Consider the following 110,464-nt stretch of genomic DNA (forward strand, 5'->3'; position numbering starts at 1 on the left):
TTTTTTTTTTTTTTTTTGCGGTACGCGGGCCTCTCACCGTTGCGGCCTCTCCCGTTGCGGAGCACAGGCTCCGGACGCGCAGGCTCAGCGGCCATGGCTCACGGGCCCAGCCGCTCCGCGGCATGTGGGATCTTCCCGGACCGGGGCACGAACCCGCGTCCCCTGCATCGGCAGGCGGACTCTCAACCACTGCGCCACCAGGGAAGCTCAAACGCCCAGCTTTTAAGTGTCCGGTTTGATGAGTTTTGACAAATACATATACACCCATGTAACTGACACCCCCCCCCACTCACTATAGAGTCTTGCCAGCACCCTGGAAAATCCCCTTGTATAGTTTTTCAGTCCATCCCCAGCCCCAACCCCCAGAAGCAACCTCTATTCACCTATTTATTCCTGTAGATTTGTTTTGTCTGTTTTGAACTTTATATAAATAGACTAGATGGGCAGTATTTTCATTGTGGTGGTGGCTGGAAGATGATGGAAAATTCTTTGTCACTCTCTGACAAGAGGTCGAGTCTATTTCCCTCTCTCTCGGATCCGGGCTGGCCCCGTGACTTGTTTTGACAATAGGATGCTGCAGAAGTGATACTGTGATCTCCAAGGCTGTGACTTAAGGAGTCTGCAGCTTCTTTATTCTCCACTTGGATGCCCGCTCTGGGCAGAAGTGCTGGCAGCAGCCGGAGTAAGATGAGGGGCCACCAGGGGACTTCCCTTGTGGTCCAGTGGTTAAGACTCTGCGCCTCCAACGCAGGGGGTGAGGGTTCCATCCCTGATCAGGGAACTGAGATCCCACATGCCGCACGACCAAAAAATAATAGATAAAATAATAATAATAATTATTAATTAATTAATTTTAAAAAAAGGAAGGGGGGCCACAGAAGTGCATAGGAGGTGTGTCCACTAGGTCATCAGAACATGGGAGATGCAGCTAACATGGTACTTAAAGGGCGCCGGAAACCCCTAAAAATAAGAAAGGTGGAAAATATGGGCTAAGCAGGCAATTCAAGAAGCTAGAAAAAAAAGACAGCAGAGTAACGCTGAAGAAAGTGAGATAAAAGACATAACGAAGGTGAAAGCAAAAATTCATGAACTGTCAATAGAAAACAAAGAGAGGGCATCAATGAAACAAGTGCTTTCTTTGAAAAAGTTCTGAAAAAAGAAAAAGTCTAGCCGAGAAAAAAAGCAAGAAAAAACGTAAAAGACAAACACTATCAGGAATGGAAAAGGGGATCTAACTCCAGATGTAGGAGAGATTTAAAAATTATATATAAATACTATGAACAACTTCATGTGCATACATTTGAGTATAGTTGGGCAGACAGGCAGGTCAGACAGCACAAGGTGATGGAGACGGCGGGACGGCGTGTAGGGGCTGAGGAAGCAGGAAGGGAGGGGCACACCGCTCACCCTTAGGGGGGCTAAATTATAATGTTCAAAAAGTTGAAAACATGACTTTCACATAAAATGGACATATGTAAGTAACTGTTTCCAACTCATTAATTAATGAGGGAACCGATAAGATATTAAGACCAGTTGAAAGGAAAATTTGAAAATCAGCCATGTATAGAGGCAATCAGGAACGCCAGAACGAATTTGCTAAGAGATGCAAAACTGGTCAATGGGGCAATAAAATGTAATGTTTGAGGTCATCTTCTCCAGATGACAGAAACCAATTGTATCTCTGCGGGACAAAATCCATTTGCACTGTTGTGGACAAGAATTATTTCCATTTTCTACAGCTCAACTTCTCCTCCATCGAGCTGTAAAGTAGCCTCGTCAAGAGAAAGACAAGGGTCCAGGCTCGGCCAGGACAAGGCAACCCCTGGGCATGAGCTGCACCCGGCACGCCCAGTATCACTTTGCCCATTTTCAAGTCTTGGACAATTTCTCTAGACAAGGGGCTGTCTCTGTCTCTTCACACCTGCAGGACAGAGAGTGCCTCCATCCAGTGCATTAGAATGACCCGGGGAACTTCTAAACAGCCGGATCCCAGGCCACACGCCGGACCCTTAAAATCAGTATCTCTGTGGGTGGTGCCTGGTGATCTTTAAAGTTCCAGGTGATTCTGACATGCAGCCATCGTTGAGAACCACCCCCCAGAGGACATCCAAGCAGGAGCTACGGGCTGCTGCCCTCCCACCACTCTCCGCCCCTCCCACCACTCCCCGCCCCTCCCACACCATCACAACCCTCCCCTCCCACCGTCCACTCCCTGCCACCCACCCCTCCCATCCCTCCACTCCTATCCCTCCCACCCTCCACTCCCATCCCCTCCACACCCTCTCCCAGCCTCGCTACCCACCCCCCACCAGCCCACCCCTCTCTCCTCTCCCTTCCCCGAGCCTGGCTTCCCTTGAGCCTGGGGGGTGGGGGCAGTCATCCCTACCACCGGGCAGAAGGGGCCGAGTGGGTGCTGCCTGGGACAACTCCCCTTCCAAAGCCCCCTCCCCCGGGGGTTAGTCCCAGGAAATGACCTCTTTTTAAAGTGTTTTGCTCCCAGACACAGAAGGAACCGCAGCTTGAGAGCAGCAAATGAGAAGAAATCTATCATCCTCAGGAAATTGGTTCAGGCCGCCCCGCAGAGTGACAGTAATCACAGAGGCCCTTCAAGTGCCCCGAGAAATGCATAGGTTGGATAGTAACGCACCAGCTGCCCTCGGGACGCTTGTAACCACGAGGTGGGTGGGCCATGGAGCAAGGGCTTAAATCAGGGGACATGGGGGGAGGCTCAGTCCCCAGAGGCTCCTTTCACAAAAAAGCGGATGGAGCCAGTCTGCTTTCAGCCTCCAGGTACGTTTTCAGCCAAGTGAGAGCCCAGGGCTGAGCTCCCCAGGCTCCCATGCATCCCACCCTGGAGAGCATCCGGGGAGATGGTCTGGGAGGGTAGGCTGGCCTTGAATGGAACTGACCAGATGTCCTGGCAGCAAAAATCCTGAGCAAGCTGACCAGCCAGAAGGCTGAAGGGGGAGCAATTTGTCCAGTGACCTCAGGCAAGCCTGAGCCTCTAAAAATTAAGCACAATAATACCTAGTTCCTGAGGTTGCTCTGAAGATTAAATGACACCACGGACAGAAAGGCCAGCCTCCGCAGTGTAATCTCCCTCCCTCCCTCCCTGTACATCCCCAAGAATCAGGGCATGGGCTTGGCTATCCTACAGGCCCTAGAGGTGCACCTTCCATGGTGGCAGCCACACGTGACCACTGAGCACTTGCAGCGGGGCTGTTGCAAACCCAGATGAGCCGTGAGTGTCAAATACACACTGGATTTTGAAGACGCAGTTTAAAAAGCAAGTACTCGGGCTTCCCTGGTGGCGCAGTGGTTGAGAGTCCACCTGCCGATGCAGGGGACACGGGTTCGTGCCCCGGTCCGGGAAGATCCCACATGCTGCGGAGCGGCTGGGCCCGTGAGCCATGGCCGCTGAGCCTGTGTGTCCGGAGCCTGTGCTCCGCAACGGGAGAGGCCACAACAGTGAGAGGCCCGCATACTACAAAAAAATCCCCAAAAAACAAGTACTCTCACTAATATTTTTTATACTGTATACTGAAACAATAGTTTTGGTATATTAAGTTAAATATATTATTACAATTAATTTCACGTGGTTCTTTTTACTTGTTTTAATGTGGCTACCGAAAATCTAAAATTACTGGTGTGGCTCACATTATATCCATTGGACAGGGCTGCCTCCCATGGAATCAAAAGGAGTCCATCCCATGCTACAACTACTGAAACCCACGTGCCTAGAGCCCGTGCTCTGCAGCAAGAGAAGCCACCGCAATGACAAGCCTGCGCACTGCAACGAAGAGTAGCCCTCGCGCGCCGCAAAGAGAAAGCCAGTGCACAGCAACAAAGACCCAACACAGCCAACAATAAATAAATAAATAGAGTCCATCCCAGACGCTATAGGCGGCCTCCTGCAGAGTGAAGGGAGGTCACATGAGCCCCTGATGATGAGGGCTTTTCTCAACTGTGAAAAGCAATAGCTAGCTTACCAAGTCGCTCTGTCAACCTCCCTAGGAGAGCTGGTACTTCTAGTGCCTTCAACATGCTTTACTTGTTAATCCTCACTTAAATCTCATTAGAAAGGGCTGGGCCTGGGATGTGAAGCATTCAGCACATGTGCACTTGCATGCAGTGTCACACTGCCTCTCCCAAGTGGCTCTGAGGCAACCTCCTCCAAGGTTGCCACCAACACCGGGGCAGAGGGTGCTCCTAGGCATGGCTTTGGCAACCCTCCTGCAGGTCTGAAGACAGACCCTCTCCCCTCAGAGAGGGGAGGTCAGGAGCTCCCAGGAAGAGTGTTTGGTGGGCTGATGGGGCCCTCTTGGTAAATGTCATTTGTTTTTAAACTTTTTTTAATATTTATTTTTAGTTTTTGAAAAAAAATTTTGGCTGCGTGGCGTCTTAGTTGAGGCACGCGGGATCTATCGCTGCGTCGCGAGGGCCTCTCTCTAGTTGTGGCACGCGGGCTCCAGAGCGCGTGGGCTCAGTAGTTGCGGTGCACAGGCTTAGTTGCCCCGCGGCATGAGGGATCTTCGTTCTCCCACTAGGGATCGAACCTGCGTCCCCTGCACTGGAAGGTGGATTTTTTACCACTGGACCACCAGGGAAGTCCCTAAATTTCATTTGTTGATCTAAAATATAAGCTGAGGCTGGTTAAGCAGCTACACACCTCAGTACATCCTGAGATGTGTGTCCGTGATGGGGGAGCCTTATTCAAACCCAGGCAGGAACATTTTATGCGGTGCAGATGAATGTTCTGTCTACCACTTCAAAGCCTTTTCTCTCAGGGCCCCCAGCCTTATGAAGAGTGCTCTGTTGTTCAGTGGTTAAAAGCAAGGGCTTAGAGATAGGGGCTTCAAGCCCCAGCTCTGCCACTCACTGGCTTTGTGGTCTCAGCAGAGTTACTTAACCTCTCTGAGCACGTCTCCATCTGTAAAACTATTAATGGCAGGAGACTCCTGGGTTCTATGAGGATTCGATGAGGTCAAGTGGTCAGAGTTCCCAGCCGTGGTAACCACATAAGACAAGGTAGCTTCCATTACCACAGGGTGAGGGTGATAACGGGGCTTTGGCCCACACACTTGCAGGAGGCTCCTACACAGGTGCTCCTGAGGGCCGTGCCGTCTGCCTGCACAGCTGTAGACACAGCTGCAACCTGGGCCCAACACCACCAAGAGCTATCAGGGCCACAGTGGGACTCGTGTCCTGGCCCTGGCTCCTCGGTGGGTCCTGCCGGCTGCCACAGCTGCAGGGCCCCAGGCCGGCTCTTCAAAGCCCACCTTGCACAGTGGACCAGCTGGCACTGCAAACTCTAATCCAACACACCTGGTCTCCTCTGCCTCCCCGCTGAGTATCCCCAAGGCCACCTTTCTCTCTGCACGTGCAAGCAATTCTTCAGGCGCTGCAGGCCACACGCTGCTCTGCCTTTGCTTGGGGAGAGCTTAGGGCTGGCCCCGGGGACTGATAGACCTGTTCTCCAGAATGGGTTCCCACGCCCAGAGACTCGACATCCTGGCCCTCACCCTGCACATCGATGTTATGCTGGCGGTACCTTCCCTGTCCCATGGCCACTGGCTCACACAGGGCTACGTGGTGGCTTTTGCCTTGCAGTTAGGGTTGCCAGGTAAAATAGGGAACACCTGATTAAATCTGAATTTCAGATAAACAACACAGAATTTTTTAAAAGTGTAAGTATATCCCATACACTATTCAGGACATACTTAAACTCAAAAAAAAATTCCTTGTTTACCTGAAATTCAAACTGAACTTGGGCCAGCTTCTTTGATTTGCTAAATCCGGCAGCCCTGCCTGGACTACTCTGGAGCGGGGCTTAGGGTTTGAGTGTGCAGAGTAGAGAGCGTCCACTCAGGGGTCAGGTTCTGGCTCTGCCACCTGCCAGCTCTGTTTCCCTGACCTCGAGGCCTCAGTTTCTCATCTGCAAAATGGAGATGACAGTACTGGTCCCTGCTTCGTATGACTGTCGCAGGGAGGAGATGTGACAGGGCACAGGAAACCTGCCACGTCGGAAGTGCTCCCCTGCCGTGTCGCGGATGAGGGAGGGAACGCAGCAGCGGGCTGAGGTCCAGCTCTCACAGCCAGGGTAGGACGCTCTCCTCCCCCAAAAGGGGGTGTGCTGGGAGTGTCAGGCACAAAGGTGCACATTTCCCAGGACACGGTGGCATTCAAACTCCAGGACTGCCCGGACCCCAAGGGGAAGTGTCCTGCCTGGTGGGTACGGAAGGAAGCCCTTGTCTGCTGGACCCTGGGCTTGCTCGTGCCCCTTGACTCCTGAGCCAATCAGAGGGGTGACAGGGCTTTGCCAGGTTCTCCTGGGCCTCTCTGAACCACTGGACTGAAAGAGGGTAAAGAGATTTGGTTAAGATGAGTGGAAATCACCCAGCTAACCACCAGGCAGCACGCCAAGCATTCCCAGGCTTCCTTCCTCCTCTGGATCATAATTTCTGCAAGCCATGTCACTGCATGATAACGTTGTTTGTTAAATCAAAGTAAAGGGTCCCGACATTCAGTTAATCACTGCCAGTCTGCAAGGTTCCTGTTACAGGTATAGATGTGCTCGGCCTTCAGACGGGACACTTTGAAAAGAGTGACACAGAGAAGCAGGTCTGCTGCTTCAGCAAACATCATTTCCTGAGTGCCAGCTGCTGCCTGGCTCTTCCAACCCCCAGCAAGCTCTCCAAATGCCCTGCAAGGCACCGAGCAGAGACCTCTCCCAGTTGCCACTCCGCCAACATGAACAGCCAGGTAAAAGCCTGCGCTTTCCAAATGCCCTTGGAGCTAAGTGTGACACATCTAGGTGCCCACAGGACTGTTCCCTCTGGAGGCTCCAGGGGAGAAGCCATTTCCTTGCCCTTTCCAGCTCCTAGAGGCTGCCACACTCCGTGGCATGTGGCCCCTTCCACCCCCTTCAAATTCAGCATCACATCTCCTCTCTGTCTCTGACCCTCTGTTAAGGACCCTTGTGATGACCCTGGGCCCACGCGGCTAGTCCATGATGGCCTCCATCCCAGATTTCTTAACTTCATCACATCTGCAAAGCCCCTTTTGCCTTGTAAAGTGACATATTCACAGGTTCTGGGGGTTGGGGTGTGGACATCTTTGGGGGTCATTATTCAGTTGACCACAGTAACTGTCCTCTTCATCCCAAAGCCACTATACCCCTGTCCCTTTTGGCCTCGAAGGGTGACTGCAGAACCCTCTGGTCCTGGAATTCCCCAGGTGAGAGCCAGCACCAGGCTGTGCTCAAGTACACCCCACCTTCAGGGGACACCTGTCAACCTCTCCCAGGACTCTCTCTACATCCTGGTGGCGGCACCAGGATGGGCTGGCAGGGTCTACAGCTTAGCAAGCACCCAGCTGGGGACGAGATGTTGGTTTCTGCTTCCAGCAGCCGCCCCCCTCAACTCTGGGCGTTCACCTGGGGTACCACGCCCTCTCTCGTGTCGGTGGGAGGAAAGGGGCAAAGGCTCTCACTGCAAACCTGTCTTCCCCATAAGCCCGAGGAGGCTGGCATATCCTGTCTTGAGAAAGAGAGGCCAGATGCAGGGCAGCTGGACCTCATGAAAAGGCGCAGGACAGACAGCCCCAGGTGGCACAAGATGGGTCAGGTGAGTAGGACAGAGAATTGGCACTAAAGAGCCCCAGAGAGGAAACTGTCAGCTGGGACCAGAGCTGGTCTCAAAGGACAGGTGGGCTCTGCTTAAGTGAGAACACGTGGGGTGTCTCAGGCTGGGCTGACCAGAATGGCCCCAGCAGGGTGTCTGCGTGCGGACAAAGGCGCTGACCCAGGAGGTCAGATTGACGAAGCCGGGGGCGCAGGCTCTGGAGGGCCTTGAATGCCGAGATAACTCTGGAAACCACATACGTAACAACATGTGTATCATGCGTGTCTGCCCGAGCCTGGAGAATGGTGCACAAGGACCCACACAGGCCACAGGCTGTCTTGGCCTGAACTGGGGTGGGGCAGGGGACCATCAGCTCCTTCCCACGCCTCTCCGCTGCTTAAGGAACACGTGATTTATGTGTTCCTACAGCTCACAGAGAGACCGTGTAGGCCTCTGAACAGAACTGCCAGGCAGGTGGCTGGTTTGTTTCTGACCCGGCCTGTGGTCAGCAGCGCCACCAAGAGCCGTGATGGAGTAAAATTTGTGTTTTTGAGGCAGGACAAGAAAATGTAGGCCTAACATACTCCCTGCCCAGGTTGGGCCCTCCCTAATGGGCAGTGTATGCGTTAACCAGACCTCCTCAAAGGCAGGAATGTCTACTCAACCATAAAGATCAACTTTTCTTCCTTTCTTCAGACACCAGCAATGAATTCCTTAAGAACATTCCTTTCCTAACCCTGTCAGGGGTCATGGTGATCTGCTGCTTGCCTCCGACGTGCAGATCTGGACTATGTACCGTTGGTGAACTCTGTAAAACGTGTGTCATTTCGTCTCAAAAATACATATAACTGTGCCTTCGACTTCTAAGAAGTGAAGCACCCCTCAGAGATTTCTGAGAAACTGTCTCCTGGGTTGTAATCCTCAGGTTGGCTTCAATAAAATCCTGTTTCTCTTTTTAACCGCCTATTGGTTCATTTTTGTCGACAGTGGCCACCAGCGAGCACAGCTGGGGCCGTGGAGCAGCTCCTCCGGTTTCCGCCCAGGACACCTCTCTCCCCCTTCCTCTGAGGCTCTGGTCCTCAGGGAAAGTCCTCACGGTCTCCAGGAAACTCGGACACCAAAGGCTGACGCTCCTCGCTGGGAGGACCCAGGCTTCTGCTCCAATCACATGAGCTGGAGCCTTGCCAAAGCCACTCGTATTTGTTCCCAAACCTGTGCGCGCCAGCTGACCTCGTTCAATAATACACGATTTAATAAAGGAGGATGCAGACTGGTGAAATACTGTAAAACAAACAAAACAGAAGTGTTGCTCCTATTTGAAACAAAAACAAAACAAATCTAAGTTGTGTCGACAGAAATAACCAATTAACAATCTATGATAGGGATAGAAAAAAATTTTATTTGAGCCAAACAGGACTACAGCCTGGGGGACGGGAGACGGACTCTTAGATAACTGAGCAACTTCTCGGAAGCAGGGTTTTCAGCATTGTTTTGTATCTTGTCAAAACAAAACATTAAACAAGTCAGGGATACAGTCCTTCAAGGTTTCAAAAAAAAAAAAAAAAAACCCCAAAACAAAAACCTATGAGCAGGTACACAGTGAGTCAGTACAGCCTTGGCACCTGGGAAGGGAGTCTCATCATTGAAGGAGTACCAGCGTTGGCCTCCCAGGAAGGGAGGCGTTTCATCTTTCTTTCTTTATTTTTGGCTGCGTTGGGTCTTAGTTGCGGCACGGGGGATCTTTCGTTGCAGAGCACTGTAGAGTGCAGGCTCTCTGCTTGTGGCACGCAGGCTTAGTTGCTCCGCAGCATGAGGGATCTGTTCCCCGACCAGGAATCGAACCTGCGTCCCCTGCACTGGAAGGCAGATTCTTTACCACTGGACCACCTGGCAAGTCCCCATCTTTATTTTTCACATGGACGTTCTTTACTTCTGGCCAATGCACCTTTTTCTTTAATGACTAAAGCAGATGTACAACGTATGTTTGACAGGCCACAAGCAGGCTATTGTAGTTAGCATAAAATTCATGTTAAATCATGTATAAGCCATAATGATTTCCCCATACCTCAATACTGAAAATTTCTTCCATTAGTTGAATACTGTGGAGTCTTATATAAAGCTAAAAATATTTAATTAGGTGTGAGCAGGACAACTCTACAAGATTGGGGGGTCATAAAAATCTAGATGAATTTGCTCAGATTACTTTGCAAACATATTTAAGACCTCCCTAGAAGTGTTTAGACCACGCCCACCAAAAATAAAAGGCCTCAGCTTCCTATCAAAACATTAGCAAATGGATGTTATCTTCTTCCATTTTACATTAAAATAAAATGTATGTAACATGTCTGCTTTTTTTAATCCCCGCTTTACCTGACTTTTTGGATAAACCTAATTCCAATCAGATTCTGCTGGTTTAGGAGGTTAAGAATCTCTACTCTATAGTCCCCAGCTGGCTGGGTGACGTGGGGCAAGGGGCTGGAAGTCCTATTTGAACCCTAGGGGAGGCCTGGATGATAAAAGGATGCGAAGTGCAGAGTCCAGAGTCAGCAAATCCAGAGACAGAAAACAGATCAGAGGTGCCCAGGGGCTGGGGGGAGGGGGCTTCCTCTCGGAGTGATGGAAATATTCTGGAAGTAGGCAAGAGCTGAAGGTTTCACAACATTGTAAATGTACTTTAACAACAAACAAACTGAACCGCACACTTGAAAATGGTTAAAATAGTAAATTTTATGTTCCGTGGGTTTTACAAGAAAGTCCTGCCTGCCGTCCTCAGCACTCTCTGCACCTCTCGGCTTATTCCGACCTGTGACTATATACGGCCTGGGTTTTACGGATCTTATCTGCTCTTCTGATTTGTCCTCTTGACACGCCCTTCTTTCCATGTGTTTGTAAAATGCACCAAAAATCCAGGGAAGAACGGAAATGACCATCCTGACGTGCCAGCTGAGAGTCTGAGCGCTTTACACCATCCGCTAACCCAACCCTCACAAGCGCCACCTGGCAGGAAGCATCGTAATTATGACCATCGTCCCCATTTTACTGAAACTGAGGGACAAACAGGGAAGTGGCCTGCCCGAGGTCACACTGCAGGCCAGCGGTGGAGCCTTTGGCTACATCTGCCCGTCAGCGCTGCTCCGCCCGGGTCACCTGAGCTGACGAGCTGCCGCTCCCAGCACTGCCCGTGGTGGCCCTGCCTCCCCTGACACCTGCAGCCCTTTTAGATTATTGGTCCATAAAGACCCACCAGAGGCTGGCCTTGAAGTTGCAAAGCTACATCTCGGCCTTGGTGGGCACTAGCGGGCCACACCCTCTCGGGAGATGAGGTGAGTGTGAAGTCGGGAGGGTCACCAAGTATGTCAGGCAGCTACCTGGCTCTGGCACGACTAGGTCCAAAGTCCAAGATAACTCTTCTACACCGCATAAAAAAATGTATGTACTGTCTGTAACGCCCTGACCACGACACGAAGATAGCATGGAACACTCTGATGACGGCACTATGTGGAGAACCACCACCACCACAGCTCAAGACACAGGCTGGTTTTTCCTTTCTGCACCTTAACAGATGGCAAAACATTCGAAGACAGTGGGACTTGGGAGAATTCTCTGCTGTGAAGCATGGCCCCAGCTAGTGCCAGCAGAGCCCCCAACCTCTGCAACAAAGCCTCCTGACCCTGTGATATGTGCACACACTAGGTGTCGGGGGCGGGGGTAGATTTCAGATCTTGGAGGGTATTTTATTGTGTGAACTTTTAAATTCTCTGACTATTCAGCCTTGCTGAAGTCGAACAAGTCTGACTTGGCGAGGGGGGGTTCTGCGCCCACCGAGAAGCCTGGGGTCGGGGTGCTCAGGGACTAACTTACTGGTCCAGGGCACTGGCAGCACTGAGGGTGTGTGACCGTGAGTCACTCTTCAGTCGGGAACTGTGCTGCCCACTGTGCCCCCTCGGAGGCCGAGGTGACACACTCAGTGCGTGGTCACCGGGCACGGAACCCATAACGTGTATGAAAAGTCTCCTTGGGGTCTGACTCCTTTTATTTGTATTCTCACACAAAGCAGGGCATTAAACAGGTCAGCACTCAAAAACTATGTAGACAGGAGTTAAACCAAGCAAACCTGGAAAGTGCCAAAACAAAACAACTACAGTTCAGGCACACGGAACCGGGCAGAACGAGCTCAGCACATTTTCACCCACCACACACACAAATCCTCCAGTGAACTCCCCTGCAAAAAAACCACACTTCATCGGTTTTTATTTGACTTCGGCAAGTCTGAATATTCAGAGAATTTAAGACTGTTAACACAATAAAACACCCTCCAAGATCTAAAATCTACCTTCCACCAAGAGTGCGATGCAGCCGGTGCCCCGCAGCGACTGATCAGCCCCCGCCTTCCAAGTCTACGGGCTCCACCCCAGTGACTCCCTAACCCACCACTGCAGGCACACCTGGACATCTGCCCACCACCACGTGGGGCCCTCCTGGCCCATGGTGGGCACAACAAGCCGAACTCTGACAAAGCCCCCCATGACGCAACGCCAGCCCATCTATTCCTACCTATTCCTCCCTTTCTCTCGCTGTGCAGTTCCCCAGTTTCCCCCCAACTTTTGAGTTCCCCACACCCTCTCAAGCACTTTCACACTTCCTCCCTTTGGTCACATGTTTCATCGGCTGGAAACGGCCTTTACTTCCTCACAGGGCCGCATTCTGCCGGGTCCCACTGGAAACGCTTCTTCCTGGGGTCCAGGGCACTTCCTGCTGTCTACCTCTCTGCATCCCAAACCCTGGAACACCAGGGACCACTTTTCTTGACGGCCCCTCCAAAGCTGAGACGTAATGCTTTGACCGCTGTAGGTACTTCGATGAGTTGAAGAATCACTTCTCCATCTGTGTGCTGACAACAAAACAGGCAAAGGTAGGAGAGGGAGGAATATGCCGCTTCGTGAAGGAGCTGAACCACACCAAGAAAATAAAAACCAAAGCAGTTCCACAAGCAGTTACTGTGTGAGATCCCCAGGAATGATCAACGTGTGGATCCTCCCCGAAGTGGAACCTGTCTCAGCCCTTCTTCAGGAAGTGAAAGGGCATCTGTGTGCCACGATCTGTCACTGCCCCCTCCAACAGGTTCCAGAGCTGCGCGGTCCCACGCGGTCCCACACAGCGGCCACTAGGCGCGTGTGGCCATTTACATTTAAATTAAAATTCCACTCCAGGCTTGGGGCCTGCTCTACAGAATGACACAGATTATAGACCAGCATCGCAGAAAGTTCTGCTACTGTGCTGCTCTGTACACAGGGCTCTTTTGAAGTTACAATTTTCAGTACAACATCTTCTTGTTTAAATCCCATACTAACCTCCCACTATTCTCAGGACAAAGCCCCAAATCCTAACATAAGCCACAGGCCCTGTGTCGTCTGGCCATCCTCACCTTTCCAGCTTCGTTTCACACCGTTTTCCACTTTGCTTTCCAGGCTACAATGGCCTTCTTCCAGTTCCTCCACTAGCCATACTCGCTAGCCCACTGGACCTTTGCACATGCTGTCCCCTGGCCTTCCCACCAAACTCCTACTCATCCTTGAGTCCTTCAGAGTCCAGCTCAAGGGTCTCATCCTCAGGAAAGCTTTCCAGTCTCCATCAGATTCTTTGAGACACATATTCTCATTAGACTATGCTTTCCTTCAGCGCACTCACCTTGGATTGAATTATACCCTCTTTAGGGTGATCACTTAATTTTATCTCCCCAACTGGGCTGTAGCTTCCTGAGAACAAGGGCCGTAACATCTCTGTATCCCTAACGCTTAGCATGGTGGGTGGCCAAAGAATCAAAAAATATTTATTGAATAAAGCATCAACACTATTTACAGTTTTTCTTCTTTCAGCGAAAATCCTGTTTGCAGTATCATACATGATCATCAAACTGCTGCTAGAATGTTCACACCTGTTACTGCAAATTCAAAACCCAGGAAAAACCTCTCCTGGGAATTTACTTTAGGTCAGGGTCGGGCTGCCTGGTACAAGGCTGCACCCACAACTGGGCAGGTTCAACAACACAGGAGCCTATTCCCAGACCATCGGCCTCAGGACACTGCGTCTCCACGCTTGACATACCTGGATCCCCCAAACTGAGGTCACTCCGAATACGGTCACCGACAAGAAGGAGCAAAGAAAGGTTGCATGCCTTCATCCAATCGCCGGGGTCTGGAGAGCTCTTACTGCCTGAGAAATACCTGGGAAAAGAAAGTGATACCACGTACTCTAGGAGGATGAGTCTCACTGGATGTTTACACACCCCCAGAAACTCATGCTGGCCCCCCAGCCGGGGAATCCAAGGCTTTTCTGCGCGGTGCAGTGCCTCCTACAGTAGCCCCTCACCCCGATTTTGGTGCCTGCATTCTCTCTCCTCCGTCCAAGCCGCAGTTGCTATACGGGGGGCGGTCCCAGAAGTCCAGGCCCCCAGAGCTTCGTTCCCGGCCCGGGGAGGGAACCGGCGCCGCGGGCCAGCATCACCCTGCGGGCCGGGGGTCGGCCATCCGTCGGGGTCGAGGGCGCACATCCCCTCCGACACCAGAGAGCACGTGCCGCCACTCTCTTCCTAATCCCGAGCCGAAGCCGCTCCGCATACGCACTTCCGGCCGTAAGTGACGACTTACCATAGAGACGGCACCTAGAAGGTCGCCCTTAGCTTTGAAACTGGGTCCTCCATGGCCGCCTTAAAGGGGCCGCAGCCGCGAGATGTTGATTAACGGGAACGAGCGCTCTAGCGAGAGGGGAGGGTCCTAGAGCAAGAGAATCAGAAGGCCATCCAGGTGCCTGGTGCTGAGCGTGAATTATCCCTTTACTCCTAATGCAACCTTAGGCAGCGGGTAGGTACAATGATCACTCCTGTTTTCCAGGTGAGAAGAGCAGTGCTGCAAAGAAGATGAGTTATTTTCCCAAGCTTGGCCAGCCAGGAAGCCAACGGCCCTCTGCTTTCTATGTTAGGAATCACAACCCAGCAGTTTTGGAATCTGCCTTTAGGCAGGGCGGTGCTCTGGTTAGCCACAGGCCCCCTCCAATCCCTATTGCTTTTCACCCACTGTTCTCCACATTTACAGCACCCGGGGTCCCAGGAAGGTGTTTGAATTTGTGACTTGGGGCCTCCAGGCTAAAAATCCCAACTCATTGGCACTCAAATCCTTCAGAATCTAGCCTGGTATGCTGCTGCTCTCTCCCTCCGTCAATTACGAGGAACTTCTCACCATGCCCCCTGAACACCCAACCCTGCCAGCCTCATCTTCCCAGAAGTCTTGAAGGACAGGATTTGTTTTTGCACGTGTAGTTCCTCACAGAGCCGGGCACCTGGGCGCCGCTCACTCCAGGTGTTGAGTGACATGGGAGGAGGTGAAGCAATCTGTCAGACAGGCTGTTTTGCTACTTACCATGTGGCTTAATCTCTGTTTCTCCGTATGTGAGATATAAGGCTGGACCGGGTCCCAGCCTTCATTTATCAGTAAACCTCTTTTTTTAGATGCAATATTTTTTCGGAAATCCAGTGGTTAAGACAGATAAACTTTCTAAAACCCAACAACGAAAAGATAAGAAACCCTATTTAAAAATGGGCAAAGGACTCAAGTAAACATATCTCCGAAGGAGACATACAAATGACTGATAATCACATGAAAAGATGCTCAACATCATTAATCTTGGTACCACAGTGAGATACCACTCCTATCCACTAGGATGGCTAGAATCCAAAAATCTGAAAATAAGAACCATTGGGGAAGATGTAGAGAAACTGGAACCCTTGTACATTGCTGGTGGGAATGTAAAATGATGCCGCTGTGGAAAATAGTCTGGAAGTTCCTCAAAAAGTTAAACATAGAAATGTCGTGTGACCCAAAATTCCACTCATAGGTATATACCCCAAAGAATTTAAAATAAAGAGTCAGACAGATACTTGTGCACCCATGTTCATAGCAGCTTTATTCACAAAAGCTACAAGGTGGAAACAACCTAGTGTCCATCAACAGATGCATGGATAAACAAAATGTGGTCTATACATACAGTGGAATATTATTCAGCTGTAAAAGGAGCCAAGTTTTGACATATGCTACCATGTGGATGAATCTTGAAAGCAGTGAAAGAAACCAGACAGGAAAGGTCTCGTATTGTATGATTCTGTTCATATGAAATATCTAGCATAGGCGGCTCTTAGAGACAAAGTAGATTAGAGGTTACAGGGCGGGGGGAGTGGAGAATGAGGAGTTACTGCTTAATGGTCATGGAGTTTCTACTTGGGGTGATGAAAAAGCTTTGGAAGCAGATAGTGGTGAAGGTTGCACAACATTGTGAATGTACTTAACGCCACAGACTGTACATTTTTAAATGGTTGGGGACTTCCCTGGTGGCGCAGTGGTTAAGAATCTGCCTGCCATTGCAGGGGACACGGATTCGAGTCCTGGTCCGGGAAGATCCCACATGCCGCGGAGCAACTAAGCCCGTGCGCCGCAGCTACTGAGCCTGTGCTCTAGAGCCCACGAGCCACAACTACTGAGCCCGCGTGCAGCAACAAAGACCCAATGCAGCCAAAAATAAAATTAATTAATTAATTTTTAAAAATGGTTGGGTATTCCCTGGCGGTCCAGTGGTTAGGATTCTGCACTTTCACTGCCGAGGGTGTGGGTTTGATCCCTGGTCAGGGAACTAAGATCCCACAAGCCGCATGGCCAAAAACAAAAAAATTAAAATGGTAAGTTTTCTGTCAGGTATATTTTACCATAATAAAATTTTTTCCTAATTAAAAATGATTAAAATAGCAACTTTTATGTTATTTATATTTTAGCAAAATAAAATAAGAGAAAGTGGATAGAAAGTCCTTCGAGATACACGTTTTTAAAATAAATAAATTTATTTATTTATTTTTGGCTGTGTTGGGTGGGTTTATGTTGCTGTGTGCGGGCTTTCTCTAGCTGCGGCTAGCGGGGGCTACTGTTCGTTGCGGCGTGCAGGCTTCTCATGGCAGTGGCTTCTCTTGTTGCGGAACACAGGCTCTAGGTGCGCGGGCTTCAGGAGTTGTGGCACGCGGGCTCTAGAGCGCAGGCTCAGTAGTTGTGGCGCACGGGCTTAATTGCTCTGCGGCATGTGGGATCTTCCCATCCCAGGGATTGAATCCGTGTCCCTTGCATTGGCAGGTGGATTCTTATCTACTGCGCCACCAGGGAAGCCCCAAGATACACTTTTAAGTGAAGAGAAAGGCAAGGCGGAGAAAACTATGTTTGCCGTGCTACCATTTACTTTAGAAATAATAAAAAAGAATATTTATGTGTGGGGGAAAAAATAGATAAACTAGGAGTTGCTCTGGTGGAAACAGGACAGCCCCCCGAGGCCTTGAGACAGCCTGGTCCCAGAGGTCTCCCGTAAGTTCTGTGTACCCCTCAGCCCACAGAGCAGAGGGTGCCAACCATGGGACACTCCCAGGGCTCATCCCAGCTCTCAGGTCCTTGATCTCGGAGTGAAATGGCCTGAAAGGGAGTCCTTGATAGAGTCACACACACACCCCAGCCTTGGGGGAAGCAGAGGCTTAAGGGAAAGATTGGCATGAAACCCAATGCTAGAAACGCTACAGGAGAAGACAGTTCCCGGGAGCTACTAGTGACATGCAACTGTCCAGGTCATTCTACACTATTCCCAGTGAGAAAGGACTTAGGGTCTCCAGTTGAACATTCTCTAGAGCACTGGACGTTAAACAAACATGTCTTTGCATCCTGTTTCCGTCTGCTGAAAGGCTGCCCGGATGTCGGTTCTTAACATTGAACCTCCAGCCCTGGTCTGTGACCCCACCTCAAGACAACAGTTTTCATTTGTTCTCCTACATGATGAGTGTGCTGGCGCCTGAGTGGGTGATGGAGGGAAACTTCGAACCCACAGGAGGAGACTTGTGAGAACATCTGTGGAGAACATGTCACCCCTGCGTGTGGCTCCTGGAATGTTCCCCAGCTGTCTCTTGCTCAGTCCATTCCAGCCCCTTCATGGAGTCGGCCCAGCTGCTCGAGGCACGGGGATGGCATGCTTGTTTTCCCCAAGAATACGTGTGTGTGTGTGTGTGCGCGTGTGTGTTATAGGAGGCTGTGTACTGTGGATGGGCCTTAGCATTTATGATGTTTCTTCCTCTGGATTACGTAAGAGTGTTAAAGCCGGCAGGAGTCCAGTCTTTCAAAAAGATGCTACACTTTAGTAGCAATGGATAATTAAACTGTGATCTCTAAGAAGTAATTTTTTATGTTAAAAATGGCTGTGGGACACAAAAGGCCTATAGCAGAAAAGTTAACAAAAACAGAGCTAAAGAATAGTTCTATCAAGTCAAGATTTTGAGCTTCTCTCTCCGTCCACTAGAGGGCGGAATCCTACACCAGACTGTTCTCTTTTGTAACTTGGCACAACGTTTTTTGGATTTTGTTTCTTGGGTTTTTTTGTTTTGCTTTTGTTTTTGTAATTTAGCCAAGACCTTATTCACTGGAAAGTTATACAGAAGGTTAACCTGCAGGGTTGGGCTCTTTCTTAGGAATCTGCCGGGGAGTCCCAGCTGCACACAGCTCCTGGGAAGTATTTATCATGTCATGGGCCAGCTGAACCAAGCTTGATCATAGGACACGTGGCACTTGGGCATCAGAGTACGTTGTATTGCAGCTTTCTGTCCGGAGTCACTCCCTGTGACGACAGGTGGTTCTACCCAGCATGAAAGATTTTCTTTGATGAGGAATCCAGGGCAACACATACCAGTATTTGAAGTTCCAGACAGGGTGTTAAGGGTTTAGAAGCATCTCTGCCAGAACATTGTTCATACTTGAAATTGAAAGGTACAAATCAAGACTGAAAAAAGTTTGTACAAAGTCAATGTGGTTGTCTGTTGGAAAAGTGCTGTTCATCTGGGAAAAAAAAAGAGTTAACAACTCTGGAAGTGTAATTTTTTTGTTTGAGTTTTTGCAGTACGCTGGCCTCTCACCACCGTGGCCTCTCCCGTTGCAGAGCACAGGCTCACGGACGCGCAGGCACAGCGGCCATGGCTCACGGGCCCAGCCGCTCCGCGGCACGTGGGATCTTCCCGGACTGGGGCACGAACCCGTGTCCCCTGCATCGGCAGGCGGACTCTCAACCACTGCGCCACCAGGGAAGCCCTGGAAGTGTAATTTTAAGTAGACTGCTACATGTTCTCTGGTTTATGAACCTGCTTGACAGCTTCCTGATGGACTGAACAAATGCTGAGCACTCACTGCTGGTCGAGTGAGGCCAGGACAGAAAGCAAAACAGAGGGAACTCCTTACCCTCCCGGAGCTGATAACCCAGTGCAGGGGAGACAGCAACATCACTAGAGTAGTGGACAGTGTGATTGCTATGGGTGGGGGTGGGTAGAAAACTGGGCTAGGAGTCGAGGGTGAGGTTTGCAATTTTAGTTACGGTACTCAGGAAGGGCCTGGATATTTGACCTTTAGCAAAATCCTAAAAGAAGTGGGTAAGTCATGTGACACCCTGGAAGAGCATCCCAGGCAGAGGGAACAGCCAATGCAAAGGCAGCCAGTACAGTAAATGGTGAGCGAGAAGGGCTTACGAGGAGGCATGCGGGGGCCTGGGGACCAGGTCTTGCAGAATCTTGCAGGAAATTGTGAGACTTTGGCTTTTACTCTGAGTTAACGTCAGTAGCTCACATTTTCTCTTCTTATCTTTTAGGGACCTTTCCTCACCCCCACCCCCAGTAAAGTAGTTAATATTAGAAGTATTGATATTTTCTGTTTTCGTGCTAACAAATTTGCCCATTGAGCTGATCCCAGATCTGTGTAGAGAGAGTGTTATCTTTGCCCTGGCGCCTGGAGGAGCCTCTCACTCTTGGCTCTGTTGAACCATAACTCTGGTGTCCTGAGATGAGTGACATGGAAAAAGTGTTTAGACGTGACAAGTAAAGTTCCTGGGACAAATGACCTTCTTCACATATGAAGGCCCTGTGCCCTTCACCTTGTAGACGAAGGCAGAGGCTGCCCGGATGTCTGCCTGTCTCAGCAGCAAGGATCCTGGTCCCTGGCCGCCCATGCACACCTCCACCAGAGCTCGCGTGCTTTGTGATTATTTATTTTCCTGCCTGTTTCTACCTGATAGGAACAGTATACTTGTCTTTTCAACAAAGAGTAGATGTGTGTCATTTAAATCATTCAATTACCATCAGGAAGACTACAAGAAGTACATCTCTCCATAATCTTTACAAGGTACAAGTCTTTCTTGGTTGTAAGTGGATACACATAATGAATGCATTTTTAAAAATTCGTCATTCTGATTTTTTTTTTGCCGATCAGTTTTGCAGCTCCAGCAGAAAAGGAGGTCTTTATTGCAAATTTAATTAGAGTGGAGCTGAGTAAATCATTGGAAGTTCACGTGTTTCTTTGGCCTGTCAGCTCTGCAGTTATATGATAGTTGTACAGTGCTGCCACCAGCAGCAGGACATTGAGATTTCTGTATGGAGTTCAAATAGGACTCCTGGACTTCCCTGGTGATGCAGTGGTTGAGAATCCACCTGCCAGTGCAGGGGACACGGGTTCTAGCCCTGGTCCGGGAAGGTCTAACATGCTGCGGAGCAACTAAGCCCGTGCGCCTCAACTACTGAGCCTGCTCTCTAGAGCCCACGAGCCACAACTACTGAGCCCGTGTGACACAACTACTGAAGCCCGCACGCCTAGAGCCCGTGCTCCACAACAGAGAGAAGCCACCACAATGAGAAGCCCGCGCACTGCAATGAAGAGTAACCCCCGCTTGTCACAACTGGAGAAAGCCTGTGTGCAGCAATGAAGACCCAATGCAGCCAAAAATAAATTAATTAATTAATTAAAATAAATATAATAAAATAGGACTCCTGTTTTCTTTCAACAACAAATTCCTAGTTAACAAAACCAAGACGTGGGTTTTTAATAACTGACTTCCACCAGCAGCTGTGTAAGCCGTATTCCACCTGTGTGGGCCGTCCCCGCTGAGTCAAACTTCCAACATTTGTGCCCACTTGCAAACTTTACTTGGTTGTCATCTTCTGTCACGATGACTTACCGTAATGAGCTATGGGCAAAGCTCCTGTAGATCCCCTTCACTAACGTGCCATCTCTGTTCCAAATTACTTGAAAGTTAATTACCCCTTTGAAAGTTAATGGGGGAGATAAAAAGAAGATATTAAGAAGTCAAAATGAAATAGGGCCTCACTTCCTCTGGTCATGTTAGATCTGTGTAAACATTGCTTGGTGTTTGTTTTCAGTTTTTTTCCTAAAGTGATCATTAGTGCACTAGTTTTAAAAGTTCATAGGCTGAGGGAATTCTTTGGTGGTCCAGTGGTTAGGACTTGGTGCTTTCACTGTCGCGGCCCGGGTTCAATTCCTGGTTGGGGAACTAAGATCCCTAAAGCCGTGCAGCAGGGCCAAAAAAAAAAAAATGTTCATAGGATGAAAAGGCTGACAGTAAACAGCCATTCCCCACTTCCCACTGCCCTCCGCGCTCAGCTTAGCTCCTTCCTAGTTCACTCATCTCCCTGTTTCTGAATAACCTGTATGTGCTGCTCTTTGACTCACCCTCTTCATCCTGGCCTGTTGCCTTCCTTCCTGGCGGATTCAGGCTGAGCTCTCAGCACCTCCCCTCCGCTTCCCTTTGTCCGTCCTCCCAATGCAAGCATCCTATATCATTTCTGTTTTCACCATTCAGAGGTTACACTATCGTGCATGTGCAAAATCACTCTTTGCCTTTTTATTTTCCCCCATAGTTGTCTTGCCGTTTCTCTGGCTGAGTTTTCTTTGAACCTCTTGCTGATTCTTCCTGCATTTACAGTAGCCTCTTAGCATAGCTTGACACGAGCGAGGTCAACCACATTAAGTAATCTATCCATTCTAATTTCTTTTTAGATGAGTGAAAGAAGACTTAAAACAGTTTAGTTATGAGTACGTGTGAAAGTTTTATCACAATCTCGTAGGCGAGGGGAGAGGCCCCTATAGGCCAAACCAAAAGTTCATTTTTTTGGATGCAACTAGAGATTATCATACTAAGTGAAGTAAGTCAGAAAGAGAAAGACAAATACCGTATGATATCACTTATATGTGGAATCTAAAATATGATACAAACGAACCTATCTGTGAAGCAGAAACAGAATCACGGACATAAACAGACTGGTTCCCCGAGGGGAAGGGGGTTGGGGGAGGGATGGAGTGGGAGGTTGGGATTAGCAGATGTAAACTTCTATAGATAGAATGGATAAACAACAAGGTCCTACTGTATAGCACAGAGAACTATATTCAATATCCTATGATAAACCATGATGGAAAAGAATATTAAAAAACAGAATTATATATAACTGAATCACTTTGCTGTACAGCAGTAATTAACACAACATTGTACATCAACTATACTTCAATTTAAAAGAAAAGAAGTTCGGGCTTCCCTGGTGGCGCAGTGGTTGAGAGTCCGCCTGCCGAGGCAGGGGACACAGGTTCGTGCCCTGGTCTAGGAAGATCCCACGTGCCGCGGAGCGGCTGGGCCCGTGAGCCATGGCCGCTGAGCCTGCGCGTCCAGCGCCTGTGCTCCGCAACGGGAGAGGCCACAACAGTGAGAGGCCCGTGTACCGCAAAAAAAGAAGTTCATTTTTAGGTACGTACATTTTATAAGAAAGTATCACTGCCAGGCTAAATACAGTAAGAATCACTGGCTAATGGTCCTGACAATCAGCTGGGTGGGTAGGTAACTGGTTTCCCAGATAACTCCTTATGAACTTTATCAGGGATGCCAATCTCTTCCCCAAAGGAAGATATGAATTACATCAGGCTAATAAGCAAGAGGGACTATAGTCCCTCTTTTTGGCCTGGGCATCATACCTGTTTTGGTTAAATACCTGACTTGGTCAAGAAGGGCCGTCTGGTGGTGTTTTTGTTCTATAGGAACAGAAATGAAAGTGGCCTAGTTCAGTGTTACCGAAACAATGTGCACAGATCCCCTGCAGGTTTATCGGATGCAGAGTCTGGAGCTGCAGGTAGGTCTGGGGCGGGCCTGGGACTCTGCCTTTCTCGCTAGCTCCCAGGTGCTGCCTGTTTGGGGACCACACTTTGAGGAGTGAGGGAGGGTGTTGTTAGTCGCTTTGTACTTTTTTCACAGATGGATGGTGGATTTAACTGTAGTGTACGATACATGCACAGTTGTGATTACTGGCAGTATGTATACACATTGATGTTATTCCTTTGAGCCAGCATTCTGTATTGGGGAAGAATTTCCCAGCACAGTCTGTAGTGGTAGCAATTTCTTATAGTCTATGCCCCTGGGGCACTTAGAGTATGTAAACTGGGTTCTATGAGGCCTCTTACTTATGCGGGTGCAGCAAGAGGCAATGGTAAACACCCAAAGTCTTCCTTGCTGTTTGCTTAAAAAATCTGGAGTCACATGTTGGGGAAATAGAATTCAAAACAAAATCTCCCACCTTTCTGAGGAGCTGGGGCTTTCCATCCTCAGGGCAGAGGCTGTGGAGGAAGAAGAAATTTTCCTCTGCCATTCTGGGTTCTTCTGACTGGTCCAAGAATGAAAGTGACAGGAGACAGATTAACAGGAGAAAAATCACACAAAAGATTAGTAACATGTATACATGGGAAAGACCCAGGAAGACTGAGTAACTCACCAAAATCGCCCAAACCGTCACCTTAAATACCATCTTCAGCTAGAGACAAAAGAGGATGTTGGGGGTAAGGGTTTGGGACTTCAAAGGGGAGGAAGGCAATTCACCTGCAGATGGGAAAGCAAATGTTTGGTGGACAAACGTTTGCGGGGGGCCGCAGAGACAATGTGACACAGCGTGGACTCTGACCTTCAGGCCCTGACGAATTTCCCCACATTCTTTGCAGATACCTCTGGTGATACCTCAGGCCCTTTATCTAAATTCTTTCGGGCAGTTAAGGGGAAGGAAATAAAAACTTTGAGGTTTCTGTTTCTTAAAAGTAATCAGCCTAAATTAATCCTCATGCCAAAGAGAAAACTTTTGGGGGGGGGGGCAAATTCTGCTCCTCCACAAGGTCAGAGGCTGAATTGATTACAGAGAAAGGGCTGAGAAGGAGGGTCCAGGGGTTCAGAGAACACAGAGGGAGCCGGGGACCTGGAGTGTGTGGTGAGAGCTGGGGTGTGTGGGAGTGGGTGTAGGGAACAGCTACCGTGCTGAGACCGATGTCAGGAAAGAGAAGCTAAAAAGTGTTCTTTAGGGTAACTTTGAGGCACCCACTCAGTGCAGGGTTGTCAGAGTTAGCAAGTAAAAATTCAGGACACACAGTGAAATTTCAGACAAACAATGATTTTTTTTTTTAGTATAAGTAAGTCCTAAATATTATATAGGCCGTGCCTATACTATAGAAATGTGTTTTCTGAAATTCAAACTATGGCTGGCGGTTCTTCATTTTTTTGCTGTCGACCATCATTCAGTGAAACCCAAATGATTTTTCAACGCCCCCTTTTGGCTTCGTCACTAGGCTGAATGGGCTCTGACTGGGCCGGAGACTGTCTTCGATCCTGTTCACCCCCTCAGGACATTTATGACTCCATCTTGAACAAAAGCGGGGACTGAGCTCCTGAAAAACAGCGATGGTTCAGAAACACCCCCTCCACCCATTTTGTGTTTCTGGTGACAGATTTAATGCCACGGAGTTAGAGCAGACTTATCCATGTCCCCCCCCAACCCCCCGTTCGCCTGTGTTAAGGTCCGTCACGGACCCTCCAGTTTCCCCTTCTGGCCCCATAAGTGATGAGCTCAACAGCTTGTCCCATTGATCAGTGGGAACAAAGTGCTCATTAGTGAGACTTTGGTTAAGTCTCCCTCCCTCTCCCAGGGCCCTGAACTTTGGGGTGAGCCCAGCTAAAACCTTCTCTGACCTCCTCTCCCACCCAGCCACCCTTCCCTCCACTTGCGCCCAACCTGCTTCTTTCTAGCCGTCTTCACCGCCCCCGATGAAGGAAACTCCCTTTTTGCCTCACGCCTGACGTGCTCCCAGATCTGGTGGGTCACAGTGATTTCCCTGCGGCAGTGGTCCTGCCCCCACCTCCCTTGCAATAAGCCTTCCCAATAAAGTCTCTCTTCCCTAAGTCTGGATTCGGTTTTTACTTGACACCAGGCAGCCAAAAGGCCCGGTTCTGTTGGGGTTACAGGTACACAGAGGCCTCAGTGAGGTCAAATGGACTTTGGAGCTGGGTGGCACCGGGTTTAGGCCCCAGCACCACCACTAGTTCGGTCCTGTGTGCACGTGGCCCTTGCTCTCGCTGTCCCTGGCCCTGGGATGCCCTTCCCTCCACTTTCCTCTACCCGCTGTTCCTTGTGATTCTGCTCTCAGCACAGATCCCACCAGGGTTCCCTCCCCTCTGCTCCGGGCTCAGGCAGGGACCCCGTGAGCGCTCCCCCGAAGGCATTACTTCTGTGTGCTTTACTCTTTGAGGGGGTCTTTCCTCAGCCAGCTGGTCTGTCCCGGGGCTGTGGTGACTGTCTCACTCACCCCTCTATCCCCAGTGCCTGGCACAGTGCCTGAGGGTGCAGTCCATGTCTGTGTGTGACAAGTGGACACTAAGCCGGGACCCTGGGCAGGAGCTGGCCCTCACTGAGCCCACGTCCCCCTTGCAAGATGAGAGGCTCAAGGAGGTGACATCTGCAAAGCACATAGGCCCTACTAGGCCTGTAATAAATGGTGCTTACCATTCTCTTTTCATTATATAGAATCTACTTTTCTCTTTTCATCATATTATATAGTATCTTCTTTTTAGAGAACATTCAAATTAACCTCAAAAGGACTAAATGAGTGTAAGTTTATGACAAAGATTCTTTGCTTGACCAAACTTTACTCAGACTCCTGGACCTTCTCTTAGGCCCATCTGTGCACCTCCCTGAAAAATCTAGTTTTAGCAAGAGCCCTGCTGAGTCAGTTTAAGCCCTAACCCCCCACTCCCGATAACTGATCAGGTTCCTCACCCTCTGCCATCCCCCAGGTGATGTCTGAAGCCCCCTAGCTTGCCTTCAGCAAGAATCCTGTTAGGTCACTTCAGCCAGAACCCATTTTACTCCTCATGTTTCCTCTTAGTAATTTTCCACTTGCCCCACTGTAATCCGAGTTGAGCCCAGTCTCTCTCCCCGTTGTAAACTCTCATTGCAGTGGTCCCATTCCCACTGTGATAGTCTGGAATCAGTTCTCCTTACCATCTCTAGCAAGGGTTTTGAGTATTTTTTTTTCTAGCATTTAACAGTAAAGACGTGAACTCCAGTGTCAGGGAGGAAAAATGTTTCTTCTACCTTCTTAGGTCTGTTAATTGGGGGCCTGCAAAAGACAGTTTGGCAAAAGAAAAGACAGATTTTTAAAATTCACACAGGTCTGCAGGAGTTCATGAAAACTGTGATTCAGGAGGTGGTTAGAATTGGGAGCTTATAAACCATCTTAATAAGGGCAGTGGCAAGGGAGGGGAAGAAGGACAATTATGGGAAAGCAAAAGACTTTTGGGAAAGATAAATGGTGCTTTAGGAGAATAGATGGGAGCTATGGTAGTTTTATGTCTGTTAGGGGAATTCTCATCTGGGTGTGGATGTCTCTCCAGAGAGCGGAGTCTTCCCACGTTGTGATCCCAGCCTCGGGACAGGATTTGTGACTGTTGAATTATTTTGGGACGTTCTGCTTTCAGGCCTATAAGGGGGAGTTCAGAGAATAAAACAATAACAAAACTCTTATTCTGGATCCCTTCACCTGCCTTTGTCTTTTCTAATTTTGGTACAAATCAAGGAAATCACCCTCTACTTCCCTCTTCCCAAGTAAGAGGAAATTGAAATGACTCAGATCTGCTCTAGAGGCAGGAGGTGTCAGGCTCGGGGCCCCAGTCCTGGGTGTTCCCCTGCTGTGACCTCACCTCTGACATCTGACACGTCCTTGGGTGACAACAGAGTTCCACTCTGCGCAAGGCCAGGGACGTGTGCATCACCTCAAGTTCATTTGTTCCCCTAGGCATGCAATTTACCATCAGGGAATTGGTTATGGACGGGGGTGGGGGTGGGGGAAACAGCTGCTCCGTTTGGGGTTATAATGACTTCAGATTCTGGAGCAGGAATGAAGAATCTTATTCAGGCAACCACGCTGTAGACACACAGGGGAAGGAACCAAGACCTATGAACCTAAAATAGCTTCCACCTAAGGACCACCTAGCCCACCTCGGGCAACAGGCTGAGTGTGGCACCTGCATCTCATTTACTCCTGGGAACAGGTTTCTGAAGCCGGACGATTCTTTTCTCTACTTCTGTAGAGAGAGAGGGTCAGGAGCACAGGGACAGCCCGGCAGGCAGCTGGTGAACTTGGAGCTTGAAGGTGGGCCGTGTCCAACTCCCACCGCCATGCAAAGTAAAGAGAGAGTCTCATTCATTTGGTTTTAAGCCAACAAAATGTAAAAGTGTTAACAGTATTTTAAGTACAGAATATCTATTATATATCAATATTTCCATTTTCTGTTAGGCCCACTTAACGAAGCCGAAGCCGTAGAAGGAGAGAGAGAGGGAGATTGACTGAGTCCAAGAGACAGGAAAAGAGGAGTGGACGCTGTGAGGACCAGACCAGCACACTCTCCCCTCTGCACACATGGGGACAGGGACAGGGAAGGGAGAGTGAATCACCACCCTGGGCTTGCTCAGACCTGGGGTGGGGGGTGACCCCTGTGACTTAAAGGGGCCGGTCTTTTTTTTTTTTTTTTTTTTTCCTTTTTGGCTGTTCTGCTTGGCTTGCGGGATGCAGGGATCGAACCCACATCCTCGCCAGTGAAAGCGTGGAGCGCTAACCACTGGACTGCCAGGGAATTCCCAAGGCGCTGGTCTTAGCTCTTGCTGACATCCGGGCTTATTCCACAGTGCTTCTAAAGGTTTTACACATGCAAACGTACAGGCTGTTGTTTAAGCTTTACCTTGGAGCCCACTAGCTCTGCCAGTGACACCCCAAAGTCCCTTTGACAAAGGGCCTTTGCTGCTGGGTTCCATTCCACAGCCTCTGCACAAGACAATTTGGGGTTGACATTTCTGTCATTGTCTTCCACCCCCTCCACCCCGCATACTCCCGCAGGTAAAGGAAACAGGGGCCCAGAGGGAGGGGACCCGGTTTTATAAGATGATTTTATAAATGTGACGTTCATGTTCTGAATGATGTTTCATCTCAGTTCTGCTAAAACCATGGTCATCTCAAGAAAAAACTCCTGATGACAGAGGAGTAAAGGATGTTGAATCAGATTTTCTAACTGCCTCCCTCTGAAAGGAACGAAACGAAACTAACTGTTAAAGGTCTACTTTTTTTCTTTTTTTTTTCCTGGGCCGCGCCATGCGGCATGCTGGATTCTACTTCCACTGATCAGGGATCGAACCTGTGCCCCCTGCAGTGGAAGCGCGGAGTCTTAACCACTGGACGCCACGGAAGTCCCTTAAGGTCTATTTTCTATCTCCCTTCTGTACTGTTTGTTTTTTGTGCCTGGCGTTGGAAGCATGTACTGTTCCATATAATCTAAAAGGAACAAAATAATCCACAAATGCTTAGTACCTACTCATTTTCAGTCATCAGAGCCCCCAGTTTCACTCCAGTTGGACAGACTGTTATCTACTACATTAACTAAATGCAGAAAATGCCAATTTCCTATATGCACATTTTTGGAAAGCGGCGTCCTAATTTGTCAGCCTGCAAATATTTTCCTTGGAATACTCTGGGCTCCCCTGTGCTTCTCGATTCCGTGCTTTCTGTGCAAACAACATAATAGTTGGAACCAACTGCAGAACAACTGCTTCATTTTAACTTTTGCTGTGTTACCCAGAATAGAGGTGTGGACTTATTCACTGAGGAACATTCTTTCCTGTCTAGAACACGAGGCTCTGAACAGTGGCTCTTTGGCTGGAGTAATTAGACAGTTGACTGAGCTCCAAGAGGTTGCTGGGTTGCAGGGAGAGGAAGTGGCCGGTATCGTCGGACTATAAGAAAACAATTGTTTCAGCGAGGACAGTTCTCAGTGTCCTCCAGAGAGCCTGGGTCTTGCAGGGATCAGTTAAGGAAGTGACTCTGGGAAAAGGGTGATAATGACGTGTGAGGACCCAGCTAGAAGGCCGTGTGGGGGAGGATTTTCACCCCTGGTCCACCTGCCTCTATGAATAAAAGAAGCGTGATGCATCTTTGATATTTAATTCTTAAAATTATCCCCAAACTGGAAGCAGCCATACACAGAAGGGGGAAATTGATTAAACTAATGATGGTCCAGCCGTACGGTGGAAAGGTGCTTATGCTAATTTAATGAGCAAGGAAGAAAACAGGTTTCAGCATATTGCATATTCCACTTCTATCCACAAAGCCCCAGGTCAGGCAAAAGTAATTCTATGGTGACAGAGATCAGCACACTGGTTCTTTGGGGGAGGGGTACATGTGCTGAGCAGAGGAAAGGGAACTTTGGGGACAGGAAATACTCTTTATCTTGATTCACAGGGCTGTTAATTGAGTGTCTGCAGTGTGAAAACATCTAAAACTTGTGCTTTTCAGTACGTGTAAGCTATACCTCAATAAAAAAGAAAACATTGTGTGCATACCATGTGGTTTCATTTATAAAGTTCACGAGCAGGAAAGCTAGGCTATGTGTAGAAGTCAAGAGGGGATTGCCTTTGGGGAGCGGGTGACTGGGAACAGAATAAGGGGGCTTCCGGGGGGCAATCGTGTTAGAGTTCTTGACTGGGGCTGCAGCCACACAGGTGTTTTCTCTTTGCGATCGTCCGGCCGTGTGCTGGGGATTTGCGATTCTCTGTTCCATTACTGTACTTCAATAAAAGATTATCTGAAAATATTATGTACAGTATTGTCCTACTTTGGGGGGTTCAAAATACACAGGCAAAGAAAAATACCTGGGAGGAGGGGCACTGTATTCATTTCCTGTAGCCGCTGTGACAGGTTACCACAAAGTCAGTGGCCTAAAGCAACACAAATGTATTGTCTTACAGTCCTGGAGGTCAGAAGCGTGACTGAGCTGAAATCAAACCGAAAGCAGGAACCTTGTGCTTACGTTGGGCCACTTGGGTAACCCAAGCTAATCTCCCTTTTTACTCTGATTAGCATCCTTAATTCCATCTGCAACTTTCATTCCGCTTTGCCATGTGATCTAACATATTCACAGGTTCTGGTTTTAGATGTGGACATCTTTGGGGGCCATCCTGTTGCCAACCACAAGCGTACAATACAAAGTTAAGAATGCTAATTTCCTTATCTGTATCTTCAGAAGTTTTCCTGGGAATACACATATTGCTTCTGAGATGAGAAGAATTAAATCTCAGTTGTCTGTATGGATGGTGTCTTTCCAAGGTGTGGTCAGCCTCCTGGCCAGGACAGTCCTGGGCAGGTAATAGTGTACCCGAGACGTCAATGTTCTAAAGGATGAAACAAAAAGTACTATATATATATATATTTAAGTGTATATTTATATATATAAAAATATATATATATAATTATATACACATATAAATATATAAATATATATATATACACATAACCTTGCTGTACACCTAAAACGTTGTAAATCAACTATACTTCCATTTAAAAAAAAGAAGAAATAATAAATAATAAGAAAAAAAAAACACCTAAGCCTTGAGCAGATCACTGCCCTTGGAGACTCTCTGTTCCTTCCAGGCATGCAGAGTAATCTTCTTATCCATAAAAACAGCTTTTCTGCTTAAAATTTTTTTTTTTTTTTTTTTTTTTTTTTTGCGGTACGTGGGCCTCTCACTGCTGTGGCCTCTCCTGTCGCGGAGCACAGGCTCCGGACACGCAGGCTCAGCGGCCATGGCTCACGGGCCCAGATGCTCCACGGCATGTGGGATCTTCCCGGACCTGGGCACGAACCCGTGTCCCCTGCATCGGCAGGCGGACTCTCAACCACTGCGCCACCAGGGAAGCCCACTGCTTAAAATTTTGATTGCACTTTAAAGTTGAAAATTTGAAGTAAAAGGATGCTTTACTACGGAATTTTGAAAATATGTGAAACAAGCGAATTACATTTTGGGGTTGGAGTATTGGAAACTTGCCAGTGGTACCTTAACATTCCTTTCCGCAGGGGGTTGCCTGGGCACCTTCCCAGGGTCTGTGAGGGGTAGCACGTCCTCTGCCCACAGAACCGCTGAGAGTGTGAAGTTGGCATGGGTTTCTTCCAAATCTCCCCTTTGCCTTCCTTGCCAGCCCTCCTCTCTTGGGTACTTTCTGGGCCACAAGCTGAGTGCACCCCAAAACATATCTGCAGCCACAGACTCGATAAAGAACAAGTTAAGAAATGCCAACCGAGATAAGTTTGTCTCTCTGATCACCTGCCCCCGAAATACTGCCAGTCTGAGGTTGTCACTGCCTTTGGGACAAACAACAATTCACAAGTGAAGAAGACCCTTAAGGCTTCATGCTTCCCAAGGAGTTACACGTGAGACACGAGTTCCTACTGTGTCTTAATGTGTCTTCTGCCATAGTTGCTCCCAACTCTGATATAATAAACACAGCCTCTTACCCTACTCACAGGCCTAACATACTCCCAGGCACACGCCTTCTGGTCTCAGGAGAGAGATCCCGGCTGCTAAATGTGGGTGCAAATAAGGTCAGTAAAGGTCGCCCTGGGTGGAAAAGAGATGCAAAAGCCCAGCCTGCCGCCTCTGCCTAAGTGACATCTTTTTCACGACACTATTTGTGTGGCCACCTGGGTATCTGTGATAAAAGTCATTATCCTAGAGATCCTAGGAGCCACTCCCCCACCCCCATCCCTCATGATTCAAGAGTCAGGCACAAACTTCAAACAAAACATGGGGTCCCCGGAGCATCTTCTGGAGGCTCAAGGCCATCAACCGGAGCATCACAGGTCCTCTCAGTTCGCAGGCACAGAGCTGTACTCTTGTTTTATCTTTAGCTACTTATTTTATTTTATTGATTTATTTTTTAATTTTTATTTTATATTGGGGTATAGTTGATTAACAACGTTGTGTTACTTTCAGGTGTACAGCAAAGTGATTCAGTTACACACATACATGTATCTATTCTTTTTCAAAATCTTTTCTCATTTAGGTTATTACATAATATTGAGCAGAGTTTTAACCACTTATTTTAATCATTCACTCCAGAAGACTGCCCCCTGCCAGCTCCTTTCTGGGTCTGACCCTCCACCAGTTTCTAATGAACTGGTAAACTCAAATGTGGGGTCTTTACATTGGGAACAGTCAGGCTGAGAGCATCTGCAGATGCCGTTTGTCCTTTGCGTTTGCCGTTGGCTGCTAAGTTTGGGCTCAAGGTGTTTTCACCAACGACTCCACTTGTTTCGGGCCCTTTTGGGATCAGACAGACCCTTGCTCTTGGCTGGGGGTGTGCATGGGAGGGGAGAAGGGGGTCTTGGGGCCTTCACTCTGGGTGGCTAAAGCCCTTCTCTGATGCCGCCCACCTCCAAGTAAAGGGACATTTTTCTCTGACTACCCCGTGAGTTACTGCAACCAAAGCAGCGTGTTCTCTTGTTTTTACAACCCAGAAAACAAATCACTGTCTCCTAAATGAAAAGGAACAGAACCAGCAACGGGAGAGGTCGTGGGAGATGTTTTCCAAGGATCTAAGGGTACTTGTCAGAATCAAGCAACACTTACATTTAAAATTCTCTTTAACAAGGCCTGTTTTTTTTTTTTTTTTTAATCCTTTGATAAATGTCTTTTTTTTTTTTTTTAACATCTTTATTGGGGTATAATTGCTTTACAATGGTGTGTTAGTTTCTGCTTTATAACAAAGTGAATCAGTCATACATAAACATATGTTCCCATATGTCTTCCCTCTTGCGTCTCCCTCCCTCCCACCCTCCCTATCCCACCCCTCCAGGCTGTCACAAAGCACCGAGCCAATATCCCTGTGCCATGCGGCTGCTTCCCACTAGCTATCTACCTTACTACGTTTGTTAGTGTGTATATGCCCATGACTCTCTCTCGCCCTGTAACAAGGCCTGTTTTGAAGTCAGTTCATTGTGTGGTAAAGCAAATGAAAAGAAAGGAGTGGGGCTTTCCTGGTGGCGCAGTGGTTGAGAGTCCGCCTGCCGATGCAAGGGACACGGGTTCGTGCCCCGGTCTGGGAGGATCCTGCGTGCCGCGGAGCGGCTGGGCCCGTGAGCCATGGCCACTGGGTCTGCGCGTCCGGAGCCTGTGCTCCGCAACGGGAGAGGCCACAGCAGTGAGAGGTCCGCGAAAGAAAAGAGTGAAAAGTTTTGAAACCCTACAAACATTCGCATGGCTGTTTCGGGCTCTGGGTGCTGGACGGGGAGTGTGAGGGGCCTCTATCCAAGGCGTAGTCTTATGAGAGCTTTAATAACGGTGTGAGCAAAACCAGATCCAGAACCCAGAGGAATGAATTCTGACCTTTCCATCTGACGGATGGGATGGGATTTCAGAGGGCGGAGATGCGGAAAAGAGACGTTCCAGGTGGAAGAGGTTCAAAGTCCTAGAGAGGCATGTGCTCCTGGGACAGCCAGTCCTCAGAAGGCACCATGGACCAGGCTTTCAGCCCTTGGCTCCTGGGACGCAGCAAATCTAAAATTTCATATTTTTATCATTGTTTCCATATTGTGCTTTACGAGTTTGAAAACTAGCATAGGCATAAATTTGCTTAAAAGTCAGGAGTTTTGACTTGGGATTTGAAAGGACGTTTTTATCAGTAATGGCATGTTCGAACGATCTTAGCATTTCACAGACTTTTCCGCAACCTCCTCCCATTCCTCTGAGGAGGTGCCCGGCAGGATACTCAGTAGCCGACTGTAGAATTTCTCACCCCACCTCACCTCGAATGCTGTGGGTGTGATGGGAGCTGGTCTGCGGGTAGGAGGAATTTTTGGAACGTGATTCCCGGCCAACAACCCATCTTTACAAAATTAAGTCTTGAGCATCCTTTTCTTTTGCCACAGTTGGTTATCTCTGGGTCTGTGGAATGTCATCTAGCCAATAGTCTCCAGTCTTTATTTGCAGTAAATGCTACTGAAACAATCTCTATGCAAAGGCACTTTTTGGGTGCATGCAGAAACTCAACCAACATCTTCGCAAAAGACTGGTAATTTTAAAAGCCCTAATTCTCATCAGCTGAATGAATGTTTTGACAGCCTAACGGTGGTCGATGTGCTCTATAGCTTTTACACAGAGCTGATGAATTAGAGAGTAACTTCATGATCAAGCCCTAGATGAGAATTTTCCCCATGGAGTTGGCCTGTCACCAAGAGATTGCCCCAGAAAACTCAGCCCCCTATTGGCACTGGCCACCTCTTGCGGGAAGACACATTTGGAAGAGCTGAGGGATTAGAAAGTCCTTCATCCCAGTGGATTGGAGGGAAAGGGTTTAGTTTGGGGGCATCAGATCTTTGAGACTCTCTTAAGGCTATCACCCAGTCCTTCCCCCTTCATTCTCATCACTCTAGGTGAGAATCCTTGTAGAGCGGGGAATGATTTGGCTTTTTACAATGGGCCCTGAAACAACGCAGCATGGGGAGAAGACCCCACAAACAAGACCAGCCCCACAGATGGCCAGCACCCCCTACACAAGCCAAGTTCTGACATTCTCTTGAACTATGACCTTAGGCTTGAAGGCCAGCAGCAAGGTGACCATTTCATCTTGGTCAGCTCCAGGGTCAACTGGATGGCAGGAACCATTTGATTTTTCCAGTCTGGCCATACTGCCTAGGCCAACAGGTCTCCCTGGCTTAGGTTGACCACCCCAATGCCCCAGAAGCTGGGGGTATATGGCCACTTAGAGCCATTGAGGATGAGTACAGCAGACAGCTCTTTAGAAGGGTTTGGAGAAGCTGCTTCTCCCTATTCTTTCTTCAACTTAAAGCCCTCTTACCCAGGCTGGCTCTCAGGGGGTCCACACCTACAAAGTGGTGTTGTCTCCCTCCTTCTCCTTAAGGATTACAAATCAGTGATCTTAAAATTTATCACCCACTTCCCTGGCAGTCCAGTAGTTAAGACTCCGAGCTTCCACTGCAGGGGGCAAGTGTTCGATCCCTGGTCGGGGAACTAAGATCCCACATGCTGTGTGGCATGGCCAAAAAAAAAAAAAAAAAAAAATTTATCACCTATAGATCAAGAACAAGGACCTACTGTGTAGCACAGGGAACTATATTCACTATCTTGAAATAACCTATAATGGAAAATAATCTGAAAAAGAATATATATATATATGTATAACTGAATCACTTTGCTGTACACTGAAACGAACACAACACTGTACATTAACTATACTTCAGTTAAAAAATTAAATTAAAATAAAAATTTATCACCCAACTAGGTCACTTCTGAGAGTGAAAGGGGACGTTATTGATAATTCCCTTGTGTCCGTAGGCATCAACTGAGACTGTCTCAGGCCAACAGGGATGCCTGACGCCCTAATTATAAAGGATGGAGAAGGGCAGGAATGTGACTAATTAATGACGCCTATTAATCTCCACCCGTGTAGGACTGTCCTTTGAGCCCCACACATTTCCGAGCGACAAAAGGACGCTTTTCTGTTACGTAATAACATCCCGGGCACCACCAAGTCCAAAGGGTAACAAAAGGACAGAGCATTTCCAGCTGCCCCTCCAGGAATGCCATTTAACAGAAGGAGAGCCCTGGGCCCAGCCAGAAAAGTTCATGCTTTCCTAAAGTCAAGGTTATAACCACACAGCATGGAAGGCTTCTTCCCGTAATTGTTCTAGTGTTCGTGCAGGCACACATGCACCTAGAAGCTGCCATCTATGTTTAGCTGCCATTAGCATCGTCTCTGCACAGCATTCCTATCTTATTATGCAGGGAGCACAAGCTTTGACTGGCAATGTAATACCAGGGGGTTTAGAACAAGAAAGAAATGACTAGTATCTTCCAGTAACCATCCCATCATCTTCAACAAGATGAAGGAAGCCCTGGCTTTGCTGCCTTCCTAAGCAGGGTCCCAAGAGCTACCTCTGCATGCAGCGATGGGGGAAGAAAAATAGTCTAGAAGATCACTAGGCCGCCTTTCCTTAGGGGTTATGAGTGAATTTTAGGCTTCTGTCGTACCCAGGAACAAATACCCGCTTCTTTCAGGAGTTGAAAGGATGACTCTCAAATCACTGCATCAGCTGGAGGAAAACCCATAAAGGAGCTTGTATCCCTGTGGGAGAGCAGTCTGCGTTGTTGTCGAGGATGCCAACTCTCTGGCAGGACAAGAGGCAGCATTTCCTTTTACCCACCCGTCAGAAAAACGAGTCAATATTCGATGAAATCGTTTATGATAAGTGAATGCAAAATGTCATCTACAATCGCAGACAATGAATAGTGTCTTCATCTATAAGAAGAGAGCCGCAGTCTGGCTTGTCTCAAAGGGCTGTTACACTCCAGCAGTTCATACTCCTATCATGTGTGTAATCCCAGGATTACATTAGCCAGTCTGCGCTCACACCTACCGGCTCTCATCTCTCTGGGAGCAAAGGCTGTAATTATTAGAAAAATCAGAGCCTGTACAAATACGTTCTGATCCAGTTTTCCAGAGAAAAGGCAGCAGCTTAAAAAAGCTGGAACAGGGCTTCCCTGGTGGCGCAGTGGTTGAGAGTCCGCCTGCTGATGCAGGGGACATGGGTTCGTGCCCCGGTCCGGGAAGATCCCGCATGCCACAGAGCGGCTGGGCCTGTGAGCCATGGTCGCTGAGCCTGCGTGTCTGGAGCCTGTGCTCCGCAACGGGAGAGGCCACAACAGTGAGAGGCCCGCGTACTGGAAAAAAAAAAAAAAAAAAAAAAAAAAGCTGGAACAGGACTTCCCTGGCAGTCCAGTGGTTAAGACTCCACACTTCCAGTGCAGGGGCCATGGGTTTGATCCCTGGTCGGGGAACTAAGATCCCACATGCTGCGGGGCGTGGCCAAAACAAAAAAAAAGCAGGAAAAATTTCAGGACTCTGATCATGAGGACTTCTACACGCTGCTCTGACCCTCAGGCTTCATTCGCCCTTACTCAAAATATTTTCCTTCACTGCACCGAAAACAACTTCAACTCACTTGTTATACTGCCCAAAATTTCATGAATCAGAGATTAGAGTTGACAAATGCAGGGAAGGAAAAAGTTGTCCTTGACTCTCTTAGGGTCTCTTAGGAAAATTAAACTGACAAAGATGGATGAACAGGAGAAAAGCATACAAATGTATGTAATGTCAACTTTCTGTGTCACGGGAGGCTTCCTACAGAAATGAAGACCCAAAGAAAGAGTTTAACCTGAGTATTTCTTGCTAGGTTTGATGGGGTGGATAGTCGTGGAGGAATATGATAGGTGAAAGAGTATGAAGTGAATGTAGCAAACTGGTGGAAACTTTGCATGGCCCATTTGGATTCTTCCCGGTGTCCCTTTGTCTTAGGAGATAAGGATACTCCTTTCCTCTGGCTATAGGGTGGGCACCTCTTCCATAAGGATTTTATGACCTGTTTCAGGGGAGAAGGAGGGGAAGAAGCAGGGGAAGCAGTGTGAACTGCCTGCTTCTGCCATTTTCTCAAACTCCTTCAGCTTAAAATATTTAATATATCAAGGGGCAGTATTGCGGGGGAGCATGTCCTGAACCCCACATCCCAAGCATCTTCTTAAAAGTGCAACGTGAAGGACCCATTAAACACTGTCCCTAGGGATGGCTCTTGACTCACCTGGCTTTGCCTCTCACATAGGAGCTCAGCCAAGAATGTAACTGGAGCATCCCACAATGCCATCTCCGATGGACAAGGACAGAGGTACAGCGCTTCTGAGCATGTGTCCTTGGCCTGCTCCCCACCCAGAATCTGAGGCTGCCCCCAAGGTTTTGAGCCTTCTCTTCACATACCGACGATAATCAGATTTCCAGACTGTAGGTATCCCCTTTCTAAGGCAGAAATATAAAACCTACTGGGGTTCAGATGTGCGATTTAGATTCGACTAATCACATGCTCCTGCAGGGGACTCTGACTCAGGACTGACACATGGAGACAGAGACAGGAAACAGGGCATCATTTTGTTGGCACGGATCGTGGCAGAGGGAGCCCGGTTCTGGAGACCAAGCAGACTCGGCAGCTTCCTGATCCTGGTGAGGTGGCAGCTCCCTTGGTGAGCCAGTGTGACTCGGGGAGTCAGTTGTTCCTGGAAGCCTGCCTAGTGCTTGCAACTCCCGTCCTCCCAGCAATTCCGTGAGCCCTCTGGCCCTTCAGAAACCCCCTCTGGCTTGAGCTAGCTAGAGTGGATCCTATTGTCTGCAACTAAGAACCCCCTGGCTAATACAGATGGAGCAAAGACAGCTGGGGGGTGGGGGGAGGGATGGGGGGAGTGGGAAGAGATGTTCAGGATGTAGTAAAAGAGTCCAGAAAGAGAAATGGGAAGTTGGCAAATATTTTGAATAATGGCTACCATTTATTGCGTCTGTACCACGTGCATTATCTCCAACCCTTACAACTCTGTTAGGCATTACTATGCCCATTTTACAGCTGAGAAAATAGGCTCAGAATGGTTAAGGGACCTGCCTAAGGTCCCAAAGCCTTCTACAGTGAATTAGGACTTTGAACCCAGATCCTCTGTGCTCAAGGCCCAGGATCTCTCCACTTTGTTCCTCTGCCCAGGCCAGCCCTGCTTGCAGAAAGGAGGGGAAACTCCTTCCCCCGTTCCTTTTACTCCTCCCGGCTTCCCGCTCTCACAGCCTAGACGTTCTGCTGGTCTGAGTCACACTACAGTTTACCTGCGTATGGGCTCAGGAAGTTAGGTGAGCAATTCATCCCTCAGGAACAGCAATTACATTAGAAAACGCTGACATTGTGGGGGAAATTCCCATAATAGATGACAAACTGCCAGGAGTCCGTCACTGAGGGGCTGGGGTTACAGCAGCTATTTCTGTATTCAACTGTTGTTCTATCCGAATTTTTTACAAAAAGCAAGTGTATGACTTCTGTAGTTATATATCACAATTAGCACCACCAACAGGTGATGGAAAAGCAACAAAACATAAATCATGGTTGTTACTGGATGGTGGGAGGATTGGTGATTTTTATTTTCCTCTTTATGCATTTCTGCATTTCAACACGTTTCTAAAACAAGTGTGAGGTCAGGTTGCTTTTAGCTACAAGGAACAGAAAACCCTTCCTCAAGCTGGATTGCACAATGAGGACATTGACAAGTGCAAATGACAGGAAGTCTAGCAGGAAGGGGAGCCCCAGGCAAGGCGGCGATGTGTCACCAAAGACCTGCTCTGCTCCCTCCACCTCTACTCTCTGTGGCCCCAGGACCCACCCATCCCCATCAAAGGCCACTTCCTCTCGTGGGCACAGCACAGCTGTCGCAGTCCCAGGAATCAGAGTGGACACAGCAGTGCCCAGACACAGAAATGGGCTGTCTTTTTCAGGGTCTCCTTTTTAGACGGCAGGAGCCCTTCCGGAACCCCCTAGCAGACTTCCCTGTGGGTCTCGTTGGTCAGAATTGGGTTACATGCCCACTCCTAAATCAGTCCCTGGGAGAAGGGATGCCTTAGATTTACCTGGTCTGCCTGCCAGAGCTGGAGCAGTCAGCTTCCCCTGGAGTTCCGCCGCCCCCGCATGTGAAGGAGGGCGGGCGCCTGAACAGAATCTGGCCTTGGGAAGGAAGACATGGGCAGTGGATGCTGTGTAGACAGTCTGCTGTAGCGTATATTATTTTATAATTTAAAAAATTACATTGATGGGCTTCCCTGGTGGCGCAGTGGTTGAGAGTTCGCCTGCCGAGGCAGGGGACACGGGTTCGTGCCCCGGTCTGGGAAGATCCCACATGCCGCGGAACGGCTGGGCCCGTGAGCCATGGCCGCTGAGCCTGTGCGTCCAGAGCCTGTGCTCCGCAGCGGGAGAGGCCACAACAGTGAGAGGCCCGCGTACCAAAAAAAAAAAAAAAAATTACATTGATATTTAAAATTTTAAATCACCCTTTTTGCGGTTGGAGCCACAGTTGAGAGTTTTGGCAGGAGCTGTGCCTGTGGGTCCCTCTGTTTAGGAAAACTTTCTGCTCCTTCTTGGAAAATAATCACCGTCTAAGCAGGAACAAAAGCCTTCTTTTTCTGCTTCAGGGTATCGTTTTATCTCTGGGAACATCAGGAACCGGACAAGACCCAGCTGGCAGTCATGCGGCCTGAATTTCCTCAGGTATGTCTATCAGTTGGGTCACATGAGCCAGACCACTGACCAGGGCTCCCTGCCTTGGCTAATAAAATTCCTTTCTTAAGGTGTTATGGCTCAAAATTAAGTTTTAGCGTGTCCTTAACCACGAAGAGCGCTAAGTTTTTATCAGACATTATTTGATGCAGACTTCTCAAACACCTAAAAACTTTTAAAAATTTATTTTATTGAAGTAACGTTGATTTACAATGTTGTGTTAACTTCTGCTGTAAAGCAAAGTGATTCTGTGACACAGTATATACATTCTTCTTCATATTCTTTTCCATTATGGTTTAATCACAAGATATTGAATACAGTTCCCAGTGCTATACAGTAGGACCTTATTGTTTATCCGTTCTATATATAATAGTTTGCATCTGCTAACCCCAAACTTCCAGACTATCCCTCCCCCACCCCCTCTCCCCCTTGGCAACCATAAGTCTGTTCTCTATGTCTGGGAGGCTGATTCTGTTTCATAGATAAGTTCATTTGTGTCATATTTTAGATTCCACATATAAGTGATATCGTACGGTGTTTGTCTTTCTCTTTCTGACTTACTTCACTTAGTATGGTCATCTCTAGGTCCATGCATGTTGCTGCAAATGGCATTATCTCATTCTTTTTCATGGCTGAGTAATATTCTGTCATATATATGTATCACATCTTCTTTATCCATTCATCTGAGACTTCTTAAACATTTAAGGGCTTGGCCAAGATGAATGAAATGGTTTTGAAGATGACTTGGATCCCAGCATTGCAAATCTGAGGGTGGGGCTAAGAGGAGCCACTCGGAGGGATGCCGGGTTTTCCTGCATCCATAAATTTCCTCAGTGTCACTTTCAGCAAGTTTGAACCAGCTGCAGAGAAATCATCAGTTTCTTTCAGCCTGTTGTGCAGTTGCTAAACTGTGTAATGCAAAGGATGCAGAAACTAAGACAGAGGGTTCAATGTCTTCCATCAGGGAGCAAGCTTTGCTTTGTATCGAGACCCCAGCTGGCCTCGTAGTCTGCTGCTGGGACATAAAAATAAGTGGATTTAAAGAAAAAGAAAGGGGAAAAAAACCTTTCTATTCTTTTCACCCAGTTAAGGGTACCTTTCATTTCATTCAGCATTCTCAAACTTGAACTTAATCAGGGTTTTCTGGCCTCCATTATGTCATGTGCCAGGCGCTTGGGAGCTCCATTATTATAAATCTCAGAACAATTAGCGGATGGAAGAATAAATGGAACATTAAAAAGTCACACAGGTTATTACCACTTGCTATTTAAAGAATGTATGAGTCAAGTCTATTTGACTGCACACAGAGGTCATATGGAAATATCTTAAGGCCAGATACGTTTGCGAGCTCAGCAGAATGTCCGGGGACTCACAGGTGTCTCTGTCCATCAGGTGCTCCCACACTGCCAGTCGGATGCCACCTGGGCATCCACATGCCTATGTGATTAGGGGTGATGGGCATTTCACCACGACACCTGGGCGTTCAGGTCTTGAACCTGGTGAGTTGGAAGAAAGAACAAAAAGGAGAAACAATGAGTTTAACCTCTGCAGAGAGAGGCTAATGCAACGGAAACACTCCCATGAGTGTTGGAGTCAAACAGTATTAGGGTCATATCCTCTGCCCTGGAAGTCACCGTGTGTGTGCCTTGGCGGCCCCACCTGTAAAATGGGCTCTTATGAGGATCCCTGCCTAGCGGCCGGCCAATACAGTCAGTGTGCAGCAGAGGGGGCCGTTATTAAACCATAACTAACTTAACTAGGGTACCATATTCAGTTACCATATGGGGTGAGAGGCACCACCCACTGCCTCCAAAGATCCGAATTCTCTGTGGGGATTAAGCAGGCTTCCTTGTGCCTCAGTTTCCCTGGGTGTAGAATGAGCCCAGGTTGCCAGCATCACAGAGGTTCCTGGAAGGCTCCCCAGAGCTGCCAAGAGGCTGGTCCTCAGAGAAGCCCTTTGTGTGCCCAAGCGGGTTTCGGGGACGAGCTCCTCTGCAGATGCATGTGGTGAGCCACTGAGCACGGCCCACCCACCGTGGAGGCTGCCCCGGGAGCCAAGGACAGCAGGGTCTTTTTTGTTTGTTTGTTTTTAATTGTTATTTATTTATTTACTTATTTGGCTGCGTTGAGCCTTCGTTGCTGTGCACGGGCTTTTTCTAGTTGCCGCGAGAGGGGGCTGCTCTTCATTGCCGTGCACGGGCTTCTTATTGCCATGGCTTCTCTTGTTGCTGAGCACGGGCTCTAGAGCACAGGCTCAGTAGTTGTGGCTTGTGCGCTTAGCTGCTCCGAGGCATGTGGGATCTTCCCTGACCAGGGTTGGAACTCGTGTCCCCTGCACAGGCAGGCGGATTTTTAACCACTGCACCACCAGGGAAGTCCTGAGAGCATGGTCTTTTTTCTCTGGCTCTTTCAGAGCCCGGGCCTTAAAGTGGACTGTAGGCCCGCCTTAAACTTCTTTTGGCCTCACTTTCCTTAAAGCCACGCTTGTTGTGGGTTAGGCAAAAGCACGTGCCCTCGGAGTCCTGGAGGCCCTCCCATGGGTTGCAAGCACCTTCTTCTCAGCTTCAGGCTGAACCGGTGATGCAGTGAAAGGGGAGCGTGCAGGAAGTGCCCCCTTCTCTCCAACTGGACTTTGGTTCTAACCAACTGTAGAGGGTGGAATGGGGGTTCCCCCCAAAAGATGTGTCCAAGTCCTAACCCCAGGTAGCTGGGAACATGGCCTTATTTGGAAATAGGGTCTTTGCAGATACAGTTAAGTTGAGGATCTGGAAGGGAGAGGAGATCGTTGTGGATTTGGGGGGGGGGGCCCTAAATCCAAAGACTGGTGTCCTTATAGAGAAAGGACATTCAGAGACACACAGGGAAAAGGCAGATGCAGAGACTAGAGGACATGAATGCAGCCCTAAGACATGGGATGCCTGGGGCCCGAGAAGCTGGAAGAGGCAGGAAGTGACCTCCCCTAGAGCCTCAGGAGGGAGCACGGCTCTGCCAGCACCTTGACTTTCCCTCCAGAACTGTGAGAGAATCAATTTCTATTGTTTTAAGGCACCTGGTTTGTGGCAGTTTGTCACCGCAGTCCCAGGAAACTAACACACCAGCCCCAGGTGTTTCCTGAGCCTAGGTGGTAAACCTGCTGAGTAAAGTTCAGAGGTGTAGCTTGTGTCCCTGGGGGTAAGGAGTGAGGGCGAGCAGGCTCCTGGTTTTGCATCAGAGTGTTGCACGTTTCTGGGGAGCAGCAGAAGGTTGGCTGGTGTCCCGGAGGCAGCCGAGGGTCACTCTCTGGCAGGAGCACAGTACTTGTCAGACGTCACGGCGGAGCAAGGCTGCCAGGAACGTCCCTGTTAGGATCAGTTATGCATTCACGCTTGGGCATGTGCTCCAGTGAGCTTTGTGAATTTGGAGGGTGGCAGGGACTGCTGTATCCAGCTAAGCAAGATGACCATCTCTGCATGCGTCCCCTGATCCTTTCAAGTCCTATGTAGCTTGTAATTACGGAAAGTGGTTTACCAAGAAAGACCCCATATTGTTTTGGCATGTCTGTGCTTACAGCCATTCAAGTGAGGACTGATCTTTTGAACAACACTCTTCATATTATTTTTCCGTTTGGGGGAAATTTAAGATGCGGGAAGGACTTATCTAAATAGTAGAGGTTGATGCTGGTAACCAAGCACAGGGGTAGGCAGGAGAATAATCTATGCTTAGAGAACATTCCGGAGGCAGAGCTGTGTAGGATGCCTGTCTGTGGGAAGCATTTACATACAGCCTATCCATTTCCAAAGTGTTTTCACAAATATTTTCTTATCTCAGCTTAGCAACCCTGTGAGATACATGTTTCTGACACCAAATCCCGTCAACTTCCGACTTTAAAAAACTTGTTTTGTTTTGTTTTCTTTCCCTTTAGAAAAGAAAAATCCTAAAAGCTGCTTTGGGCTACTAAGGTGGCCCAGTCAGGCACACAGGCCCTGCCATGGTGGGAAGGGAGGGGAGATGGAATTTTCAGCAGGTGTGAAATGAGCAGATGTGTGATTCTCAGCAGGAGGTCACAGAATATTCTGGAGGCAGAGCTGTAAGATGCCTGGCTGTGGGATGCACCCCAAATAAACACTCCCCCCACAGACAAAAAGCGGTTGGGGGGATAGGCGATTTGGGGGTCTGCCGTGGCCCTGTCTTTCACCCACGTCAAGGAGGAAGGGGGGGAGCTCTGGGCTCGGATGGGCCCTGTCCGTCTCTTCCTTGCGCAGTCCAGTCTCTGCCCACAGAACTGAGGTTGAAGAGGTTCTCGTCCATATTTAGCCTTGGGAAAATTGTTTTACTAATCGAATTTGGGGCGCTCTGCTTCTTATCCTCACCCGGTCCCCCCTTGTTCTGTGGCCTTTGGTCTGTCCCTTCTTAGCGCTCCTTTCCTTGTGCGAGGCTACCCCCCCCACCCCGCCCACCTGGTATGACCCAAGGTGGAGTAGCCGGGGATGAGTTGCTGACTTGCTAATCTAAGCCTCCATCTGGCCGATGAAAGCGCCACACAGCTGCACCGGGGTAGGAGAAGCAAGGACAATATTTTGTGAGAGAAACAAAGCAAAAAAAAGTCTGATTGCGTTGCCTATTTTTATTCCTCTGAGCCAGAAGCTAAAAGGGCTCAGGTCATCCTTTCTTGTCCTAAATCTCACTGGATGAGTGCTATGCTTTCCAGGGCACACGGCAGCAATTCTCTTAAGCTGGGCTGCTTCCCTAAGCTTGATGTCCTCGCTTGGTGACACAGAGGACAGCACAGGGGGGTGGGGTGAGGTGCCGAGAGCACGTCTCCCAAGGACGCATCAGCTCAGTGCAGGGGGTGGAGAGACGTGTTTAACGCACACAGAATCGAGGCCTCATTGAAGACTCATCGCTTCAACCCAACCAGTATTTGATAGGGTTCTGGAAAATGCCAAGCGCATAGGCAGAAGAACGTGAGAGTGGATGTGATCCCAGGACCCAAGCAACTCACAACGGGAGGGGAGAGACAGACCCGATTCATTTACAGTCTCATTTCAGGCAGTGTGCCTTACAGTGGAAGGACACAGAGGAGAAGGAGAGGAAAAGGAACGGCTGTAGGGAGGGGTCACAGAGCTTAAGAGGCTGTGTGGTCCTCACTGTTTACATGTCTCTCCCATGCAGTAGGCTGAGCTCCTTGAAGGAAAATCTGTTTTTATATAGTAGATCTTCCCACACTCCTGTGCTAAATATGGTGTCTGAATAAATGACGGGGCTGAATACATGTTTGCTGAGTTAACGAAGGAATGAATAAATGAGCAGATAAAGTGGAGATGAAACTAAAATCATTCTGGACAGAGGAAAGATTTATAGAAGACCTCGGATGGCAGGCTTTGAAGCTTAAATTTATCTCTGTTGTCAGTGTTAGATTTTGAGCAAAGGAGTGAGTGAGTGTGTGTGTGTGTGTGTGTGTGTGTGTGTGTGTTTGAAAGAGAATTTTGCCAGCAGCATGGAGAGTGCCTTGGAAGAGGAAAGACTCTGAGGTGGGGAAATCAATTAAGATATGCGGAGCTTTGCCTCTCCAGGTTGCAATGAAATATTTTAGAAACATGTAAGGCTGGATGATAACTTTTGCAGATCTGGTTTCTGGGCCTGAAGTTTTCCCAGGTTGGGTATGATGCAATGGTGTTAGCTCAAGACCACTGGATGACTGCCAGAGCAGGAGGAAGAAATTGTGCCTGTAGGGTAACCTATATTTTTCGTACTTTTCCAGGCTGGAAACTTTGCCAGCTGGTCCATGTCAGGATAATCTGTCATGCCTTGCAAGGCTGTCTTTTACCCTTTTACTACCAAATGAGAAAATGATCCCTTCCAGAAGTGGAAGAGACCTGACACGTCCCAGTAGCTGGCCAAAGTGCAAGGTGCAAATGCCAAGGTGGGTAGGGCTACCAGAGAATCAGGACGAGGTGTTCTCAGCACAGCCTAAATGTTTCATTGACCCTGCCTCTTAGTAATGTTCAAAGGGGTCATTCAGACTCACCTCCTACGTATCTCGCTGTTGTGGGGAAGAGGTTGGGTTCTGCAGGCTGAAATTTTAGCTAAGACCGTCACTTGTCTCCCAGTGTCTTTCCTGCAATGACCCAATCCTCTTGGTGTCAACAACTTCCCATGCTTTCCTTGGGATGACTCTTCATATTGTGCTAAGATCAATGGAGAAGATGTGGTCGGAGGGACCAGTAACAGTGACCCCAGCTCAGGTTAATCCTGCTGGGGAAGATGTAACAGGCCACAGGGTCTGTGTCCAGGCTGTAGATGCCGCATCCTGTCGTCAGCCAGAGTGCCACCAGGAAAGGCAGCGTCACACTCGGGCTCCTAGTGGGGGCTCAGCTGAGAACCCAAAGGAACCAGAGTGTCTTGCTGTGGAGGCCAGAGCTTGGGAATCCTCCGTTTCCATCACAAAGACACCGGATAAATGGCCTTTACACAGTACCCGGCAGGGCTTCCATCTACCAAGTAAGAGGGGACACACATGCTCCTCACGCTGGGGACTCCCTCAAGGTGTTTCAGATACTCTCATAATATGACCTTACAGAGAGTCTGTCTGAGGAAGAGAGCAGGTGCGCAGCTGAACACAGGAGCAACAGCGTGGTCTGTGCTGCTGCGCTGTCCTTTGCTCTGCTTGTCACACACCCACTACTGTACGCGCACACACTGCTTCCAAGGAAGCATCGTTCGAGGAAGGACATTTGATCCTCTTCAGCCTTTCCTCCTACTTGCCGGAGGTACAGGATACATCATGATGATGGCAAAGCAGCAAGACAGAAGGAACCCATGTCCCTGATGATGAGACCTGAGGCCACCTGCATCCCCATTCTGGTGGCCTTTTGGGAGTTGGCCATTGACGGTGACGGTGGAGGTGTCATTCCCACCCTGGACTCCATTCACAAGCAAGGGACACAGACTTCTATCTTGTCAAGGCACTTTTACTTTGGCCTTTTGGTCACCGGCAGCCAGACCTGATCCCGATACACTTCTCCACTTCCCCCTCCATACGTGCTCATCTTTATGCCTCACACAGCGTCTGACACATAATAAGGACTCCATGCGCGTGTGTTAAAAGGACCGGATCTTTCTGCTTAACTCTGAAGCGCGGTGCACAGTACTGTTTCTTATAGATTTTGGATACACACCCAATAGAACTGATTTTATTTATTTTTATTTTAAAATATTTATTTATTTATTTGGCTATGCTGGGTCTTAGTTGCGGCATGCAGGATCTTTCAGTCGCGGCATCCGGGATCTTAGCTGTGGCATGCGGCATCTAGTTCCCTGGAACCCAGGCCTCCTGCATTGGGAGCGTGGAGTCTTAACCGCTGGACCACCACGGAAATCCCTAGAACTGATTGTAAAACAATCAAACATACCATAACTTATGCATCTAGATGAGTGTTGTTTCCTTCAAATTACTGGCCTTGGGGATCTGTTCACGTATCTTAATTATACTACTTAAAGATACTATTCATGTGGGAATACAAATTGGTACAGCCACTATGGAGAACAGTGAGGAGTTTCCTTAAAAAACTAAAAATAGAGCTACCATATGATCCAGCAGTCCCACTCCTGGGCATATATCTGGAGAAAACTATAATTCCAAAAGATACATGCACCCCAACGTTCATTGCAGCTCTATTTACAATAGCCAGGACATGGAAGCAACCTAAATGTCCATCGACTGAGGAACGTATATAGAAGATGTGGTACATATATACACAATGGAATATCACTCAGCCATAAAAAAGAATGAAATAATGCCATTTGCAGCAACATGGATGGACCTAGAGATTGTCATACTGAGTGAAGTAAGTCAGACAGAGAAAGACAAATATCATGTGATATCACTTATATGTGGAATCTAAAAAAATGGTACAAATGGATTTATTTACAAAACAGGAATAGAGTTACAGATGTAGAAAACAAACTTATGGTTAACAAGGGGGAAAGGGGAGGGAGGGATAAATTAGGAGATTGGGATTGACATATATACGTTACTATATATAAAATAGATAACTAATAAGAGCCTACTGTATAGCACAGGGAACTCTACTCAATACTCTATAATGACCTATATGGGAAAAGGACTTTAAAAAGAGTGGATATATGTATATGTATAACCGATTCACTTTGCTGTACACCTGAAACTAACACAACATTGTAAATCGACTGTATTCCAATAAAAATTAATTTAAAAAAACCCCAAAACCCCCAAATTATCAGACTTTTAAATTTTGCCATATATTAAAAAAAAAAGTTTGAATGTTCTAAAAAAAATAAAATAAAGATACAATTTGTAGTATGGAGGTTCCTTAAAAAACTAAAAATAGAACTACCATATGACCTAGCAACCCCAATACTGGGCATATACCCTGAGAAAACCATAATTCAAAAAGAGTCATGTACCACAATGTTCACTGCAGCACCATTTACAATAGCCAGAACATGGGAGCAACCTAAGTGTCCATCGACAGATGAATGGATAAAGAAGATGTGGCACATATATACAATGGAATATTACTCAGCCATAAAAAGAAACGAAATTGAGTTTTTTGTAGTGAGGTGGATGGACTTAGAGTCTGTCATACAGAGTGAAGTAAGTCAGAAAGACAAAAACAAATACCATATGCTAACGCATATATATGGAATCTAAAAAAAAAAAAAGGTTCTCATGAACCTAGGGGCAGGACAGGAATAAAGACGCAGATGTAGAGAATGGACTTGAGGACACAGGGAGCGGGAAGGGTAAGCTGGGACGAAATGAGGAAGTAGCATGGACATATATACACTACCAAATGTCAAACAGATAGCTAGTGGGAAGTAGCTGCATAGCACAGGGAGATCAGCTCGGTGCTTTGCTAGGTGGGTGCTTTGCTCCCACCTAGAGGGGTGGGATACGGAGAGTGGGAGGGAGACGCAAGAGGGAGGGGACGTGGTGATATATGTATACATATAGCTGATTCACTTTGTTATACAGCAGAAACTAACACAACAATGTAAAGCAATTATACTCCAATAAAGATGTTAAGATCACATGACCCAGAACTGCAAAGTGAGACCTCTGGATCCCCCTGATCAAAAGATTGGTTCAGGGATGGGCATGTGATCCAGGTCAGGCCCTGGGATTACTGTTTGTGTATCTTATTTTCTTGAGACATTTTTCAATACCTCATTTGTGATTATGCCATGATTTGGCATCCTCAGTGGTGACAAACCATCTTTTCTGTTAAAAATATTTTCCTGTAGGTAACTTCAAGCACATACAAAAGTGTACAGAGGAATATAATAAACAATGATCAATTTACAACCAACCTTATTTCATGTAGGCCCTTCCTCCTTTCTTTCCCCATCTGGATTATTCCGACACTAATCCCAGAGATCACATCATTTCACCCCCAAATATTTCAGCGTGTATTCCTAAAAAGAGAAGGCTTCTTTAAGAGATATCAATATTAGCCATAATACCATTATCCCACCTAAACAATTAATAATAATGTTTTAGTTATTTTTTATTGACGTATAGTTGATTTACAATGTTGTGTTAATTACTGCCGTACAGTAAAGTGATTCAGTTATACATATATATACCTTTTCAAAAATATTCTTTTCCATTATGGTTTATTCCAAGATATTGCATAGTTCTCTGTGCTATAGTCGGACCTTTTTGTTTGCCAATAATAATTTCTTGTTAATAATGTTTAAGTTACCCTGTTTCATAAAAGTTTCTTTTACTATTTTATTAAAATCAAGATGGAAATAAAGTTCATATATTGCAATTGGTTGCTACCTCAAGTATCTGGGTTTTTTTTTTTTTAGAAATTTTAATTGAAGGGTGGGCACCACAGCGGAGGAGCTGCTTTCAGGGGTGTGGCAGGCAACCAACTTCAGGGAGCAATTCTCCCACTTAGAGAGCGAGAAGCAATGGAAGGTCCACATGGAATTCATCCTGTGTCACCTGTCCGACTACCGCGACCCACCCAGCATCTACCGCTGCCTGGCCAGCTGCTGTCCCTCTCCATTGTCTGGGCCAACCACTTCTTCCTGGGTTACAGTTACAACAGACCTTTTAGGCAACGTGATGGAAATGGCTGATGACGTTGAAGTGGCAGACCAGTCACAGTTTACTACCAGAAGTGAATTAATGAAAAAGCATCAAAGCTAAGGCAGAAGATTCATCACATTTTCATCATCAGCTGCAGACTGGAACAGGAGGCTGGCATGAATGCCCACATTGACAACAATGGCTCTTTTAAGCTCTTGGTATCACCAACGTGTAGGAAAGAGGCATTGGAATGGAAGAAAATCTTGTCTAGATTGGCGTTTTAAAAAGTCTCATTCTGGGACATCCCTGGTGGTCCAGTGGGTAAGACTCCATGCTTCCAATGCAGGGGGCCTGGGTTTGATCTCTGGTGGGGGAACTATATCCCACATGCATGCCACAACTAAAGATCCCGCATGCCGCAACGAAGATTCCATGCTGCAACTAAGACCCAGTGCAGCCTAGATAAAAAAAAAAAAAAGTCTCATTCCTCCAGTAGCTACCATTCTAAAAGCATACGTGGGTATTTATGTATTTATAAATCCTGCCCTCTTTTTTTTCAGTTTTTGAGTGTCTAAATGTTTGTTAAAAATGCCTATTTATTTAAATGTTAATGTAATAATGGCAGGTGATGATTCTTACAGTTTGGATTTTTCAACAATGTACTTTTAACTGTGAAAAAAAATTTTAATTGAAGTATAATATATACATAAAAAAGCAAACAAATCATGAGTGTATGGCTCAATAAATTTCTCAATCTCTTTTGATCTGTAGTGTGGCGCTTTCCCTATTTTTTCCTTTGTACTTTGATAAGGAATGTGTTTGTCATGCAGTATTTCCCATGATTTATGCTTGGCTGATTATTTCCGCCTGGTATTATTTAACATGTTCCTCTGTTCCTATTTCTTGTACATTGGCCGTTGCCATCTAGAGGCTTATCAGATCAGGTCAATTTTGGGGCGAGACCATTTCATAAGTGCTGCTGTTTACTGGGTTGTCTCTTTCTCGGACCATCTTTTGAAGGTGGATGTGATTTTCACAAACAGGCAAAAGCCAGCCCTAGCTGAGTCTAGTAAGCAGGGTGGGTGATCAAGCTGGAAAAATGATGGTTTGAGGTGAAAAACAAGGTGTGATCAAGTAATGAATGATTTTCTTGTGTGGCTGGTAAACTGGCCCTGAAGGAAATTCCGAAACTGTTCCAAAAATGTGCTGTGCACTGGCAGCGTCAAAGGCACAGCCACCGAGGGTGACTAACGCAAACGGAACAACAGTGACATTGATGGAGAAACTGTATGTTGGCTATAAAACCATCTTTGTTGTGTGGGTGGACATGCGTACTGTCCTTCTCTAGTCATTAGCTCCTCTTAAGAACCCCTAAATGTCTCAGTGTGCATCACACTTGTGCTTCAAAGTTGGAGCTCTTGCCGAAACGCCAGATCCACTTGTCTTAGGTCCATCGAACAACTCGGACGTGTTGACAAGATGCTGCTGGGTCCCACCCAGTCCCTCCCCAGCCCTGGCGTTTGCCTCATCTGCATTACTCGGCGAGAATGTGGTCAGGGCACCGCAGAAGTCAACAAAAGATGAGGAAGTACGGGGAGCCTCCTGCGCCGATCAGACAGACCAGCTCGGCCCTGAGCACCCGCAAAGCCGGAAGGCCCGGGCTATTTTGATGCCTCGCAGACTTCCCAGTTCCAAGTCAGCGGAACGCCCCGGGGCCACTGCTGGACGCCCCTTTTTTGTCTCGGCAGCCTCCGCCCAGCTACTCGCGAGCCCCGCCCCCCACACTAGGCCCGCCCCGTGACGCAAATCTGGGTGCGGCCAAGCGCCTTTGGGTAGACCTGCCTTGCTTCTGGGCCGACGCCTACTGCGAGGTCCTCCCACGCCCTCCGGCCTGGAGTTGGCGCCTGCGCAGCTCGGCTCGGCCCAGGTTGTCACCCCTCCCCCCTTCCTAGCAACCGTCGTCGCTCCTGCCTCTGCCCCTCGGCCGCTTTCGCGCACGCGTACCCCTTCGCCCGGCCCCGCCCTCCCCGTCACCCGTAACAACCACAGGAGCCTCGCTGGGCCCCTCCGGCTCCCGCCCCACGGCCCACTCCCCGGAACCGGCTGCTGAGCTGCCGCCGCCTGCAGTGGAACGGCGACGGCGCCGCGGAGCCGCCGGCATGAGCTACCCCCGCCGCCCCGCATCCCCGGCCCGGCCCTTCTGACAAGAGGTAGGCGCGCGTCTCCGTGGCGGGCTCCGAGCGCGCCCCCGGCCCGGCCCCTCCGGGAGGCGCGAGGCTCTCGCCTCCGCCTCCCCGCCTTGCCTACCCTTCCCCGGCCCCTCGGCTCCCCTCGGCTCTCCCCGGCTCCCCCCGGCTCCCCGACTCGGGAGCGGACTGTCTTCCCGCCCGCCTCCGGCCCGCCGACCCCCGCGCCGCTCCTACTGTATTGGTCGCCCCCTCCCCGCCTCCACCCGTCGATATTCCCACCCGGGACCCCTCCTGGGGGAAGCGGAGTTTGGGGTCCCAGCCGGCCTCTGGCGCACCTCCCCGGGTCGGCCGGGGCTGGGGGCCCGAGGGGCCGCCGCGCCGGACCCCCGGATCGAACGGAGGGCCCGGCTGCCCCTTGAGCCTGCTCGGGGTGGACTCACTGGGTTTGGCCATTGGCTAATTTTTAAGCACCGATTGTCATGCAGTAGAGGTTGCCCTGGTCCACGGTGCCACTTGGCGGTTGTAACTCCGGATTCCCACGTAGGACGTTTTTTCGGACCAGAGCATCGGAAGCTGGGAACTGGCAGGAGTTCAGAAGCTCGTGAATTAGCAGGTTCTCGAGCGTAGTCGCTTTGGGTTCTGCCGGGCAGCGGAATCCCGAATGGGTGTTACCGAGTCTTAACCGAGCATTACTTTTTTTTTTTACATTCTCCCCCCACCCCCTTTGATACTCCGTAATCACCCTCTCCTTTTGTGGGAGACACCCTAAAATTAATTTTCCTAATTAAAAATTTAAAAGGTTGTTGAATTCCTGCCGTGCACCGGCATTATCAGGTTGGCAAAACTAAATAGAACGCGGTCCCAGCGCACCAGGACCTGCCAGTCCCAGAATCAAGATTATAGAACACGGTCCCAGCGCACCAGGACCTGCCAGTCCCAGAATCAAGATTAATGACAGCATTCCAGTTGATTGTGGTGGATTCAGGAGTTTGTCTCTGAGTCTCATGATTTTAGAGCTGGAAGTCTTTCAAGATTATCTCACCCCAAACCTCACTTTGCAGAGGTGGATCTGAGTCCGGGGGAAGTCAAATGACTTGCTTGAGGTCTCCCAGAGTTATTCTTTAGCAGTTTTCAGAGTGCCAGATATGGCTGTTTTCCGCCAGAACCTGTTCTCTCTGAGAGATATGCGAAACATACCAGAGGAGGTTCCAGACCTGTTTAAATGTAATAATATAGGTAGGAATCTTACGATATAAAACGTATCTTCGTAAAGTTTTCTTTTTTTACTGCTAGACTTTGGACTCCTTGAGGATATTACATTTTGTACTTCTGAATATCCTCTCACCATATTCAGCATAAAATAACATTCTTAATGATTATCCTCCGCAGGACAGGTAGGCTCTCTGGATTTATTTTTCTTCCTCCCTTTTAAATAGGGAAGTGAAGTCCCATAGAGGACTCCAAATAAAAGTGTGTTTTCAGAAAAATCCAGGTAGGCTGGGGCCAGTGTGTAAATGTGTCCCTGGCAGGAGGATTCCTGACTTTGAAGTAGGCTTCAGCACTTAGTTGATTGCTTCCTGATATTACAGCTGTTTGAGGCTGGAGAAGTCAGTGGAGCCTCTAGCCAGAGTGCTTGGTGGTATCTCTGCCATTTGAAGATAGATCCCTGAAGTTGTCTTTTAAAAAAAAAAAAAATAATAATTAATTAATTTAATTCTTGGCCGCGTGGGGTCTTAGTTGCGGCGTGGGGTCTTAGTTGTGGCATGCGTGATCTTTGTTGCGGTGCACGGGCTTCTCTTTAGCTGTGGCGTGTGGGTTTTCTCTCTCTAGTTGTGGCACGCAGGCTCAGTAGTTGTGGTGCGTGGACTTAGTTGCCTCGCGGCCCATGGGATCCTAGTTCCCCGACCAGGGATGGAACGCACCTTCCGTGCATTGGAAGGCAGATTCTTTACCACCGGACCACCAGGGAAGTCTCTGAAGTTGTGGTCTTGCACTTAGAAAATGGGGATTGACAAGTTTCCTTTCAAAATAGCTTTTGAGGAATATCCCATAATTTGAGACACACTAGTGTTTTTTTCCACTTTTATTTTTGTGTGTCCTGGGCTTAATATCTTGAAGTGCCACCATTTTAATTTGGCTTCTAATGGAAATTGTTGAAGAGAAAATGATTCAAGAACTAATTGTATGGGTTATCAGAATAATGGAATCATGACATCTCACTGCTGGAAAGGACCCAGGGCAGCCCCTGGAGAGGCGGTGAGGCAGGTAGGGCAATGGAGTCCTCCAGCCCTCAGACCAGAGCTGCTTCCCTCACTCCACTTGGGCTTTTCTCACCTTTTCTTACTGTCTTTATCGCCTTTCCTTGTCCTTCTATAATTAAGCCTCGTCTTTTGACTTTGCGTGCATAGAATTACGACCCGCTGAGATTCCTTAGACTGTAGTATGTTGTGTAAATGCAGATTTAATTTTTTCTACATCATGTTTATTTATCACAAATGTTTGTGTTTTGCAGGTGTGAGAGGATTGCTGTTTTATTGCAATCATGGTGCAAAAATACCAGTCACCAGTGAGGGTGTATAAACACCCCTTTGAATTAATTATGGCTGTAAGTACTTTTCAGTTTACTCTTCAGCTTCTTATTTTTTTAGGTATTCAAATTTGGGGACCTGTTGCTCCACTTTTATTTGTTCTGTTTTTATGCTTTTGAACTTTATCGAATTTGTGAAATGTTTTTAAACTACAAGTCTCTGAAAATCAAAATCTGCATGTTTATTTTTAAAATAATTCACCTTAGGGTAATGTATGAATTTCAGTTAATTCTCCTTTTGAAAACACAGAAGTGGGATTGTGACTAAATAATTCTTCCTCTGGATTTTGCTCTTTTTTTGTTTGTTAAAGTAGAAAAGGGATGTGGAGGGCGGGTTTTTCCCTCTGCTGCTCATTTAGACTATGGATGAGTTCACCATATGGAACTGACACTATAGGCTGGAGTTTAATTTACCAGATTCTAAGGACTCTGATGAATGAATTTCCTCCGCTAATATCAAATTCATAAGTCATATTAGAATTCTACAAATGGGTAACTAAAGTCTTAATTTTCTTTGTTACTGCCTAAGGAGTTTGGTTCAAAATAAGCATTTCACTAGAGGCAAAAAAATCCCCCCAAAACCCAAAACAAACTTTTTGCCAATCCCTTTTAGATTAGTATAAGGTATTCTTTCCTTTCCCTTCTCTTTTGTGTTATTGTTAAGGTGTAATATAAGTGGATGTACAGGAAGATGCCTCTGTCGTGAAGTATGCCCTGATGAAAGTGTCAGTCTGAACCGCGATGAGAAACCAGAGCCTTCCAGCCCGACGAGAGCCCCTCTGGGCTCCTCCTGGTCTCGCGTAGTTAGCCCCTACTCTGACTGTGACACGGAGATGAATTTCTCTGTGTCTGTTCCGTGTATAAATAGAAACTCAGGTGTTTTTGCATATGGCTTCTTCCTGCTCAGCATTGTTTGTGAGATTTATCCAGATCAATTTAGTTTTGGAAAACAAAACAAAACTCAAGTCTTCTCAAGGGAACAATTTAGACTTAGGGCGTCTGTTTTTGAAATTGATGTATAATTTATAGACAGTGAAATGGTCACAGGTTTATAGTTTGATCAGTTTTCACTGAAGAGTGACACGCATCTCTGTCAAGATGCAGAACCTTTCCATCTGTTACCTCAGAAAGTTTCCTTGTGCCCCTTCTCCATCAGGTGTGAGGTTTGGGTTTTTTGTTGTTGTTGGGGGGGTACTCTTTAGTTCTGTATGTTCCTTCAATACTAGGACTGTTCAGTATTTTATATCTAGGGCTTATCAGAAAGGCTTGCTTCCTGTTTGCATGTTCTGGGTGCTGGTTTGGCATTTGGTCACAAGGAGCAGAGGCCCACTCCGGCCTGAGAGCGGGTATTGTCGGTGGAACACATGCTGTGTGCGGTGAGATCGCGCAGAAATCCAGGAATGCGAGCCGGCAAGGCTGAGCTCCAAGAGCCCCGCATGGGCGGGTGGTTCCTGGCAGCAGTTGTCCCCGGAACTCACCCCCGCCCCGGGCTCTGCCTCCTCCATCTGCCTCTCCCCCCACCACGACCAGGCTGCTTTGCTCTCTCCTGCCTTTCCCTCCCCTGCGCCTTCAGCTCCTGTGCTTTTTCAGCTGGTCATAACCCCTCTGGCTCCAGTTTGCCTTTGTGGCATTTCTTGTTGCCTTCTTTCAGTTTCTAAGTGACCGGTTCTTGTCACATTTCCTAGTTCAGATTCTAGAGAGACTAGATCTGGTCCTTCCCCCTGGGCCCAGGAAGTCGGTTGCTGGCCGGCCTGTGGGTTCCTTGTGGGGCTTGGTCACCTATCCCTTTTCGGTTGGCAGGGGCTGGTGGCGCTGGGGGATTGGTGTGGGGCCGTGGAGGGCAGTGAGCCCGGGAGGTGCCCGGGAGTGGAGCGGGCAGGCATGAGACTGGTGTCTTATGTTTTCCAGAATGCTAAGGACGATTTTAAAATCTTGATGCAACCCTGATCATTTGAGGCAAAGACTAATCTCTTATGCAGACACTAGCTTTAATAAAGAGGTATTTTGATTGTCTAATGTTCAGCTTCCTTATTTTCCTTTCTTTACAGCTTTCAAAATGGTACAGTTTGCCTTGCCACTTTTATGCATGGATTTACAGAAGAAATTGAAATTCTCAGCCACCCCTCAATCTTTTAAAATTAACTGATTTTTCACTTGCTTTTGTTTTAAGCAGTAGTAAATTTTTTTTGAGTTGTTAGAAATTATTTTTTAATCTGAAAATGAAATGTTACCTTTTTCCTTCCAGAATTAGAGACAGACGTGCATGTTTATTAAGCCTGTAGTGATTTTTGTGGTGCCACTTGCCGCTTTTCTGATTGTAATTGCACGCATAAAATCCTCAGTATTTTCCTTGCTCTGTTTTTTCTCTTGTTGATGAAAAACAGTGGTATAAAAGAGTTACTCTAAAAACGTTCTTTTCATTTCATTCAGGATGAGCAAAGAGGTATATAGTTAATGCAAGAACGGAAGTATAGCTTCAACAGAAATATTTTTGAGAACCTCAAAAAGTGATTGTGCTTCAGTAATCACAGCATGTGACAGTGACAGAAGTGTTCGTCAGGTGATCAGCTTGTGGTATTGCCAGGTGGATCCAGGTCCTAATTTACAGGGTCCTGTGATGACCGCTGGCGGAGATGCTGTCGTTCACTTAAGGCCTTTGTTTTAACCAAGAGTTTTGTTGTAATTTAGGATTGCCAGGATATGCTGAGGTAGGAAGTGCCTATGTCAGTAGGTATACAGTGGGTATCAAGTATGTTAATTGATTTTGATTGATTTAATGACAACTGATGATTTGTTTTGGGGTCAATATACTGGTAGAATTAAGAAATCATGTAAATGTTAATGGTAAACAAAAAGAATTGAAGTGAAGGTGTTTCAGGAGGCATTTGTGGCATCTGAGGGACATTCTGTTGTTAGATGTGAGCCCAGAAACAATTGTTGGAGCTTCAGTGAGTTGAGAAGTCCCCCAGCTCAGCCCCCTTTGAGGGTGAGGCATCTGAGCCTCAGAGAAGTTAAAGCTTCCACAGTTAGCTGAGGTAGAGAGTTCGGTGTTCTTTTTATCATAATGTGTACCCTGGAATGTGTTATGAGGGTTCTTGGCCTTGAAGATGTCTGTGACCTTTCCAAGCTCAACCAGAAACATTTCCTAGGGCTGCTCTGCCTGACTTGTGGGAGGAGAACTTAATCAGTGAAGAACATTCCAATGGATTGTGCCTTCAAGGATCTGTGGTCTCACCCGGGCCTAGTGAGGTGCCCGCCGAGAAGGGGCTTAAGGTGGGAGGCGTGGTTCCGAGATGCTTGGGTTTGAGTGTTTCATTTTGAAATTTCTGAGGTAAAATACAAATTTTGAAACTTTCAGCTTTCTCCCTCCTGGTGTTCATGGCCCTTTCATAAAGGACACAGAGGGAGGACGAAGGAGAGAGAGTCCATGGAACAGAGTAAAGTGCAGAGGCAGGGGGTCGGGGCACGGGCCGAGGCCTCTGTGGTCACAGTGGCGGGGGAGGTGAGGACCTGTCTCTGATCCTTTTCTCGCCTGGGGACAGCTGCCGTTGGGACTAGTTGGAGCGCGTGACAGGAGAGGCCCCACTGCTCTCTGTGACGTGCCACGAGTCGCTGCCTTGTCCAGCCCCGTTTCTGGTGGGCTTCCTGTCATCCGACGGATTTGGTCACGTCGCTCTCTCCTCTCCGCACCCGCACAGTCTCCCTGTTCTCTCCATCCTGTCATCGTGCTCCCAGACCCCCTTGGCCATCTGTATCCCTAGCAGGTGCATCTTTTAGATTGTGCCCTCAAGTCACATCTCTGTCCCTTTCTCTCCTGAGCACCGCCTTCGGTCCAGCCTTTGGAGGGCATGACCAGAGCTGTTATTTTCTTACTTACACATGCCTCCCTTTGGTCCGTACTGTGTTCTCCTGCCAGACACTGTTTCCACTTGTCAGCCCTCTGTTGAAGTGATCTCTTATCAGTCATATCCGTTCTAAACTGCTTTGCTTTTTCCTCAGGGCCCTCATGTCCTACCCTCTCTGTTTAAGTTTATTTCATAATTATGCAAACTTCCCAGCATGAATGTTTACCTCTATTCTGTGCTGTCCCTGTTTGCCACTCGGTGTCTTTTCCTGCCCCCACCCTTTCTTTTGACACTTCCTTCCCCGCGTTAGATGCTCACCTTCCCCAGCTGTCTGATCCTACTCCTACTGGCCCACCCGCTTCCCTGATGCTGCTCAGAAGCCCTTCGCGTTTCTCTCCCTTTCCTCCGACTCCTCCTTAACTAACGGTGTAGTCAGTGGCAGGTGATTAGTTTCTTTTATTCTCTATTTTGTATGTTCCTCGAGGGCAGAGGCTTTGTTTTTTCCCTTGTTCCCTCCAGCTTCGGTACCAAGCACATAGCGGGCACTCAGATATCTTTGATCAGCTGGTGTCTGTTCACTTGAGCTTTTCGTCTGAGGATATGGGAAGTGGGTTTGGTGGCTGAAGCTCAGATCTGTGGCCTGTCTTCAGACAAGGGATTTATGTTTTCTCCACGGAAAAGAGGTAACATGCTCTGACCCTTCAGTTAACCAATGCCTCCCTTAGGAGCAAAGCCCTTTTGTGATGAAGTTGGCTTTTTTTTTTTAACATCTTCATAAATTATGCAAAACCCATTTGATAAATTTCGTAGTAGTTTAAGTGATGTACTTTTACGAGTTGAGTAACCGAAAAGGCCTCTTTGCAAGCGTGTGGTTGCTGATTGAATGGCCCCCAGAACAACATTTGCTTCTGCTCTTTTCATTCTCTTGTTTGTTTCGTTCTCTGGTTTTTTCCGTTCATTTTCTCTTTCCTCAGATACCTCATGTCTTCCCACCAAGACTAGAGGATGAAGGGAGGAGAAAGAGATTTGATGTGATACTAGGTGCAGAGCTGGGCCCCGCCACAGACGTGCTCTGTAACCTAGTGTCTAGGCCGGTCACTAGTGGAGACTGTTGTGAGGACGTGATAGAACTAAGCAGACCACAGACGTGACGGTGGGTGAGGCAGGGCCTGGAAACATCCACAGCCTCCCCCATCCCTTTCTGACAGCCAGCCCCTGTCCCGCTCCCAAATACAAGGTGAAATGAATCAGCAGAGTCATATGCTGGCATATAAACTCTGAATGTGTGTCTCTTTTAGATTAAATAGACATTTGTATTTATATTTAAGTTTTATTTCATCCATTCACAGTTTATACATCAGGACAGCTGGGAAGATACGTGGGGGACCCCGGCGTAGGCTCGTGTATCGCAGCGTAGTCTGAGGGGAGCCTCACACCAAGGGCAATCAAGTTGGCTCTTTCTGGGGCGGGGGCGGGGGCGAGGTGCACAGAAATCCGAGCAGCAGAGCGCTTCCCAAGGAGGGCCCCCCATGCAGCCCTTTCCAGATTGTTCCTCTGTTGGTTGGGGTCCTGCCGGAGCCCGGCTTGCTCTGCCTTCTTGCTCCGAGGCGGCTGGCTGCCTCCTGAAGCCCCTGTGTGTTCACCCACCCCTTCCTCCGTGCCTGAAGATATTGGGAGCCCCAGTCTCCTTTCCTCTGATTTCGTTTTCTTCCTCTGACCTGAGTCCCATGCATATTGTGTTTTTACCTTTATTTCAGTTACGAAATATTTTCATTCCATCTTTTGCTTTTCTTTTCGAAGCACATCCTCTTCCTCTCATCCTAGATTTTATCTCTGGGCCTTTTTGTAGTTTCCAGGTTTCTGATGGTTAGGTGTGATGTTGAAATACATCTTTTTCATTAATTGAGGTATTGTTAGATCTTCAGTGAGCCTAATATGCAATAGAATTTGTTTTTACTCAAAGGAATAAGCAGTCTGCATTTTGGGGTCGCTAACTTTTAAAACCAGTTTTATTCAGTCTAGGAGTGAAGGGAAATGGTCCAGTTTCTCTAATGTTATATTAAGGATCCTGGGCAGTTTTTAGTGGGGGAGATTGTACTCTTTTCATTTATCAAGTTTTTGAATGCCATAGTGTAAATGCTATTGCATTTAATCAAAGCTGGGATTGTAGTCAGACGTGCTTAGCTTTGAAAATGAGCAATTATGGTGTACTTCCATTGTACACTATTTTGTACAGAACCAGGCATTTTCCATTCTCTTAAACCCACTCTCCCAATACATTATGCACTCTGAATTACTTTTAATGTGCTAGGGTGAAGGCAGTTATGGTTCAGTAGGAGATATTTCAAGAAGAAATAAAGCAGGATCTGATTCAGCTCCTTGCCTCTTTGATTTACCTGTTTTTGTCTAAAAAAACAAACAGGTAAACCCTGTATTATGGAAAATTTCAAGCATACAGAAGTAGAGAGAAAGGTACCCATGGCCCAGCTCCAAAAGCATCAACATTTTGCCAGTTTGTTTCATCTGCTCTCCCCACTTTTTCCCCCGCTGGTGTATGTAAAGCCGATTTCAGGCATCTTGTCAATTCATCCCAAAACACTTCAGCATGCACCTCAAACTATAAGGACCTTTTTCTTTTTAAAAGGTAACCTCCGTGTCATTATCCACCCGGCAAGAGTACTGATAATTCCCTGATGTCATCCAATAGCAAGTCCATGTTCAGACTGTCTCAGCTGTCTAAAACAATGTCTTTTTCTTTTAAATTTAATTTATTTTTGGCTGCGTTGGGCTTCGTTGTTGTGCATGGGCTTTCTCTAGCTGCGGCAAGCGGGGGCTACTCTTTGTTGCTTTGCGCAGGCTTCTCATCGTTGTGGCTTTTCTTGTTGCGGGGCACGGGCTGTAGGCGTGCGGGCTTCAGTAGTTGTGGCACATGGGCTCAGTAATTGTGGCATGCCGGCTCTAGAGCGCAGGCTCAGTAGTGGTGGCACATGGGCTTAGTTGCTCTGTGGCATGTGGGATCTTCCCAGACCAGGGCTCGAACCCGTGTCCCCTGAATTGGCAGGCAGATTCTTAACCACTGTGCCACCAGGGAAGCCCCTTAAGCAACGTCTTTTTATAACTTGTTTGGATGGTGCTTCAAATAAACCTTTGTGTTTGGTTATTATGTTTGTTCAGCCTCCTGTGTTCCTTTACATCCTCCTTTTCCTTTGTTTCCTTTCCTGCCATGGCTTTGTTACAGAAACTGGGTCACTTGTCCTTTTCAATTACCTTAACCTTTTGCTGATTTAATTGTTCATGATGGCAAATAGGCACAGGGAGTACACACAGGCCTGAGATCAATCAGTTCATCTACTTTTTAGCAGCTCTGTTTAAACATTCCCTGATAGAGATTGAAGTGAGTGGTTAAAACCGGCTGCTCCTTTTTCGTCCTGGTGATTATCCTTTGTAATTTTGAGTTGCAAATAGGATGCAAAACATTTTTTTCCCAAATTAAACTGGGTTTTTCCATTTATAGTTACTTTGTAACCCACTTCATTGATCCTACTGTTGATAGTGAGCAGTTGAAAGGAGTTAATTTATTGGCAGGTCTGATTAAGAGGGTTTCTGTGTAGCGTCTGCTGTGAGCGCTTGGGGACCCCTGAGGTGGTGGGGGTGGCAGTGGTGCTGGCCAGTCCTTTGTGCTTCTTTCATTAGAGCCCCGGATAGGGATGTCGGTCTAGTTGGGGAAGTGCCCACAGAGAAATTCACTGAAGAGAGGATTTGCCTTGGCAGGTGTGATAATTGATCCTTCTATCTTGATTTTTAACCTGTGCGAGAGTGAAACTGACAATTTTATATACTTCTAGTGGAATAATTTTACATGTTGCAACAGAAAGCATGTATCGCATTAGTTCTCTTGAAAGGTACAATTTGATGTTAGGAGTACTGGCCTTGGTTTTGTTTTTCGTATGTAGGTTTATGTAATTATCACTCTGTAAGATAATTGCTATTATATCGTGATATGTACTGAATCCTTTTTCCATTCCGAAGTCCGCCACGAGTATTTCATAGATCTCTCCTACATGGTTTTGCACTAGAGTATCCCTAGTGCATTGTTCACATGCATAGTGCAGATCTGAGTGATTGACAAGTGTCCAGTTCTAAATGTCTCGCATGTTTGATTAGACGGCTGGTGGTAGCTCTCTTCCTCTCGGGTCTCTGGCCCTCCCTCGGTTGCCCTTGCTTTTGTTACTCCACCTACCTCCTTGCCTTCTTGGGTACAGATGGACTCTTCCTTTAATGATAACTTGTTTTGCTATTTTGAGACCCCCTAGTTGAATATTTTGGGTTTTCTGGACATCACAGGTGTTTTAATTGGTAATTAATGCTATTTTAGGAACATCCAGCTCTCTCTCACCCGACATCTCTTCCTGGGCAGCCTCGTTTAAACCCATGGCTTCAACCGTCACTTTATAAACCACAGCTCTGAAAGCTTATCTTAAGCCTACACGCAGGAGCTTCCAGATTTCCAGCCAGCTCCCTGCCAGGACATTTCCACCTGGCGCGCGCGCACACACACACACACACACACACACACACACACACTAAAATTCCTCTGAAAAGCTCTACTTTTCCTCCGAGCTGCTGCCACGTGCCCAACCCTCAGACCCGGAACCCAGACATCCCTGACAGCCCCCCTCCCCCCTCAGCCCTGGTGATGGCTGGACCCTTGCCAGTTGAGGAGGTCTTCTGACCTGGGTCTGAATCTGTTCCTTTGACCCTGTTGGCTCAGCCTCAGATCACAGCTCGTCCCTTCACGTCCAGGTCCCTGCAGTGACCTACGGGCTCTGCATCTCAACCCTGTCTCTCCCACCCGCTCTTTCTGAGGGTTGCTGCCGCCCAGTCTTCCAGTTGTACATCTGACCATGTCACTTGCTAGTTTAAAATTCTCAAGTGGCTGCACCTCACCTCCGAGACAAATTTGGACCCTTTAGCTCCATCCCGGAGCCCTTCTCCTTCTACCTCTTAAGGTCTTCTCGTAGCCTTGTCTCCGCAGGCGAGACCCTCACGTGCTCCCCGCTCGAGTTCTGTAGGGTCACTGGCTGCTTCCCAAGTGTGCCATTCTGCTTCCTGGCCTTCGTGCCTGGAGGGCCTTTCTCCATCCTTCTCACTGGTCAGATCCTGTTCTCAGAGGAGTTCCTGCTCTGGGCTCTGGTGTCCCACTGTCACCTCGCCGGTCCCTGCCTTCCTGGAGTCGCTAGGCTTGTCACCTTCCCTTACACTCGAGCATCTTGAGGGTGGGAGCCAAATGTTCTGCTTTTTACCCTGAGCATAGAGGAAGGCCCCAGAAATTGATGTGTCTAAAGAATAAGCGAGGGCTTCCCTGGTGGTGCAGTGGTTGAGAGTCCGCGACACGGGTTCGTGCCCCGGTCTGGGAAGATCCCACATGCCACGGAGCGACTGGGCCCGTGAGCCATGGCCGCTGAGCCTGTGCGTCCGGAGCCTGTGCTCCGCAACGGGAGAGGCCACAACAGCGGGAGGCCCGCGTACCGCAAAAAAAAAAAAAAAGAATAAGCGAGTCCTGGGATGCGTGCTCTCGCTTCCTGCATGACTCTGCTTCTGGCAGTGAAAATTTCAACAAAAGGTCACATTGGAACATACTCTTTTGGTTGGATTTACTGCTTATACTTATATCGTGTTTTGAAGGAATCTGATGCAAATTGGTTTTTGTAAGTAAAATAGGGTTTATGATCAGTGAACTGAAGCCTATAATTACTGTAGTTGACTGACAAACGTGTCCTGGTTTATGTATCACTTGGTGTTTGAGTGGCTTTTTTCGCATAGCAATGAATGCCAAGTATATAAAAAATTTTGTTTCTGTGGTTCTACAGAACATAAAATTCATTTAAAAATTCTTGACTCTGATAGAATAGTATTCTAATTTTCTTTTTGAGATCTCTACAGGTTTAAACCTGAGAGGTTGGTGATGCATGACTCTTCTTTTATTTATTTATTTTTTTTTCCGGTATGCGAGCCTCTCACTGCCGTGGCCTCTCCCATTGCGGAGCACAGGCTCAGACGCGCAGGCTCAGCGGCCATGGCCCACGGGCCCAACCGCTCCGCGGCATGCGGGATCCTCCCGGACCCGGGCACGAACCCGCGTCCCCTGCATTGGCAGGCAGACTCTCAACCACTGCGCCACCAGGGAAGCCCTGACTCTTTTTCTTAATGAATAAGTTACTCTGTAACATAAGGTGGTCCTAATCATAAAATGTGTGTTTTTCTTTTTGCTTGTTTAATGCCTATATATGTTTTAAAAACCAAGTCCAGAACTAAAAGCTACAGGTACATATTTTAAGAAGTAAATTGATTTAAGAGATGGTTGCATTGCAGGATATATGCTATTAATATTGAGAAAGCTCTTCCCCAGATGCATGTTATCTTCATTTTACTGAACACAGAGTTGGTTTAGAATGCAAATTCTAACAGTTCTAAATTCTGATTCTTTACTGAATCAGGATTTCTGGGGGCAGGCCCAGCAGTCTGGTTTCACAAGCCCTGGAGATGGTTCTGATGCCTGCTTGGGTTTGAGGACCACTGGTTTAGATGTCCTTAATTTGGTTTGTAGTAAATGGAATAGGAAGAAAGGAAGTTGGTTTCAGTTATAACTTTTTTTAATTTAAAGATTTTGAAAGGATAGATTATTTAACAGTTGTGTAACAGAGACTCTTGTTACATTTTGTTTTCTTTTGAAGGATTGAACGTACACTAAAAGGAGACTGTTTGCTTTGTGTGCTTCTCCAGACTGCTGTTCTTGAGTTTATTTAGTGATACCAAAATTATATTAACAAGCATGTGCTTCCTTGAACTGGTCTTAACTGAATTATTTGTATGGCTTTATTTGCTAATTTTCAGGTGGAGTAGATTTGCACTTTTTTTTATGTGGTAAAATATACATGACATAAAATTTACCATTTTAACCAGTTCCAAGTGTACAGTTCGGTGGTATTAAGTACATTCACATGTTGTACAGCCATTGACACCATCCATCTGCAGAACATTTGCATCTTCCCAAGCAGAAGTTCTGTCCCCATTGGACACTAACTCCCCTCCCCTCCCCCACCCCCGCCCCCTGGTACGCCCCACCCCTTTTCTACTTTCTGTTTCTATAGATTTGACTATTCTAGATACCTCACATAAGAGAAATTACACAACGTTTGTCCTTTTTTGACTTGCCTATTTCACTTAGCATAATGTCTTCACAGTTCGTTCATGTTGTAATGTGTCAAAAGCTTTCTTCTTTTTTAAAGTTGAATAATCCCACATATGCGTGTATATATAGATATACACACTACAATTTGTTTATCCATTCATTCATCAGTGGACAATTGGATTGCTTCCACCTTTTGGCTATTGTGTTTACTGTACATTTTTAAAGTCTAGTTTTTGACTATTATGTCAACCAAAAATAAGTGCATATCTCTCTAGGTTTATTTTTTGGTCTTTTATATTTGATAGATTCCAGATCCAAAAGACAAGTTCCTTGAGGAGTTCAACCACTGTATTTCATTCCACCTGTTCAAAATAGATCTTTAAAGTTACATCTCATGATTGCCACTGCTGTTAGTTTCTTAACAAAGAAAGAAGAGCATCTGAAAGTAGATGTAGAATGATGAGCTGGGGGGCATGCACTGAAACAGAATGGGGGCTCCTGCCATAAAGGAAGGGAAGTGGTAGAGAAAACAGAACCGAACACGTCAAGGTCTGTGAGGTACAACTTGTATCATAGGCGTTTAATAAGCAGCGCTTGATAGATATTTTCCTGATACAGTAACCCGACTCCTACTATCAGCCTACTGACGATAGATTTTTTATTCTGGTTCATGAGACCGGATAATATTTCCATGGCTCATTACATTCTTTTATGTGGGCAAACACATGGCATCTTTAAAAGCTGACAGCTGCAGGTCCCTGGAATATCAAATGCTCTTCTGAAGTCCACGAATTTATTTTTTACACTCTGGAAAGTAAAACAGTTCTCTGCCAAATACAGCTTAATTTGAAGAAGAATATGCAAAACTGCTATTTTTATTGTCACATATACTCAGTTTGCTCTCTATTAGACAAAAGATTTCATGGATTAGGAATATTTTTGGAAAATCATGGCATGTTTTGGATTCCGTTGGGTCACGGATCAGTCATGTGACTGTTTCAAAGACAAAAAACGAAGAGAAGAGAAACCCTTCATAGCACTCCAGACATTCTTGTTAGCCTAGGACTTAAGTAACTGTGGTCTGTGAAACATTTGACCTTCAAGATTTATTGACAGAGACAAGATATCTTAAGTATAAAGATGTACTTAAAGATGTGTATACCTCTGTTTTTTCTGACTATTATCCTTTAATTCTCTAACATGATTGGTTAATGTTGTGCTTTTATCTATCTATCTATCTATCTATCTATCTATCTATTTATTTATTTATTTTGCGGTACGCGGGCCTCTCACTGTTGCAGCCTCTCCTGGACACGCAGGCTCAGTAGCCATGGCTCACGGGCCCAGCTGCTCCGCGGCATGTGGGATCTTCCTGGACCGGGGCACGAACCTGTGTCCCCTGCATCGGCAGGTGGACTCTCAACCACTGCACCACCAGGGAAGGCCTTGTGCTTTTATTTTGATAATTGAAAAAAATAAACACATTGAGATCATCTGGATACCTATCATATTCATAGCTAAGTGCTATTAGACAGTATATGTTTTCTTTTAAGTTTATTTTGGGGGCACCAAACAGTACTTTTTTCTTTTTATTGAGGTATAGTTGATTTACAATGTTGTGTTCGTTTCTGGTGTACAGCAAAGTGATTCAGTTATACGTATATATATTCTTTTTCATATTTTCCATTATGGTTTATTACAAGATATTAAATATAGTTTTCTGTGATATACAGTAGGACATTGTTGTTTATCTATTTTATATATAGTAGTTTGTATCTGCTAATCCTAAACTCCTAATTTATCCCTCCTCCACCCCCTTTCCCCTTGGGTAACCATAAGTTTGTTTTCTATGTCTGTGAGTCTGTTTCTGTTTCATAAATAAGTTCATTTGTGTCGTATTTTAGATTCCACATATAAGTGATGTCGTATGGTATTTGTCTTTCTGTTTCTGACTTACTTCACCTAGTATGATAATCTCTAGGTCCAAGCATGTTGCTGCAAATGGCATTATCTCATTCTTTTTTATGGCTGAGTAGTAGTCTATTCTGTGTGTGTGTGTGTGTGTGTGTGTGTGTGTGCGCGCATAAACACACACCACATCTTCTTTATCCATTCATCTGTCGATGGACATGTAGGTTGCTTCTATGTCTTGGCTATTGTAAATAGTGCTGTGGTGAACATTGGGGTGCATGTATCTTTTTTTTTTTTTGCAGTACGCGGGCCTCTCACTGTTGTGGCCTCTCCCGTTGCGGAGCAAAGGCTCCGGACGCGCAGGCTCAGCGGCCATGGCTCACGGGCCCAGCCGCTCCGCGGCATGTGGGATCTTCCCAGACCAGGGCACGAACCTGTGTCCCCTGCATCGGCAGGCGGACTCTCAACCACTGCGCCACCAGGGAAGCCCATCTTTTTTTAAAAATTTTATTTATTTATTTTATTTTTGGCTGCGTTGGGTCTTCGTTGCTGTTCACGGGCTTTCTCTAGTTGTGGTGAGCGGGGGCTACTCTTCGTTGCGGAGCGCAGGCTTCTCATTGCGGTGGCTTGTCTTGTTGTGGAGCACGGGCTCTAGGCGCGCGGGCTCAGTAGTTGTGGCTCGTGGGCTCTAGAGCGCAGGCTCAGTAGTTGTGGCACGGGCTTAGTTGCTCTGCGGCATGTGGGATCTTCCTGGACCAGGGCTCAAACCCGTGTCCCCTGCATTGGCAGGCGGATTCTTAATCACTGCAACGCCAGGGAAGTCCCTATATGGATAGTTTGAATTTTATAATTGTATGAGTTTTTGACCAGTTTGTTTGTATGTATTTAAGTAACATTACAGTAAACATAACTGGTTAACATTAAAGGTCCAAGGAGACTTTTATCTTTTAAAAGGGGTTTGTACGTTACTCAAACCATTTCTCTGAGATAGATTTTGCTACACTTTCATGAATCCAAGTCAGTTAGGTCCTTAGATTGGGTTTTGTTTGACACTCAGCCAAGGTTGAAACCAACCTGCGGGTGGGGAGGGAGATAAACATTCACTTGAGGGAATTGTTGGCTCAGCTGTTTTCAGTGATAGTGGGCAGCCCTTTTGCACGATGGATCAGGAGTCACAGTTCTTTGACTTAAAATTGAGTATTGACTGGCAAGGCTGAGAATGGAAAATAGGGATAGCACTGTCTTCAGCTTCCGGGTCTGACTTAAATCTGTGGAAATTAACACAGCATAAACATTTTGATTCTGCTGTGTCACCATACAGGGGAATGGTGGGGGAAAAAATATCTTTTTATGTTTTTGTGATTCTCATGGTCATGTTTGCTTTTCATGAAGGAAATTTTAGATTGTGAATGGCCCTCAAATGCAGCTGTATCATGTTTTTAACTTAAAGCTTTAAGCTTTTAAGGCAATTTCGTTGGAGAATGTTAGTCATGTAATGGGAAGGCAAAATAGGCCTGGATGCCACAGGGGGATGGGAGACAATTTCAAAACGAGTTCTGCTTTCAGAAGTCTTCTTATCTTATCTCCTGGAGGGGACTGGTAGGGCATTCCTCTGTGCTAGGCCTTGAGCACACAGTGGGCAACCGACAGCATACAGCCCCTTGAGGAGACCTGGTTGCCTGGGCCTCTGTGCGCAGACGGGGGTCTCACAGCTGAACCACCATTTAAGAAACACTTAAAGAACGTCTAAAAGACCTAAGAGTAATGACGAGCATGTATTGGGTGCTGTATGCCAGTATCTCATTCATTGCTCACACTGGCTTTGTGGGGTAGGCTCTTCTCCCCTCTCTTCCCCCCCCTTTTTTGAGATATAATTGATATATAACATTGTATTCACTTAACAATGTAATGATTTATGTACGTATTGTGAAATGATTACCCTAAGTTTAGTTGACATCCATCACCTCACAGTTACACATTTTTTTTTCTTGTGATGATAACTTTTAAGATCTCTTACCAACTTTCAAATGTCCAATACAGTATAGTTAACATCCCCAGGACTTACTTAGCTTATAACTGGAAGTTTGTACCTTTGGGATAGGCTCTTCTCTTAATCCACTTTACAAATGAGAAAACTGAGATTTAAATTGCTTGCCAAGTAACCATCCCTGCCCTGGCTGCCTCACCCACTGACCGTGGTGCAGACGGCCCAGGTGGCATGGCTCTGATCCGGTTGCATGTAAGCCCAGACTGCCTGCAGCTGGCTCGCCTCCAGGCAAACCCGATCTCGCCCCTCCACAGGCAGCGCTCAGACCCTTGGCTTTCCTGATTCTGGACAGGGCGAGTTTGCAGTCTTTGCTTTGCGGTTCCTCCCCAGTCCTCTTCCCCCAGCCTCATTCTCCCTATGATCTGTCTGTGTCTGACCTGGTTCCCAGCTGGGCAGTAAGCTTTCCCCCTACTGCTCCATCTTTGGTGGCTCGCAACCTTTCTTGCTCTTTTCTGTAACAGAAGGCTGGCGCTTGTAAGTGGTACCACTGAGATTCAAATCAAGGCCTGGTGATACTCCAGCCCAGGCTCTCTGTTGGCTCTGCCGTGTAGCTCCTTGGTTTGTGTCTGAGTCCTGAAGTGACAGTGCTGGAGGAGAGGAGGGAAAGGGCGCTGTTGTGTAGTTGAGGTGAATACCTGGTAATTGGGTGGTAGGGGTGGCAGGGAGGGAGTGGACGGCAAGTTGCTAGGAGCTCTGAGTTTAAAATAGTGTGAGGCCATGAGTGCTGGCGCCCTCGGGTAGTCAGTTGTGCAAGGTTACCCAGAGAAGGCTTTTGTCCTTGGAACAGTAGATGACGTTCCAGGATTGTGGGAACAGCAGTCTGATGTTTACGTTCATTCAGGCCATGATGGGAGCTGAGCAATTCGTTTCCTGACGCGAGTTCTTTCCCTTCCAAGTATACTGTGTTTCTTCATTCTGTGGAAAGCGTTAGTACCATTAGCATTAAGCCTGATTCAGGGCTACCTGTAACCCTAAGCTTTCAGAGAACATCTTGTTCCTCAGCAACTTCCCTTCCCCCCATTTATTTTATGAAAGTTCTCTTCCCAGCTTTAGTCATTTATCTTTGGGGCCATATTTTCTGCTTCTAGCAACTGAGTATAGTATATTTAGCTAATTAATGAGTTATATAACTAAATCCATGTGTTTCTTGTATTTCATATTACAGAGGGGATATTTTACTCAGTGCCTAAATTGAAATAGTATCGTTTCTATCTTTATCCCCTCTTGGCTTTTTCTTTTCCTTAAAGAAGGAAGGAGACCTATATGATATTACTTACACCGAGTTCCTTTTTTTTTTTCAGTTGGCTAATTATAAACTTAAAATAATTAGTTTCCAACCAAGCCTCATGGATTTACATCCTGTGTTTTTAGGGCCATGGAGGATATAATTAATTTTAGCTTGGTGAACACATGGGTTTTGGGGGTGCATTTTCAAAGTATAGTAGAGAAGGTAAATGTCAAATGAAAATGTTTAGTTTTTAAAGCCATTCACATTAGAAATTTCTCTTCCTCTTTTTGTGCAGAGCCAAGTTAGTTCCTGGACTGTGGGTGGCAGTGTCTTTGCTTAGTGATCACTTTTGTCTTCTTTGAGAAGTTTGTGTGCAACCTGGAACGGTAGCTACATTTTTTGTACTTATTCTGTGTCAGGGCTGCTAAACACTCTACATTTTCTTTTTTTAATCTTCCACAATTCTGTACGTTAAAGCAGATGAAGAAACTAAGGTGAATTGAAGATGAAGAAATTGAGGCTCATTGAAATTGAGTAGCCTTCCCAAGGCCCTCTTCTGATGGTAGGACTGGGCTTGAAGGCGGGTCTTCTCTCCCAGGGCCTGTGCTCTGAGACATGACGTTGCTCTGGGACACGCCTGGGTTCAGATCCCGGGATGTGACTTCTCTCCGCCTCTGTTTCCTCATTTTATTTTATTTTATTATTATATACTTTAAATAAATTTATTTATTTAATTTTGGCTGGGTTGGGTCTTCATTGCTGCGTGCGGGCTTTCTCTAGTTGCGGCGAGCGGGGGCTACTCTTCATTGCGGTACACGGGCTTCTCATTGTGGTGGCTTCTCTTATTGCAGAACACGGGCTCTAGGCGCGCGGGCTTCAGTAGTTGTGGCGCACGGGCTCAGTAGTTGTGGCACATGGGCTCTAGAGCACAGGCTCAGTAGTTGTGGCGCACGGGCTTAGGTTCTCCGCGGCATGTGGCATCTTCCCAGACCAGGGCTCAAACCCGTGCCCCCTGCCTTGGCAGGCGGATTCTTAACCACTGTGCCACCAGGGAAGCCCCTGTTTCCTCATTTTAAAGTGGGGAGAAACTTGTTTCACAGGAAGAGTCTGCCCAGTACATGCGTTAATCTTCATGAACCTGCTTATGGTGCGGCTGTGGGGAGGCAGTGCTGGCTCCTTCCCCCTTGCCCACCTTGGTGAGAGCTCTTGGCAGGGTGGGCCCTGGCCTTCCATTCCTGCGTCCCTGGTGCCTGCTCTGCAGTGCCTGTCATGGGCACTGGAGGGAATGTTTGTTGAATAAATGATGTTACGAATTTCTCTAGGTTCTTCTTAGAAGAAGTTTTTTTCTTTTTGTTTTTTTTATACCACAGGTAGCTCATAGGCTTTTACCTTTGGCCAAGGTGTTACTTGATCCCTTTCTCTTTTCTTCATATTTAATAGATTTTAGAGCAGTTTTAGGTTTACAGAAAATTGAGCAGATAGTACAGAGTTGCTATATACCCCTCTACAGCTTCCCCTATTATTAACATCTTGCGTAGTGTGTTTGTTTTAATTGGTGAGCCAGTGTTTATACGTTATTATTAACTAAAGTCCACTGTCTACATTAGGATTCACTCTCTGTTAGTACAGGCCTGGGGGTTTTGACAAATGTGTAATGTCACGTGTCCACAAGGACAGTGTCCTACAGAGTAGTTTCACTGCCCTATAACTCCTCTGTGCCCCACCCCTTCGTCCCTCCCTTCTCCCATCCAGCACTGGCAGCCCCTGGTCTTTTTATTCTCTCGGTAGTGTTGCCTTTTCCAGAGCGTCAGATAGGTGGGATCATACATTCTGCAGCCTTTTCACACAGGCTTCTTTCATTAAACAATAATCATTTAAGTTTCTAGCACATCTTTTTGTGTCTCGATAGCCCATTTCTCTTTATTGCTGAATAAGACTCCATTGTGTGGATGTACCACACACTGTCTGTTTATCCATTCACCTTTCGTAGGACATCTTGCTTGCTTCCAGTTTTGGGCAATTGTGAATAAAGCCTTTATGCTGCGTTCCTTTTCACTTAACCTTGAGTTTTCCAGCTGTGCTGATGATGGCACATCAAGCTTCTTTATCAGGAAATACTGGTCACTACTAGAAATGCTTCCCTGAGTTGGCCTCCATTTAAAACTATATGTATTTGTGTTTTTATTGCTTTTTCAGCTTTATTGAAGTATAAATGACAAATAATAAACTATATGTTTTAAAAATACATAGTTGGATAAGTTTTGACATATGTATACCTGTGAAACCATCACCATAATTACGATAGTGAGCATATCCATCACCCCAAAAGTGCTTTATGTCCCATTGTAATTTCTCCCTCCTTCCCATACCAACACACCTCCACCTCCAGGCAACCACTGATTTGCCTTTTGTTACTATAAATTAGTTTGTATTTCCTAGAATTTTACGGAAATAGAATCATAACCTTTTTTTTTGTCTAGCCTCTTTGATTCAGCATAATTATTTTGGATTCATTCATTGTGGATGAAAGATAGTTCATTACATTGTATTGCTGAAGAGTGTTCCATTATTTGTATACATTGCAGTGGAAAACATAGGCATTAAAAAAAGATAATACTTTTTCATTCAGTAGTATCTTTCTAATATTTTAGATGTTAGAATCAAGAGTAAAACCTATCATTTATTTTCAAGTTAGGATTAATATTTGTAAACTAGAAAACAAAGGGTTACTTTTCAGTTGGTAAACCAAAAAAGAAAAAAAAGAAAGAAAGAAAAAACCAGTTACTGAGGTTATATTCTAGGCAGAAAACAAAACTAGATCTTTAACTCTTGGGGAGCTAGAGAGGGAGGGATACAGTGGGTAAAGTTGGGGGAAGAGTTGAACAGGAAGGGAGATTGCAGGGGTGGGAGGTGTGGCTTCCAGAGGCCACACCTGGGAGGGGCAGGGCCGGTGGCCTGACAGTGGTCCCTCTGCCCCCAGAATCTCTTCAGAAAAGGCCTTTGAGCCACCTCAGTCAGCTGTCCTTGAAAGAATTAGCTGATGTTTACCTGTAAGTTGGCTTTATGATTGGTGTGCGTTCAGAGGCTGCCTGTTCCCCCCCCCCCTCCGCCCCGGTACGCAGGCCCCTCACTGTTGTGGCCTCTCCTGTTGCGGACGCAGGCTCCGGACGCGCAGGCCCAGCGGCCATGGCTCACGGGCCCAGCCGCTCCGTGGCATGTGGGATCGTCCCGGACTGGGGCACGAACCCGTGTCCCCTGCATTGGCAGGCGGACTCTCAACCACTGCGCCACCAGGGAAGCCCTGCTGCCTGTTTTTTGAAAAATTTCCCTCTGATGCCAGAAAATTTTAAATAGGTAGTGCAGCCTTCTATTCTACTTCTAGACAAAAGGCTTTAATTAAAAAAGCCTAGTTGATCAAACAGATTTGAAACTCATACTAGATTCATTTATCAACAAGTACGAATGACTCTTGGGTTTCATGGAGAGAAGAAATTTGTCATAAGACTTATTATTTTGGGCATGTGCCACCACAGCCTTACAGACATTCTAAGGACAGTAACGAGGACAGAGATATGTAGTTGTCAGGTCAGCATGTTTGCTGCAGATTTAAGTTATTCATGGTGAGTCAGTCAAGACGATCAGAGCAACTTCTTGAACTTGAAATGTGGCCAGTGAGACTGAGGGACTGAATTTTAATGTTATTTGCTTTTAATTAAATTTAAATAGCCGCATGTGGTTGGTGGCTGCAGGTTATAGAAGAGATGGTTCTGGAGTGCATTCCATTGAGTGGAATGGTAGGAGTTACCTTCATTATTCACATTCATTCTTTCCTCTCCCCTCCTCCCCACTTTCTTTTCTGGGTTCAATGTACATAGTCCAATTTGTGTATGTAAGTTAGATGTGCATTTGCTGGGACCCCTCTGGATAACGGAGAACAGTTAAGTACAAGTACAGTAAGTGACAGTCCATTGGTTTTATAGTCCTTTCTATTTTACTTCAAGTTTTTGCCCTTCACAATTTTGACTGGTTGGCATTTAAAATAACTCTTGAATTTTTGTGAGAAAATAATTAAATGGAACCTGTTACAGTTAATCTCTTAGATCAGGAGTGGGCACACGATGGCCTGCTGTCTGTTTTTGTACACAAGCTAAAAATCATTCTTACATTTTCTAGCGGTTGGGAAAAATTCAAAAGACTATTTTATGACATGTGAAAAGTATATGAAATTCAAATTTCAGTCTCTGTAAATTTGAGTACAGTTTCATTGGAACCCAACTGTACTCAATTTGTTCACATATTGTCTGTGGCAGTTTCTGTCCTCAAAAGGCAGAATTGAATATTTGCCACAGAGACTGGCCCAGGAAGCTGAAAATATTTACCATTTGGCCCTTCACTTATGGCAAAGGCTTGCCCACCCCTCTCTTAGATTTTTGAAGGCTTTCATGCAGAAATTGGAAACTCAACTTGAACACCGGACCCTTTGAAAGTTTGATAGTAGAGGATAATCACTTGGATTGAAGCTCATTTGTTTGCATTTTGAATAATGTATTTATAGGCAAGGGATTTGTGAATGAATGAATAAAATTTAAAGCACTTGGAGCCACAGTTCCCAAACTGTGCTCTGAGACACCCCAGAGCACCCCAGTGCTATGGGATATTTTTAATTTTTGAGGAAGCATAGTGATACTCCACATTTCTTAAACACTGCAGGCTCCTAGTTCAGGTAGTTCACGGTTTCAGGATCGCACTGCATTTCTTTTGATGGTGTCGCATCTTGGTGAAGCTAGGGTTGCAGTGGTTGCTGTGCTAAAGGCAAGTGCCTCAGAGGAGTTGGTGTCCAACTCCAGGAAACTGGGGCAGCAGCGTGGCTCCAGCTTGATTCTTAAGAGGCGCGCGCACCCGCACGTAGTTCTGGTCATTTAGGAATGAAACAGAAACATCTTTTCCTTCAACTTAAGTGCATTATTTCTTTCAAATGCTTACTAAGTTATTAAGACACAAATGCTTTTTAAATTGTTTGGACCTACTAATCTAATAAATGGTATTTCTTTTGGCCTTGGGGCACTGTGAAAAAGTTGCTGAGATTCCAAGGGTGCTGTAAACCGAAATTTGGGAACCTCTGACACAGAGCACCAAGTGACAGTGCTTTAAAGGACAGATGACCCCAGATAAGCCAGTCAGAAATGTCATCAATGATTATCTTCAAGAAAATAAACCCGCTGGAAGTATGGAGCCCCCAGGCTATTGACTTAGATGTCAATCTTGAGATCTTTCAGAAAGTGACACAGTTGGACAAGTGTGGGTGGCTATCGTTTTCTAACCTAAATTAACATGCAGAAGATGCAGTTAATCAAGCATACTGATTATCCTTTGAGTTTATTTGAAAACCCAGTAACTTTGTCAGTCTATTAAATTGTGTTAACAAAAGTTTGCAGGTGGTCTTGCCTGGAAATTCTTGAAGAGGAACACATTACAAGAACTTTGAGGTACAGTATTCTGGAAGGCCTCGCTAAGTCACGGCTTTCACGATACAGCACCCACGTACGTGTTAGGTTTGGCGAGGAGAAACGGGGTAATGTCTGCTCCGTCTCCCACCAGGGCCCGCCTGAGGCTGGCTTCCTGTTGTGCGTTGTATCTAGAGCAAGAGCCCTGTGCTAGTCTTGCTGTAGCCAATGTGAACAAGCCAGTTTGTAAGCAGGTTTAGATGGTTCTTTTTCTTCTAAGCAGAATTCTTTGTTTTCCTACTTGTTTTGACCTCATAGCGATGGCTCAGATACTTAGATGCCATGGTACTTCTTGCTGAACATTATAAAATACTAACATGTAGACATTTCCCATGAACCAGGAGCAGTTTGTTAGCAGGACAGTGACTGTCGTATGTGCAGTGTAAAATCGCAACCACAGTTCACTGTATGTCGCAGGGAGAGTTCGGGGGTGGCGGGCGCTGTCCGGTTAGACTCTATGGGTGGCGTCCCAGTTCTTTGCTGATATTTGCCTGCTCCTCTGTTGTACCCACTCCGTTGTTTCTTTGCTCGCTGATATTTTTTTTTTGCGGGGGGGCGGTCATGAACTAGTGCTTGTTTCTAGGACCCAAAGGATTAGGAAAATTTGTGGTAGAAAATCTTAAAATGGGGGCTGCCCTGGTGGCGCAGTGGTTGAGAGTCCGCCTGCCGATGCAGGGGACATGGGTTCGTGCCCCGGTCCGGGAAGATCCCACATGCCATGGAGCGGCTGGGCCCGTGAGCCATGGCCGCTGAGGCTGCGCGTCCGGAGCCTGTGCTCCGCAACGGGAGAGGCCACAACAGTGAGAGGCCTGCGTACCGCTAAAAAAAAAAAAAAAATCTTAAAATTGGTAGAACTCTCTAGGAACAACTTATGTGGCTGTTTGGGAAGAGACCATCGCCCTGAATTTGGGTTCAGAGCACTTCCATCCCACTCGTCATTCAGATCTGCAAGAATGCTGCCTTTTGGAGTAGAGTCAAGTACATGGGCATCACGAACCAGATATTTTAAGAGATCAAAAACCCTAGTACTGGGACTTCCCTGGTAGCGCAGTGGTAAAGAATCCGCCTGCCAATGCAGAGGACACGGGTTTGATTCCTGATCCGGGAAGATCCCACATGCTGTGGAGCAACTAAGCCTGTGAGCCGCAACTACTGAACCCACGTGTCACAACTACTGAAGCCCGCGTGCTGCAGCTACTGAAGACCATGAGCCTAGAGCCTGTGCTCCGCAACAAGAGAAGCCACTGTAATGAGAAGCCTGCACATCCCAAAGAGTAGCCCCTGCTCACCACAACTAGAGAAAGCCTGCATGCAGCAACGAAGACCCAACGCAGCCAAAATAAAACAAAAAACAAAAAAACCCTACTACTGTTTTTTTCTTTTTGGATACTATTTTAAAATATCATAGTATGGATAAATCAGATTATTGACCTCTCTGTGGAATTAAAACTTTTTATGTGTGAAGTCTTTTAATTTTGTGGGTAGTTTTTACCAGGTCCTTTAGAATTGTCACTGTTGCCTGGTAATAGTCGTCTGAAGGTCCGTTAAGGGGCAGGTGGTAAAGGTGTGAGTGAAGTGCAGAGGACACAGACGGTCACTGGAAGTAGTGACTTTCCTTCATGCAGGCCTGACACGCCAATTGGCACAAAGGCCCTGAGTCTGTGTGCTGTTTCCCAAGAGAAGAGATGTGGATTTTAGAAGCAGTTCTGAAGTTTCTTATCCTTTAACAAAAATATTTCATGTTCAGGACCGTTGAAGCAAAAGAGTGGATTTATGAGTGAAAGAAACTGTGATGCGTTGGTGCAAAATTCCCCACGTTTCTTCTCAGTGTTTGCGCATTCCCCCTCTGTTGTGCAGAGTAATGTATGTTGAAATGGCTCATTTATCAAAAGTAAACAGAGCTGGTTTATATCATTGTGCACTGTGGGAGTGCGTGTTGGGAGAAAGGGATACGTTCCTGGTAAAACTGTCTCAAATGTTTGGAGTTGCAAGAGTTTTGGTGCATGGTATGTGAGCAATGCATTCACCATCTGTTCTTTCAGCTCTAATTGTGCCCTCCACAATATTCATCAAAATCACATTTCGACGAGAAGGTTCTAGAAAAGAAATCAACCTCTTATTGGGTTATGTGCCCTTTCCTTAGACATTATGGCACCATAGGTTGAACTCAAGTCTTTTCCAGACTAAGTATTGCCGCTGGAAAAAGTGTGTTATGTGTGGATACCAAGGGGGAAAGGGACGGGTGGGGTGGATTGGGAGGTTGGGACTGACACTTATACACGACTGATACTATGTATGAACAAGACGGCTAATGGGAACATAGTGTATAGCACAGGGAACTCTACTTAATGCTCTGCAGTGACCTAAATGGGAGGGAAATCCAAAAAGGAGGGGATGTATGCATGTGTGTGGCTGATTCATTTTGCTGTGCAGTAGAAACCAACAGAACATTGTAAAGCAACTATACTCCAATAAAAATTAATTTTAAAAAAAGTGTTATCAGGACCATGGAATTTGAGGTTGTCTAAGATGAAATTCATAATTTAAACTTCAGATATGTTTGATCTTAAAGGGAAATGGCTTGGAGTATATTAAATTTTTATATATATCTTTTTAGTTTTAGTATAATCATTTTATTTTCTTGTTTGATTTTACCGGTGGGTATCCAGCCTGTTGTTGTGACTTGATACACTGGTCTATCTGAAGACTGGTGATTGAGGGAAATGACTGGGTTAAATGCAGCACTTACTACTACAGCTGTGTGTGCCATGTGACCGTTGTTCCGTTGTTGGTCTTGTACTGGTTTGAAAATAGCTAATCTGATAGGGTTGTCAATAAGTATTTGGATGAATGAAGTATATCATGACTAACTGGATTGTAACTTTTCTTTAAAAGGGCTCAGATTTCTACAAATTTTGGTTTTATCCATATCTTGTTGAGTATGAACACATTTATTCACAGATGGCCTGTGATTTGGAACCTCGGCCTAGGGGTGGAGTGCGAGGGCCCGCCGAGGGCTGAACTGGGACGGGCGCAGTGCCAGGCCCCGGGCTCCCTGGGCGGTTGTCACTTTCACGTCTGGAATTAGCTTGGACGCTTGCCTGCTCTTGAGTTTCAGCCACAGACGTGAGCTTGCCGCTGTCGGGGCAGCAACCCCCGCGCTCTAGCTGCTCCCCGGGGCTCGTCCAGCTTGGCTTCCTTTTGGTTCTGCTCCTGTCCCTCCCACCAGGGATGTTTCCTTCCCTTTGGGTTACTTCTGTAAAGCTGCCCACCCTTGAAGACCCCCGGCAGACGTACTTCCTCCGAGAAGCCTCTGGAACCACCCAGCCGGGGCGTTGTTGTCATACAGCCCCTTCGGTGGTGGCTCACCTCTCCCTGGGGCCTCTCTGCTGCCCTTGTGTACAGTCGTGTGTTTCTGTGTCTTCCACTCGAGTGTTTTCCAGAACCTTAGCCTAGGGCTGCGTTATGGTGGGCCCTCTTTACGTAGCTGTTGTTTTGAGACTCCGTGAGTTGTAGAAATATAACTCTGAGGGACTTTGATCAGCTTGCCATGTTTTCTTGATATGTTGTATATTTCTTTGAACACTGGCAACTTCTAAGAGAGACTTAAGCCATGGTTAGCTTTTTCACTTACTGATTCTTTCCAGGGTGGAACCCTATCTGTTCATGAGGGTCAAGCCTGGTGCCACAGGATAGACAAGTTGAGGGAAAGCAACGGGCTTAGTTTGTTGGCTAAATTGGGTATGAACATAGTTCAATTTAAAGGTAGGTTCTTTAAATGGAATTTCTTTTAAATGGGTTTTCCTGGCACTATGCAGTGTTAAGCTCATTAATGCACAAGTTGAAATGTCTTCACTAAAATATGGTTTTCTTTGGCACAGTACCAGCTTTTAATATGTCACAATTGCATTCGGAGGTTGGTTAAAAACCGAAAGTACTGTTTCCAAGCTCCCAAATTGCAGGCTCAGAACCCTTTTGAAGGAGGAAGAGTGGGTGTAGGAAGGTGGGCGGGAGTTGCTACCCAGGAGCAGCTCTCCTCTCAGGGCCAAGTGGACAAGGCTTTAGTGCTACTTCTACCATTGAAACGATCACTGAGTTAGACAAAAAGAGTGAGCAAATGACTACAGTGGTTATTCCTCTTCCAAAAGTAATTTTTCCTTTTAAGAGGAGACATCAAAGAACATTTCTCCCCCTCTGAAGAAACTACTTCTGGAAGAGTTACTTTTGTTCGGCCTTTCTTGATTTTTGTAGTTGTTAAATATCGAGTGTGATTAGGAAATGACTTGATAATATTGCAGATAGTTGGCAAAAAAATAAGACATTTGAAAGTTACCTCTGCTCTTCTGACGCAGTGGTTGGAACCTGGTGAGCGTTGAAATATGGGGTTCTTCCTCACTTCTCTCCTAGAGATTTCTTCCTGCGGAGATAAAATTGAAGGCCTGCTAGTGTGGGCTCTTTGGACCAAACAGGGTTTTATAAAAATAGGGAAGCTTCATAAAATCCGGATTGCTGGCTTCTCTTGAAAAACCATAAGCTGGAGCTCCCTGGGCCTGCGTCTCCTCCGAGCTGCAGTGGACGGCCGCGGGCAGGAGGCCCCACAAGGAGGAGCAGGTGCGCCTTGGGTTAGGGCTGTGGGCAAACCTAAAAGTTGTGTACATTTTTCACGTATAAAATGGGACAATGTTGTATTTAATCAGTTACTTGGAAAAGCACTGTTGGTTTACGTGAGGACTTCCCCCCCAGGGTTACCTTTTCCTATTAATATTTTTCCCAGCTTTCTAATTTGAAAAATTTCTATTAAAAAACAGTTGAAAAAGGAACTTCCCTGGTGGTCCAGTGGCTAAGGCTCTGCGCTCCCATTGCAGGGGGCCTGGGTTCGATCCCTGGTCAGGGAACTAGATCCCACATGCAGCGACTAAAGATCCTGCACGCTGCAACAAAGATCCTGTGCCGCAACTAAGACCCAGCGCGGCCAAATCAATAAATATTTTTAAAAAGCCAACAACAACTGTCATTTAAAAAAAAAGTTGATAAAGTGTAGTGAGCACCTGTGTACGTTTCACGCAGGGAAATTAACACATTTGCTTTATCTCGCTTTTTCACACACACACACCACATTTTTTTTTTTGCAGAACCATTTGAAAGTGAGCTGCATATTAACACTTTTGCCCTAAATACTGAAGAATAGATGCTCTCCTTACATAACTGTCATCATTATCACACCTGAGAAATTTGACACTGATAGAATAATATTATTTAATAAGGAGTACATAGAGTTATTTTTATTCCAATCCAGGAACCAGGACAGCATTGCATTCTTCAGTTGTCTTTATTCTAGACACGTCCCTGCTTTCTTTGTCCACCTTTCAAGACGTGGACAGTTTTTCTTTTCTAAGCGTCCGGGCTGGTTATTTTGTAGAGTATTCCACAATTTGGATTCGTCTGGTTGCTCCCCACGATTAGCTTTAGTTTGCCCTTTGCGTCGTGAGGACTTCGTGGGTTTGTGTGTGCTTCCATTGCAACCATTGGATTGTCAGATTGTCCCAAGTGCAATGGTTTGGTTAAGGTGATGTCTACTAGATCTTTCCATTATAAAGGTACCATTGTGCCTTTGTCACTAATGATCGGCAGGACGATAATTTGAGACTGTGGTATCTTCCAGCGACTACCTTTCTGTAGCAACCATTTATGATCCTTGCCTGAATCAGTTATTATAAATTGACGGTTGCAGAATGATGATTTTTTCTAATTCTGTCATTCCTTCTATGATTATTAGGTGATCTTTTTCTGTAAAATTTCCTCCCCCGCCCATATTTCTTGAGGATCACTCTATGATTTATAAAGCTTTACCACCTTTTTTCTTTCTGTTGCTCACATTATCCCGGGATTGGCAAGTGGAACCCCTTCAGGCTGGTTCCCCATCAGTCATTGAGCACTTCCTTGATTTCTGGTAAGAAATACTTCAGACTAACCTTGACCTTTCCTTGCCCCAGACTTGTGATCAGCCATTTCTCCAGGGAGCACAGCTTCCTTTCTAGTAGGGAATGGTATTTAGGAAACAAGATCTGGATGCCAAGTTTGCTCATGGCAGCTGAGGTGTCATCACTTGTAGGCCCTTCCTGTGGATGGAGCTAGAACATATATTAATTATATTAATAATATTATATATTTTATTTTGAATGAAATCAGAATGCTGCTATTTTTCAGAGGCTCCAGAAACTTTACAGGTTGTAGTTCATGCTGGAATACTAGGGTGCTGGTATCGTAAGCAGTTTCAGAGACTAAAGTTTGGTCAACTTCTTGCAGTCTTCCTTTTCCTTAACCCTCTAGAAAGTTAGGGTTTTCTATGCTAACAGTACGCAGGACTCATTAACCTCACGTATCTCTGAAAGGCCAGGGTAAGTGAGCACAGAAGCAAAAAGCTGGATTCATTGGTTTATTTAGGAAGCTTTTATTCCGTATTTCAAAAAATGTTTATTGAACAGTGACTCTCTTCTTACTAGGCATTGAGTAAGGTCCTTGTTCTCCTGGATAATCAAAGAGAAAAAGGACTTGGTCTCTGCCCTGTGGCTGAGTGTCACCCTGCATCTGGTGGCAGGGTGACGGATGTGGAGGGAGGAGGGTAGATGCTTACCAACCACTTTCCACCACGACAGAGCTTTGGAGAGGAGCATACCGATTCCTGTATTAGTGGCTCGTTAGCCTGGATACCTCAGATGCCATTTGGTTGGGGCATACCGAGGTAAAAATGGATGTCTCTGCAAATATGAATCTGCATGGAGGGATAATTTTACAGGGAATGGAAAGTTTTTACTATGTTTTAAATTCAGGGCTAGCTTGTGTGGGTAATGCCTTATGCTGACCACTCTATTTCAAGAATTTAAAGATGTGGGTATTTTGAAAATGATATATAACAGGTACTTAAATAGGAGAGATCCGAGCCTAGGTTGTTTCTTGCTAAGTGCTTACTCTACCTTTTATGTAACTTAAAAAGAATTGTTTTGTTTGAAGCCCTTGTATTCTCAGTTTCTTGATATGTCATAGTGCTGCAATGGACAAAGCCAGTTTTTTTTTTTAATGTAGTAAAATTTAAAAGTCAGTTTAGACAGTGTCAGTGTGTAGAACAAATGATAGTCAGCAATTTTTTTTTCTAGCATTGTTTGTGTGTGCAGTACTTAATACTAACAAATTTTAGGGCCTCGTGGAGGCCTAAATTATCTATGTTACGATCTCAGCGGCTGAATAAACTTCTTAAACGTTGTTTATTATAATATGCATTAAGGGAATTATCGTGCGATTTATCATCCCATGGTAGCAGTCACGGAACTCAGAATGTATTTGAATGGCGGGGAGTACATAAGCATGAAGATTATATTTTCAACTCCCAAAGTAAAAACATTTAAAAAGTAAATGTAATTGGTCACCATGTGGGTTTTGCCTCCCTTCCTGACCATCTGGTCACATGGTAGCGTTCCCTCCTTCCCTGCAGAAGAGGGCGGGGCCTCCTGTTGGTCCTGGTCTCCCCCCCACCCCCGTCGTGCTCTCGGGGCCTGGCTACGCAGCTGGCGCTGAGCTGGGATGTTCCTTGTCACGGCGTCACTGCAGGCCCCCGTTTCCCTCCTCTGCCGGCTGTGGTTCTGTGCTCACGCCCCGAGGTATCCTCGAAGTCGCGCTCCTGGGGTCTCTTTCCTGGGAATGTTCTCCCCTCATCGCTGACTATGAGCAGCCCTTTCCATGCTTTGAGGCCCGGTGTAAATGCCTCCTCTCGCTGGAAGCCTTCCGAAGCCTCCGTCCCTCTGTTCCTCTAAGCTGTGTGTTTTCTTCTTCTTAAGCCCTTACAGCACTTGCTATTCTTAGGACACTCCTGTGTATTTCCCTGACACTGTTTCCCGAACTGTCCGCTTCCTCTTCCCCTTCCTCCCATGTTGCCTAGCTTGGTACAGTATAAATATATAAAGAGCAGGAGGGCAGCATACATTTTTCAGATTGGGGTAACTTTATAATGTTATGGAGAGAAGATGAGATACCAGAAAACTGAGAATTACTTGGAATGAAATGGTCGTGAACATCCTGGGTGGAGGAATTGCTAGGTCACTCTGGTGTTTTACGGGGTCTTCTGTGACCGCTCGTGTGATGAGTGTACTTACGTTCAAATGGTCGAGCCTGTTGAAGGGGAACTTCAGGGAACTTCTCCAAGAAGGCCGACTTTTTTAGTATGATGGTGCTCTGAAACCACGTGCACCTTGTTAGAAGTGCAGTCAGAGCAGTCTGTGCCATTTCCACACTTTCATTAATCTTTCAACACCGTAAATTTCTTCCTTAAATCTGTGCTTGCTTGTCATTAAAGATGGGGTGTCTCAATTCCCCTTGCCCCCGTTTCTACTCCCGCCTAAGAGGGGAGTGGCGTCCGTCAATCTAACATGACAACATCTCACGGTACCGTCCTTTATTATAGGGGGAGCAGAACTGCGAGGCGAGCCCTGGGCCTTTTTTAGGTTTCTTCTTACGGCCAGACACTTGTCATCCCATGCCCTGTGGTTTCCTGTGTTTGCACACCTGTGATCCTTTGGATGGCTTAGGTTTTAGTGTGAATTCAACAGTATCTTTAGTTCGGTAATCTTCACAGATTGCTACAGAGCAAACTAAATCTGGTGCCTAAGTACATTTTCTAAAAGTTTGGATGAATTATGTAGCAAGTCTTTTTCTTTCTTTTTTCTAAATTAAGTTTTTTTCATTTTGAGATAATGGTAGACTCATAGTATATTAATAACATGTTATTCCCAAGGAATATTATGGAGCGATTCCATGTGCTCTCTACCCGTCTTCCCCAAATGGTAACATCCAGGGAAACTGTTGTACATCATCACAACCAAGATATTGACATGATGCAGTCAAGACAGAACATCTCCCAAGTGCCCCCGTCTTGTTGCCCTATTGTAGTCACACCCACTGCCCTCCCACCCCCCGCCCTTCTTTAACCCCTGGCAACCACTCATCTGTTACCCATTTCTATAATTTTGTCATTTCAAGAATGTTACAGAAATGTTTAAGTTCATGATCCACTTTGATATAATTTTTATGTAAGGTGTGGGGTTAGGTCGAGGGGTCGAGGCCTTTTTTTTTTTTTGCCTGTGGGTGTGTAATTTCTCCAGTAATATGTGTGAAAAGGCCATCCTTCTTCCATTGAATTGCTTTTGCAGCTTTGTTAAAAAAAAAAAGTCAGTTGGCATGTTTGTGTGGGTCAGCTTGTGGCTCTCTGCTCTGTCCGTTGACCTGTGTGTCTTTCCCTCCACCCGTGCACGAAGCCTGGATTCCTGTAGCCGTGTAGTAAGCTTTAATCCCCAGGAGAGGGATGCCTCCCAATGTGGTCTTCTTTTTCAGAATTGTTTTGGCTATTTTCGTTCTTTCTCCTTTCCATATAAATTTTTAAATCTTGTCTATAAGCTACAGAAGAAAATCTTGCTGTGATTTTGATAGGAATTTGTTAAAACTCTATATCCACGTGGAGAAAATTGACGTCTTTACTATATTGAGTCTTCCAGTCCATTAACGTTGAATGTCTTTTTCTTTTTAAAATCATGAAAGCTTAAGGTGTAAAGATGAAGATGGCTGTGATGTAACGTGTTGCCATGTATTAAGAGGTGATTTTATTCCAGGGAGACTGTCAAAGACAGACTGTCAGGTTGCATCTTTGTTCAATTCCTTTTTTAAAAAATTTTATTCATAGGCCTATGAAAGGAGGTTCCCTACGTGTCCTTTGATTCCGATGTTTGTGGACAGTGACACTGTGAATGAATTCAAGAGTGAAGATGGGGCTATTCATGTTATAGAAAGGCGCTGCAAACTGGATATAGATGCCCCTAGACTGTTGAAAAAGGTAACTGAAAAGGACACCTTAAAAGGCAGTCCCCCCAAAACCAAAATGAACTTATGCTTATAGCTTCTGTTGCTCTTGTTATTAACCCGTTTTCTTTCTGTTTCTGTTTTAAAGATTGCAGGAGTCGATTATGTTTATTTTATCCAGAAAAACTCACTGAATTCTCGGGAACGTACTTTGCACATTGAGGCCCGTAATGAAACGTTTTCTAACCGCGTCATCATCAACGAGCACTGCTGCTACAGCGTGAGTAACCGGCGCTCAGGCAGAGGCGCAGAGTGTGCTGGCGCGGAGCTTCTGAGAGTTGTTTGGCCACTGCTTTAAGCAGTGCGTGAGGGCTGCCTCTGTCTGAGAGGGCAGTTCTTCATCACATAAAGTCACCAGTTTCTGACGAGCGGGAGCGGCAGGTGTGGTGTACTGCAGGGTGGATTACATTGTTGTCGCAGTTCAGGTGGCCAAGTGATGGCCTGACTTGTTCTTTAATATGCCACGTCTTTTCTGGCCACTCTGACACTTTAGAAATGTGTATTGAGGGACCCAGCCTACTGTTCCCCCGAAGATTGGAGCCGAGTGTGTTTATCTGCCCCCCGTCTTCACTGCTCACCACCCTTTTTCAAGAACTTCTCTTACCAGATTATTGGAAAAACCTAATAGGTCTCTCTGCTTCCACCCTTACTTTCCTACAATATATCCTCGACACTGAATCCAAAGTGATCCATTTAAAGTATGTCAGATCGTGTCATGCTTTCTTTGGGCTCAAACACCTGCAGTGTCTCTGCATTTCACTCAGAGGAAAAGCCCAGAGGCCTTGCAGTGGCTCATGAAGCCCTGTTTTCTCCTCATCTCTCCTCTGCTGTCCTGCCTGCCTTGGGCACGGCCTGCCCGCTGTCTCGCTGGCTGTGGTCGTGTAGGCGAACTTCCCGGAGGACCTCTGCTCCTTCTGCCCCCAGACCTCCGCTTGACTCCCGTCCTTCCCTCCTTCCGGCTTCGCTCAGCTCTCCCCTTCTCGATGGAGCCAGCCCTGAGCACCCTGTTCGGTTCTGTAACCTGCCCTCTATCCCTTTAACCTGCACCAACTTGGCTTTTGTCCATAGTGCTTATCTTCAACAATGATATCATTTCTTACCTGTATGTTTGTGGCCAGTTGTCAGTCTCCTCCTGCTAGACTGGAAGCTTCACAAGGCAGCGATCTTGGTTTTGTTCATGGTGGAGAACATGGCTCGATGAATATGGTGAATGAATGACTGAACCAAGAACGAAAATGAAGCTCTCCTAATAGTCACTTTTAGACTATTTTAGAAACATTATTTGAGCCTTTTCATGAATTTGAACCTCTCTGTGTAATTTTTCCATCTGCTGTTTTCATGATAATAACATCATTAGTAAAATAAGTGTTTCTCCTGGGTACCAGTTGACTGAGGAGCAAATGATATTCTCAGTTGTCAGTATAATTAGTGGGAATACTTTCTCTTTTACCTGCAGGTTCACCCTGAAAATGAAGATTGGACCTGTTTTGAACAGTCTGCAAGTTTAGATATTAAATCTTTCTTTGGTTTTGAAAGTACAGTGGAAAAAATTGCAATGAAACAGTATACCAGCAACATTAAAAAAGTGAGTCTGTCTTGGGATTTTAAGGAAGCGGGTGGGCGGGAGTCTCTTTGGGAGGCTGGGAACGGGTTAGTCAGGGCCCCCCGGGGGTGGAAGGGGTGGGCGGGGCTGCAGGTGATGCTGGTCGCTGGGGGACTGAGGAGGAGGGGTCTGCGGGCGCTGGCCTGCCCCCCCCCCCCACCTTCCGGGCTTTCTGGGAAAGGTGAGCGCTGCAGTCAGGCCGGGCAGCAGCCCCCAGCAGCCCCGGGGCCAGCAGGGCCCTGCTGGGTGAAGGCGCTGCTGTCCTGAAGAGGCATTTCAGGGGGTCTCTCGGGTCCCAGGCGCTGAGAGGTGAGGTTCGTCTTCCTTGGAGTCTTCCTTTCCTTCTGGTTTTCATGCTGCTGCTCATCGTTGTGGCAGTTGGGTTGCGAAACGTATCAGTATATATGGGATTAGGAGTATGTATGGGATTAGGAGTGCTTTCTGAAGGCTTGTTTTAAGTGATACTGGAAAGCATTTGGATTGAGACACAAAGCACATGTTGAGCACCAGTGTGGCAAATCAGTGCTTTTAACTGGTTATATAAAAAATTCCATCTTAGATGTGATTTCCTAGACCTTTAGAGAAGAGGAAGTAAGATTATGAAAAAAAAAAACAAGCCACAAAGGCATTTGGCTTTTCTTTTTCCTATTTATGTAACTCAGTTTTTATCATGGTTTTAAAAACCCGTGAGGGATGAATAATTTGAAAACTCAGTATATACTAACTTTAAAACCGCTTTTGCTTCAAAGGGAAAAGAGATCATTGAGTACTACCTTCGTCAGCTAGAAGAAGAAGGCATCACGTTTGTGCCCCGCTGGACTCCACCTTCCCTTGCACCCTCTTCAGAGATGTCCTCATCCTGCAAGAAACCAGCAGCGCCGTTGGCTGTAGTGGTCCCAGACCCTGCGCTAAAGGAAGGGCTGAGCAGCGAGCCCCTCAGCACCCCGAGCGGGGTGCCTGAGCCCGCGGTGGGGACCCCTGACGGTGGGTCTGAGCGAGGCTTCGCTCTGAGAGCAAGACTTCAGGCTTACCTCGAGCCATTGCCTCTCGGGACGCTTAGAGGTTACACGAGCAGAAAATTGATCTCGTTACTGTCCCCTTTCCTCTGGCTTATATAACACATTGATTTTATTTTTCTCTTAGAATGAAGAAACTTCCTTCTAAGAAAAAAATAAGTTTTTCTTATTTTTATGAGTTTTTAAAAAATGGGCAGGAAGGGACGTATCAAGTTATTCTTTTACTGAGACCAGGAAACGTTTTTCATTTTAGTTGAAGGTATCTTCAGGGAACTGTAAGGTAGGAACTGATCTTTCTAACACAATTATATCATCACCAAACACATTTTAGGCTTACTAGATTCAAGGCACTGTTCTAAGCACTTTATGAATGTTCACTCGTTTCATGATCGTTCCTTTTAGGTAGGAAATGCTTACTGTTCGCATTTTATACATGAGTTAACTGAGGCTCAGTGCGGGCTCCACCACGCTGTGCCGCCTTTCTCGTGCGCTATGCCCGTGCGCGTGCACGCACACACACGCACACACACGCGCACACACCTCTTTTTTATTTCTCAAACTTGTGCCCACTGTAAAATAAGAAAATACAAGAAAATTCTGCCCTCATAAGTTTTGTTGAATTATTGGCATTTATCTTTCCATACCTTCTTTTCTGCGGCTCAGCTGTGCCCTTGGTTACTTTTCAACGGGTGGCAGGTATTTTAGTTGGTTTGGCAAAAATACGTTTTATTTTTCACTTTGGGAATTTTTCTTTGCTATGCTTAATTTGAAATCTCATTCTTCCAGTTTATGTTACCTTAGGAGGAAGATTTCTTGTGTTCTTGAACATCCAAAATAGGTCTAGATCCACTTGTTTGTTTTATTTCGTAGTTTTATATGATGTGCGTCCTCCTTATGTAACTTTGAATTAAGTATCATTAAATATCTGTAACAGCTGTCATTCTGTCATGAATAGAGTTGATATCTTGCAAACAGAGTTGATCTGGTGGTAGTCGGGGCGTGTAAAGGAATCGGCACGTTTCTGTGTGGCTCTGGCAGTGATTGGGCTTAAAGACTGTCATTGGGGGTCTCTAGGGTGGCTGGTTTGAGTCCCCCGTCCCTGTGGTTCCGTCACCTCTCAGACTCCGGGACCACACAGGAACGTCACCAAGCAGGAGGACTTAGGAAGCCTTCGAGCTTCAGTGTTCTTTGTTGTAAATGATGTCCTGTAATTTATATTCCAGACAAACTAGACGCAGACTACATCAAGAGATACCTGGGTGACCTGACTCCACTGCAGGAGAGCTGCCTGATCCGACTTCGCCAGTGGCTCCAGGAGACCCACAAGGGCAAAGTGAGAATTCACACTCGTGTGCAGGGGCGCTGTTGTGAAACCTCGGATCCCTGGTCCTGTTCATAGTGACTCAGAGTAAATGTGCCCGATTGCCATAGCTGGGAATGTCCCTTCCAGTCTAAAAGTCATTGAATCCGTATCCCTGTGTGTGGCATCTGAGTCTTTCGTGGCAAGTTATGGTCCCCTACTGTGTATAATTAGCTGTACTTTTGTAGATGTTACAGAGAATGGACTTGCTGAAAAACAATTATATGTCCAGTTGCAAAGCAATATTGTATTCCAAGTATTCATACATTTTAATTTTCAGAAGGTTTGGAAGTGGTTCACGGATTATTCCGAGGTTCGAACCGTCTGGGCTTTGATTTTGAGGGTTTTGGTAAGCAGCCTCATAAGGAATTAGATTTTTGTAATCCTCCAGCTGACGGGGACTAGTGAGGAGCGGAGGGATTTGTGTGTCGGGGTGTTACTCACTCGCTGGCCTGCCCTCTAAGTCTGTCAGCCTTGGTCACTAGCGCCCAGCATCTGAGGACCGTTTGTATTAGTAATTGCGGACACAGCCCCTGTGGTAAGAGCTGCCATTTGTTGTGTGCGGACCGTGCACCAGCCTCTCTTTTAAGATCTTAATTAAATCCTCTCAGCAGCCCTGTGAGGTGGTGCTGTTTTTATCAGCCCTGTGGTACACACAGAGGACTTCAGTAACTTGCCCAGGGTCTGTCTTGTAGTGAGTGGTGGGCTGGGGTCGAAGCCAGGCCTTTAGGTTCTGGAACCGCCGTTCCTAGCCACTTCCTTGTAACGGTGCTCCTTTCTGAGAGAAGGTGATGCCATCTCAGTGCTTTATTTTCCCAGGAGTGGGGTAGTTAGGGGGTGCCAACCACATCTCCCCCATCTGTGCACCAGCAGCATGTGGCAGTGAGTGCGTGGCCGGGGTCAAGGGCAGCCAGTCCACGGGAGACCCAGACGCAGCCTTGGCCTGTGGTTTACTTAGGGAAGCCGACCTGTCGAACTTGTTGATTGCCAGGAGCGGAACGTGGAGAAGGTTCCTGTGTGTCAGGACACCAGCACCACTACCAAAACCAACAACACTGTTTTGTGTTCTGGGTTTTTATTTACGTGTAATATATACACAGAAAAATGCACAGATCATAATAACTCGTAGGTTAGCTCAGTGAACTGAAGCATCTGGTGTTTAAGAAATTCCTTATGCCTTCACTCTACTTTGCTGAAACTAAAATGGGAATAGCATGAAGATTATTCAGACTAATGCTGATTTTCTAAAGCATTAAGGAATTTCTGGTAATGGCTAATTTTACATAGTGCGATAGTGCAGCTCGCTGTTGATAAGAAGTGAGACTTTCAGAGCCTTATTCTGTTGGTAACTTGGTTTTTCCCCTTAGCAGCTTTTAACATTGCTTAGAAACATCTCTAACTCTCAACAGATCCCGAAAGATGAGCATATTCTCCGGTTCTTGCGCGCCCGGGACTTCAACATAGACAAAGCCAGAGAGACCCTGTGTCAGTCTCTGACCTGGCGAAAGCAGCACCAGGTGGACTACATCCTCGACACCTGGCAACCTCCCCAGGTCCTTCAGGACTACTACGCGGGAGGCTGGCACCATCACGACAAAGGTAGCTGGGAGCTTGGCATCGAGACAGGTGGGCCCGTGGGCACGCTGCCCCTCCCTCCCCCGGCTTGAGCAAGTGGATGCCCGTTTCACTGCCGCCGCCCTGGGGATGCCCTGCAGAGCGGAAGGAAGGGCCTGAGGCTGCTGCTGCCTCCCTGCTCTCGCTGCCCTCGGGCAGCCTGCTCCACTGCAGTCCTTAGTTGCATGGAGTTTGACTTTATTTTAAAAACTTCGAAGGCAGAGGTTTTTCAGGAGCACAGTGCTAGGAAAGGTACTTTCCAGTGACTTAACCCCTGCAATATCTGTAAAAACGTGTAGCCAGGTTTTGTACATCAGAATTTCGGCTCTACCTGGAGAGTGAACAAAACTTAAACCAAGAACAGTGATCCCGAACATGAATGATGAGGTGTGCGTGGGTTGGTTGGATTACCCTGCACACGGCTCCCTGCAGGACAGCCTGCGCCGTCGAAAGGCGTGCCCGGTGCTTCCTGACTCGACTTGGTGGCGGGTGGAGTGGGGTCACGGCTGAGCCCGGCAATGGCCGCGGTGTGGGTGGTAGAGCCGGACGGAGGACAGAGCTCCGCTGGGCCCCCTCTCTCCGTGCAGAGCGTCTCCGGGGCCCTGCTAATAAGCTGCTCCGTCGGCTGGCTTTGGTGGGGCAGGGTTGCAGGGGCCCTGTGGGCAACACAGAAGGCAGCTGCTGCTCCTCAGCGGGAGAGCGCTGGAAGCTCCTTTGGAACTTGGGTGAGCCCGTCTCCCTGTCAGGGCCTCAGAGCTGTGTCCCCAGCCTCATGTCAGGAATGGCGCTCACAACGCCTGTCCTTCCCCCTGCAGACGGGCGGCCCCTCTACGTGCTCAGGCTGGGGCAGATGGACACCAAAGGCTTGGTGAGAGCCCTCGGCGAGGAGGCCCTGCTGAGATACGTGAGTGCCCCCTGCAGAGGACACCGGGCTCCGCTGTGGCTTCACTTTCTTTCTCTGCCCACAGGGGTGGGATAGGACAGCTGTCCTGTTGCACCAGCATGTTTTACTTTCATAATTAGAAAGGAAGATCCATTAATATATTTCAAAAACTTCAAAAGAGGGCACAAAAATTATAGAAGTGTTTTTCCCGGTGGGGCAGTGTGAACAGAAGAATCAGCACAGCCCCTTGAGAGGGTACGGGGAGCTGGTCGCCTGTTCCTTTCTCTCCCACTGGCTCGGGCCGTCCCCACCCACCCTCACTCTCTTTTTAAGATGCCCCTCAGATCGGACCTCTTAATAGCACTCTCTCCACTGGCACGTCCATGATCCAGGCTCTTAGCATCTTTCATCAGGGATAGACCCCTTCCAGGGCAGCTTCCACCGCGTGGGCAACTATGAAGAGAAGAATATTGTCCTTAAATTAGAAACAAACAAGCAAAAACTTTAAAAGGCATATCTATAATCCATTATCCCAAAATATCCACTGTTGGCATTTTGTTGCTATTCTGTTAGCGCCCGCCACTGTGCGTGTGCTGACATCCACACGTACACACGTGTGCGCACAAAGATACGGGTGGACTACGTCTGTTGGGGAAGGGCTTGTTACTCCAGATTGAAGGGTTCCCTTCAGCTGGACTTCAAGTCAGTTCTCAGACTGCCTTTTCTCTTGGCTGGTACGTGTGGCATCACAGTGTCCCCACTTGACGGACACACGTCCGACACTTCCGGACGTGTCTGCTCTGGAGACAGGTCAGCAGTTCGTGCCCTCCCCGCCCATCTGGAGACTCCTGTCGTCTCACTGGGGAGCTGTCCCCTTTGCCACACAGGACAGCGCTCGTTCTCTTTGAAAGAAATGTTCTTTATCCGTGCTGTGTTTTGTGTGTATGAACGTGTCAAGATTTAAATACATGACTGGTTTACACACCTACCTAAAACACGCCGTGTTTTTGTCAGTCGCATAGCTTTGATACAGTCGTGGTAGCTTCTTAGACTGATAATGGAATCTGTATGGCCCTTGTGTACGTAGGTCCTCTCCATAAATGAAGAAGGGCTAAGACGGTGCGAAGAAAATACAAAAGTCTTCGGCCGGCCTATCAGGTATCTGTGTGGTGCTGTTTGTCCTGCTAGCTTATTGAGAATGTGAGTTAAGTATTTCTAGTTGATTTTTAGAACCAAAATCTGGTTTGATTTTATAGGACCAAGTGGAAATAGTTTACTGTTTACCCTAATGCTCTAGGAGGCAGGTAAGAGGGAAACACGTAGAGCATGTAATATAGTCAGTTGTGAGGGACCGTTGCTAGAGTTTGGTGTTTCTGCCCCCAGGCATTGCCATCCCCTCAGTCTGAGTGGATTGGCGTGTCCGAGGTCTGCATGGTCCTTGGGAGCCCAGAGTCACAGGTGGTTGGTTTTTGCTCCTTTATTTTTTGGTGGTGGGGAGGTGGGACAGAAAAAAATTAGTCTGTGCTATTAAACCAAACTTCTAGTTATGGTAAACCCTTTTGAAAACGTGCAGTGGTTCAGAGGTTGGCATAGAGCAGGGTATAGATGGTTAACTAGCACGTAAGTTCCAGGAGGGCAGGGACTTTGAGGGCCTTTGCTCACTGCTGTATTCGCAGCTCCTGCCACAGTGCTTGACTCAATAACGTTTGTCAAAGACTAGGTTATCGCCGTTCAGTCACACCACGTATTTAAATGCCACACACACACCCCACTGGGTCAGTAGAGGGGGCTCAGCAGGTCAAGGGCAGCACGTGGCCTCCTTCGCTGGATTGCTGAGTGCGTCAGACTGAAGCTTTGAGTCACGGTCCCTTAGCTCTTGGTGGCTTTGAAGTTTCAGGGATTAGTCCTACCACACCCATCCCATATCTTGATACAAGCAGATATATATAGAGTTCATTACACTGTGATTTTTAAAACCTGGTGTATCTTTGGAAGTGGAATCAAATGACCGTATATAACATCGAAAAGAAAAGCAAATCACTCTGGGCCGCGGTTTGCCGAGTGTGCCGTGTACTGAACGGAGCTCATCTCACCTGCAGTTCGTGGACCTGCCTGGTGGACCTGGAAGGGCTGAACATGCGCCACCTGTGGAGGCCGGGCGTGAAGGCCCTGCTGCGCATCATCGAGGTGGTGGAGGCCAACTACCCCGAGACGCTGGGCCGCCTTCTGATCCTGCGTGCCCCCAGGGTGTTTCCTGTCCTCTGGACTCTGGTGGGTTTCCATGTCGTTCTGCATAACTGGTAGCCACTTGGAAGGTGCACACATGTGCGTTCATGTCTGTGTATGTGTCTATGACTTGAAATCATAAAGCAAAATAAGCACGGAGACATCAAAGTTTCTCAGATTATTTAAGGAAAGAAAGAATTCCCGAGGGCCCTAATGCCGTGCACTCGGGCTTTACAGAAAAAGCGTGTCAAACTTGAATCCGCCCCGTAATATCAGTGTGTAATTTTAATCTTTGAAATACAGACAGCAAACCAAATATGACTACATGGTTTTTTCTGATTATTTATAGGTTAGTCCATTCATTGATGACAACACCAGAAGGAAATTCCTTATTTATGCAGGAAATGACTACCAGGGTCCTGGAGGCCTGCTGGATTACATCGATAAAGAGATTATCCCAGACTTCCTGAGTGGAGAGTGCATGGTACGTATCTGGGAGAGCACCTGCATGTTCGGCTGCTCACGAGGGTAGCAGAGGTGGATGCTGTTTGCACAAAGGAACTTCAGAGCTTTTAGTTTGGATTATTTGATTGTCTTTCCGGTTTTGTTTTGGCTGACATCTCTCTGATACTGGGTTAAACTAAACAGAACCATGTCGGTAATTTTTGATGACACATATTCTCCATTGTTAGATGCTCACGAGAATTCGTTTTACGGTCAGTGTGATCGCAGTTTGCTTTATTCACTCAGCTTCGTGTGGATCAGATTCTTTAATCGCTTTAGAGGAGCTGTGCATCTTTTTAAAACATTAAAAAATCAAACTGATTCTCAAAAAGATTTCCCCCTTGACAATAAATCAGGATAACATTTTAAAAGGGACAGTTAAGGGAACTAGTTCTCTTGTTGTGATGTGGGGTTTTAAATACGTTGAGTTGCTCGGTTAGCAGGCAGGGGGCTCCACTTCTTTACCCTGTACTGTGGCGATGGAGTCAGAGAAGTTTAGTTCCTTGAGGACCGTACAGCCTCGGGGGCACAACGGCCTGACAGGGCGGAGGGGGTGTGTGAAGGAAACAGAAGCGTGGTCCACGCATCTAGCTGACGTGACAGGTGACGGGCGCCAGCAGGGAGTAGTGGTTCTTCTCAGAGAAGGGACTTCCATCATCCTTCATAGTAAATAAGGTTAGCCGTTGAGATGTTGAGATGTGGCCCCCCGGCTGACTCACGTATTTAGCTGATGATTGGGCGCTCGGGGGAATCCCTCTGGACTGTTCGAGGAATTTAACCGGCGCTGAAATCAGCTCTGAGGCCTTCAGTCCTGCTCCAGGGAATCGCAGTGCAGCACAAAGGAGCAAGTGAGGTAGAGGACCTTCACTCACCCAGCGCCCGTGAGATTAAAGCGCGAGGTCAGATCTGTAGAAACCCACAGACTTCGATTATATCAGAGCAGGACCCGGCGAGGTTGCTTCTTCCAGTTACGACAAAAGCAACTGGGCTGCAGCAGAAGCAGACCTGACTCCCCCGTGAGGCGTTCAGGATGCTAAGAGTCCCGCAGTTAGCAGAGATCTCCCCACGCTGGCCGTTAAGGCTCCTTCTCTGCTCTTCCGTGCCGCTGTCGGGCTGGCGTTGAAGAGACAGTGCTCGCTTCTGCCCGCTGCCGTGTAACGTGGCCTCGGCGCTGTGGCGTGTTTGCGTCCCGCTGCACTGCCCGCTGTAGACGGCCGTGTTTCTTTCCTGTGTGGTCGCCTCCCAGGGCTGATAATGTAAGCAGTGCTTGGATTTTATGAGCTCGAGTGTTAAGTCATTATATCCGGGTCAGTTAGGAAATCTATGAAATGTGCAAATTCTCATTCGGCCTGTTTCAAGCAGATTCGGAAGTTGCTGCTCTTTACTATTTTTTGGCTGGTGTCACGGACCGATCACTTGATCTGGCTTAGACACAAAGCTTTCTTTATAGATTATATATCTTGACTGTAATTGTATGTAATAAGAATAGTGCCTGTAGCTGCGGAGAATAAAACTGTTTTCTTAACATAACGTTTTCTTCTGCAGCGCAACATACGTACTTAACTATTCTTACATAAACCAGCTTCAGTAGTTGGATGCAGTCCCTCATACGCACTAGTGTGAATTCTGTGGCAAATCAGCTTCAACTTGTTCTCATTTATTTAAAGCGAGACACATGTATTTAAGTGGCTTTTCACAATTATTTTGCTAAGTAGTGTGGAGTGTTCTGCGACATGGCAGGTGTTGTCCATTTCCTAAGCGGCTCCGAGGAGTCGCCTGTGTCAGGACATGGCGCTGCCGGCGTTTGGTTCTCAGAGGAGTGGCCTGCGTTGGCTCAGCTCGCACGACTGCGTTTACATTTCCAGTGTGAAGTGCCAGAGGGGGGCCTGGTGCCCAAGTCCCTGTACAGGACCGCAGAGGAGCTGGAGAACGAAGACCTCAAGCTCTGGACCGAAACCATCTACCAGTCCGCGAGCGTTTTCAAAGGGGCCCCGCACGAGGTAGGTGCCGGGACGAAGCCACAGGGGCCGGGCCCCCGCTTCCCACCGAGGTTCTTCTGTGGGTCTCCCCAGTGGGGTGTAGTTTAGGAGAATCAGGTGCTTTTCTCTGGTCTTGGTCTTTAGGTTTCTGTTGACACTGATCTGCAGTTTAGGCAGATGTCGACACAGGAGAGCAGGGCTCTCTCAGAGGGAAAGGTGGCTGCCCTTGGTCAGGGCGCCTGGAAGGAGGGTAGGCAGCTCGCGGTCCAGTTCACCCGAGAGCCTGGACACACAGGGGCGCGCAGCAGGTCTCCCCGTGGGAAGGTTTGTAGCTCTTCAGTTTAATGTACTCAGTGATCGGGACCAGTCGCATCTTCTGTTTTGTCTTGACTGGATTTGGGTGTTTATTACCTTTAAGGAATTTGCCCGTTTCTATAAATCTGATGGAGTGAGGAGAAACTAGCACATGTGTTTTCTCTCCTTGCTGTCACGTGGTGGTGCAGAAGCAAGAGTGTGCCTGTGTTTTGACACGCGTGTGTGCTGTGGCGTCATGAGGGACTCAGCACAGACTGGCCCTTCCTGGACTTCGGGCTGAGGTTTGTGGCTCAGGATCGTGGGAGGGGTGGCACCTGGCGTGGAGAGGCTGCTCAGCGCGCTGGGCTGCTGGCCGGGTGGACAGTGGTGGCCGGGAGCTGACGCCGTACTGCCTCCTCCATCCTCCTGGCCAGAGTGTGTCCCACACGGCCCACCTGTGCCTCGTGGGGCGAGTGGACATGGGGCTGTGGTTTGAGCGAGCAAAAAAGACAGGTTCGATGTACCTTATTCACAGCCTCTGTAGGGGGAAGTCGACTGTGTCTTGAGGATTATTTGTATTAGTTTTTTATTTGGAGGCCGGCAGGCGCGAGGAGGCCAACTTCTTTCCTTAGGTTGTGGTTGCTCTCATCCAGGGTAGAGAACTCAGTGGTGTGATGTGTTCTTGTGAGTCACGTATCTGTGCAAGTGTTTCTACATCAAAACTGAACACTTCAGTTCTGCTTTGGGGGTTCAGTAAAGCACAAATCGAGAACGGTGGCCTCATGAAATGAGCACGGAATTCCTCGTCCCCGCTGTGAATGCAGGAGCGAGAGTGCTGGTCCGCAGAGGGGCTGACGTCCAAGGGAGCTCTGCCCTCAGAGCCACTTTGGTGTCGTTGGTGCCACCGCTGTGCTTAGATGCAGCTCTTGTGCTTACGGAATCCGCTCTTTAGGGAGATTCTGTGTGGCTCTGTCAGCGGTGAGAAGTGGCCGTGGTGGGACCAAAAGGGCTGCTTGACGAGAAGCAAAGCGCTAACACGCCTCCCGGAAGGCTCAGCGGGCAGGCTTCCAGGGCAGGGTGGGGTGCGGGGCCTGGCTTCTGCTGGAATTTTTTAGTGAATACATAACTTTTTACAGCTGGTTTTAATTCTCACATCCCTCCCACAGTAATCTTTTGAAACTGTAACTTTGATCATTCCCTGTGGGGAAGCTGTATGGGCGCTGCATGAAATTCAGCTTTTAGGTTGGCACTCGACACCCGGGGCCCTTCCCCATCCCAGGGCCACGTGGCGCCCTCTTCCCACCTAGCGCAGCGGCCACGGGCAGAGGCCACTCAGCCTGCACTCGCGTCCACCCCGCTCCCCGCTTGGATGCTTCCTTCCTGTCCCTCCTGGGCTCTTCTGTGACCTTCCCTGTGCCCTTCAGCCCAGAGCAACCCACGGAACCACTTCTGTGGTGTCTAGCGTTATTTCTGTTTTGTATTAAGACACTTTTTACAGCCAACACTGGGTGTTTTAAAGCACTCAGGGAATTGAGGGGAAGCTTGGACCATAGGTGTGGCTGACAGAGCACAGAGCTTGGCGCTGATGCGTAGCAGGAGCAGCTGGGTGAAAGAAAGGAAAGAGCGAGCAGAGGCCTGGAAGGTGGGGTGAGGAGGGTCGGCCGTGCGCGCCCCCCTAGCCGGGGGAAAGCTGCCGGGGGGCCTGCTGCCGCGGCGTCGCCTCAGAGGCCCGTGCTTATTTTGGTGGGTTGATGCGACCTCTTTTTCCAGATTCTCGTTCAGATTGTGGATGCCTCTTCGGTGATCACCTGGGATTTTGATGTGTGCAAAGGGGACATCGTCTTTAACATCTATCACTCCAAGAGGTCGCCGCAGCCACCCAAAAAGGACTCCCTGGGGGCGCACAGCATCACTTCCCCGGGAGGGAACAACGCGCAGCTGATAGACAGAATCTGGCAGCTGGGCCGTGACTACAGCATGGTGGAGTCACCTCTCATCTGCAAAGAAGGGGAAAGTGTGCAGGTAAGGTCTCCTGGGAGTCCCCGCGGCGTGGCTCTTCCGTCTGGAGAAGGAAGTCTTGCTTCGGCCCCGTGCTGCGTCTGTAGACAGGCAGTTCAGTTTGTCCTCTTAGTTACGGTTAGAGGCGCTCAAGAAGCCGAGCGGATCCCAGAAGAACCTAGAGCTCAGCAGAATCCATTACTTGTATCTAAAGTCATGAATTATTTCTGGAAGTATTTTCACAAAAGCGACATGGAAGAAAGGGAAAGGCATTCGGCGCACGTACAAAGCTGGGATTGAGAAGGCTTCTGCTAAGACGGCCTTTGACCTGGCAGCATTCTTCTCTTCAAGGAAAATCACCCCGAATAGAAGGGAGAGAAACAAGTAATTAGGGAACTATTAAGTGTCATTACTAAGCATCCTAATTTATCTTAAATGCTCTGTCAGCTCATTTAAAATTTTGGCTGGTTATTCCGAGTGCCTGAGCTCAGAGTGGTAGCTCTCGGGTGCCTCTGGCCTTCATAATAGATGCATAATTTTGCTGTCTTTACGGTTTTCAGGGATAAGCCTGTCAGTGTTCTGGTGGTCTTAGAGGCAGGGTAAAAGAGAGTATTCTATTCCATTTTTAAAATAATGAACATTTTAATCTGTATCACAGTCTTTAGTTCCAGAATTAAGGGAGAAAGTAGTTTTCACAGATTGGCATTCTACTGTAGATCGCCGTCCTTTTAACCCAGAATACACCGGGAAGGTCGTTGGAAGCACATCAGAGAGAGCATTGCCTGGTCCAAGTGGCCTTTTTTGACCCCAGGCCCTCAAGGGTGAGCAGAGGACCCCCGGGCGCTCCCACCCTGCGGGCGCCTGCATCCTCCTCCCAAGGCAGAGTCCTGGGGGCGGACAGCCTCTGAGGGTCCCTCCCGTGGCCTCCCCTGCGCCTGGCAGAGGCCTGGCTGCAGTGCCGACACCCGGGAGGCAGCGTGGGATGGACCCCGATCGTGAGTCAGGGCAGCCGGTCCTTCCCCCGTCGCGATGGTCAGTAATCGGAGTTGGATCCGAGTGGACCCGGTCTCCTGGCGTTTGTCAGACCCGTTGTGGGAGGGCACGCGAAGCAGGTCCTCAGCTGGTGCCGCCTGACTCGTTCCAGGGCTCCCACGTGACACGGTGGCCGGGCTTCTACATCCTGCAGTGGAAGTTCCACAGCATGCCGGCCTGTGCCGCCACCAGCCTGCCCCGCATGGACGACGTGCTGGCCTCCCTGCAGGTCTCTTCCCACAAGTGCAAAGTGATGTACTACACCGAAGTGATCGGGTCCGAGGACTTCCGGTGCGTGAGGCCGGGGTCGAGGCCGGGGCGGCCTCCGGGCCCCCTGTCGCTGGCGGTTCACGGCGTCATCAGTGTGGGAGGGCGGTGGGGGGCTGTGTCCCCCTGGGCCCTGCACGGCCGGCCCGGCTCTGGGGGGCGCTGCGGGGAGCGGGCTGGGATCGGCCAGGAGGGCGGTGGGCGGCCGCGGTGGGGTCCTCACACACCCGCCTCCCCGTGCTTCTTACAGAGGCTCCATGACCAGCCTGGAGTCCAGCCACAGCGGGTTCTCCCAGCTCAGCGCTGCCACCACCTCGTCCAGCCAGTCCCACTCCAGCTCCATGGTCTCCAGGTAGCGCCCAGTGCGCAGAGGGGACGCCCACCGCCTCGGGCCGCCGCCCACCCGCCCACCCCGCAGCCGCGTTGCGCAGACTCCTCTGGCCCTCTAGGTAGCACGTAGCTCTCCAGGTGGCAAACGTAGTCACTGACCCCGAAACAGTCTCCACAGGTAGTTTTGACTCCAGCTCAGTAGCCATAGGTTTTGTATACAGTGTGCACAAAATCCAACCAGAGCACAAGGGCTCTCTCTTCAGAGAAAAGTAGTTTATATACCAGTTAAGAGGTTGACTTTGTCTCAAATGTTGATGCAAAAAATGTTTCCAAGCACCTGCACACCATCCCTTAGTGGATGAACTCCCCACCACCCGTCAGAGGTGACCCACCTTCCTCCGCGGAGCAGAAGCTGCCAACCTGTCCCCTGCCCTGCATCTGGCCCTCACCTCCTCCCTGCTGGTGGTCGACGCGGTCCGAGGATTCAGTGACTGCCTGCTAGGCTCCTTTTCCTCTGAGCAGACACCGCTTAATCAGAAGGACTCAGAGGGAGCCTGGGGGCACCCCGGCCCGGCTCCGGGGCCAGACGGACCCACTGTTGTAAAGTGGGTCTGGGGGGTCAGGGGCTCTCGCGGACTCCCCACAATGCCAGGAAGAACACCGCCATCATTAAACATTATTTTCTCTTTCCTCCTTTCAAACCTTTTGGTACTTTGAGAGCAGGCTTCCTCTGTCCATGAACTTGGGCCGAGGGCGTCCTCTCCCTTTTCCTCCCGGTGTGTTGCTCTTCCTACCTGCACGTGTTAGTTCTGAACTCATTCTAGATTGGCCTCCCCTAGGCCCCTCACAGCTTGGTAGCATCAGAGCCCAAATGGTTCTTCTAGTCACTAGAAGGGTACTTAAGAGACAGTGAGTCCCATCTGCCGTTTTGAAACTGTCCTGTGTTCATTGTGTGGCCATGTCGGGGCAGCCTGTGGCCTGGGGGAGCCCTGCTTCTTTGTGACAGGAAATTGTGGGCATGTGTGTGTGTGTGCCTGCAGGCATGTGTGTCTCGGGGTGGGTGTGTGTCAGCGGGGGACAGGGCGAGTAGAAACTTAGTTCAAGTAATGAAGGGTTCGATTGCATAGAAGCAGGTCAGATTGTGAGGTCGGTCCGCTTTTTACTTTTTCTTTTTGATTCCAGTTACCAAGCCTGGTCTACCTTTTATTGGCCCTCGTTTTCTCGGCTTGTTATGGGAAAAGCAGGTTCTTTGCGAATCTGTCCAGGTGTTGCCTTGGCTCAGTCTCCGTGGTGAATGAAGACGTGTGTCATGGTGGGTGCGTGGCGGAGGCTGTGCTTTTAAGGATCTGGGCCAAAAGCCAGGCGGCCATCGTCAGTGTGTGACGGGCACGGAAACCCTGAGTTGCGTTGTTGTAAACCTGCCCTGGAGGTGTTAGGTGGGTGCCGCGTGGCAGGAGAGCTGTGTGGACGAGCGTGTGCCCGCGGGGAGGTGTCTGCAGGGCTCCGGAGGGGCAGAGCAACCCTCCCAGCAGCAATACTCGGTGGCTGCCTGCACGCTGAGGACGTTCCTGGGCGTCTCCCAGGGCTGCTGGCCCGTCCGGAGCACAGCTGTGTGTTTCCTGCACAAGAGAAGCTCACCATTGGCACCTAAAGGCTTGTTTCCAGAAAGCACAGTAGGGTTAGTTAGTGCATCCGTTTCCAAATTCTCAGGACCTGAAGACGGTCCTGTCTCCGTCCTCCTCTCTCTTTCTCTGTGTCTCAGCTGCCAAGAAAACAGTGCACCCGACAGCCCACATCAGCCCAGGGGCGCTTGCAGAACTGTCTGAATCGCAGCCACCCCTCCCCCAGTCTGAAGAGCGGCTCCTTTTGAGCTGACTCAGAAGTGGCACTGTCCTATCCCCAAAGAGTTGAATGCATCCTTAAGCGTTCACAGCACATCACTGCACAAATCCTTACAGGGTTCCTCCTGAGTACCCATCGCCCTGTCCTCCTTGGAACGGGGCTGTGAGGCAGGTGGACTTCGAGCACGCAGTTTATCGTGACTCTCCTTCAGTGCCCTGCACTCTTTTTAAAATGCTGCTGTCGTCTCACCTGTTCTCAGCACTAACGGTCCTTTCGGTTTCCCCTCTGTTACTAGTGTCTTAATTCACTTTCTTTCCTAATTTCATTATTTACGTATCAAATTCTGTAAATGTTTTGTAAACACATTACCTCACTCTTGGTAATACAATACTGATAGTCTTTAAAAGATTTTTTTATTGTTATCAATAATAAATGTGAACTGTTTAAAAAAACGAATGTCTTTTTCTTACTGTGAATCGGCAGTCTCCCTTGAAGGGTGTGACGTCCTTAGGAGACTTTAGAGACTGAAGGAAGGGGAGATTCTGGAGCCAGAGGACTGGTGTTCCAGAAGCTCGGGAACAGTGGCTAGCTTGTGAGGGGCCATCGTACACTGTCCTGCACACACGCTGCAGCTGTGGGCTGCCGATTCCTCAGGAGCGTGGAGCCCGGTACTTACAGCTCCCTTGCTCCCGGAAGAGAACAGGCTGTAGTTTTCCTTAAACTCTATGAGGTCGAACAGGACTCAGCCACGATGCAATGTTTCTTTAGTAACAAAATGGGTCCTTCTGTCAGGTGGCCAGCGTGGACCCTCAGAAACCTGGGCCGCCTTGTCCCCGGCTCCTGCAGCTGGGCCTGCCGGGGTGGGACGCTGCAGATGCAGGAGCAGTGCCTACCCCGTCAGGAGCCTCGAGGGCCCGTCCTTGGTGGCAGCGGCCGTGGGACCGGCCCGGCCGCGGGGCGGGAGCGGGTGACGCCTGCATGAGCCCCCATGCCCACGGCCCAGCCTGGGTTGTGAGCCCGCCCCCCGGCAGTCGACACTGGAGACGGGCTTCAGTCCTCCCTCAGCAGCACCTGCAGGACGTGCAACTGATGACTCAGCCAGCCTGCCCCCGAGGGAAGGGAAAGGCTTTTCCCACGAATTCCTTCGAGCTCTGCCATCTCCTGGGCCCACTTTACCAAGCCTTTGGTTTAGCGTCAGGTTCTTGCAGTGGTGGCCAGAGCAACGTGAAAAGCAGATGAGGCTGTGGGCACCTGTCCCCCGCTGCCCGTCTCTGACTATCTCAGGGCCACAGTGAAACGGGGCGTCCTGACAGTGGGCGTCAGGTTTTTGTACCGGGCCACCAAGCCATAACATGTATTGATCTGTAAGTGTGTCGTTCCCTTTAACCCCAGGTCTCATCAGACGTCGACAGAGCCTAACCACAGGCTGCATTGCAGTCCTGAGTCGTGGCAGGGGTGTTCTCGGTAAAGTGTTGGTGTGAAACAAACCAATGAATCAGTTTTGTTTGAAAAGTTAGGGCTTTGGAAAGCAGGGGATTCTGGGAGGATTGTAGTGTCGTCCCCACATGAAAACAGAAAGACCGATGTGGAACCTGAAGCCTACGTACAACTGACTTGTACCCTAGAAAATGGTTAAATGGCAAAGCTTATGATATATATTCTCCACAGTTAAAAAAAAAAAGAAAGAAAAAGCTATGGACATAATTTACAACAAAGCTAGGGAATAAGGCCCAAATAGAGGCACAAACCAGCTATAGTCACAAGACTCAAGTTAAACAATGGAGTGTCTGGGAATTCCCTGGCGGTCCAGTGGTTAGGACTCTGTGCTTCCACTGCAGGGGGCACGGGTTCTATCCCTGGTTGGGGAACTAAGATCCCACATGCCGTGGGGCACAGCCAAAAAGAATGAGGGGAGAGTGGGGACGGCATATGCAGGAAATTAACATGGTTATTCTGAGCGTCTTGGTATGTAATATATGTGTGTGTGTGGGTACACACACACATATACACATACATAGACACACATAGGTCACATACTAAGAATAACCATGTTGATGTATATATGTGTGGATACATATATAACATGTTTGTGTGTGTGTACGTGTATATGTGTGTGTATACAGGTATAGCCTGCTTTTCCAGAGTTCGTCTTACACCATTTTGCTTTTATGAAAGACCTACATTAATACCCACTTTCGGTAACAACTCCGAAAAGGATTTTTGCGTTCATGAAGAAAGGCAGAGAGCGAAAACAGCATTCAGTGTTGGTTTTGCATGGGATGGAATGGGAGGCGTGGGGCAGTTCTTATTCACTGAGTCGCAGATTCGACATGTGTGCTCTTCCATGTCTGTGTTTTATCTTACAATAGAAAGGTTTTTTGTTTTAGTTAGGGCTTTAGGTGGGTTAGTTTGCCTTCAAGGAAAGTAACGCCGGTTCTTGAATTGGGAGTTTCCTTCTTTTACCCAAATCACCATGTGGGGACTGCTGGCACCTATGGCCCAGGCACTGTGGCCTGGGACGTACCCTGCAGTAGCTAGTGTTCGATCCTGCGTTTGTTGTGTCTGTGCCCAGGACAGCAAAGCAGAGTCACCCAGCTGGTGACAAGTGACAGCAAGGCTCCTGCAGTTCTCCAGGAGAAAATCTGAGGCCAGTCCCTTTAAAGCTCTGCCCCTTGCCATGTGCTGCCCATGACCCGTCCTTTCTCTTTCTTTAAATAGAAGCAACTAGACTGTTTCCCACTCTGACCTTGCCTTTGGGTTTAAGAGCTCGGTCAGTCACCAGGACCCAGTTTGACAGCGACAGAGAGCCAGCTACGATCCCTGGGAGATTCAAATTACTGAGTCTCTGCGCACCAGTCCCAAACCACTCTGTGTCAAAGTGAGACAAGCACAGAGGGTTTCTGGGCTATTTCTGGGAACCAAAGAGGGGCAAGTGCCTGGCTGCAGAAAGGAGGACTCTCTCAGCTCCACCTGTAGAGCCTTCCAGATTTCCATGGAATTGTCTGGCTGCCAAGTCCTTCTCCTTCCCTTTTGCAAGGCTGGTCTACACTCTAGATCTGAGTCCCTGGGGCTACAGCCAGAGAGTGAAACCCAACCTCAGCCCCCAGGTGGAGCCCCTTTCCAGCCGTCTGCAGGTGGTCACGGCTCCATCCAGGGACTTACCTCCGCGGGCGCCACCTTGTGGCCACATGGGAGATGCGCATCCCGGTCACCGAGCTGGGGCGATGAGCGTGTCTTTGCTCCTTTCAGCTCTGCCCCTGGAGTCCGAGCCATGGGAGCAAAGTCTCCAGCCCACATGTCTACCGAAATCTTACCTTGGGAGGGGTGTGATGGTTAATTTTGTGTGGCAATTTGGTTGGGCCATGGGCCAGATATTTGGTCAAACTAAGGTTCTGAGTGTGTCTGTGACGGTGTTTTGTTTTTTGTGTGTTTTTTAAAATTTATTTTTGGCTGCATTGGGTCTTCGTTGCTGCACGTGGGCTTTCTCTAGTTGCGGCGAGCAGGGGCTACTCTTTGTTGCGGCGCGCAGGCTTCTCATTGTGGTGGCTTCTCTTGTTGCGGAGCACAGGCTCTAGGTGTGCAGGCTTCAGTGGTTGTGGCTCGTGGGCCCAGTAGTTGTGACCCGTGGGCTCAGTAGTTGTGGCTCGCTGGCTCTAGAGCACAGGCTCAGTAGTGGTGGTACAGGGGCTTAGTTGTTCCGCGACATGTGGGATCTTCCCGGACCAGGGCTTAGAACCCGTGTCCCCTGCATTGGCGGGCGGATTCTCAACCACTGCGCCACCAGGGAAGTCCCTGTGTGGGTGTTTTTCGATGAGAGTAACATTTACTCAGTAGACTGAGTAAAGCAGATTGCCTTCCCTAATGTGGGTGGGCCTCATGCAGTCAGTTGAAGGCCTGAATAGAACAAAAAGGATGACCCTCCCCCAAGTAACAGAGGCTTCCTCCTGCCCAATGGCCATGATATGGGATACTGGCTTTTCTCTCCTTTGGACTGGAGCACTGGCTCTTCCTGGGTCTCAGGCCTGCTGGCCTCCGGATGGGAGTTATGCCATCAGCTCTCCTGGGTCTCCAGCTTGCCCACTGCAGGTCTTGGGACTTGTCATCCTCCATCGTCACGTGAGCCAATTCCTTATAATAAGCCTCTTTCTGTATATATGCATCCTATTGGGTCTGTTTCTCTGTGGAACCTTGACCGACTACAGGAAGTTTGCTCCAAAGTCCTGGCATTGCAAAGCCTTTGACATTTACCAAAAACTGGTTAATCTGGAATCATCTCTCGTTGGGGTGTGTGTGTGTTTTGGTTTGGGTTTTTTCCATCAATAGGCTTATCCTTCTTTACGTAGAATAAAATTCCAGGCTGGGCACTTCCTTAGTGGTCCAGTGGTTAATAATCCCCCTTCCAATGCAGGGGATGTGGGTTTGATCACTGGTTGGGGAGCTAAGATCCCACATGCTGCAGGGCAGCTAAGCTGGTGCGCCACAACTAGAGAGAAGCCTGCGCGCCACAACTAGAGAGAAGCCCGTGCACCACAACGAAGAGCCCGCACGCTGCCGTGAAGATTCCGCATGCTGCAACTAAGACCCGATGTAGCCAAAATAAATAAAATAAATTTTTAAAAAAAGGAAGCAGCCATTAAATTTTCTAAAAAAAGAAAAAAAAATTCCAGTCTGTCAGAGCTGGGCAAAGAGCTTAGCGTGATCTGGTTCCAGCTCTTGCAGCTTGAGAAGGTGCAGCCCAGAGGGGTGAGGGGGGGTGTTCCCCGAGCAGGTGGCCGTGAGTCCAACTCCTCAGCCCCAATTTCATCCGCCCACCGTGAAGGCTGAGCCGGGAGAGCTCCCGCGTCCCTTGCATCTCGCTGTCGTTGCCGCTGATCATAAAGTGGGAAGAAGCAGGTTATCTCCTCGGGTCGTTGTCAAGACACAACAAGCAAGCGATACTAGCGCATGTCACACGCACTTGGAAGCGCTCTGCGAACGCGGGGAGTGCGGTACAGCCAGGGCGCACCAAGGACTTGGGAGCACAGCCAGGCCCAGGTCCGAGGAGACACCAGGGCCTGCCCGTCCCCGCTGTGCCTGCGCAGGGGGGTCCTCTGGGAGAAGAACGAGCTCGGCATCAACGGAAGGCAAGCCACCACAGGGGAGATCAGAAAGGGCAAACAGTAAGAAAGCATTGTGGCGCCCTTTCTTCCCTCTTCTGGGGAGGAAATGAGACAACCACAGGGGATGATTAAATGTCCCTCTGCTCAGGCGCCCGTGAGAACCGGAGGACAGACGGCTTGCTGCTGGAGCCAGGGGCTGGGTGGTGGTGGTGGGGGTGTAGGTGGCTGCCCGGGAGAGCTGCTCCCAGGCCTTCCGGCACCTTCTCTCTGCCCTCATGCTGGCCTCCGGCTGGCCTCACTCATCGCGCTCCGTGTGGGGTGCTCAGCACAAGGCATCCGGGCGGGGTGGGCGGAGACGAGGTGCCCGCGTTCAAGGGCTCTGGCCCTGCCGGGGCTTAGGACAGTGCCTGCCACAGGGCACACATCCCGAAATCTCTGTGCAGTGAGCGTGGAGTTCTCATCATTCCGGCCTCGCAGTCAGGGCGTTATTCTGACCCCACGGGCCGGGCACGTTGGCCTTCCTCTATTCGACAAGGCGGCTGAGGACGTTTCTGTCTGGAGGCATAAAGGTGCACGTAATCCGCTCTGGACTCATTGTACACTCAGCCCTGGGACACAGTCGGCCCTCCGTGGCCGCGGGTTTCGCATCCTCAGATTCAACTGACCGTGGCTGCTTGGAGCGAATCTGCGGATGCGAAATCCGCAGCTGCGGGAGGAATTCTGGGTGAGGGACTCGCGCAACCGCGGGGTCTGGGCGCTACGGGGGCGCCTGGAGCCACTCACCCAGAAACCAAGGGAAGGCTGTGCTCATGTTTCCTTCTGATTTTAAGAGAAGTTAAGACACGTTCAGGGGCCCCCGGAAGAATCCTGGGCCCTGGGTGCCGGCCTCCCGGGCCTGGTGAGGAAGACGGCGCTGGCCCAGTGGCAGGGCAGCCCAGAGGGCGAGGGGAGGCACCTGCCAGGTTTCCAGAAGTCCTGTCCGGAGCCACCCAATGACAGGTAAACCCTGAGCCCTGCCGGGCGGTCCTGTCCCTACAGCGCTTCCCAGAGGAGATGTTGCTCCCTCACGGCCCCAGGCATTGGCATGTGCGTGCATGCGTGTGCATGCATGTGTGTGCGTGTGTGTATGTGCGCATGCTGGGTCTGTGTTGACCCTGCAGAGGTCTCTGAAGGACCCGTGCCCCATAGACCATGTAGGAGAAGCCTGGAGGAGGGGAAGGGTCCTTGGTGGTCGGTGGGTGGGTGTATGTGGAGGGTGGCGCTCAGCTTCCTGGGACCTGATTACCTATTTCAGAACCGCTCTCTGCCGACCCACAGACAAGCAAGTAGGAGACCCTTTGTGTTTGGAAGCGAAATAGGGCAAGTCGGAGTTCTGCACGGGAAAGAGAGCGAGGACAGGTGTGAGTCTGGGGACCAGCACCTGCTGCTATTTTCTCCCTCACCTGCACTTTCATTTTGGCACCGCAGGACTTGGCTGTTAGGGACGGGGACCTGGTACCGAGGAGATGAGCTGCCTCTGGACAAGCTCAAACAGTGATGGCCCCGTGCCCAGGATGGACTGGATCCCTGAGTCACCGCGTGGAGTGGCTGCTGCCTGTCTCTCACTGGACTTGGCGTGAGTGGGGGTAAATTCATACTGCATTACGCCTCTGTGACGTCAGGGTTTATCTGTCACCACTGCAGAAAGGAGCTTGTCCTGACAAATACAGGATGAGGTCAGAGTCGGGGAGGGAGGGGAGGCTAGGTCCCCAAAGGCTATATGGGTCCTGTGAGGCCACCAGCTTTTTGGCTCCAGCTCTGAATGAGTTGGGAGCAGTTGTCTTTTCTGTCCTTTGGCCTTGACTTTTTTCTTTTGTTTATTTTTGAACAGAAAATTTTAATCTTTATGAGATCAACTCTATTATCTCTTCCTTAGTAGCTTCTGGGTTTTACGTCTTGCTTAGAAAGGAGTTCCCCATGCTAAATTCTCCTACATTCTTGGGGAGTTCCCTGGTGGCCTAGTGATGAGGATTCCGGGCTTTCACTGCAGTGGCCCGGGTTCAATCCCTGGTCGAGTAACTGAGATCCCACAAGCTGTGTGGCACAGCAAAAAAAAAAAAAAAAATCTCCTACATTCTTAAGGTGCTTTCCTGCTTTGATTTTTCCACATTTAAATCTCTGATGCAT

At 47.8% G+C, this 110,464-nt stretch overlaps 1 protein-coding gene, 1 long non-coding RNA gene and 1 other non-coding gene across 5 annotated transcripts in view; 1 reads left to right on the plus strand and 2 right to left on the minus strand.

Annotated features, from left to right (window-relative positions):
• The window catches only part of LOC113606488 (uncharacterized), a 14,273-nt gene extending 9,992 nt beyond the window's left edge, over positions 1-4,281 (minus strand). Inside the window, exon 1 of one of the 3 annotated variants that reach the window (XR_003427574.1) lies at positions 3,990-4,281. This is a non-coding gene — a long non-coding RNA (uncharacterized LOC113606488). The remainder of the gene's footprint in view (positions 1-3,989) is intronic. The other 2 variants (XR_003427575.1, XR_003427572.1) reach the window with 2 other exon arrangements.
• Positions 4,282-13,504: 9,223 nt separating this feature from the next.
• LOC113606714 (small Cajal body-specific RNA 16) lies at positions 13,505-13,691 on the minus strand. Its single transcript, XR_003427676.1, has one exon.
• Positions 13,692-51,861: 38,170 nt separating this feature from the next.
• On the plus strand, positions 51,862-103,651 carry SEC14L1 (SEC14 like lipid binding 1). The gene is made up of 16 exons (XM_027080812.1): positions 51,862-52,055; positions 54,547-54,639; positions 86,076-86,225; positions 86,340-86,471; positions 87,708-87,836; positions 88,604-88,838; positions 90,094-90,203; positions 91,640-91,829; positions 92,660-92,748; positions 93,815-93,885; positions 94,827-94,998; positions 95,303-95,437; positions 97,323-97,457; positions 99,501-99,752; positions 100,873-101,051; positions 101,278-103,651. The coding sequence occupies exons 2-16, from the start codon at positions 54,577-54,579 to the stop codon at positions 101,381-101,383; spliced, it is 2,148 nt and encodes a 715-aa protein (XP_026936613.1). The 5' UTR covers positions 51,862-52,055; positions 54,547-54,576; the 3' UTR covers positions 101,384-103,651.
• Positions 103,652-110,464: the final 6,813 nt, after the last annotated feature.

This window comes from Aethalodelphis obliquidens, unplaced genomic scaffold, assembly GCF_003676395.1.
Source record: "Aethalodelphis obliquidens isolate GAN/ISIS:26980383/991018 unplaced genomic scaffold, ASM367639v1 scaffold44, whole genome shotgun sequence".
NCBI lineage: Eukaryota > Metazoa > Chordata > Mammalia > Artiodactyla > Delphinidae > Aethalodelphis > Aethalodelphis obliquidens.

What these genes read in the sequence shown, in the direction of transcription:
- SEC14L1 (XM_027080812.1), top strand. Translation starts at nt 54,577, where the DNA reads ATGGTGCAAAAATACCAGTCACCAGTGAGGGTGTATAAACACCCCTTT. An exon ending in AGGAGGCCCTGCTGAGATAC is followed by an intron (nt 92,749 to 93,814) that starts GTGAGTGCCCCC and finishes TTGTGTACGTAG; the next exon opens with GTCCTCTCCATAAATGAAGA. An exon ending in TCCTGAGTGGAGAGTGCATG is followed by an intron (nt 95,438 to 97,322) that starts GTACGTATCTGG and finishes TTACATTTCCAG; the next exon opens with TGTGAAGTGCCAGAGGGGGG.